Source organism: Medicago truncatula, chromosome 3, assembly GCF_003473485.1.
Source record: "Medicago truncatula cultivar Jemalong A17 chromosome 3, MtrunA17r5.0-ANR, whole genome shotgun sequence".
Classification (NCBI taxonomy): domain Eukaryota; kingdom Viridiplantae; phylum Streptophyta; class Magnoliopsida; order Fabales; family Fabaceae; genus Medicago; species Medicago truncatula.
In genome coordinates this window covers 32,631,740-32,773,948 of record NC_053044.1, presented here as the reverse complement: position 1 = coordinate 32,773,948, position 142,209 = coordinate 32,631,740, and the positions used below count along the sequence as shown (strand labels likewise).

The following is a 142,209-nucleotide window of genomic DNA, read 5'->3' as shown; positions in this document are numbered from 1 at the left end:
TGTGCATCAAGAGGCAGAGCAAGACTATGAGTCTCAAGATGAACATCACTTTGATTAATAGGATGACCATGATCGTTGGCAACATGAGGATGATGCGTAGAAGGAGCATCTTGTCTTTATTAGAGGCGATCATATGATCTTTTCGTCCTTAAAGACTAAATGTAGGGATGACAAAATGGGCTAGCCTTCACGTACTACCCTCATCATCATTAAACCGTTGAAAAAGGGACAATTGGACCAACTAAGGGTGTAGGGTCAAAAAATTCACCCCCATCTTGTTTTATGCTCAGTCGGGGGGTTGACATGTCAATGCTTTTTTCTCATTCAAAACATCTATTCAAAATGAAATATAACTACAATCACCTACTTTTTTGAAAACCCACATAGAAACTAATATATGCCAACTCCGTAAATAATCCCCAAAGAGTGTATGACCTTCCACCCCGTAGATGAGTCTACAATTTGACACAAACTTATCAAGTTGACAACATTTTAGACCCCACCTCCATATTTAATTTCAAGAACCTTATTTCAAAATTGTTGTTTATCACCTAAGAGTCGCCACCACCACTTATCATCAAAAACTCTCAACTCTCAAATTCATAAACCACTCACCTTATAAGGCCTACAAACGTCTTCCCACCTGACTCTTTGATCCACCCCTAATTTTGAAATCTCCCTAAAGAAAAAGTATTTGAATTTGATCTTCGGATTTCCAAACTTTGACTTCATAAAAATATAAAGTTAGAAGATAAGTGTGATAAAAAAAAACAGAATTAATAAACATTATTCCGACTCAATCTTTTTTTGGAGAACCACTAACATTGGTGAGATTATGGAACTCTCTTTGGTTCTGCAGCAATTGGCAATCTAAGGAATAAGAATGACAATGAACCCACCTTATAATTCTCAAACCGTGCAAGCATATTTTAGGAAGGAAGTTTCATCATTTACCCATGAATGTTGACTCTTTGAGAAGTTCACCTTTAACTCCAAGGCAATGTCAAACCATTAAAGAGCCGCTTTTATATAGACCACACTCTTTACATACATGGATTCCCAATTGGAAGAGTATCATATGCGAATTGCAAATGCAACACAACTATATATAATCAACTTCGGATCCCAATCCATATAGGCACCATTTAAGACATGAGATTAATATTCATCCCCTCTACCACTAGAAGAAACCAAAAATATGTCAATGGGTCTTATTGTTTTAAAACACACACACATTCCTTTACAAATATTGAAAGATGACTAGAAAACACACAAATCCGATCCAAGCTCACCACACAGCACTAAATCAGAACCTCCCATCATAAAGTCAAGAATACCCTAATTAACCGGCTCACATGCCTTTTCAAAATTCACCTTAACCATAAGACATTTTTGACATGTTCAATAGTTGTCTACCCTTGATTGTTTTTTTAAGAAACCAAACTCCACCCTTGATCAATGACTATAATGAGGTCACATCATTACATGAATATCCAATAGTAAATAATGAACTTTCTTTTGATTGATCTTTCGTGCCGCATTAATCTTTAAAGTTGTATCTTTTGTAATTGGAAATTTCTTGTAGTTTTATCTTTCGTTGGTGTGTTGAGTGTCCCTTGTACTCATCCCTTAAGTCGGGTTAAGTACTATTTGTACTTATTCCATTATTTATATGAATATACATGTTTTTAGCTGTTCAAATAAAAAAAAATCTTATAACGAATTTCATGCGGTATTTTTAAATTATTTTTATCACAAACAAGAACCAATTTCATATGTCGCATCCATGTTGCGAGTATCTCATTTTAAGAGCAACATTAGCGCTGGTTGGTAACACTTAAATTGCTTATAGATAACGACAACGATAAAGAACTAGCATTGCAGTACTTATGACATGGCAAGTGGGTGAAGTAAAACTTAGCTCACGGCAACTATGGAAGATACGACAACTAATTCTACTTTGTACCAACTATTGTCCTTTTTATTATTTAAATATTGAAGCTAAAAGAGTGCAACGGTAATAAATTGGCACTGCCTATTTTTTTATTTAAAAAACAACGATAATAATTTCCATGATATCTATCTTCCTATAAATTAGTATAGTTACTGCCTCATAATTTTATACATATGTTCTTCCATCCTCCTAAAACTCACAACTTCTCCCATTTTATTCTCCTATCTTCGATGGATCCAAACATTGAATGGGATAATATTTGGAATGAAGTCATAGACGATTGCCTCAACGACAACAATGAGGAGGAGGTGATAATGTTAGTACATGAAGCACAACAACAAGCCAACAATACAAGTAAGCAAAGAAAAAGAAGAACACTCATAGATCGAAGTCGTGAAGAAGGGCATAACCAATTGTTTAATGACTACTTCTCTGAAAATCCTGTATACACAGAGGCTCAATTTCGACGAAGGTTCCGTATGCGAAGACATGTGTTCCTTCGCATCGATGAAGCCCTTGGTAATCATGATGAGTACTTTCAAAGAAGGATTGGTGCAGTGGGTAGAAAGGGACTTTCACCATTGCAGAAGTGCACTGCTGCTCTTCGTATACTAGCATATGGATCACCAGCTGACAGTGTCGATGACTATGTACGTATCGGTGAAAAAGCACTACATTGGAATGCTTAGACAGGTTTGTAATGGGCGAGTGCACGATTGTTGGTGATCAGTACATGAGAAGGCCAAACAATGAAGACATTGCACGTCTATTGCAAATTGGTGAGGTACGCGACTTTCCAGGTATGTTGGGTTCAATAGATTGTATGCATTGGGAATGGAAAAAAAATGTCTTGTCGCATGGAAAGGTCAATTTTCCAGAGGTGATCATGGTAAACCGACAATCATGATTGAAGTTGTGGCATCTCAAGACTTGTGGATTTGGCATGTATTTTTTGGCACAACGGGTTCTAACAACGCCATTAATGTGCTAAACACGTCTGATGTGTTTTATGATGTTTTGAATGGTCAAGCTCCCAGAGTGCAATGCATAGTGAATTGAACTACTTATCATATGGGGTACTACCTGACAGATGGCATTTATCTGGAGTGGGCAACATTTGTTAAGACTATTCCTATGCCGCAAGGAGAAAAGAGAAAGTTATTTGCCCAACGACAAGAATCAGCACGAAAAGATGTTGAGCGGGCATTCGGGGTGCTCCAAGCTTGATTCACAATTGTACGTGATCCAACACACGCTTGGCATGTGAATACAATGAAAAACATAATGTTAGCATCCATCATATTGCATAACATGATTGTTGAAGATGAGAGAGACATATATGCTGGTAATTTTGACTACGACCACGTTGATAATGATTTGACAACTAAAATATCTTCTGGTCCTGATCCCAATTTGACAACATTGTTTGAAAGGATAACACATGTTCATGAATGGCAAAACCACCGTCAACTTCAAGCAGATTTGGTGGAGCATATTTGGGAGCGATTTGGTCATGAGAATAATGAAAATTAATTTGTCTTATTTTATATTTCGGTTAAAATGAAATTTTTTGCTTTTTGTTATGTATTATTTTGAATTTCAATAAAAACGTAGTTTTTATGTATTATTGTTGTATACTTCGTATCATTTTTAATTTTAATATTATATATTTATCATTATTTACAACTTGTTTTGGTAAAAATGATTGAAATAATTTTTCTACAACTTCAATAATTAATATTTTTTAAATTTTAATTAAAATATTTATATTAATATTAATTCGGAATCAAAACTAATTACAAATAAAAAAAATATAAACATGTGGGGTCAAGTTTGAGTTCTTTATAAGCAATCACCATTAAAGTAAAAACTACTTAAATCAACTATAATTTCCTTAAGTCCTACTTGACAACTTGACCCCACAAAAAGTAACTTAGTTCACCCCAATAAAGATGCTCTAATGTGATACTCATGAATAACAAGTTCTTAACTATAAGAACTAGTAAGAATATGGTGCTGCAAAATGCTTTTAATTAAGAGTTACATTGAAATTGATAGAGCAAGAGGAAAATGAGAACTAGTTAAACTAAAATAAAAGTTTACTAGTAATTTCTTCTTCCTTGTTCCTCTACATATGCAGCAACATCAGCTTCTCCTTGTAAATAAATACCTCTTCCTCACCAATAAATAAAAAATAAATACAAGAAAAAAGCTAAACAAAATTGTTCATGAACTCAGAAAATTACTTCTGAAATTATGGAACTTAGTAGAACTATGTAGGGCTTTTATCTTCTCCTTCACACCAATTTATATATTATATATCTAATACACCTCTGCATGACGATGTTATGTCATATTGTGGATTATAATTAAATGAATGCAAAAGTAATAGAGACAACTAATATGGGAACCAAAGGAAATTAATTAAGCTTGTCCTTTGCCATTCCAATCTGGTATGCCTAATGTGAACTCCAAGCTTGGGTTCTTACACTCTAAATTAGATCCTGACAAATTGTTCTTGAGCTGATTTGAATCACACTCCTGTAATGGAAACAATCATTAGTAAATGAGATAATATGAAAAAAAAAAAATATAGTTAATTTGTATGCAACATCATGGTAAAACAGTTTATAGGTTTTACTGTTGTCACAGCATTCAATAAATTTAAAAATACATAACTTGATATATTTGTTAAATGATGTAGCAATATGTATACATAATTGAAAGCATATTTTTTTGTACTTAACCTTTACGATTTTTAGGAAAATGGTCATAATAATATGGAATTCAACTAGAATAATTTGTTTACGAATAGTCACAACCAAAGATCGAGCTCGAGTACTCTCAATCGATTCGACCTGAATTGAAATTCATTAATTGATAGTATGTGTAAAAAAACTTAATTGAAAATGTACATTATTAAAGGCTAAATTATATTTTTAGTCCCTTAATATTAATTTTAGATTTCATTTTGGTCCCTTAAATTTGTTTTGTTTCATTTTTTCCCCTAAAGCTAGTTTCTTAGTTTTTTGGTTTTAGTCCTTAAGATATTTTGATCCCCGAAATGATAAACTAAAATGTCTAATTTTTTTAACCTAAAGATAAAATTATCTAATATTTGTAACTTAAGTGACTAAAATAAAACGAAAAAAACTTAAGCGACAAAATCGTCAACGTTTGTACTTTAAAGGATCAAAATAAAACGAAAAGAAATTAAGAGACCAAAGTGAAACCTAAAATTAATTTAGGGACTAAAAATATAATTTATGCCTAAATTAAATCCAGATATAAACAAATTAATGATAACAAATATATTAAACTCATTAGTTATACCTGAATTTGATGTCCTCCTGATATTGGTTGTGATTGGAAGATAGTTGGTCTGAAACCATCTATGTCGTTTGGACTTGTTTGTGGCCATGGTTCTCTACTACTGATCATAATTTAATTAAGATGAAAACACACAACCAAGAGAAAAAAAATTGCATCAGTTCAATGGACTCTTTATGTATACCAAACATGCATGAACTGTTTTGTTGATGGCAGTGTGTAAAACTTCACTAGACATATATGTCTTGTAACAAATTAGACTACAAATTGTTTATCACAAGTTCACAAAGTTGTTAGATCCAATTCAAGTATGATCACACTCAAAAATTTATAAACTTTTTTCATTCTTTATCACTTTTCCAATGTAGAATATTATTTTCCCAATAATTGGAGATGCTCTTAATGGATTAAAATGTACCACTTAAACCAATCCTAAGGCTATGTATTACAACTATACATGTAAGCACTGATTCAAGTATATGATATATTGATAGGCAAGTCACATGCCAAAATGCCAATTACACTCGAATATAATTCCAAACTTACTATTATGAGCCTTGCATGGTAAGCCTCCACCACCACTAATGTTTACTTAATGAGAATTGTAGTGATAATTTGTTTGTGTCACAAGGAGATATTTCATGTTTACTTAAGGTAATGTTTTTTTTAATCATGACACACAGTAGAATATTTTTTTAGGCTAAAAATGACAGACAGTTGTTATTAGGTGTTACTCTATAAGTTTTAATATATATATATTTATATCAAGAAATTACCTAATAAGAGAAAGACATGCCTCTCAATTTTTAAAATATATTGATTACTATAAAGGTAGAACTAGACATATGAATTTAGATCATTGCAGAGAATGTCGAGTGTCAACATCAAAATAGTTAACTGTAAGTAAGATTTTTACATAAAGTAGCTCAAAGACAGAAAATTAAATCAAGATTAGTTTATCATGGGTGCACATTTACCTCTAGACTATTTTTTAGAGCTCCATATTAGAATGTGTTAGGCTTTATAATGAAAAATATATTTTTGTTTATGTACCATTTCTAAATTTATATGTTAAATTAACTATATTTTTTTTCTCCAGATTATCAACTATTTTGGACTTACTAGAGTGAACCAATATGAAGTGTAACATTATAATTGAAATCTGTTTATAGTATTTAGTGACCACTATTTCTTGATTTGTGCACCCAAAAAAACATATTATAAAAACAAATTGGGTGGTATATATTTCAAAATATGAAGGACTTAAGTAGTCATTTGGGTTTTATGTAATCTAAAGGTGCAGAAATCAAGAACCATATCAATATTCGGGTTATGATCAAATAATTAGCCTTGAAATTTGTAATATTAGGAGACAAACATACACACAAGTCAAAGGGAGAAGAGAAAAAAAAGCAAATTATGAAGCTTTGTGTTGCTTTCCTTTTATCTTAACTAATTAACGTTCGATTATGTCTTGTAGCATTCTTTTGTTATATGAATTCAACAATCCACCAAATCACTAAGGTACAAAAGATATACAAAGGAAAGAAAAGAAAGAAGAAAATGAAACACACAAGTTTAAAGCAAAAGCTGCCACAAGAACCCTTTTTATTCTTCATAAAAAAGAGTGTTGTGGACGTGGGTTTGCATTGATTTTTATAAGAGATACTCCATGCAAAAGCAAAAGTAAATCAACAAAGTCGGTGACAAAAAATTAATTAAATATGTACATCTATATAAGCACATAAAACATATGTACTTCAAAATTTAGAAAAATAGTAAACATTGAAAAATAATGTTACCTTGAAGAATTACTCCATAGAGTGTTGGTGGATGAGTAATCCATATCTTGCTGTATTGGTCTATCTGTTAGCCCTCTTTGATCTGAAAATTGACGAATTCCACCATTGCTTCCAATTTGTGGCACATCATCTTCTCCAGATCCATCTGAAAGGCCTAATCCAACAGTTAATTTATTATAATCACTCCAAAAATAATTTAATTCATGTAAAGTACATGCATGCACACATCTAGCTTCATAATTTTATATATAAAAAATTAAAGCAAGGTAATTAAGGTGGAATTTTTGTTATATATGCAAAAGCCTTAAAAGTGTTCACATATATATACAATTTAAAGTTACTTACGGTAAAAAAAATTATATAAAAAAAAGTCTGAAAAGAATAAGGTAGTAAGTCACAAGTCACAAGTGATGACATTCTCTATAAAAACAAAAGAAATTAATAGATCCGTAATTATTAGACTAATTAAGGGAAAAAAAATGGTTGAAGATTGAGCAATACGAATTACCTGAAGAAGCTGCAGGTTTGTCAGTTGTCTTAACAGTTCGATACATCTGTGAAGAACAAATCACAAAACAAAACAAACATTTTATACTAATTACAAAGATACTTCCGCAATTTCAACAAAAAAGAAATTAGTATGAAAATATATATATATATATATAAAAAAAAAACCTATTTGTATTGTATAAGATAAGATATATAAAATTTGCATTAATCACGAGGTTGATGTTTGATAATAAGGTTGTAATTGGAGATTGTTGCATTATTGGAAAATGATGACTTTTTTTTGTTGTTGTCAGTTTTCTCTCTCTTTCTATGACTATAATCAGAGACTGTGTCATGTCTGGTCGTCTCAGATGATAAAGTCTCCTTCTTAGCTTACTACTTAATTACTACTACTATCCACTCCCACACATTCATATTCATTCATTCACTGCACCACTTTCTTCTGAATTCTTCATTGGCTATTGTGCCCAATTTCATATACAATACAATACAATACATACCTGCAAATGGCTTTTTACATGAGCTAATGTGAGATCCTTCACATCCATCAGTTCCAAAACTGACTTTGGTGTTGCTCCTAAAATTCACCATCTAAATTACATTAGCCAAATACCTATAACACCAAACATATATGATAACAACAGCAATAAAACAAAATACTAAATGTTTAGTCTCACTCTCACAAGTAACAAGTACTAAACAACACTCTTTTTTTTTTTTTTTTTTCATTAAAAGAAAGACCATATCAATTTAAGAAATTTTTTAATTACTTTTATAAAAAATTTGATAAATATTTTGTAATCTCAAAAAACGAAGATCAAATCTGATACAGGTGTAAAATGGTCATTAGTATCACTGTCTCTCAGAAAATTTAAAAGAAGAAAATTAAAGTGGAAGAGAAAAATGTTTACTTTCATGGCCACCAAGAAGCTCAACAGCATGAACAAATCTAGCATGAAGAGTACTTGTCCATCGCATTCTTGGTGCTCTCATGCTTCTTTTTGTCGGTAATTTAGGCAAAAACCTTGATCTCATCATGGATGCTTCTGAGCTTCCAAGTCCAACACTACCATAGTGTGAGTGATGATGATGATGGTGGTGCAATGGATATTGATGAGATTTGAAAGGTTCGTTATTAAACCTTGTGGCTACGGCGGCTCGATAAGCCGCCGCAGAGCCACTGGAGTTTAAAAACGACATGGGATCTAAACCTCCTGCAGCTATGTAGGGGGAAAGAGGAGATGAAGACGAAGAAGGAGACGGAGTTGAATTAGGCATGTGGTGATATAAACACATCTTGGGATCTTTTTCTCTTGAATGTTCCATGGCTGGTAGAAAAGGGAATGAACGGTTGTGATAAACTGGAATTCCTTTGATTGGTCTTAACCCTTCTGATGATGTTGATGACACATCAAGCAATGAAACACCATAATTTATGTGATTCATGTGACTTGAAGAATTTGTTGTAGTACTTGTTGTAGTTGTTGTAGAGTTGTGATGTTGAAAGTGAGGAAAATGAGCTTGTTGGTTTTGATAATAAGGGTTATGTGGTTGTTGATGTTGTTGTGGTTGTTCTTGAGCACCACCACTAACACTAAAATTTCTTCCTAGAGAGAGTTCAGTGTGAGCTTGAGCTTGAGCCAAAGTTGTTCTTGAAGAATTATGAGGTTCATAATTTGATGTTTGAGTTGTGTTATTGCAAATCAAAGAAGAATTAGAAGTACTTGGAGGACTTATTTGAAGAGAAAGATCAGGTGGTGTTGTTGATGTTGAAATTGGTTCAATGAAAATCCCTTCCAAGGGCATCTTCTTTAGAAAAAGGTGAACTAACCTTGATAATATATATATGGTTATAACAAAATATATATGAAAGACAAGATGAGCTTCTTTTTTATTTTCCTTTATTAAAATCAGATTAAAAAAAGGAATTAAAGTGCAATATTCACAAGCAAGGAACTGTTCAATCCTTTTGTTTTTGTTCAAAGTCCTCAAACACAATATTGTGTTCTCTTTGTTTTCTTTTTTAGGCTTTCCCTTGGAAAGAATCTGGAAAGCTAGTTAACTCTCTAGCTCTATAATATCTTCTATCTGAGAAGAAAACCTTGTGCTATAGCTTTTGAACAAAATAAGATAAAAAATTAGGAAAAAAAAAAAAGATTGGAGAGAGAGAGAAAGCTAAGAAGAAAAAGAAGAGGACATGGAAGTGTAATTAGCAAACAAAAAAACAAAGTCAAGAGAAAGAAGAAGGGACCATGAAAGAAAAGTGTGATGAGAGAGAGAGAGAGAGAGGTAGAAGAAGATAGGGGAAGACTAGTGTTTTGAAGTGGAGAGAAGAATGATGGAATGGAAGGGAAGGAAAATAATTGTTTTAAGAGGAAAGGAAAAGAAATATTCCAGAAAGGCATAGAAAAGAAAACAGGTGGATTTGCGTTTTGTTTTCCTCGAGAGTATATCTTGGAAAATGACACTAGTGAGACGTATGATAAACAAACATTTTTTTTTTTTTAAATGTTTCAGGAATATAAATTAATTTAATATTTACAAATCAGACCATTAGAGGATAAGAAGAAGACTTTATAATATACTAATATACTATTCTTAAAAAAGTACATGTATGATAGGATCTAAATTTTAAAAAATAAATTGAGAGAGACGGTGTTTTAATTTTATAACCTAGCGATCTTCAATTTTATATTTAAAAGGAAATTCAATAGTACCAAAAAATAGTCCCTAAAAAAAGTACCAAAAAATAGAATATATTCCTTTAAAAAATAATATATTGCTAATATCCTTAGTGGATAGGAAAATGTAAATTCATTTGTAAAATATACTTTGATATCTTAGATGCTCTCTAAATATGAATTGAGGCAACATCTCCTCACCATCATCATATATTAACTATGATAATTTGTATATATCGACGGTATATAACTTTTTACCAATGTTTTCAATTAAATCACAATATATAGATATTTTATAAATTAATACAAGAAAATGATATCATGTTGTGATTTGACTAAATGCATGTGTAAAACAATGTTGTTGTCAACAATATAAAAGTTTTTTCAAACTCACACTTAAAAAAATTGATTTTACACATACAACCAATTATATCTCTTCACTATGTCACTGTTATATTAACTCCTTAAAAGAATTATATAAATGAACCTTTTATTAGATGATAAATGAACTTAAAAAGTGACATTGATGTTATATATATTTTTTGTATTAAGCCTTTTTTTTTATAGCAAATTAAGCCTCTTTTTTTTAGCGAATTAAGACTCTTTTATTAAGGAAGGCCTACGTCTTCATCTCTTGTTTCCAAGTGAGAGTCCGGAGGAAGAAAAAGACCAAGCAAGGGTTAAGATTCGTTCTCACGGAGAATTAGGGAGAAGAAAGAAGAATGTAGGACTACAGAGATCTAGCAAACCATTCTACGCACAAATCATTGGTATTTGATGCATCGTTAGGTTATGCCGAGTCAAATTTGCTCCATTTTTTTCCCGTTGCATGCCAAAATAGAATATGTACATTACTGAAAGCACATTCTCTCTAGCACAAAGCATACCATGACAAAATGCAATGAGAGTTCACAGTTAATTACAATGGCAACAATGCCAATAAAACAAAATAGGTATAAGTCAATGCCCAAACAAACTAATGGGTTAAGCCATCAGTTATGATAACAAACACAAAATTAACATGTTTTGCTTTCAGCCACCAAAAAAAGAGAAGATAAATAAAATATAGATAAAGATCGTTGCACATATGATTTAAACTCGAGTGCTCTTGATCAGTTCATCCTTTAAACTGAAACTCATTAACAATGTGAGCTCAACACAATGGTTAACGACACACACACATGACATATCTTATGGACTATTAGATTAAAAATAGACGGTTGAGATAAAAAAAAGTCACATATATACCTCTCCTTATTATATAAATTCACATAAACTCATTTACTTTTTCATGTTCTTCTTCCCACAATCAAAATTTCTGCTACCATCTTCTTCTCCGCCCTAAAACAAATCAAATTATGCTTACTCTATTCTTTCATTCGATTCATTTATTCGATTAAAATGAAAAAGAAAAAGAAAAACATGAATAACTCTAAATGCTTTATACACCTGCTTATTTCTCTACAAGTTGTGGACATGGCAATTAGTCCAACACAAACAGAGGTGTCTAAGAATTTTTTTGAAATCTATAATAATATTTTAGTAGTCGACTTCTTTAGTACAATTACTTTTTTAGCTAATAATAAAGTTGACTGATTTAATCTTTATTGAGACAATATATTAATATCAAATATGATTTTAGTAATTTTAATTTCGAAAAATAGTATAGATTATGATACCGTTTTATCAAGTAAAAGCTTCATACTTTTGAAGGCTTAGGGTGATCAATGGTTGTACCCTTAGATCGGTATTAGTTGTGGGGTAAAACGCACATACAAAAAATGTGAGTGTCTATAAGCTTCTTATGGAAGTTCTATTCATATCTAATCATCAGTCTTTATATCACAATCATCTTTGTATCCAGGGTTGTACATGGGTCGAGTTAGACTAAGTTTGGCCAAAACTAGGACCAGAACCATGTAGAAAACTTTGATTTGCGTCTAGGGGAAGAATCACCAGTTATAACATTGAATTGGGTTACCTACATTATTTCTTATTTTTAATCAAATTATAAATGATGGATCCTCATATAATTTCCAAAAAAATAAAATAATTACCCAACCTTTTTTTTTTCTTGCTAAAACAAGGAGTAACCTATTTTCACTATTATTTTAGCATTAAATACATGAAACATACAAAAAAAAAAATACAAGACTAAGATAGTAGTAAAGTTATGAATATGCGTCTACATATAATTCAGTCAATACATTAATATATTATATTTAAAAAAAATGATATAATAGTTCATTTATAAATATGGAGTTGTAACATGTGAAATGATGATGGAATAAGAATTTAAAAAATAAGAAGAGACAATAAAATCAGGGTATGTCTATTTTTTTTAATGAAAAGTTAGGGTATGTCTATTGCATTGTAAAAAAAATTACCATCAAATCTCTATTATTTGAGCCAGGTTGGATTGAGTAAGTAATTTCCTTTTTTTTTTTAGGGGAGTAAGTTTCAAGATATTGAAACCAAGTATATATATATACTTGAGGAGCTTCTTGCAAAACCAACAAATTTACATTATACAAAAAATTATGGTGACGACTTTGGATAAAACGTAATAGTATAGGAAACACAAAGAAATGCATCGTCATGTGCGACATATACTCCCTTGCTTAAGTGGGAAAGTTCGGTTACTGGACAATGCTCTATGTTACAATTTTTATATTCTCAGGTCGGACTGGGATTTTTATAATAATGTTCTGTATGTACTGGACTACTGGCTACTATATACTCAATTGAATAATTAAATTAAATGAAAAAACACCCATTGACTAAAGTGAGAGTGGGAAAGACCACCACAAAGGGTTTTTTGTCTGCTTCTTGAAAACTAATGCACCTTAATTAATGACCCCACATGGTGAGTTATACAATTCTCATATGTCTATGAGTATAATTCTGTTTACACCCTCTAAAAAATTCATTTTTTTTTTTATAAAAGAATTCACAATGTTATTTTTTTTCTAGTAGCCTAATGACTAGAGCTCACATGTTTAAATGTGAGAAGTGGGCTGTCTCGAGTTTGAAGCCCAACCCCTACATAATAAATTGTTGTTTTGGTCGCTTTATTATTTTTGAGATTTTACTTTGATCTCCTAACCAGTTTTCTTTCGTTTGAGTGACTGAATCCCTTAATTATATTTTTCTGTTACTCAAGTAGGTTTTTTTATCAAGATTTTAACTCTAAATGTCTTAAGATGGACCAATTTTATAGGTGGTCCACCAACGACCTCATTAATTTTTTAATCATATCTGTTTGATCTATTTCTCAGAAAAAGAATCCATTAGATCTTGGATGTTCATTTTATGTAAATAGTATACTATCGCCATCTAATTTCTCCCCTTTTCTTCATCTTCTTCATTTCTCTTCTTCTTCTTCTTCATGTTCATCATACACCTTCATGAATCTTCAATACAAAAACCCACTAAGAAAAAAAAATGGCATAACTCAACCAATAATCAATTTTTCCATTCAAAAAATACCACCTTCATCTCAAACAACACAAATTGTCAAACCCCATAACAAAATCAACTAAAATCTCCACACCCATTTTCCAATAGAGTTGTTAGTTTCATCTATTAAACTTTTTGAGGTGTACGATTCGAGAAATTTGGTGTTTCTTAAGTATTCACATTAAAAAAAAGTGGTAGATGTGTGTATATGTTGAACTCACTTACGCACTCATATGGAGAGAAGGTGTTTGGCTATTTTCCATTTAACCTTCCTCCATTTACACATGTTCAATGCATAGATATTCTATGTTACAACAATATCCAGGTTCCATCTTCTCTCTCGCCACCTTTGTCGCTATCTTCCCTCTTGCCGCTTTTGCCGTCAGTTGTTCAAGCAGTGGCGCGCTCTTCCCTCCTTCCAAAGTAAATATGCGTAAATCATTCAACTCAAAATAGGAAGAAAAAATTATCCAAACAAAACTGACGAAGAAACTTTCGATTGGAAAAAACTTAAACACATACCAATGATATTAAGCAGTTTCTAATTTCCAATTGAACAACCGATCTGAAATTAAGTATAATCTTATCTGTCAACTTGTTATTTCCACTTAATCCACCTCCGACGGTGAAAGTAGCAGAGCCGCATGGAACCTCTCTTAATAAAAAAAAGGTTGTGCTATATTTGGTTTTTGGCTTAAATGCAGTATTACCCCCTATATTGATTGAATTTGGATTTTCCCCCTATTTTAAAACTCGGAATTTTACCCCGTCAATTTTGATTGAATCTGAATTTTGCCCCCTTTATTTTAAAACTCGGAATTTTACCCCATATGTTTTATATTTTTCAGGATTTTGCCCCCCTATATTAAAATAAAGAACAAAAAAAAACGATTAGAAAATATTAATTCGGTAAAAAAAAAAAAAAAACGCAAAAAAAAATAAAATTAAAATACAAGAAAAAATTCAATTAAAAATACATGAAAAAACTAGTTTGCACCTCTAAATATTTGCAATTTTCATAAAACAGGGGGTAAATTTCTGAGTTTTAAGACAGGCAAAATCCAAAATCAATCAAAATTGAGGGGGTCAAATTCCGAGTTTTAAAATAGGAGGCAAAATCCAAATTCAATCAAAATAGGAGGTAAAACTGCACTTAAGCCTTTGTTTTTTAAATCGACGCTAAGTTATTACCTTTTAATATTTATGTTTATCATCAATTTAATATTAATTTGTCTGTGCTAGTTTGCTAATTTAATAAAAAATAAATAAATGATAAAATAAACAAAAAAAAAAAAGGAGAAAATGAAATTTAATATCTATATAAAACATGTTAAAACCCATTTTGGTAATTTACATATCCAAAAGCAATTTTGACGCAAAATTTTCAAACAACATCTTTCATATAAATCACTTTTTTGAAGCAGGCAAACATAAATCAATTTACAATTAACTCACTTTTGATCAAAATCAATTCAATCAAAATCAATTTTTACCGCTGCAGAACCAAACACACGCGAAGTCTCCAATGAAGGAAGTAGCAACTTCTCTCAAATCTTCCAAAAAATAACATCATTTACAACAACGAATTTCTAGTTATTAGATGAGTATTGTGAATGTATCTTCAAATTTCTCAAACACTTCTTCTTCATCAAAAAGCATATCCAATTCTCCCTCTCATTGTTTATATTCCAATGTGTCCTTTTCTTCATCACCTCTCACAAAGGTTCACCAACTTCACATTCTTCAACCTCACTTGCTTCTGCGGTGACCTAAATACGTCTCTCTCCCTCAAAAATTTCTTGATTTCTGTTGAACCTCACATTGCTCTATCTCTCCTACCAACCCACCATTTCTGCAAATGTGTTTCGAGCTTTCTTCTTGAATATTAAACCTTTGATCTCTCTTGAAATTATGTCATCAACATCTAAGAAACAAGATCAGAGTTACTAACGACACTTCAATCTTGAGGGGACGTGTTAGACTAGCTAGTGTGGTACACATATCTCCCACTCATTATCTCATTCTGGTTTTATTTTGTTGACGGATCACATTCTTATTTTTTATTATCATAATTAATAAGAGCTATTATGGCCCGTTTGTTTTAGTTTTTTTTTTTAAAATAGATTTTTATAATGTAATATCTTTTAGTTATAATTTTTTTAGCAAAGAAAATTTTAAAGAAAGTTTCGAATGAAAAATCCGTTTGATGATTTTATCTTAAAATATAATTATAAGTATTTCATCATTGTGTTATAATTTTTTTGGATACTAAAATTTTGAAAAAATCTCTAAAAAAAGAAAAGCTATCATAAAAATCAATTTTGAAAGATGTCACTTTGAAAAAATATGTGATCTTTACTATGTAAAATCTCTAACAATGAATATTTAAGTTAATGAATGCCAAACGGGCCCTATATTTCTACCATTTTTGAGTAAATTTCTAAAAAAAATCCATTTTAAAAAATACAAAGAAAAATCTATATATTTTTTTTAATTTAAAACAAACGGGCCCTATATTTCAATCGCTAGAAACATTTTATTTTATTTTTGGTCAGGATCATTTTATTATAGCCGTAATTGTTTAGTGGTTACTATTAATATTTATTTATGAGCATGATTTTTTGACAAAATGATTTATGAGCATGATTAGTTACATGTAAAATGGATCATTGCATTGTAGATGTGTAAATAAACGATCAAAATGATAAACAAGTAATTACAATGTAGTTCAATTCTTTTTTTATTTTTTATTTGAGAGAAATGTAGTTCAATTATTTATAAGAACTAAATTCATCAAATGCTGTTGGTCCTAGTTTGTTCTCTCTAAGCTCTTCAATCAATTACATATCCAATCAAATATTGACTTGATTTTTTCTATTGTAGATTCGAATGCGTAAGTATTTCGATCACTTTGATTTTGTCACATTATTTATGGGCATTGTTTTCGTTTTATTTTGTTATCTTGGATGATGAGAGTTTGTTCGTAGATTCATCATTTTCCTTTTTAGCGATGTTGAATTTGTGTTTGTTAATTTCTAATACTCTAGAAATTTGAATGAATGAGTATAGTTTCTTAAATAAACAAAGAATTATTGAACAATCGAAATGAAATTTAAGTTATAAAAAGATTATTTACGTAGGTTGTTTAATATGTTGATAAGATACATCAAAATTAAACTTTTTTTATAATAGTTCAGAAGATGTTAATTTTGATATATCTGATTGACATATCAAATAATTTCCAAGTAATGTAAAAAAAATTATTTACATAATCTATATTATAATATCTTTCAATCTAACGCTCCATTTTATAATATACGGTAAATAAAATTATCGAATGTGTAGTATATTAAGTTTGATCGTCGTCGTGTCAATTGATCCTGCCATATAGGTGTGTCCTTTCGCATCCACACTTTCTTGTGGGATTTGACAACTTCAAAGAATTGAAATGAAGAAAAAATGTACGATTTCCAAGTAACATATGCCACATAAAATCAAGACTATAAAAATGGAAAATATTGAATTATAGTATGGTCATCCGACCCCTATGCTCTCCCAAATACGTGATTTGAACAAAATTCAAATCAAACCCTAACTCCAAAAGGATTAAAAATGAGTGAAATATATCATTATGCCTTTTTGAAGCTGAATATGACCAACCAAACCACATGACAAAAACAACCATCTTTCTCTCTTTAATTGGCAAAAATTCATTCTGAAACGTCTTCTCTCAAGAAGTTAATGCTCTTTTCATACTTTGATATAGTTTTTGGTGATCCCCCATCTACCTTTTCCTACATCCTTAGAATGGTATTACCTTTTACAAGTGATGGTCATTGCATTCTTGAAAGCTGATCATAGCAAGTACTTCAAATTAAAAGGGTCCTTAGATTGTTCAATTTATTCATTCTTGAGAGTTTTTTTTTTCCCTTTTCCTTTTCCATGTAAATACGTCACTGGTTTCGTACATCCTTCATTTTCAAATATGCTCCCAACCACCATCACTATGTTATGTTGAATGAGTAATTTTTTATGACATCCTAACGATAGCTATAAATATTGCTAATATATAAATTTTTTTGGAATTTCAGACATTCAAAATATATAGCTTTCTATAAAAATGCGTTGAGTGATATTTTCAAGCCATAAACAATTCGCATGTTGCTTTAAATATGAAATTTTATATGAATCAAACATCAACCAAAGTGATTTACTTTTTTCATATTGTATTGATTTTTTTTAAAGGACCTCTCTTAAGTGGAAACATTATGTCTTCTCTTTCATTTTATTTATATGAATATGCGATTGACTGAAGCTGATCTTTCAAGATGAATCAAATGAACACCACAATAAGATTCGAAATCAAAGAACGCTGCACAAAACGATGAACAACACAATGTCACATTCAAAGGACGAAATCACGGAAAAACTTGATATATGTGAAAAACACTTATTTAGATCGAACGAAAGAGGAAAAAGATGAAGAGAAGTGATTCTAGGTCAAAAAGTGACCTTCAAATCATCACTTCTCGATGAGTGAAGGAGAAAGAAAAATTAAAGAGAAGTTAGAGTTTCTCTCACTAAAAAAACTAGGGTCAAGATTTGAATAAGTTAACAAATTTCTTTAGTTACAATCTTTTAAAACATAATTGTGTATAAATTTGGTCAATGTTTGACTGTTAGTTATTTAACTTATTAAATATTGAATCAGACTAACAGATCATTTGTGGAATTATAAAAATGGGAAGCAAATTTCAGTTAAAATGTGGAATTATAAAAATGGGAAGCAAATTTCAGTTAAAAAAAGAAAAAAGGGAAGCAAAATAATAGTGGTGGAATAACAATGCCAAACGTGGAATTATATTAGACTTCATGCTCGTGTCATACCGTACAACATGTGATTTTTTTTTTTTTTTTATTAAATTGTATTTATGCTCCCTTAACTATTTAGATAGTATTACTTTAGTCCTTTAATTAAAATTTGATCTATTTTGGTCCCTTAACTTCTCTCCGTTACACAATTTGGTCAATTTCGTTAGTTTTAATTCAAAAACGTTAGGTTTTCTTCAGGAATTTTTCTGGAATTCTTGTTGTTGAAGGTTGGTGGAGATGATACGAAGATGAAAAAGAGGAGAAGAAGATGAAGAAAATAACGTTTTTGAATTAAAACTAATGAAAAGGACCAAAATGTGTAACAGAGAGAAGTTAAGGAACCAAAATAAATTAAATTTTAATTAAGGGACTAAAACGATACCACCTAAATAGTTAAATAACTAAAAATGCACTTTAGCAATTCTTTTTTTGTTACACACATTCAACATATGTGATACATTCTCCCGTCGCATTTAAAAACTAAAAAGTACTTTTTAAGTTTTTTCAATATATTTCCTCTATATATAAACCAAATACACTAATAATTATTTAACTAACATAAAAAACATATTTTCGTTTATAAACGTGATTGAAGAGAGTATTTTTTTTTCTTGAGTTAACCCCAGTTCCTATGATAAAAGGGCCATAATAAATTTAATAATCTGGATTTCCGTCGAGATATAATTAAAATCTGATTAAGAATTGTTTTCACCAAAAATTAAGTTCAGATTCTCCCGAACAACTAATTCGTCTTAGGGAAAGCTCATTAACTGCTTGAACTCAATAATTTGATTATAGCATATGTGATTTATTCCTTTAAAAAAACATGTCATTTATTTTATCCGGATAAAATAAATTTAAGTACTCGTCCAAAAATCATAGTTTAACTGTAAAAATACCAAAATTGCAAGGTCGAGCACTGTGATTGGAGTTCAAACCTCGACCCCTTTACATTTGTGTGTGAGATTCAATGGTTATTTGTCATTTCTTCTATCTATCAATGAAGGAACGAGTGTTTATTTAAAATTAGGAAATCAAATTATTACTCTCTCCGTCCTTAATTTTTTTTTTTTGGACAAAACTCTCTCCGTCCTAAATTGCAATACCTTTTATTACAAGAAAACAAATTGTTCATAAATATAAGATCCTCTACAAATTTTAATATGTATTTTTTAAATATATATCTTATTAATACTATCAATATTATGTTTTTTTTTAAGAAGTCAAATTAACCCACTGAAATTGGTATTGGGGTACTACCAATATATGTATCTACTAACAAAGGGTACATAAATAATATGGGTCATGTTAACCAGTGCCCCGGAGCACTAGTTGAGGAAACTAAAAAAGTAAATTTTAAAGTTAAAATAACACTTTTTATACTTTTGAGGAGTTGATAACACAAGTTCCAATGTAATATTTTCTACATTTAATTCCTTAACCATTGCCCCGGGGGCATCGGTTAACATTTCCCTAATAATATTTACATATTTAACAAATTTATTACTCCAACAATTTTTTTTAATACATTTGATTTTTATTACAATGGGAGTATTATTTACAAGAGTAACTCTAATGATAATTTATTATCGTCGTTTTCTAACCGTCTCAAATGAAATTTGAACATGTCTCTTCAAATTAGGGATGATAATTAGGCGCAAGTGCATTGAACACCCGCAAAAATACACACAGTGGACATGGTAAATACCCGTTTATGGGTCCAAACTTGAGTTCGAGTAATTACCCTCATATTTTAATGGGTATGGACACTTTAATGACCAACCCATATAATACTATATAATTTAAATGTATATATCATTAAAGTTAATTAATCGTAAACTTTTTTACAATTATTTAAACCTAAATACTCATAAGCTACTGATCGATATAAACATAAACATAAACAATTGTAGTTGTTGCATCTTTCTCATAAGCTACTGATCGACATCTCTTGTTCTTTTGTGCATCCATTTTCTGTTGTTGTCTTGTTTTTATCGTTAGTCAACTATGGATACATCATACATATGGTTCCAAAATACGAATTGTTGAATCATCTCTAAATTATTTGTTATATGTTACATTTTTTTTTAATATTTTTTATTATCTTTTCGATATTAAAGTGTAGCACAAAACACTTAAATGCCTATAAAGTATGGGGATGGACAATAAAGTTGTTACTTAAGGAGACATGGACAAAAATCTATTGTCATACATAGTTTAAGTTACAAAGTCTAACTTTTACTGTTAAATATTTTCAGACAAATTTAAGAGATCAATGTAAAGGTCAATAAGAGTATGGATGTGTGTTTGTTATAAAGTCAAATTTGAGCCCACATCATATAATTGGGGAACCACAGAATTTTCAAATTGAGTTGATCAAGTGTGAATAATCAACATTTAAGCAAAGGCTGACTGGTTAAATATTGTACTCGATAAGACAATGACTCTACGTAATATCAAAATGTGCCGACACAGTATGAACTATGAAGAGTCAAACCAGGAGTCATATTATGGTGTGTAACAAGCTTTGCTAGACACAGTATGGGCTAAAATAAAAATAAACATTAAATTCTGTACGGAAATTAAAAATATTTTAAACTTTGATATAATTAAGCATATATGTCTGAACATATGACTAATTGAACCTTAAGAATTAAGACACATGTTATTTAGTAAAAGAAGACATTAGACATGTGATTTAGTAAAATTGAGATTTAAAAACAATATACCCCACATCCAACCACCAACTATATGCCATTTTCAACTTAGTTTAGAGCTTTCGCTTTCTATATTCATGCAAGCATTGACTTTTGCAAGAAGTCCATACACATATACATGTAAGTAAGTAAAAATTTGATGGAAAAAAAACAAAGAAGATGAACGGAATCGTCCTAATATTTGTCCTTTTTCAAAATAAATTGATAGTTGAATAATTTCATAGTCACGACATTCACTATATAATAGTACTGTTGATGATAATGTCATCAGGAGTTGTCCAATTCTAAGTTTTGGACGTTAGGGCAAAGATATTTGCTCTCCTAAGGGGAAAATTATACCACAAAGGTCCAAATACCCGATGGCATATGTTAACCAAATTAATGATACGTCACTACTAACATATATGTGTGTGTATATTCATGGCTGAAAAGAAATCTACCCCTATTATGATAGTGAACCATCGTGCAATTCAACAACAGATATATGTTGCCCTATTAATATCATCGATTTGTTGTAAAAATAAATACTATTATTCATTGAATGTATATTTTTTGTTTATAGATAAAGTGGTAAGTATCATATAAACTCAACACAAGATTTTATATTTGAATTTAGATGTTGTTGGTTGAGATAAGTCTTATAGATTTTCAATGAATATGTATAGTTTTTGGACCATATGATTTTTCTAACAAAGTTTATATTTACTAGAGTACGTTGTTTATATATGGAGTTTTCCACAACTGTTTCTTTTTAACAAACACAACTACTTTAGAAAAATATTACAATGTGACATCATTATATGATTATCATTAATTAGAGTTTGTGGAAAACATTTTAGTGATTGAGAAAAAATTGGGACCAAGTTTAACCTTGAGATAAAATAACTTTTGGTAATTGAGAAACATAAATTTATGATATTTTGGTCCCTAACTCAACACCCATATAAAAATTAGGTTTTATCATGTAAGTACAATTCAAATGGTAAAAATTAAACGAATATTTGATATGTCAGGACACAAGTTTCAACCCATAATTTTTCATTTCTCAACACTTGTTGTGGATGAATTTTGTCGCTAAAGCTCTACAGAAGAAGAAAAAAAGATTTTTATACTAATTTGTTACATTATAGTCCAATGTATCATTCTATTTGTTTGTATAACAAATGTGAGTTAGAAATATCATTATAGATAAAAAAATGCATATTGAACAACGTATAAATAAGAAAACTCATATAGCTTGTGTCTTAAGATTTTGTGTAAAAATTTGATGTCAAATTTTGTTTTAACAGAAATAAAGATAATGTGTCATGCCAAGTGTCAACTAATTAATTTGGAACAATATGCATGGTCTAAATTCTCTATGTTTGTTCTTAACCCACAATATAATGATCCCTTAGTTCTCCTCATGACCCAACACTATCTCATTAAGTATTTGAATATGTGATATGTCACCTAACTAGTTTTGAACAATATGGTCCTCACAAAACTTAAAAAATAGGTATTTTAGTCATGTAACTGATTTAAATCCTTACATAGTCTCTTATTCCACTGAATGTAGACTTCATCATTAATTAATACTAGACCCCTCCTATTAGACCTCTCTGCAGCTATCTTTTTTGCTTTGTAAATCCACAAACCTCTTTTTATCGAAATTGTTACTTGAGTGTTTATTTTTGCCGGAGAATCTTGAGGTGGAAGATCATTTATTTTGTTGATGTAGCTTTATCGTAGAGGTGTGATATTTGATTTATAAGTGGATTGAAACGGGAGTGATTTTATCTTAAAAATGTTGTCACACTTCTTGATTATTTCTCTTCATTTTGTTGGGAAAAATATCAGAAAGGTATAATGCTTATTTGACACGCTACAATTTAGAAGATATGGTAGGTTCTTGACATGGTATTTTCGCTTCAAAGACTCCGGTCGGTGAAGAGATTTTAGATGCAATCAAAGCAACCTCTTAGAGATGGTTTCTCACTAAGAAAAAGGGGGTATTGTATGTTCTTTGAAAGGTTTTCAAACCCTCTCTTGTGTCTCAATTCTTGATACAAGGTGTTTGTTTTTGCGGGTCAAGTAATCCTTGTACTTTTCTCAGATTGTGGGATTAATACTCTTTGTACTTCTCTCCTTTATATAATAAAATTTGTTGTTAAAGAAAAAAACTACTATGAGTTGTCAAACACAAAATATAAACATCTCTTACCGTAAAGATTCAAATTGTGGTTTGTCACGTTGTGAGTGACCTAGTTGCTAAGCATAACTACATTTAACAAAATTTAGTTAAGATGGTTTGAGATGGTTTAAAAACCCTATACCTTAAACGCAAAATCTCGTTAATAAACCCCTAAACTCTAAACCCAGTTTTCAATAATATCAAATCTACGATTTGAGAGAGAGAGAGAGAGAGAGAGAATTTGGTATTATTGAGATGGTTTGAGAGCAACAACAACCTTAATTATAAAAGCCAAAATAAATGTGATTTTACAGAATTGAGACACCCAGAAAGCATAATTCATTGAAATGACAATAATGGACCCCACGTAAGACCAAACATAGACATGAATGGTCAGGATAAATAGCATAAGCCACCATTGACAAGTTTGGAATCTACATTTTTTTTCTTAAGTACTAAAATGGGGTCTCCTTGAGCTGTATTTTCCCTCTCTAAAATTAATTAATATTTGTAGAGTGTACTTTTTTGAATTTTTTGTCCCTCAAAGTTTATGCTGTTGGTACAACTTTGATGCTAAAATGTAAATTTGAAACATATACTTAATTCTTTTTTTTTTGTACAACTGTATCATCATTAAATACAAGCAATTGCTTGCATTTCACCAATCCAACGACCTATTTTCATTCCATCTTTTTACTTACAATTATAAAACTGTTGTGTGTCACTATCTTGTTTTCAGTTTATTAAGTGCTTTTAGTACTTTTTACTGAAGAAAAAAAAAGTTATTTTAACTACTTCTTGTACAAAAGTTTGAGGACAGTAAATTGATTGAAAACAATGTGATAGTTTTATTTTATTTTTTTTCTTTAAAAAATGAAACTTTAATATACAGCACATTAAAAGTGTCAACTTGTAAGAAAATTATATTGATTCGACTTGAAACCGAACTCTGATCCTTTAAGCAAGTTTAGGGTTTGAACCTTCTGGATGATAAAAAAACGCGGTTTGCAGAGAGACTCTACTAAAGATGGTCAATTAAGTTTGCCAACAAAATATAATCAATAAATCCGGTAAATACACTGAACTAATAAATTGGTTGCCCGAAAAAAATTGTCAACTTTAATATATGCATGTTTGTACAAGATAGAAAAACCCTATATATATTTCTCATTTATAAATGTGAAGGTACGAATGGAAAGCAACTGTTGAGTTAATGAAAGCATACATATATAGAGAGAATTGACTTTCCCTATCAAAGACATAATATAAACAGAGTCACAGAGACACACATTCTGAATCTAATGTATAGCATAGGGGAAAGAAATGAAAAAAATGTAACCTAATTTTAACATTGGTCCCCTCATGTGAGGCACTAATGAGATGAAAGAAAGTGTGTGACAAACACAATAGTCCAAATTGAAAAAAAAGGAGAAGTTCTTTTACCATGAATTATATGAAGCCACAAATGAAAAATAACTGCTCGAAGAAAGTGCCTATGGAAACATTATGTAAAAGGAAATAAAGGGTACAAAAACAGGAACAAAAGCAAAGCAGAACACGAATGATATTGCTGGCTGACTGTGTTAAATTTGTGTAAGAGAGAGAAAAAAGGATAAATAAAGAACATGCACCTGCCACGTTGTCCTAGTGAAGGGTATTTAGAACTTTGAAGCAATAATTGAGTGATGATGGCAATAAGAGTCAAAAGAAAGAAGGGAAAGTAGAATTGTTGGGATATGATTTAGTTAGAGAGAGAATGTAACGAATTTTGTAAGAATAAAAGAAAGATGGTTTTGGTTTTCAGTGTTGTTTGGAAGGACAAGATTTCACATTGTTTTAATAGAATTAATTAATTAAAGACATAAGGAATCATATTCATAGAGAGGGTTGGAATTAATAGATTTTAAGATTGATGAGAAGCTAGATTCCCGGGAGTCATGTGTGAAAGAGAAAGAGAAAGTGAGAAAATCTATATGTCCTTGGATTAACAATCATTAACATAATGCTCGGTGTATAAAATAAATAAGGGTCGTGCTAACCGGTGTTCTGGTGTACGAATTAAGCATACTATAAAACGGAATTATTATCATAAAAAGAATCTGTTTTTGACTTTATTATAAATTAATTACATAATTTCAATGCATTAACTACTATATAATTTCCATTTTCATATCCTTAACTGGTGCCCCCGTTAGCATTTCCCAATAAATAAACTACTAGTAACATAATGTTCGGTCATTATTATAAGCCAAAATCAACTTTTTAGATTCATTCAATAAATGATGTATTTGGTCTATATTACTGATCAAATGCATCATTTATTAAATGAACCTAAAAAATTGATTTTTGCTTATAATAATAAACAGCGGGAGTATGATTTGATATTAAATAAATGTGCAAACTGAATATCCTCTGCATATACTTTTTAATAGGGGATCCTTTACATATACTTGTAGAGACTAATTTATAGAACCAAATAAAGTTAGAATCAGTGAAAAAATTCTTTCTCAAATGTTTTAAAGTTGTAGCCATCTTAGAGATTGCATTTGATTTGAAAATATCATATATTTTTTTTTATTCTGCTAACAAATGTTCTAAGAACACTTTTTAAAGATTCTCAATTAAAAAATTAATTTTTTACGGTTTGAATTCACAAGTTTCCAGCAAAACTTATTATCTAAAGTCCTTAAAAAGTGCATTTAGAGCATTCATTAGTATTTCCCTATATTTTTCTACATATATATCATTATATATACATTAGATTAATAATTATGTTGTTTTGTCCTAAATATAAGTAAGAAAATGAAGTAGGTAGTCAATTTAATCTTTAAATATAATTTTTGTTGTTCCATTTTAGTTCATAAAATTACTAACAAAAGAGATGTGTTTGCAATCTTAATTATTTTTATTTTTTTTATGTTTACCCTCTTATTTTAGGGAATAGGGTTTTGACAATTCATAGTTCGGTATTGAAGTGAATATAATTTAACTACAAACTGTTTCATTTAGAAATCACACTCGAATTGGAGCTTACTAAAATATTTAAACCCTATTGCTTCGTTTAGAAACCCACAATTGATGTTTTGACATTCAATGTGTCTTAGAAACACAAGTAAATGATCAAAAAACTCAGCGGTAATTAACTGATGTCGGTTCTTTAGTTATAAGTCAGTTGTAGTTAACTACCACCATAGATATTTTAGTATTTTACTTATATTTCTAGGAAGTATTGAAAGTCAGAAAAGCAATTGTCTTATAAACCACACCTGCATGTATATATATTAATTAAAATGACAGTTTGTTGAAGAGAAAATCATTATGATAGATAGGACGATTGCCTTAATGTTAGGTTTTAAATTATTAGTATTATTATACCTCAAATCTAGAGGTAGTTATATACAATAAAAAGGGAAAGAGTGGAAAAGAATATATTGGGGAATGAAAGTCTCCGATGATTCTGCCGGACCCCTACCTTTACCTTCTGACTCTACCAAGTTTGAAATATTTAATAGATGCATAGCATAGTTAGAGAAATATATTCAATACTCCATTCCAATCCACTTGTTTTGTGTTTCTCTATGCACTGCAAAATATACTAAAATAAAAGAATTTCAATTCAACATTCTTGTTCTTATGAACTCACACACATGTTATACGGTCTCCAACAGCTGTCTCAATTCTAATCTCTACGTGATATTTACTCACTTTTCATTTTGGTCCCACCTCTGTCATGTTTCTTAATATCACTTTGGAAATAAGTTTGCTTCTTGTGCTCTTCCCCATTATTTCAAAGTTAAAGAAATAAAAAGAGAGTGAGAGCTAAAGAGCTTTCGTAATTCCCAAAACCAAAGTAAGCATTATAGGAAGGTCCTTATTCTTTTTCTGCCTCCTCTTTTAACAATGAAAAAAAAGCCATCTATAGCTCTTTTTTTAGTTATGTTATTTAAACATTAAAATTCATATATAACACTATGTGACATATATATATATATATATATATATATATATATATATATGGATTTGCTAGAACACATTCACTAGTTTTTACGAGATTGTTTTAGCAAGCTACACCTTAGAGTATATCTAACTACTTTTTAGTTATAACTTGGTAAAACACACATTCTAAAAAAATATGTGGGTGTATTTTAACAAATGCCTATACGAGTTGCTAACATACACCTACATTTTTTAGAATGAGTGTTTTAGCAACATTCACCTTAAGGTGTATTTAACAGCTTTTTAGTTATATCTTTGCTAAAACACACCTTAATAAAAACTAGTGGGTATATTCTAGCAAACTCCATATATATATATATATATATATATATATATATATATATATATATATATATATATATATATAAACCACCAAAATAACCATGTTTTCGGATCTACAACGTCGACGTCCAAATCATTGATTAAATCTGTGATTGACTGAAGCTGATCTTCCAATACGAACCAAACGAACACCACAACAAGACGTGAAATCAAACAGCGCCGCACAAGACGACGAACAACACAACGCCGCACTCAGACGATGAAATCACGAAAAAAACACAAAAGAAAACACCGAATATATGTGAAAATCATTTATTTAGATCTAAAGAAAGGAAAAAAAAAGATGTAGGGGGTGATTCTAGATCAAAAAATGACCTAAAACCACCTTTCTCGACAAATGAAAGAGAAAGAAAACTTAAAGAGAAGAGGGTCAACAATCAAGCAATATATATTACTTTTTATATTCTAAATAAATATTACTCATGTTTTAAAAAATACACATAAAAATTAAAAGACATTAAAATGCATCGTGTTTGACATAAGCTAATTACTACCACCACCAAGGCCAAGGCTACCTAATTCCCGTCCCTTTCTTATCCCTAAAGGCTAAAGTTATATACCTATTTATTTCAAGTTTATGTATCTAACTTTTAATCTTTTGCATGGAGGAATATTTTCAATCTGTCTTTTGTTCTGCATGTGTGATAAAGTTAATAATACTACGCATAAAATACCTAAGTAACAAGTCAAGTAATAATTTATAAAAAGGTCCAACTTTACTTTTATTTTTGGGTAAACTAGGACTCCCCACCTTCTTTTAAAAGATATTCCACTATAACATCCAATGGGTACCCTTTTTAGGAAACATTACCAGCATTAATAGCTTGATGTTCAGAAATTTGAAATTGTATGTTTGGGCAAATCTTAATCAGACATGTTTGGAATGAATTTAATTGGTTTGTTAAATTGATTTGGTTAAAGCTCAATTTCAAGTGAAATGTTATAAACCTTGTACTCGCTTTTGTTTTGTATTAACTTTTGATTCAGCGGGGAGATGTTATAAACTTATACGCAAAGTTCAGCTGAAAGATAGGTAATGTTTAACATAACAATTATCACGATGAAGTATCAAACTAAGATACTTTATGAACCACCTGATGTAAGTTACAGCTCATTAACCACTTCACTAGTAGACAAAAATTGAAATAACAACGAAAAGTAGAGACAATGAATTATAAAATTGGTCAACAATTTTTGTGTATATATGTAGTAATTTTTTTGTGTGAAGTAACCTATTTGCTAGAAATTCACCTTTAAGGTGAATAAATGAGATATATGAAATTCGAACATCGACCATGCATATATTATACAATATCCTTAACAATTAAATTAGGCTCATGAAGATTGTGTACTCTCTTCTAGTTCAATATATTTCTTATATGGTTCATTTTTATCTTTTTAAAAAAATTATACAACTTTTTTTTTGACAAACATAATCTATTATTATATTTTTTTTTTAAATAACAAACATAATTTATTTAGCTAGGGTGTAGTTGAAAATAAGATTTTAAAAAATAATCGACTTGGTCACGTGACAGATTTAAGATCTGTGAAGTAAGTCATAGCTATGTTTTTTTTTCTTCTGTGCAATAATATGTAATATTCTTTTTTTTTTTTTTTTTGGAATGGCAAAGAAAAACTAGCCACAACCACTAGGCTACTGAGAATTATTTATATATTTTATTTAGATTGAGCTTTGTTTATGATTTCAAAACCGAATATTATGCTTCCTGATCTTAAGGAGAGCATCTCGCTAATTTTATACCATTAAGAATTGAAGTTTTGGCATTCCAAAAGTTTAAAGAATTCATTAATAAAGTGGAGAAGCTAAGTATGAAACATAAATTTTACCACTGATCCTGTAAATATGCGCCCATGCTTGACAAATATAAAATAAACACCTCATGTGTGAATTTGGTCACTTACAGAGTATGTAGCCCTTGTTATCTGGGACAATATACTCGCAGAGTGGCATGCATTAAAACTGCAAGGACAAAAATGATGTGGACTTGAACTTATCCTGCGTACTATTATAAAAACATGTCCAACATAAAATTTACACGACTAGATAGTGATACACGGTTAATGTAAAAAGTTTTGCATGTTAATACATCAAAATCGTCTCGGAGCTTAGATCAGTTACTATGGACATTCCCCATTATATGTAGGGATCAAAGTTTAAACCAAATGTAGGAGCTAGCATGACATGGGGCTACCTGAGCTAACTCGCAAGTGACCTCATTAGCTTGCCTTCTATTGCACTCGACATGTGAGTTTTGAAATCTATTGGGAAACAAGCGTTACAGACAGATAAATACAACCAAATTCACTATTATCTTCTATATCTAACCTAAATTGATCAACGACCTTAGAATTTAAAGCAAATTAACATTATCTAACTAAAGGTCTGCTATCCAATTTAACGCCATATATAACCCAACAACCTCTCCTATATCAACATCACAAAGGGAGAGAAGCAATCGGTTTTGGCAATAACGAACTCACCAGCAGAATTTTTAATAATATGAAATTATTCACTCAAAAATAATGAAATTATGATTTATTAACAGTATAAAAATTATTTACACTGAAAATGATCGAGGCAGTTGAGCCACTCAAAACTTTGCTAAGATAATACCTTACAACCGTTAATTCACTACAATTCTTACCCATTATGTTGTGCTGCTAAGTGCTAACCAGCAACTTCATTGGAATTGAGCTCACATTTTATAGAAGAAAATCAAAATAAAGAAGTGGGCAGGGATGTCTGTTATACCTGTGACATTTTTATTGATATCACGTGGCAATATATAAAATACATTATTTTATGGATTTGCCTATTTCCAATATTCTCTAGGTTTTACTCACTTGCATCCTTTTTATATTTTGTGAAAATAACACAAATGTCAATGCCCAATTATTAAAGCTTTGAAATTAAAATCAAGACAGAATATAATATGGTTTGTTAATACTCCAAGAAAGACAATTAACAGGGACCATAATTATCATTGTCGTCCAAAATGTGATTACAAAGTCAAACACCTGGATACTATAGTTATAAAATGTAACCCTCGTGACTTTGGAGAATGAAGCCTCTAATTTCAGGCCCACTATTTGTTTTAGCTAAGGGAGTTTCATATACGCTAGCTAGTTCCTTCAAAAAAAAAAAAAAATACGCTAGCTAGCATTAAAAAAGTGTACACACACATTATATTATCCCTTAATATCGAAGCACATTGGTTAAGTTATGAACAGTATATGTATATAATATTATATTTGTTGATAATTTCTTTTATTTTTAATATATAAAAAAAAAATGTGCAATAATTCACTATTAGAAAAAGCAAAATTAGCGAGGGAAATTAGTGACGGAAAAAATGAAATTTCTCACAAAATTCTTGGTCGCAAAATTTAGTGACGGAATTAGAGAGGGATTTTACGTTTTCCCTCACTAAATTTAGTTTTTTTAGTAGTGATTATAGGTATTTTGATAAAGAAATACTACATTTATATCTTGCTATAAGCAGGGACAAATTTTAAAAAATAAAAATTTAAGATCCACTCTATTTCTCAAAAGAAATGGTGACCTCAATTTATGAGAGGTACAGGTGAGACCTACTTTTTTAAATATTTTAAAGGATTCCATAAATATCTTACACAAAAAATTTATCCTAAAAAATGTTAGGAACACTCTCTTTCTAGCACCCTCTCTAACACATTCACTTTCCTATTGGGTGAAACTCATATGAGTCTCACCACTTTATGTTGGATCCATTTCTAATGTGTGGTATCCTCATGAATTTCACCCAATAAGAGAGTGAGTGTTAGAGAGAGTGTTAGAAAGAGAGTGTCCATAACACTCCTCTTCATGCCCTAAACCTTGTACTACGCCAAGTCTTCATGCTGTGTGAGATTTTCCACTATTATATTGAGAAGAGAATGTTCATAGGTTTTACACTTTTATTTGATCACAACATGATCTATACACCTTGTATATATTGTACTAGACTTGGTATGTTTACAAAAGAGATCGAACAAGCGTACCAAATAGCCTTACAAGATTTCTACAAAACACTCTTACTCATGAATGAAAGAGTTGAAGTTAGGTTACAATATACTCCCTCCGTTTCAAATTATAAGAAAAAAAAATCACACTTATTAAGAAAACTAAAACATAAGAATTTAGAGTATAGTTTTTTGTATTTTCTTTAGAAAACGTTTAATAGGAAGATGTAAAAATAATTTTCATTGGCTATTGGTTATGGAAAAAATGAAAGAGAATTGAATGTAATTTACATTTAATTTAATGATAATAAACAAAAAAATTTCTTGGAAAAGAGATTTTTTAAAAAAATAAGATTAAATAGGATAAAAGTTTGCCTTTTTTGCTTATATTATGGAACGGAGGGAATACATTATTTGATGTTTGAAGTTAAAGTTTCACTCTTTAAAAAAGTTTTTGCTTTAGGACATGCAACATGTTAAGTTTGAGATTGTGACACTTCTTCATGGTGTTTAGAGTCTTTTTGAGTCATTATTTAGTTTGGTTGTTTCAATTTAATGTTGCTGTATGAGTTATTTTGAATAAATTGTTGTTTTTGGAATTCTTGTGTCAATTAAGTGTGTTAGCGTTCAATTTCTTACAAAGCAGAAAATTCTTGCAGTGTTCTTTTATTCCTTGATTTTAGCTAAAGAGGTTGATCATAAGGAGCACATTTACACTATGGAAGTTATGGTTTCATTAATTCAGTACCCGATGATGAAGGAATGCTAAATATATCAAGTTTTGTTGTTTGAACTATGATTCGCTGTGATCATAATGGAAGAGAATGTATCATTTTCAATCAAGGTGGAGGTTGTTGGTATTGGTTAAAAATATACATATATTGAAGAAGTCTCACATTGCTTAGAATGATAGAGAAAAAGGTAGTGCAAGATGATGATGTTGCATCAACACTAGTTTTTAGTTATGTTTATGTCGTTTTAGGACATTAAGAGAGTCAACTATTTGTAAATCATGGTGAAATCAGACCAAAACAGGAACAAGAGCTCAAAAGACGAAACTGAGAAAAAGATGAAAAATTCCTAAGAGTTAAGAATCGTGGCACGATGAAGCTGGTTCGTGGCACGATAAGTGAACGTGGGACAAAGGTTCAGCACTGGAAATTTCGTGGCACAAAGCAAAACGCAACGTGCCACGATGCTAGGTTTTGTCTGCTGCCACGTAGGATTAATGATGCTATCGTGCCACGATTGGATCGTATCGTGTGGCACGATGATGAGCTTTCTGGAACTCTAAAAATCTTTCTATATAGGGCGAGATGCAGCCAAGGATTAGGGTTCGATTGGGAAGTACGATTTTGAGCATAGAAGACATCAGAAGACCGAAGAACAAGCCCTGAATCTCATACCAACTCATAGTTGGTCCTGATTATGTATGTTCACTGTTATTTATGTTTATAATCGTAAAACCATGAGTAGTTAAACTCTCGGTATGATTGAGCCATGATGAACCTTTGTAATATATGAATTAGTAGTTGATACTCTCGTATTTAATAATATTATTCAGTCTTTATTCAGAATTATTTGTGTTCATTGTTTTTCATATAATTGCTTGTATGACTATTAACCCTAGCTTCTTGAATTATATGAATTGATATTAGGAATTGAATGACTATTAACCCTAGCTTTTAATCCTGAATTAGTAATTCTGTTTGATTCAACATAGGAACCTAGAGATAGGAAATTGAGAATCATGACATATGAATTAACGTTCTTTTATCGCTTCTGCAGTTATTCAATCAGTTTAAGAGATTAAAAGGTTATAACTTAGAAAGGGTTTTGACTCAAGAGATTGATCAAAACCAATTTGTTAATTCGTCGTAAAGAATGAATAGTAATTAGTAAATAAGGGAGGTAATTACTCATATAGAACAATAGGGGATTCATCGGCTTAATCATTATTCTTTAATCATCTTTTCAAACAACCTTTATTTACTTTTGTTATACAAAAATCATCTGCCTAGGGCAATCATATAACTTTTACATATCCTAAAATAATAACGTACTTGCTATAATTGGAATTAATACAGTCCTTGTGGAACGATATTTTTTACTACTTCGATAGTTATTGGTACACTTGCCAATTATCTATCACAAGACATGCAAATGTTGATTCTTGAAGGAAAGGGCAAGCAAAGTGGATCCTTCACTTACTCTCTTGCTTGACATGTCTTATAGGCCATGAGGTTGTTTCTTGAAGTGCAAGACAACCAAGGTGGTTCCATCACTTATTTACTTTTCTGTCTGGCAAGTCTTGTAGACCGCAATGTTGTTTCTTAACGTGCAAGACAAGCAAAGCAATATGTATATATAAATTTTATTTCTTCGTTACAAAATGCACCTGTCAGAAACACTTGTTTATATTGACTCTTTTCTTTCACTTTTACTCTTATGTATCGAGAGTGTGGGTGTATTGAAGTTGTTGGGTGATCGAGGGTAGTCTATGTGTTGCAACAATTTTTACAGTGTTATTTTATGTCATTAGACATCGTTCATGGTTTTTTCTTCTCCGCTTTGGAGTTTCCACATTATATTATGTTTTTATCATTTTTATTTTTTATTTTCTCTATTTATGTTTCTCCAAGACCAACCATTCATAAAGGTGAAGCACATGGTCTCCTTACAATTATTCAGTGGATGAGTAAATTGGATCTTGATAATGTTATGTTTGAACTAGTCTATCAATTAGTATAGTAAACAGCTTTTCTAAGCACACTAGAGATATCATTAGAATTTGATTTTATTATTCAGGATTGTATTCATCTATTTCTTATAAGGATACGATATAAATTTGCTTGCCTAAAAGAATTAGAAGAGTGTTAACTATGTATTAGAATTATAATTATTTTTTGTTTGAAAAAATAAATAGATAGAAAGTCTGAGAAAGACATGTCAAAGTCCACTTTTGTTTTCTGATGTGAGGAATTGAAAGAGAAAAAAAAAAGGAATTGGCTAGGGTCCAAATTTTAATCCCGTTTGACAAGCGAATATATTGAAGGTGAAAGACCACCACCCAAAGAATGTATTACTGTGCAGTGTCCACCACCTACATATATACAACCCAACCTACTTTCCCATCAATCATAGAATTTCATTTCATCTACCTCTCTGCACTATCACACTGTACCTATCTGTGCCTCCTTTTTGTGTGGTATTACATGAATCAATTATTTATATTTATGCAACCAAACTATGGTTGATCTTTTAAAAAAATCAGAATGTTCATTGCTCAGATGAAATGTTTGTTACCGGTTAATCAAATTCTTTTTATTTGTTGTAGATGTAGACAGAGTAACAAATACCATTTGAGAACACACTCATACGAAAAATATTCAGCTTAACAATTTTGATATTACTATTTGATCTAGGTCTTAGGGAAATGCGACATCAATTTATTCCTAGCTATATTATATATAGTCGGTGATTGAGTTGGCATAAATTTTATGCAGGGCCAAATATAGAGATAAAAATATTTTCAAAACTAAAATATAATTTTGATCAATAAACAAAAAAAAAAATACAATAGTAATTTTTAGATAAACGGTAAAATGTAAATTAAAGAAGCCACTGCCAGAAAAATGTAATTTTCAGACTGATTTCAAATAGATTTTAGACAATAATCATCCATAACATGTACCTCCAATATATTGCCTGTAATTGATTACTGTTTGTTAAATAAATGTTCATTTCACAGTTTAATCAACTATTTTAGTCCTGCCACTTCTTTGTCCTATGAATTCGAGTTATACTAATTTCCAGCTTTGACTCACTCAGTACTAGCTATTAGGTACCTACTTCAATGGTTTTCCCTCACCTATAAACTCTCGAGCTATTTGGAAATTCCCATGCATAGTGATGAGTGAATCACCCATAAACCCTTAATTTTCCCTTCATATATAGTGACATGATGGAGAATCTGTCTCATTGCTCAAAATCATCACTTGCATGGGAAAATCCCAATTGATGTTGCGTACTCCCACTGTCGTCAAACATGTAGCTAAGTTGGTCAACATTAATTTGCTAGGGCTTTTTCCCAAGAAAGAAGGGAAAATGGTCAAACTTTGAAGGCATGGTAATTATTTGCCCTAGATAACTTTATCACTGCTCACTAGTACGTTTCTTATGTAAAAATTAGTGACTTAATTTTTCAAAAATAAATTTAGATCATAAAAAATTAATGCACATAGAAATTATTTTTCTTAGATTAAATTGATGGCAGTAATTATTTTTAGGCCAAATAACTCCCCGGATCTTTTAAGTTTCATGTTTGTTCAGATAGATTTTTAAGTTTCTAATGTTTCAGATAGGTTCTAAGTTTGAAGTTTGTTTCAGATAGGTTCTTTAAGTTTCTAAAGTTTCAGATAGGTCATTTATGTTTCGAGTTTATTTCAGATAGGTTCTTTCTATCAACCTCCGTTAAACCAAAGTTGATTTGATAGAAATGACATATCTGAAACAAACTCGAAATTTAAAAGACATATCTGAAACAAATTCGAAACTTAAGGACCTATCTGAAACATACGTGAAACTTAAAAACTTATTTTTATAAATTTGGAGCATAAAAAATTGAATTTATAGTAGTAGTACAATTTGATTTTGTTCAAGTGGGGTGGTTGATTGCATAATAATGGCCCATTCCTCGAAAGAAGAATAATAAATGTATAGGGCCAGAAGGATACAGTACTTCTTTGGCAGAACTGAAATGTAAGTCCTTGATGTGAGAGGTGAGGAAATGATTTTGTAATCGATTGCTTTATGATTGATGAACATTGAAAAAGCGTGCAATTGACAGTGAGATAAAGAGAGAGAATTGAAAGTGGAGGAGGAAAAATAAAGTTCCTTTTTTTAAGCTCTTTAAATTTTACTTTTACTTTTTTCAACTCTGACATATCAAGAAAAGTGATCAGAAGAAGGGAGCAATTAATTATGAGGTTATGATGACCATATGATCAACAATGCAGGCCATGCATGGAGGTTTAGTTGGCTTGTTTTAATGCTGTACAATTTTGTACTCTGCCGCTAAAGGACACATTCCTATACTTTTCATTTCCAATTACTCTTATTTCTTTCTTATAAAATTCCAATTATGTTAATGGTTATACTAACAAGCATTCTATATGCACTAACTTAAGGATATTTGTTAGATACTTGTTTGATACTCTTGTTAAGAAGACAAAAATTGAAATAATTGACAGATTTAATGTAACAAAAGTCAATTTTAGAGTTTCAACATAATAACATTATAATTTCTAAAATAATTTTTTTTATTAGACTTTTTATGGATATGTTATCATTAAAAGTTTATAAAATTACACTTGTTAAAATATAAATTTTTGTAACAAGTGTCCACGGATATTCTTTAAACATTTTCAATTAAGTTACCACAAATTCAAATGGTTCAATTTTTAATGTATTGAATATACAAATTTTAATAAAAATACCTATCATTTAAGACTCTTAAAGAGTGTCTTTTTTTTTGTTACTCTTAAAGAGTGTCTTAGAGACACTAAAATATTAATTTACTAAAAATAATTTTTATCCAAAAAAAAAAAATTAAGTTTATTATTGAGATTTCTTCGTGAAAATTTGTGCTATATATGAGAATAAAAGAATCATTAATTAGAAAATAACTTATATTCCATTATTTGATTATTTTTTGAATCTTTTTTTTCCTACTACTATTATATGAGTTGCACTTACGATACGGGTGTTTTTATAAAAATAAGGATAAAATATTAAATAGAGTAAAAGTAGTTAATTTGATTATGTTTAAGGCTGTCAAACATATGTACATTTTACATATCTTGAAAACTATAGAGTATATTGATATAGCTAGACAGTGAAAACTATTGTACCATGTTTAATAAGCAATTGAAGCAGTAAAAGTATCTTCTTTCTGTGGGGATCTTGATAAATATATCGAAGAGTCAAAATTCTTTAGTGTGTGTGTGTGTGTGTATTGTGAGCGTGTGTGATGATGTGCATGTGTGTGAGGGGGGGGAGAAAGAGAGATGAATATAATATAAGTGACTGAGCTTTCACATCATGGCTTTGTTAAGGGCCCTAAGAAGGGAGGGGTGACAATGTCCTTGACGAAAGTGGCTGACTCTATTGTCTGCCCCGTATTTAAAGCGCGCTCTGTTTCTGTAATGTCCAACTCTTTGTAACTTTGTGCCTTATATATATGAGCACATACATTGCTATCTGCTCCTACATACCATTCTATCAATATTTCATCTTTTATGCTCTCTTGATAATGACTCTTCTCTACCCACCCTTTTTCTAAACCAAACTTATTCAATTAATGGAACAATTTCTATGTTATATAAGTATATTTTTACAAGAAATATTACCTTTTTTAAATTATATTTGAATTAAATTATTTATTTATTAATCATAGTTAAGACGAGTTGGACCTTGGAGACTCACCAGGTCAAGAAAAGAAGGAAAAAAAAATGTTAAGAATTTATTGTTAAAACTTAAAACTAGCCTTTTTTTTCTCATGTTTATTTTTTTTTTTTAGAAGCTAAATTAGCCCACTAAAATTGGCACTGGAGAGTATCGAACTTGAGAAGGTGAGGAGGAGCACACTCTCACATCTCAAACCAATATCATCAGAACAACCAAGTGGGTTTATTTTGAACAATAGTACATATTGTATTAGACTTGGCTATCTTGTTTTGTTTCTCACGACACACATAGGCCAAGGTATTGAGAGAGTAGCATTTCCTACATGATAATGTGTGTTATGTCCTCCTATATGTAGTTTTTCATTCGAGTTTGCACATTATAAACGCTATTGAAGTAAAATGCTATATCTTTCCTAGTGTTGCAGCTAGCCAGCAAATGATTTATAAATTAAGAGATCAAAATTGAAAAAAAAAATAGTAATTAAAGAGACAAAAAATATAGTGTAGTAAAAATTTGAATAAATAGATGAATCAATAAAAATAGATATGTTTTTTTATTCACAACTTTTTTTTAAACCAAACTACTATAAAGATAATATTGGGGACCAAAGAAGGGAGTAAACAGATAGGGGTGGTCCAATTCAGCGTTGGACTCAGACCCAACAATAATAACGGGCTTAGATTCTACAGTACTAGCCATCAAGATTAATATTCATCAGTCCCTATTACTTTGAATCTTGCAGGGTTCATCTTAAATAGAGTGAGATTTGTCCTTCGTAATAGTATATACCAATTAGGGGTATATCTCTAAATTATACTCTATGTCGACTTATAGTGCCTTACCCTCAAGTTGTTGGAAAATTTAATATCAACAATGCACCATGTATCAAACAGATAAGAGAATGGAATAAGGCATGAACCAATTGACTCATTTTTCATACAATAAATATATTCATTATGGTCTCTAAAATATACCAGAGAAATTTACTGTTACTATAGTTTTAACGTATTGAAATTCTAAAACATTGTTTTTTTTTTCTTCTTCTTTTAGTGTTCTTTCATGAAGTAATTTTATTCGAGACATTGTCGAGAATTAAATAAAAATATCTCTCTTAATTGAAATTTGAACATTTATTCTCCACGTTGCAAGAGGTTAACTCTTTTCTTTAAACCTAAACTTGTGGATAAAAGATGTGGTCTTCCTTAAGTAATTTTACTTAACAAAGTATTGGCAAAGAATGACATATACGAGAAACAGACTAATCATGAAAAACACGTTAGAAAAATACTAACAAATGGCTTAAGAACATTGTTTTAAGTAATCAAGAGGTAATTTTTGCTTAGAAATTTGTATATTTATTATTTTGACAAATTTTTGACTTGTATTTCTAAAATAAAATATCATTTCTCAGATTCTTTAAATAATGCCATTAAAACATTTGTTAGTGTGATAGATATTTTTATAATTTTTATACACTTCATAACTAGAGTGACAGTATCCGACATTTTCAATGACCGAAATAATTGTTTGCTTTATCACAATCAATCAATATTACAAAATTTATTGTTGGATTGAAAACAATTACTCCCTCCGTCCCAAATTGTATGTCATTTTAAAAAAAATATTTGTCCCAAATTGTATGTCACTTTACAATATCAATGAAACATAAATGTTACTTTTTCTATTATATCCTTAATTATTTATTACTCTTTCTTATTTCAATTCTTTCATTTATCTTTCCCATATCATTTATTAAGGATAATTTTGTAAAACAACTCATAATATCTCTTTCCCATACAATATTAATTACATTTCTTAATATATGTGAAATGCCCAAAACGTCATACAATTTAGGATAGAGGAAGTATCACAAAAATCATACCTATAAATTTGACATTAATTTGAAATCGTATCACAAATATAACTTTTGTCACTCTATTTTCAGGCTATGTGCTATAGGTCTGATTGCACAATCTTATGGTCAACCTTGATAGTATATGTTATAATAAATTTTTATCAAACGATAGGTTTTGTAACACGCATATGCGTAAAAATTTATCAGAGATATCAAATATTAAGTTTAAAACCTTGTTGTCAATTAATCATGTCCACCTCATATATGTTATATATACTTGGTTTATAGTAACTTTTGGTTTATAGTATATAAGGTTCGTGGGACTAGGGTGTGCAGGAAGTAATGGCCCTTGAGAGAAACCTATAACTAGAAAGGGTTTTGGCATATAAGGAATCGTCTTGATCGGTCCTTCTCAGGTTCTTAATTTAATTTTCTTCTTTAGTTTGTGAATTGTAATTTTGTATTTATTTCCATGTGACACAGTTATGAATGTTTTCCTTTTTGAAGGAATATATTAACATATAACTTATAAGAGTTAATTCCTTCAAAAAAAAAAAAAACTTATAAGAGTTAATCAATCTAGCATTGCTAAGGGAATATATTTTAACTAGATATAACACGGATCAACAAATTAAGTACAATAATTAGGACCTGATACTTAAAATATGTATTTTTTTTAATAGCAAAGGTTAGTAGGTTAATTGTTTTTAGGTTTTTTTTTTTTTTTGTCAAGCAGCCTAGTGGCTAGAGATAGAGAAATTCACCTTAAAGATGAATAAGTGGGGTGTACGGGGTTCGAACCCCGGCCCCTGCACATATTGTGTGTTATCCCTTACCAAATGAGCTAAGCTCATGGGGATAATTGTTTTTAGGTTTTATTATGGTGTCTTTAGATTTTTTTTCTGTTTCATCGTCCTCTTTAGGTTACAAACAATAGATATTTTTGTCTTTTCTGCTAGATTTTCGTTGGAATCCATCAAATATTTCTTATGCTTCATTCTACCTCTTCTTGTTGAGTCATGCATTTCATTACCAAAACATAACGCCATGTAATAAACATTTGACCCATGATAAGCTCATGTTCCACCATCGGTTGGTGTCGAGCAGCAATAGCCGCCCTGCGTGCATATGTAGTATGTTGATTCTATCGAAGGGGAGAGGAAGCTCAACATTTTTGCCTCTGCTTGTAACCACTACGATTTAAAAATATTTAAGAAGCAAAATATCCAGAACAATTTTCGTATTCCGGACATTATGATTGCAGATGCAGCATCGGACATTTGATCTTAGAAATGTTGGGAATTTAAAAAGGAGACAAAACTCATAATTTTATCGACTTTTGGTGAAATACTGAAAATGAAATTGGAACTTTGATATAATAGTGAAGCGACTATTTGCCTATTGAGTAAAATCACTAAGTTTGAGGTATAGGTCAAGGTGGAGTACCAAGTAGAAAATTCAAAAACCTTGTGCATTCACTTGCTATCAGTCAAAATGGCCCAAAAGAAAGACGGAAAAAGAAAGAATCTAATATGGTCTATAGATATATACTTCATGGAGATTGTTGTTTACACACATAGCAATTGCTAACCTCTAACTACCGTTAGTTGTTGAACGAGGGTTAACTATCGTCTATTTATAAAACTCACATAATAATAACAAGAATAGAGGGAAGGAGAAGAAGCGAGAAGGAGAGGAAGAGAGAATGTGACATTCTATTATTCTCATGTATGCATAAGTATGTTACATTTTTTTTAAGGGAACATAAGAATGTTACATGTAAGCTCTATTTATAGAGAAATACGATAACTTAAGGAACATACATAATATTCTAGTAGTATTGCCCATTAACCCATTTGTTATATGGACATTCACTCATAATATTCATAATACTCTCTCTTGGATGTCCATCGAAGATATGCCTCATTAAAACCTTATTAGAGAAAAACTCAATGAAAAAATATTCTAGTGAAAGAAAGAGTACAATATCCCTTTGTATGATAAATATGTCTCGTTAAAAACCTTACCAGAAAACTCAATGGAATAAAATCATGGTATGTGTAAAGACAATCATATATAAGATGAAGAAACTTGATTAATATTTATTCTAGCTACTCAAAAGCTTTACTTAACGGCGACTTTGTAGAAAGATCAGGTTTATCTTCATACTCTTCTCTAATTTAGAAGTCCTTGAGATATTATCTTCATATTGAGTTATTGAAATAGCCTCTTTATAAAATTAGAAAAGGGTTAATAATGTTTTTCACCCTTGTAATATAGGTCATTTTCGGTTTTCGCCCCTATAAAATTTTCGGTTTGGTTTCCGCCCTCGTAATTTTTTTTTCCCAGAAAACCCCCCTCCCCCATCCAACTCAGCAGATTCGCTTATGTGGCGTTGAGTTGGCCAATAAAAAAATTAAAAATGAAAAAAAAGTCAAGTCAGCGCCACATAAGCGAATCTGCTGAGTTGGATGGGGGAATGGGGGTTTTCCGGAATATATATTTTTTTACGAGGACGGAAACCAAACCGAAAATTTTATAGGGGCGAAAACCGGAAATGACCTATATTACAGGGGTTAAAAGCAATATTAACCCATTAGAAAATTGCAAGTTTCTTATATGGGTAAAATCATAATCCTTAATAAAGAGCATTCTCCACTTCTCAGAAGGTCACCCATCCCAAAATTGCTCCAAGTCAAGCACGCTTAATTGTGAAGTTCTTATGGTTTGGGCTACCGAAAAGAAGATGCATCTTGTTAGTATAGGTAGTACCAAACAATTCTTATAAGTCTTCCTTCAACCATGCAGTCTCATATCTACATGGCCTCATGAACCCTTTCATTCTGATGTGAATTCGGTTGCTGAAAAGCTGCCAGGAGCCGCTCATTGTCATGCCTTCTGAACTGGCAACCACTCCCCGTCCTCATCAGCCTCGAGCGTTACATGTGCAGAGGAAATTCTGAATACGATGAATGTCACTATATTCTTGAATTAGGTATTTGTAGTGTTTATTTAACCAAAATTGAGTATTGTAATGATGAAATTAGGATCCTACTAAATTGGGTGATTAAACAATGTTTGATATCATCATTCACTCTCTTTAAATATTGTTTGATGATGACGATATGATGAAAATACGTTTATGTTGTTGTTGATTGATTTTTGGGTTTCATTGGACATGTTTTACTTCAATTGCTATAGAGAAATTTGTATAAGTGCTATTACTTTGAACTTCTAAAAGTGTACTAGTCTTTTATTGATCATATTCCCATGGCCTTAAAAGTACCTCTAATTTTTATTACTATTATTTTTTTGGCTCGTCTAATTTATAGAAGTATTGGACAATACTTACGTTAACCTTGAGATTATTAGCCATTTGGATATTCTTATGATATTTATGCCACCACTGCTGAGTTAAAATAAGGAACTTATATTGCTAAGGTAAAGATGATTAATAGATGTATAATTACGCATCTACGAAGTATAATAATAATAACAACTACAATAATAATCGAATAAATATTTGGCATGAGAATTGGGGAAGTTACAAACAACTTTTTTGCTTCAACTCTAACCCAAGTCAACAACTTATTTCGTAAAGTAATTTTTATTTCAGTCGTGAAATATATTCAGCAATAAATACAAAACATGACTAGAGATGCAACATCAACTTTGATATTACCAAAAGGATTCTCAATTATAGGTGGAACCTTAACTTTGGCATATTGCTGAGATTTTCCGCAACTACAGGTGCAACGGTGACATTTAGGGTGTATAAGGGGAAGATTTATGCATCATGCATAAGGGAAATTTTTTTTGACAGTTGGTGGTAAAAACACACATTTTTTATCTGCAGGAATATTTTAATGAAACATATTATATTGTAAAATATTCCAATTTATTATTTCTGCTGCTCACATCCTCTAAAAAATCATCATTTATCAGCAACATGAGGATCCACAACAAGAGATGTAAAATCAAATGTCAAATCTCTGAAGGAATTAAGATGAGCATCCATATCTAAAATTGTGCAAACAGTTTTAGAAAAAAAATATAATACGAACTAAGTCTTTCAAATTTTGGATTATGTAATTCGAATGACACAAGTATACAGTTGTTAAATTGATGGGATTGAAAAGTCATATATATTAAAGAGGAAGGTTTTAGAGTCACATTATCTTTGCATTCAGACAAAAATAATGTCCATGGAGTACGTTGATGATTGGATTGTACACCATATGGTCACTGTTATAAGCAAACTTTGTATTTTAAATTTATTCAATTAATAATGTATATGATCTTTATTATAGACAACATACATCATTTAATAAATGAATCTAAAATGTTGATGAAATGGACTACTTAGCAACAAAGATTTGAAGGGGAAGAGAAAGTTGGTAAGGGGACTGTCTGTTTATGGGAAACAGGCCCATGCATATATATCAAAAATATTTTGGATTATATAAAAAACATGCTCCAAAGTATATAATCATATCTTCTTAAATGTGAATAAAAATAAAATAGGAAATTTGGAGGGTGCGCAAGAAGCATTGCTGGTGGAAAAATAATTTTTTAAGACATTAAATTTGTTAGTCTTTTCACATGTATGTTTCTTAACCTCAACTCCTTTATCCAAGACGAGGCTTTATCAAATCCGAAAACTCTTTTGATTATATAATCTGAAAATTCCAATGACATTTTTGGAAGAAAAATGATATTTATACAATCATTTTATGATAATTTTTGAACAATTTTTCTCTCACACTCACTTTATGTTACTCTCTCGCTTTCTTTTTCTCCTCAATTATTTTTGATCAGTTAGAAGAGAGAAAAAAATGTTGTCACAAAATTTGTCAACAAATGATTGTACATAAACCGTTACTCTTAAAAATTTGTTAGGACACACGAGAAGAACACGTGGTGGAAAAAGTAATTATCTTTTTCAAATATATTTCGTTTTTCTAATACCAAGCCCAATTCATTTCCTTTTGAAGAAGCTCATCATTTATTAATGAAAAAAAGGCTTAATTACACCTTTTGTATCCTAAGTTTTCAAAAGTTGTGATTTTGACCTCCTAAAAAAACAACTCTTTTCAGGTCTCATATGTTTACTTTCTGTTGCAGTTTTGGCCCCCCACATCAATTTTGATCCCGTCAACGGACACGTGGGCGCCACATGTGTAATTAAAAATTATTTTTTTAATTAAAAATATTGTTTTTTTAATTAAAAAAGAAAAAAGTTTTTTTAATTAAAAAAATAAAAATAATTTTTTTTAATTACAATTTTTTTCTTATTACAAATAAAAAAATTAATTACAATTTTTTTATTACAAAAATTAAAAATGAAAAAATTTATTTTTCAAAAAAAAATCACTAAATTTTTTTTATTTATTATTTATTTTTTTTAATTACAAAATACAAAAATAATTAAAATATTACACACGTGGCGTCCACGTCAGGATTGACAGGGTCAAATTAGGCAAGGGGACCAAAGTTGCAACATAAAGTAAACTTAGGGGGCCTGAAAAAAATTGTTTTTTTAAGGGACCAAAATCACTACTTTAGAAAACTTAGGGGGCTAAAAGTGTAATTAAGCTAAAAAAAACAATTAATAAAACTTCTGTAAACGACAAATTTGCCGGAAAACAAAAAGATTGCCGGAAAGTTCACGTGGCTGCCGGAAACTGTGAGGAAATCGATCAGGTTTTCCTCTTTTCCTTTGTTTTTTTTTTTTTGATATTTCAATTCTTCCACACCGTGATTCCGCGCTAATGCTGCACGATTGATAAAATAGAAAATTTAGAACAATTTTGTGTGCTTTGTTTTGAATTTTGTGCTTAAGTTTCTGTTGTTTCATCTTTGCACAAAAGGTGTTTGTTAAAATGCCTCAATGGTGCTGGACATTTTTGGTTAGAATAGTGTTATGTCATATGTGGATGAATCTATTTGCTTCAACACATTGTGACAAATCTATTTGTAATGAATGTTCTATGTTCTCTGGTTTGGTTAATGAAATTGTGATTTTACCATAAACAAATTAGTGTAGGAGAAATCAGTGATACTGCATGGAAATTATGACTCAACACACTTATTTCTTTTGGTGCAGATAGTAATGAATGTCCTGTTATTGTAGGGAAATCATTGTTGCTAATCATGGTATGGTCTAGTATAAGTAGGAGAACACATCTCTCGCCATACCTTAGGGCTTTGCGAAATTCCCCAGAAATCAGGTAATTTGATGCTTACGTTCTTTCTTAAGTTTTTGTTACTCTTTTTCTTTAGTAGGTTATAGTCAATGTTGCTCTACGGAATGCTCCAAAGTATATTTGTAATTTGTATTGAGGAAATAAGAACTTTTACTTTACTAGCTGAGGAGGCCTCTATGACAAATTTTCTCACAAATTTAATGCGTTTTTATTTGAATATAATTTTGTTGTTGATTCAGGGGCTAATCTATTATTCCTGAAGGACTAGGTTATAACATAATTAATCCTAGTAAAGGATTACAGCATAACTTCTCTTGTAAAACACGGTTGTCAAGGTTTAAGCAGGAATCGAGTACAGCGTCATTCCATCAGTGTTACCGCTCTTCGGCTTTTGCTTCACACAATGTTCGAAGTTTACAACACTTCCCATATCATGCATCCACGGAGAAAAAATCAAAAATGATGCGTATGTGCTTGACAGGCTTGGCCTTTGGAATGGGTGTATTGACAATTTTTGCTTCACCTCCCCTTTACCGGACATTTTGCCAAGCAACTAGCTATGATGGAACTGTTACCAGGCGTGAGGTATGTGTGACTTTGTTTTCAGTGGTTGTTTATTTTCTTGTTAAATTCATTGGCAATTTATTTTTCATTTGTTAATTGCTATTTGAAAATTTCACATTTTTACAGCGTGTTGAAGAAAAGATTGCAAGGCATGATAGCAATCAAACAGTCACTTCAAGGTGTTATATTTACCCCTTAGATGTCAGCTTTATACCAGTGGTTTGTGATTGGATTTATTTTGATTTTTTCAGCTTGATGAATGTGTGGTTATTAGAAATTGGTCAATTTCCAATCATATACGATAGTAGTCTTCGAATAAAAAACTATAAAATGGAAGATTAACCTACAAAATTATGTTTTTAACTGCACTTAGAAAATTTTGCTGCATAAAACTGGCCTTCACTGAACCGTTTTTCATATTCCTATTATCAATAATTTATCATCCATTGGACTTTACTTTTGGCATGTCAGGAGACAATTCAGCAATGATTCAGTAAGATATATGCGGACAAAGAATTATTCGATAAACCTAAATTAGGGTGCGGTGTTTTAGAAGCTAGTTTTTTTTTCCTTGTTGTGATGGGTTGATGCTTAATGAGCTACCTTTTTTTTTCAGGGAAATCGTGGTACAGTTCAATGCTGATATATCGGATGGGATGCCATGGAAGTTTCTTCCAACGCAGAGAGAGGTTTGTCTTTATGCAACGTATCCTCAACCTTACTGCAAATATGTTGCGTTTCCATCATATAATTTAATTTTATATCTTGGAACTATTAAATTAGTTCACAACAGTCCATGATAACTTATTGCTCGCAACTCAAAGAGGGCTACTGAAGGTCAAGTTAAAGTTCTTAGCTTTGCTCTAAAAGCTTGGTTGTCATAATTTAATCTAATTGTTTGGGGGAGGATGGTATTTTTTAAATCTAATTATAGATGAAATTTTTTCATGTTATTACTTAGAAAGTTGGATGTTGCACACACCTCCTGATACCAAGAGGGAAAAGTGAGAATTGTAATGTAACATTATTCATTTGCTCTACCAGGTTAGGGTGAAGCCCGGAGAAAGTGCCCTTGCATTTTATACCGTAGAAAACCAAAGTTCTACTCCAATAACCGGTGTTTCTACATATAATGTCACTCCTATGAAGGTACTGACTACTGAAGAATACTCTATATTGTATAATAGAAGTTGCCATTGAACTCTTCGCTTCACAGGTCTATCTGCCATGACAATCTGAGATTTTTGCAAGTATATATATTACAAAGTCCCACTTTATTAAAATCATGTCTTTCAGCTAAGAACATATTATCAAGTTTATAAGTCTTCCTGTTGGAATGGAAGTCCTTTGAGATCTCTTATATATGCAATAATAGAGGAGCTTGACTTTGAAGAATTATTTTAATTTTGTTTTCCCCGGATTCTTCACTTCTAAAACTCTCCTAAAGCAGCCATTTTATGAAATGGCCAAATCATAAATTTTCTTGGAGTTTACTTCAATAAAATACAATGCTTCTGTTTTGAGGAGCAGCGACTGCTTCCCGGAGAGAAGATTGACATGCCTGTAATAAGTGTTTTTTCAAACTGAATTCTGGTGAGTATGTAACAATATACATGCATCTTGATTATTTGTTTCTTGTATGTAGGTATTCTTTTATATTGATCCGGAAATCGAGGATGATCCTAAAATGAATGGTATAAATAACATAATATTATCATATACTTTCTTCAAGGACAAAGTTTCTGAAGAATAAGACCAACTTGAACATATGTTATGAGACTTAAATAAAGGTGTTGCTTCCTTTCGAAGGATAAAATAGAACTCCTGAAGCTCATCCACGAAGCTCAAGTTGCATTGCCGGTTTTTGGTGACTGATGAAGTATTAAACTTCATATTGTAATTTGTTTTATGAACAAGCCCTCAATGAAATCTCTAAAGTATTACTCTTTCTCCAACTTAGTCCCTATAATATATAAAAATAATACGTAGCCTCTAATGCTTATGAAACTTTTCACTCCAGTCTTGGCTGTAGGGATGTTAGAGGCTAAATTTAAGAGAGTGATGCTTTCAAGACTAAATTGACGGTTTATTCTTTGTCGTACATTATTTGTCTTGCACTTTGTTTCTAAAGTATGAAGTTATCTCTTTCGGTTGAAGTGTTGGAAAACAACCCCCATGCCCGGGTTTTGAAGGTTTTGGAGAATCATTATTTACCTTGCTAAATCAGTGTTGTTTAGTTTTAGTTTAATGTGTCATGTGGAATGCAAGAGAGACATGGTGAGGGTGAAGAACCTCGAGGTATTAGCCATTTAGATGCATTATTTTGCTTTTGATTATCTAGCAGTCCAGGATTGTTGAGAGGATTACAAACATTACTAACATTTGCCTATCAATGATTGGTATTATATGTACATGCATAATAAATTATGGGTAGTTTTAATTAACTTTTGATTTTGCACTTCAGAATGACCAAGTTTCAATGGAAAATATCAGTTCTTTTCGACAAATATTTATTATGTGACACTAATGAAACTCAATTTCTATTAGTTTTGGTTCTTAATAGCTAACTAAACAGTTGTTTTTTCATATAATATGAAAGTTCTAATTATGCTCACTTGAAATTATTGTCCTCTTCACTTACCATCTTAGTTACTCCCTCCGTCACTTTTTTTTTTTTTTTTATAAGACTACTTTAAAAAAAAAAAATTGTCTCTAAATATAAATATAAGACTATCTACAAATTTCTAGATGTATTTATTACTCTTTTCAAATACACCTCTTAGTAATATTATTAAGGGTTAAATATGTTTTTGGTCCCTATAAATATACAAACTTTTCGTTTTAGTTCATCTAAAATGTTTCTTCAACTTTTAGTCCCTCAAAAATTTCCCATCTTCACTTTTGGTCCCTATTTTAAAGTAAACTCATATGTAGAATACATATTTTTTAATAAAATTTTGCAGAAAAATTCATAATATTATAATAATCTCTCCAAAATAAATAAGAATTTTTTAACAAAACATGAATTTAATATGAATTTTTATATGTTTGACGGTTAAAAATTCATGATTAATTTATGTTTTGTTAAAAAAAATCTAATTATTTGGTGGAATATTTTTTACAATCTTCTACACATTTCTGCACAATTTCATTAAAAAAATACAAAAATTAACTTAAAAATAGGGACCAAAAGTAGTGATTGAAAATTTTAAAAGTTGAAGGAAAAGTTAACATTAAATATCTCTATAGACAAAGGATAATTTAGTAATAATAACATATGTTTTTGACAAATTTATTACTTCAAACACTTTTCTTAATAATACCCATAGTTTTTTTAAACTATTACCGTAAAAAGGACCAAGGAACTCTACTTTATTTATTCCACAATAAGAGTTACATTTGTAAAATTTAGTTTGAAATTTAGTGTTGATTTCAATTTTTAATGCAATATTAATTTCTTTATTTTTTTTTGGTAGATTGACGAAATGACAAAGTTATTATAAACTCACACACATAAGTGGCGGTACCGGGGTTTGAACTCCGGTCATAGTATCCGGCCTAACAATTTCGACATTTTTCCAATTGAGTTAAGACTTGGATAATTTCTTTTTCTTCTAATTGTACTTTCTAATTTCTTTTTGAGGGTGTTAATTGTACTTTCTAGTTAATATTACAATTTACAAGTATTAATCTCAATCCAATATCATTCGCTTTTGAGTTTTTATTTTTTTTATTTTTATAATAGATTATTTTAATCTTTAAACGAAACGATAAATTCTATTTTAATTTTACACCCTCAAAAGCATTTGGAACTTATGAATTTTAATTTAAGTATATTATTTTTGTGAATTTTGTTTTGTGCACTTTTTATTACACGTTTGGTTGGTTTGAAAAAAGTAACATGTGTAGGGACTTGGGACCAAATTAGTGAAAAAATGAAACAAATGGACCAAAATGAGGAATTTGATAATAAAAATGAGTTCACAATTGAATATAAGCCAAATACAAGATGAAGTTTGAGAATAATGTAGGAAGAAAAATAATAATATTGATATTCAAACATATATTTTATATTATAAAAAATTAATTTTCACTTTCTTTATAAACAAACATATTGTTAAGAGTCTCACGTTGAATATTAACAAATTAGTTTTTGCAATTTGTGAGGGTCGTTCTAGCTATATACGAAATTTTTGATTAATAATAAGATAAAGAAATTTTTAGATTTGGTTGGGCGGTCATAGATTTATGGAATTAGTTATTATAGTATTACAAAATTCACTACTAGGAAAAGCAAAATTATGGAGGAAAATTTGTGACGGAAAACATAAAATTCCTCACAAATTCCTTGGTCGCAAAATTTAGTGATGGAATTAGAGAGGGATTTCATGTTTTCCCTCACTAAATTTCCCTCACTAATTTTTGTTTTTTTAGTAGTGATATTGTGCAAAAATAAATATTTTGTGATTAGTAGGTATTCAAAATAGAAAAGGAAATGAAAGATGGTCCGACAATGTGTTTATAAGTGGTGATAATCCTCACCTCACATGCCAGTTTTGTGGGGCGTGTTAGGTCTAACCATGATTTCTAAGATGATATTAGAGCTTCTTCAAAATTCATTAGGCCACCTCTTATCAGATTTCTGCTATACATCATTTATGTCCACGAACCAAACCCAATAGTGTTGGTCGTGAGGGGTGTGTTAAGAGTCCAACATTAGATAGAAGATGGTACGACAATATGTTTATAAGTGGGGGCAATCCTCATATCATAAGCCAGTTTTATAGAGCTGTGTTAGGTCCAACCACGATTTCTAAAAGATTTCTCATCAACATATCGAGACTAATTTTCATTTTTTTTAATACAACAAGAAAGAGTGAGACCACTAATTAATGAGAGGATGAGCTAGAATTGTTTACTACCAAGTGTTTGTGTTATAGTTGAGACTTCGTAATCATGTTCAGTTAAATGTTGTGTTTTCCATTGTCAAATTGAAATGAGAGAAGTTTACTAATTTTGTTAAAGTCTTGTTGAAGGTTTTATCATGGTCATGGATACCCCACAACTTCAACTACAAGCATTATGTGCCTTGTAGTAGGTTTGATTTTGGATTCATAACCAAACAAATTGGATGACATTCTGCTTACCCTTAAAACAAGACCAAATCAAATTCAGCCACAGTCTCTTTTCCTTGTTGACGGCTTCAAGAAGAAACATTTGAAAGCTTGTTGTTAACAACCTTATGGCCATTTATTTTAGTCTTCATGAGTGCATGTCTCTCTCTTGCTGTGGAAATGAAAATGACTCTCTCCAACTGTTCCACGTTCAATAAGATGAACCTTCAATTTCATATTCAAGGAAGGAAAATATGTATAAGTATTCTATAGTAGAAATTGAAATACAATACCAACATGGGTTGACACATATGGTCAAAGATTGAGAGTTAAACTCAAATTTAGTATGTTCGACCGGGTAAATTTGTTTAAGGTTTAGATCGTATAGTAGTTTTTTGGAAATGTTAACAAGTGCCTTTGAGACATAGTTTAAGCAATTAATGGTAGTAACTTTTGCATGTATGATCATTACTTTTTCATATATTTGACTTATGTTTTCAAGAGAATATTTCTATCTATGATTTTCTTAAACAATGTTTTAAGACACTTTTTAGCAAAACCCTAATTTTTTTAGATAAGTCTATGCTTGCATCCTCAACATGTCATGAAGTCCCGTCTTATAGTAATGACTAATGAGGTGCTCGATTTTGGAGGAGATGAGAGAAAATAACCTATTTTTCCTTTTTAAATTAAGGAAGCTAAAAAAATTTTAAAAAAAATTAAGTGCGATTGAAATGTTATATACGATCATTTATGATGTTATTATTTCAATTCTTCAAAATATCAAATATATAATAAAATGCTAAGTAACCTACAAAATTATCTCCTTCAAAAAAACCTCAAATAAATAGTGTAGAAATGGAAATACAAAACTTAGATTCAAGACAAAGCATTAGAAAGTGTGATTGGAATTGAAAAGACTGCCAATGCAATTTCAGTTACACAGTATTGATACATGATGGTATTGCTGAAAGAATGTTTGGGAATTGGATATTATAATAACTAATTTCTTAAAGACAAAATATAAATACCCTTGAATTGACATATTGGCAATTGGATCTCAGTGACATAATAAGATTAACAAACTGATTAGGAAATATAATGTGTAACACAAGTTACAGGGACATTACCCAGCTACTACAGTAATTTGATTTAACATTTATTTTGATCAAAAATAAATTGATATTGTCTATAATTTTAAATATAAATTACCATATAGATTATAGCATATGGTATCAATGATTTACACTATAAAATGACCACAAAAATAATAAGAGATAAAACATCAATGAATTTTTCTTTAGACAATCACATTGTCAGTTTCTCTACGAATTTTTTTTTTACAATTTTAGTTTTGAATTTTAAAAAGCACATCATATTTAGATATAGTAGTACATAATACAAGTTTCATAATTTATGAACTAACTTGTATAGATGATGATTAAGCAACAAATGTATTTTTTGTTACCATATTAAAGAAACAAATAGTACAATACAATGGAATAATGTAAAATTAATGAGATGATTTTTTTTTGTTGAAAGAATGAGATGATAAAACCATTGACTTGGTGTGAGCATTTTACAAGCAATATATAATTTATGACAGTGTAAAAGGCAGTGATGTGAAGCTGAGGCAGTCCATGGATTACTACAGATTGAATTTAAGGATGGAATTTGGAAGTGATAATGTTTGGTTGGTTTGACGGCTTCAACAAGAAACCTTTGACAGCGTGCTATTAACAACCATTTAGTCATATCCTTTTTTTCTATTAAAATTAGGGTTATGCTAACTAGTGCCCTAAAGTTAAGAAAATTAAAAATGGTAAGTTTGCATTGAATTCAGCAATTTTTTAACTTTTAAAAAGTCAAATCTATCATTTTTCACCATTTTTCAATATAACGTTTCTAAATTTGTCCTATTAACCAATGCCCTAAGGACACTCTTTAACATTTTTCTTAAAAATATAAAACAATAAAATGAAAATTTTAATTTAAAAAAGACACTTTATTGACTTTTAAGTGATTGACAACACAATTTCCAATGCAATACATACTATATTTACTTCTCCAATGCAATACATGCTTCGGAGGCATTGGTTAACATTACCCAAAAATATATTCTACTATTGTACTCATGCAGCAATGAAAATATTTCACCGTTGAATCAATAAATTTTATTAAATAAAATAATATATTATGGAACATATTGATCAAATGGCAAAAACACATGTGTGCATGGTGCAAGATCATTTTAGTTGTGCACATTAGACAAAACCTTAATTAATTATCATTTTGACTATGAAATACTCATTTCGGTCACATTTATAAGCAAAAAACTGTTTTTTAGGTACATTGAATAATTAATGTATCTGACCTATAAATGTGACTGGATACATTGATTATTCAATATATCTAAAAAAATGTTTTTTACTTATAAATGTGACCAGAGGAAAATGCTAACGACGAGAGTTTTTAGGGCACTCTTTAAAGACTTTAGATATTAAATTTTTATAGAAACTTGTGCATTCAATACATCATAAATTGAAGCATTAGACTTTTTCAATGAATAGTTTCTTAATTTAAAATCCTTAATATGTCATCATGGCACTCGTTAGCAAAACTCTTCATTCTTAAATGCATCTTCTCTTGGTCACTTTGGTCTAAGAAACTCCTAATACAAACTACACTAGAGGCACCCTTCTCATTTTTTATACCATTGGACTATAGTGACACTCAGCCTCACATTTTGATACCAAAATTACTCCTATTAACACACTAGTGTTTATAGAGAAGTGATATTTGTACGATTATGTTGGACAATTATCTCTCATATTCTTGTTGTGTTTTTACTTTCTATTATTTTGGTTTCTGGCTCAATAGCTATATTTTCTTATATATCTTTGGGATGTTCCATAAGTTATCTTAAAATGGTTGTTCAAATAACATACCTCTTATGTTGAATGCTAGCAACACACATTTTAACACGCATGTGAATTTTAAGCAATCAAAGAGAATGTTTTTAAAAAGTACTTGTTAAAATGTGTGTTGGTAGCATTTCTTTACCTCTTATTTATATGGAGTAGAAAAGATTGTCTGATATCCATAAGTCCTAGCTCAACTGGCAAAATGCCGAAATTGTTAGGCCGGATGCCATGACCGGGGTTCGAACCCCGGTACCTCCACTTGTGTGTGTGTGAGTTTATAATGGCTTTGCCATTTCGTCTATCTACCAAAAAAAAAAAAAAAGATTGTCTGATATTTGAGGGACACTTGTGTTGTCTCAACCCTAAATATGAATTATTTGGACACACTCACACAAATTGAAAAAGGTAAAATAGAAAAGAATCTAAAAATATGTATTTTTGAAATAAATAATTAAATAATATGTATTGTTATGTGTGTGCCTAAATAATTTTTTTTAGGCTTGTGACTATACAAGTATTTCTTTTGATATGTAGTGAATTTTTTTTTTGTTAGGTAGCCCAATGGTTAGATTTACTTACATTATGTGTGGAGAAGTGAGAAATTTAGAATTCGAACCTCGGCCCCTACACATAATGTCAACCACCAACTGATGTGAAGTTAATTCCAGTAACTGAAAAATTGAACACATTGTAATTATGGATCGGTCTATGTTCAGTAAGCCATACAGAATTACAAACAGAATTGAATGACATTATGCTTACCCTTGAAACAGAATTACAAACAGAATTACAACCTATCTTATAGTAATGACTAATGAGGTGATCGATTTTGGAGGAGAGGAGAGGAGACGAAATAACTTATTTTTCTATATAAAATTATGTGCAATCTAAATATTATATGATCTTCTATCATATTAAAAGGCCGAGTTACCTTCAAAATTATCTCTAAAAAAAAACCTCAAACTAAATATAGTGTAGAAATGGAAATACAAAACTTAGATTCAAGACAAAGCATTAGAAAGTGTGACTGGAATTGAAAAGACTGCCAATGAAATTTTAGTTGCTCAATATTGATACATGATGATATGGTTGAAAGAATATTTGGTAATTGGATATTATAATATAACTAATTTCTTGAAGACAAAAAATAAATGCCCTTGAATTGACATATTGGCAAAATTGGATCTGACAGACATGAGGATTAACTAACTGATTAGAAAATATAATGTGTAACACAAGTAACCAGGGCAATAGCCAGCTACCACATACAATTGATTTAGCATTTATTTTTAACAAATTAAACAGATTGATATTGTCATTTTGACATTTTAAAGCATATGCTTAATTTTATCTTTATAAGTTACTACCATAGTGAATTAGGAGACATTATTTCCCAATGTAAAAGCCTTATAGCTAACAATAGCGATTATGTGGTGTCGTTTGTTCGGAGGCAAGCAAATAAAGTAACTCATAGCATTGCTAGAGCCTCTTTATCTAATCCTAACCCCCATATTTTTTATGATGTACCTTTTAATTTGTACTCTTTATGAATGAAATGAATTAGTTTTACCTTTGCTAAAAGAAAAAAGTTACTACTTTTTGCTACACTGCATTCAATGAGGTTGTCTATAATTATAAATATAATTTACCATATAGCACATGGTTATGGTATCATTGATTTGCACTATATAGAATGACTTATAGTAAGTCAATGATAAGAGATTATTTTATAAATGACCACTAAAATAATAAGAGAGGAAACATCAAGAAAAAAATTGAGTTAGGTTTCTCTCCGAAAAAAAAATGTACAAAATTAGTTTTGAAATTTAGAAAGCGCATTGTATTTAGCTCTAGAAAGACTACATGCTATATGATAGAAGTTTCATAATTTATGAGCTAACTTGTATAGATGATTAAGCAACAAATGCATTGTTTTTTCCATCTTAAAGAAACAAATAGTACAATGCAATGGAATAATGTAAAATTAATGAGATGATAAAACCATTGACTTGGTGTGAGCATTTTACAAGCAATATATAATTTATGACAGTGTAAAAGGCAGTGATGTGAAGCTGAGGCAGTCCATGGATTACTACAGATTGAATTTAAGGATGGAATTTGGAAGTGATAATGTTTGGTTGGTTTGACGGCTTCAACAAGAAACCTTTGATAGCATGCTATTAACAACCTTTTGGTCATTCTTGTTTTCAATTAAAAAAATATTCTGCTACTGTACAAATTCTGTGGTAATGAAAGTGCATCTTCAAATGTGTTATATATAAATGTAAATTAAATAATAGATAAACATTTGCATAAGTTTTAACCGTATTGAGATTAAAATGTAAGAAAAGTTGAATGAAATTAAAAGAGAACATAAAAAATGCACTTTTAATGAAGACATTGTTCTTTTTATGAGATGAATTAAGAGCAAGAGTTATTGTTTGACTAAACAGTTCATTTGGCACTTGAATGTGTCAAGAGTAGTTGCTATAGAATTTAAATTTTAAAAAAAATATCCTTAAATGTATCTTTTATTAATGATCAATTCTATGGTGCACAAGTTAGATGACTCGTGCATCATGCACACATTGGTTTTCACCGTTAGATCAATAAACTTTATCATTAAATAAAATAAAATATGATGTAGAAAATGGTTAAAAGTACATGTGTCCATGATGCAAGACTATTTTACTTGTGCACATTAGACAAAACTTTCATCGATGGCTCTCAAATATGTATTTCGTTTTTAAGTGTATCTTATCTTAGTCACTTTGGTCCAAGAAACTACTAGTAGAAAATACACTCCGGGATGCTTCTCATTTTTGATACCGTGGGACTATAGTGACACCCCGCCTCACGCATTTTGATACCAAAATTACTATTAACTCACTATTGTTTATACTTTATATGGAGGCAAATGAGGAACATTTTTGTTGTCACAACCCTAAATATAAATTATTTGGACACATTCACACAAAATTGAAAAATATAAAATAGAAAAGAATTTAAAAATGTTTATTTTTGAAATAATTAAATAATGTGTATTGTTATGTGTGTGAGTAAATGATTTTCATCTTGTATAGGCTTATGACTATACAAGTAGTTAATTTTAGTAACTAAAAAATAGAACACATTGCAATTAGAGACCACTCTATGTTCAGTAATCTATACTCAATTACAAACAGATTCTGCATGAAATTGTGCTCTTTGTTATGTGTATATGTCAAGCAAACTATAATGCTTGTATTAGGGGTCAAAAGATTTAAAGAAGCCTCAACATCTCAAAGGATAGGAAAACCAGAGACAACAAACATTAATTCTAAAACAAAACTTAATAGAGCATAGAAAATTATTGAATTCCAATCAACTATAACATACACGGATACACCTCAGTGTTCTCCAAAGAATCAAATACAACATGCAAATAAACATTGGATTAATTAATGTGAACCATGGATTATCCCTCACTTAAGCTAAGTGGAAATTTGAAGGAACATAATAAGGATTGACAAATATATGATTGAGAAGGAAATTTAATCAGAAAGTTTGGTGCAAGAGAGCATGCAAATCCTAGAGCATGTTTGTGATGTAGCAACAGAAATTAAATTAAATTTTTCAGACAGTTACCAACCTCCAAACTTCATCTTTTCTCACTCTTTATATAGCCCCCTCAATTCAACAACGGTTACATAGTTACACATTTATTCCACTTAAACATGGAGAGAGCAAACACTAAATCTACTTTGAAGGTTGGACTAGTGATTAATTTTTTATAATGTAGTTTTGTTCTACTTCCTCTTAGTTAATTAATACTATGTCCTAATTGTTTCACTTTCTTTTGCATTTTCCTTAATTTTCCATGGCCAAAAGTTTGTCAAGAACGGTTCACAATCTTCATCTCAATGGAGTAGTACTGATTCTAAAGGAATGGTGAGATACCTAGATTTTTTTCAGTACCCTCTAACATAATTGCTAATTGCAAAAAATAGTTTTTGTTCAAACTCAGCTACGCAACAGTGCTATATATAGCGTCATTGTATCCACTATTTCAAAACATTTTGTACTAAACAGCGTATCGTGGAACAATAACGATTTGTTCAAATTCTATTACACTATAGCGTTATAGCACCACTATTTAACAACGCTATTTTACAATGTTGTTGGACAAAGAGAAGTCAATAAAGATGATTCTCATGCACTTGTTTTGTTCTATTTCATGGTTCATCTTAAGATTGAAGTTATGGAATTGTCAAAAGTAGCATCCTTAATGATAGTAAATGAAATGAGATGAATGGGAGGTGTTTCTTAAGCAACAAAACATCTTGCATACTTCACTAGCTAGATAGTGATACAACCTTTGTTTTGAAATAAGCACAATTATATATGTATGAAACAAGTTGCATTGTCACCTTGTGCTTTTAATAACACATATATGTGAAATGATAATTTACATATATAAAAATAATAAATCAGCACAAGCACACAAATGTGTGACGAATCATAATTGACATAATATAAAGTATATTTTAGAAAAGCATGCATACGACATATATATGTGATATATTGAAAGTACAACTAACCTAACAAAGTTTATCCATGCAACTTTCTACTTGTCATCATTTCTTTAAATCACAATTGCCTAAACTACACATATCTCTTTAAACTTTGTTAAAAGTATTATGCTACAAATGATAGATATATTGAACCACTATTTGGTAAGTGTTGATTTGCTTCTATATATAGAAAGACAAATTCCTATTTATAAATAATTTTGAAAAAGGTGGTCTTGATATGTCATACTTTAGATAGTTGTTATAGGCATCCACGCTTAATTTTGCACTCAAATATATATTTCTTTTAAGTTGGTTAGACCTGATATATATTATTGGACCACAATTATTTAGATCAAGTGCATTACCAACAACACTATATCACATAATTAGCACTTTTTGCCTCTTTTACTATTATTACTATTATAATATAATAATGCTTTAATAATCCTTTCTCTGTTTCTAGACCTTTTATTCTATCCATAATGATTGGTTTATTAAAAAAATCGTCCACCTTATTATACATGAATCATGATTTTCAACTAATTAAATGTTCTTCACAGACAAAAGATGTACTCAAAGAAAGGTTTTATGACAAGAATAAGGTAAGGAATTACATGGTACACTAACATGTATTACTACTTAGTATGTCCATTTCATTTTTCACATTTCGGTGAATCATTTTTGTGTTTGTTTAGGGTTCAAGAAAATCTCCTACAAAAGAAAATACAAAACCACAAGAATTCAAACTCCACACACAAGAAAGAGCTGTCAAACGTGCAATGTTCAACTATGAAGTAAGATATATAGTGAATTATCAATGTCCAACATAGTATTATAATTTTCATTTATTGATGAATGTGGTTTTTCTTAGGTGACAACAAAATTATATCTCATGGAGTTGCGAAAGAGACAAGAGGAGAAGTTGATGAAGGTATTAGGAACATAATAATTAATCAAGATATATGATACTAATAGTGAGAGTGAGAGCAATATTTTACTAATTAATTCAATATGGAACAGATGATTGAAGAGGAAGAGATACGTTTGCTTAGGAAAGAAATGGTTCCACGAGCTCAATTGATGCCTTACTTTGATAAGCCATTCTTCCCACAAAGGTAAATAACAAAGGATGGTGTATATATATGTGTGCGCGCGTGTATGTGTGCAAGCACATTGGAAATCTTTTATGCAGGGAGTATAGTCGCTAAACTCTTTGAAACAAAATTTCATATCTGTAGAATTGCACTACATTTGGCAAAGCCGGTCTAATGATAATCAATGTCTAATTTTTTTTTTTCCGGTTTACTAACTAATTGAGTAAAAAAATGCATTTACTAACATAATAATTTTCATATAATATTTTCATTAACTATAAAAAGATCTTAATAGAGAAAAAATTTGAGTTGCAGATCAAACAGAACAGTTCCAAGAGAATCATGCATTCACATGATGAGTAGCAAGTGCTGGAGCTGCACCTCTGGCAATGGATTTTACAACATGCACCAATGTGGTCATCAAGCTCTTAACAACCCCATTAAATAGAAGCTTTATACAGTTGCGAAGAGAAGCATCTATAATGTCACATTAATTTCATGCATGTTGTACACTATCCATGCCATGCCATAGAGAGAAAACTTAAGAGCTTTTGTACCATATAGCCTAGCTCCACTTAATTAGACGGCGAGATTTTTTTATTTTTTTTATGTATTCTTTGTCACAAATAATAAAGATGAATCGTGTTTTTTGTGTCCTTTGATTAAGGATCTTTACATACCATGCCTTGTTTGGAAATGAACTGAATAGAATTATCACAGATCATCATTAATTTTCTACAGTATTTTCTCATCTCAGGTGATTAACTTGATCATATGAGAGCATTCAAAAAAAACTTGATCATGTGTATATAGACCCAAGTACGGCTATTACAAATTTGTAGAAATTGTATAATTCTTAAAACATGTTGGAAGTCAATTTTTTTATATATGAAAAGATATCAAGAAACTAAACAAAGGAAAAGCACAATCAACTAAAATTCAATCAAATGAAGGGGACACATATTGACCTTTGATTAGGTAACAAGTCCATGGAACAGTTATCTTCTCTAAAGTTGTGGCATATCTCATGGGTCAAATTGTTGGTACTCTTCTAAATCCCACCTTAATAGACGAAATGAAAAAGAGATAAAAAATTATTATAAATATAAATAGTTATATTGAGTTTTCTTCACCATAACAATAGTCTTTTGACTCTATTAGCTAGAGTTAGAGTAGTTGTGTATTTTGAGAGACTTTGCTATTTTTTCGTAAAAAATTGTAATAGAAAAAAGGACGATGCTATTTATCGCGAGGAATAAAATCACGAAGCTATCACGAAAGATTTGCAACCATTAAATCTGTTTTTAGATTGAAAACACGAGTGGATGAATGTAAAAGTGGTCTCACTATGGATTCATGTTTGGCATGTCTTGATGTTGTCGTGAGCTTTTGTTTCGCGATATGCAACATTATCCTTGAGAATATTTGCAATTTTGTTATTGTAAAATTGTCAATAGTACTTGGAAGATTCCTTTCTTGAAACATGTTTACCACGTGGATGTAGCTTAAAAAGAAGTACTTGGAAGATTTGGGTTTGATAAAAAAAATAAAATTATGAAGGCTTAATTAAAGTCAAAACAAAATTTTGTATGAGCTAATCCAACACATGAATTGTTGGCACCCAAAAATTTCAAACCTTAGACCTACGAGGAGCACATTCCTAAGTTTCAAATCTTCACTACCAAATCAACCCCCAGATTTTTGACTCACACACACCTAAGTGTGAAAACATGAGAAATTTATGGTTCAAATTCAGATCCCTAAATATAAACGCCCATGCAACTACCAATGAGTTATACTTGCGAGATGGTTTTGATAAAATGTTCACTGTTTCAACTTTTAACAATTAAAATTCATTTTATTTGAAATGACAAAAATACAAATAAAAAATCATTTATCCTAAATAAATTAAATAAATGGATTTTTATAATTAAAAATATTTTTTCAAGTTAAACATACCACTATAAAATTATTTAGAGTAAATTACACTTCTCTCCAAAGAGAAGCTTGAATTTAAAATATACAACCCCCCCCCCCCCCCCCCCCCCCTCTAAAAAGTAAAATTTATACTCCCCTCCCTATAAGATTATTTAGAGTAAAACAAAATTACTAAACTTTACATCGAAGTTACTTTTTTTTTTTAGAAGTAGTAATTGGCCGCTCACCAGCTAGTCAGGCCGGCAATTAGTAAGCCCAACAATGTGTAAATCTAATGATATCCATCTCTCTATTTGCACCCCCTCTAATTTGGCGGTGGGATCTGCTCATCAATGGTATTTTTTATCTTTACTTTAAGATTAATCTTCGTTGGAATCCTATCATAAAGAAGCTTCCAAAATAAAGCCATCACTTTAGACAAAGTCGGACTCTTTCAAATTTGAGTAAACACCCTTGTCTTATCTTCCGTTACAAAATCTTCCAACTTCTTATACATTGATTTAACCGACAACTTGTCATCCCCATTCAAACTTTGCCTCCATTGATCTTCAACTTGTGACCACTAATATCCACCCAAATCATCCAACAAATCAACTAGAATAATAGACTCCCAAACAAAAATAAGGCCTCCTCCAAGAAAAGACCCAATTACCCTTCATTGTGTTATTTACCCACATTTACCTTTTTTTGTTAGACAAAGAAAAGAATCTTGGATATTTACACTTAAAGGAAATCTCCCCCCTCCATGCCACATTCAAAAACTAGTATTCGCCATGTTCCCCACTCTTGTACCAAACTTCGTATTGAATCAAATTAAAGTGGCTCCATCATCTATCTTGTTATATCCTTCCACCATCGAGATGCATAAGTTGGCGAAGGATTACCCCCCCTCCAACTTACTGCCAATTGACCTACCATATTTCTCCACCAAAACTTCCTTCTATAGAGCATTACCATCTTGAATCATCCGCAGTTTCCACTTCACCAACAAGCTGAAATTGACCACTCTCACACCCCTCACCGCTAGGCCGCCATTACTTTATTGGCTGACAAACGTTTTCCACTTTACCCAATTAATCCTCCCTTCCATGTATTTAAATGGAAGACTTCATTCACTACAATTCAAAAAATGCTATCATATTCATAAATTTCATCGCAACGTTGACCTCAGTCAAACAACTTTTAAAAAAATTCACCTTCAAACCCAACATCATCTTCTTTTACTACAATTAAAAAAATGGCATGCCGTATCCAACTATCCATCAACTCCATTGCAACGTATACGACATATGAATGAAATCAATGTTGTTCTTATCTACTATTGTTCTCTGCATACGCCAAGGAATGAACCATTCCCAAGAATGGCACCCACCCACCACTTCTCCACTATACCTCTTCAACAGCTTTAAAGAGAGCCTTCACCTCACCTCTGCTTTGACTCCATCACGTCAACTATTATAACAAAGGAACTCTCATCACATTATCCTAAAAACATTTCTAAATAATTATTTAAGTTACATTCATGTTGAGTGTTAAGCTTATTGTCTTTTATTATTAGTCTGCTATATGGCTATGTTTGGTAAGGTCAATAAGCTAGCTTATGACTTATAGCGGATAGCTTATAAGTTCGTCTGACAAAAAAAACTCTGTTTGGTAACGGTTTTTTACAACGAGCTTATAGTTTATTTCACGAGCTTATAAGCTATTTTTCAGACGCTATTTCAAGTAGCATTTGAGCTTATAGCTTATAGCTTATAGCTTATTAATATTTCTTCCACTTCTACCCTTATTATTTTTATCAATACCCACTTTTACCCTTCTGTTGTTTATTCCACTGCCTTTGTGTAATAGTCCAGCTGCACATTTCAGCACGTCAACTTTTAATAAAATTTTTCATTCAGATATACCTTCTGTTGTTAATAATATAGTACATGTAACATTAAAAAAAAAAAAAAAATCAAAAGATAATATTCATTATAAGCATCTATTATTTTTTTGACAAGAGCTGTAAGTATCTATTATTGTAAATAAAACATTTAATAATAATTCTTCTAAACAAATGCATATAATAATAATGATCTTTTTTTTTTTTTTACAAAATAATAATGGTCTATTGTTACATATAATTGTTTTATAAAGTACAAACATTTAATTAAAACAAAATTTTAGCCAATAAAAAATAATTTAATAAATTCAAATTACTTTTAAAAATAATATATTATTAAATACTTAAATATTAATAGATATATATTTTATTATGAATTAAAGATGACTTTTATGTCATTTTACATTTATCAGTTAGTTGAATCGCTAGTTTTACCAAACAATTAAATTAGTTTATCAGTCATCAACTATAAACTATCAATCATCAGCCATCAGCTATAAACTATCAGTCATCAGTCATTAGCTATAAGCTATTTTTACCGAACAGAGCCTCGCGATACAAATCAATTAATTTTCTTTTTTCTTTTCAACTTTTCGTAAAGTCTTTGCCCTAAGGTAATATTATTCGTGATAGCAATAGACATTATACATGGACGCCTCTTCAAACCGAGTTTTGAATTTGATTCACCATACCATGGAAGAATAGCCATTTCCACTGGATCAAAACTCCATTGGTCAAAATCAATTAAGATTTATTCAATCAAACATAGTCGGGAGAGTTTCATGAAAGTGACCGGTGCCCTACAATTGTGGTATACCTTTGGATCTCAATCAATAATAGATAAGCAATTTTTTTGATCATGTTTGGTTGGTGCTACATGATGCATCAACTTTGACTACTAATATGATATGATATAACCACATATCACCCCTTGAATGATTCTCCAACATATTTTTTGTGATTCAGCGTTGGTAAAGACAAAATGCATGAAAAATGCATATTGAATACTTTGTTAATTTATATAAGCAAGTTTTTTTCTTCTTTATAAGAGCTATTATTATATAGGCATGTTCTTTTTTTACGTTTATACTGGTTATAAACCCGTGCTTCACACGGGTTGAATAACATATTTTTTTTAAAAATTGTTTAAAAGAAAAAATGAGCAAATCAAGAGTGATAGTTGCATTTTTCTAAGAGATTGTTGTTGATTATAAATGTGAGAATTAATATGCATATTGCACAAACATTAGAAATGTGCATTTTTTAAAAATATTTATCAAAGCATCGAAAGAGCATATTAAGATGAAACAAATTGGAATCAATGAAGGAACTAATAATGTGCAAATTACAATTACATGTTAGCCAAAATTATAAAAGTGAGGGTTACCGTCATAGAGTTACAAAAAAGGGATTAACACCATTATTCACATCACACAAAATGAACCAAAGAAACAGCATCCTCAAGTCAAGATAGTTTAGAATTAGAGTTAAGGCGGTTCGTCGAAGTCTCGGATGTTAAAAATTATACTTTATGTAAAATTTGTGTCCCTTCCTTTTGAGCAACTCTTGGAGCAGATATTGTCAATTTTACACGATATGAAGCCTGCAAATAATAGAAGACAGTTGGGTGCTCAAATTCACAGAAGCAAGAGAGTAACATCAGAAGCCAATGTTTTTTGGCCCCCATTCGCCAGGACAACAGCACAATTATTTTTGGCTCCAGGCATTATACTATTACGCCCATCACTTGATAAAGGCCTCTTTATTGTATCACTATGCAATAAAACTTGAACTGTGCCTGCAACAGTCGAGGAGAAGGGTAGAGTGCTGCTGATTGAATCAAGCTTGGGCTTGGACAGTCCGGTAGGACCGCCAGCAGCTGGCTGGCAATTTGTAGCCCGCAAGCCCCCCTAATAACACAGATTCAAATGTTAATTAACTTCAAATAATCTCAAGTTTCAACATTCCAATCTAAATCCAACACTATATTACCATGCAGCATGGGGAGCCATAGGCTTTGCAGGAATTCCATTAGGAGGCAAACCTCTTGCAGTGCTAACAGTGTTCTGCTCCATAATCAAAATAAAAAGTTAGTAATTCACATGTTCAGCTTCCATGTTTAGATGCCGTATAAAACACACCATTGTCAATATGCATAAATTTGACGGAATTATCTGTCACCTGATTAGAACCAAACTCAATCACATGAGAAGGAAGGATGCAGCTAGGATGATTTGGAGGTACGATATATCGCCTCCCTTCATTGTTGAAAATAAGATGAGAGACAATTAGATAAGAAAGGAGAAACTTTGTTGCATGATCTTCAAGACCACATGAGTTGGAACCATGTCTAATTCAGCTCAAGACAAATTTTCTTACCTGAGGTAAAGGTATTGTGATTAAACTTCCCGGATAATCTTCTTGTTCAATACTCCTGTAATTGCAGAAACATATCAGAAAATTTGTTGAAAATGAAAAATTGAGAACGAACTTTTACCCTAGATAATAGTTGATAAAAAATGAAGACTTCGCTTGTGTTTCAAAGAAGCACCAAAAGTCTGATAGGCACATTAAGGTTTTCAACTAATCGAATATAAAAATTGCGAATAAATTTCATAGCCGTGGTGTACCCGATTATATAGGGTTTTGTCTCATCTTGGCTCAAAGATATAGGGTTCTGTATGAGTTAATTGATATAACTTATTTTTAACATGTTAGAAACTGAAATCTGCATAATATAATTGAACATACCAATAGATAACATCATGTCCTTAAGATCGACAGAAGCATTGAAGAAAATCAATGTATCAGGACCTTGTCATTCTCATTTCAGGTTTAACCTTTCATAATCACACAATCTAGGGAAATTAGTATGCAAAAAAACCCAAATGAGGGGTTTAAATTCTTGCAAATGCAAATCCATAAAAATGTCAAACAAAGAAGTGTTAGAGAATAATAAAAAGGAAAGATATAAACAATTTTAAGACAGTGTGAATCAAAATAAAGTAAATGGTCCTATTTATACATGAGAAGTCCTAAAGAAGAGAGTCATGGATTCAAGCATGCAACAACGATTACGCAAAGAGTAAAATTAAATGAACAAAGCATATCCTACAAAATGGCTAAACAGAAACATCGAAAGCAGGCCTGAATTTGAAGTAGCAGAGGAAAAAAACTTACATAAACAAAACACATAATGCAGCATAACACACACCGACAGCCACGAAGAAAAAGCTCCCTCACAAACGATTAAAGATCTAACAAAGCACATCCAAATTTGAATGCTTTGTAAACTTCCAATACACTGAAATGATTTAAGAAAGAGGACATAAAAGTGATATCAATAACTCATAGTTGGTGTGATCAAGAATTTTTCACAGTAGCAATAAAATGCTTAAAAAGAAAAACCAAGAGATGGTTTTACAACTATAGTTGGTCACACACACAGAAACAAATAAAATGCTTAAAAATTAAAATTGACTTATTTTCACATAGCAATTCAAGAATATGTTGCTACAGTCGCTGTGAACAATTTCAATATAGATAAATCTAAAGAGAAAAAATATGAATAAGAGAACATGACGATCCAACTGTTCTAGTTTCTTCTATAGCAAAATAGATGAGAAAGAAACAAATAAAAGTGGAAGAAGAAACTTTATCCATAAGAACCTTTCTCCGTCAGATTCAAATTCAAACAAAATCAGCTTCTCAAATTTCTCCTTCTCATTTTGCACATGATTTAAGAGCTTTGAGTGGCATTTTCACTTCCAAATTATCAAACATTGAATCCAACCAAACACATAGAAATTACTCTATAACTATAACTTTTTGAAGCAATAACATCCAAAAATAACCAAGATTTCTCAAGGATAAATTGTGTTTTCGAGTTAAATTTAAAATCAAGCCACCACATTAACTTATCCCAAATGTTCCTAGTAAGGTCACAATGAAGAAAAAGATTAGATGATGGTTCAATCGTCGTAGCACACATGCACAATTGGGGGAGTTTCTGGTCGTAGAACATTCCTTCTAGCAAGATTAGTCCTCCCTATCGTGAAAAAGCTTTGAAGAGAAAGTCACTGCTTTGGACAGAGCCAGACTCTTTCAAATTTGAGTAAACAACACCCTCGATTTATCCTTCATTAGATTCCCCTTCCATACCATCAAACCTTCCAACTTCTTATACATTGATTTAACCGAAAGCCTATCATCATCTTCCAAACTCCACCTCCACTCCTCTTCAACTTCTGACCACGGATATCCCGTCAAATCATCCAACAAATCAACTAGAATAATAGACTCCCAAACAAAAACTTAAGTCTCCTCCAAGAAAAGACCCAATTACTCTCCGTTGTATTATTTACCCACAAATCACCCACATTTACCTCTTTTTTGTTATACAAAGGAAAGAGTCTTTGACATTTACACTTATAGGAAATCTCCCCCCTCCATGCCACATTCAAAAACTAGTATTCGCCATGTTCCCCAAATTAGAAAATAAACAATAACTTCCAAAGAAAAGGAAAACTAATTAAGTCTATGTTACCAATGTTGGTATTTACAATAAATTAAAACGTGAGAAATGAAATAGTACCACAGTATTGGTATGACTCCAAAAAAGGAGGTTAAGAGATTTATGACTTTAGGTATACATCACAATAGTATATATGTGCATTAAAGTTTGCTTCATCAATCTTTGACAAGCATACAGAAAAATTAAATAATGTAAAAAAATACAAATCCTTAAATAACGCTAGGGTAATTCCACCAAACAGGAATACCAATAACAACACTATTAGAGTTCTTGGTACCAACATCAATTCCAGTTAACCGATCACCATAACTCTTTTTATCTGCCGTTGTTTTATTTTTCACCACGGTAACCGATCTTTTCTCCGGCATAACCACCCTCACACCAAAATGAATAACTCCATTTTGCCTCCCTTCCCAGTTCCTCAATTTATAACTCAAAATCCGGGAACAATTTTCCAATTCAGCCCCGTTTAGAATATCCAAAACGGCGATTCGTGTCACCCCAATAGGGCGAACACTTTTGAACTTCTTGCATTGCACCTCAAATGTGATTGACCTTGCATGCAATGGCATGTTCAACAAAAACTTTTCATTCCATGAAAGAAAACTCGAGTTTTTTCCACAATCGTCTTTATTTTTCACTGTTTTCGTTGTGTAACAATTAAGAGACTCACCTCGAACGACAACGTATGCATCCTCAGTTATATGAATATTTTCACCGGTTATAACTGTTATTTCTAATGTGCGTGAAGCTATACCCATAGTAGAAAATTTGATGTTGTTGTGCACAAGAATGTGTGTGTACTTTAAAGAATGAATATATATTAAGCTTAAGTTTTGGGTTTTGATATGGAAAGTGGTGAGAAAGAGGGAAAGAAAGAAAGAGTGTAATTGGTTTGTTGTTTCGGTGTATTTTTTGTTGGATTTTGACTTTGACTTTGTATAAGTGTATTACTTGCAGCACAAGACAATTCCGTGGATATATCCGCTAATACGCTGTTTGGTTGATAGTTTTGAGATGAAATTAAATTATATTGAAAGACCGACCATTTATGTTGTTTTTTTCGTGAGAAATTGCTTGTGGCATGAGGGGAAATATTTATCTGACACTAAATTTGTAAACCAAATGTTAATAAAAAACAAATAGTATGAAATTTTCCACACCTTCTCTCAAAAAAAAAAAATGAATTTTTCCACACCTAATATATTTAAAATAAAAAGCACGTAAACTACTACTCTTCTAGTCTCCTGGATTTAGAATTTTTTTGTTTCTAACAAAATGATTTGGATTATCTAGTCTCTTATATTAATTATATAGGTAAAAAGAGTAGACTTTGTAATCAAAAGATTAGATAATATTGTTGAAATGTGTCTCAAAATTGATGTTGAAGTTTGGGAAAATCGTGGCACGTTTGCAGGGCAACGTGGCACGATTGAATGGTTCAATTTTTGGGTTGCCACTGGAAAAATCGTGGCACGATCCAGGAGGAACGTGGCACGATGGAAGATGAATGTGGCACGATCTAGGAGGAACGTGGCACAATGTGGACGGATAAGGTATAGTATTGTACTATACCTGCGCTCCATCGTGGCACGATCGGCACGATGCTACGTATTTCTGAACACTATTTAAGGCTTCATTCTTCATTTTTTGAGAGAGCTACAAGAGAGAAAAACTTGGGAAATCAAAGGAGGTAACTTTAGGGTTGAGGGTCTTTGATTAGGGTTTTCTTGAGAGGTTCTCTTGGGTTGGGAAACATTTGTAAACACCTTGGGTGAGTGAAAATCATTGAGTGTCTTGTTCATTGGTGAGATTGGGAAAATGGGTAGAAATTAGGGTTTGTTCTTTGTGAGCTTGTCAAAGCTAATTTCTTGGAACCCATTTGTATCTCTTTGTAAGAACTCATTGATAGTGGATTGGAGAGATCAATCTCTCCCCCAAATTAGGTCAAGTTGGACCGAACTGGGTCAACAATCTTTGGTGTGTTTGTTTCTCTTCTCTCTTTATCTTTTGCTTGTGGTTTTGAGCTTTTCACTTTGATTACCAGATTAGATCTAGGTGTTGTTATTATTGTTGTTGCTTGTTGTTTGCTTTGATATTGGTTACTACTTTCCTTTGCTCCACACATCATAGTTTGTATTGGTGTGAGATTTGAGTCCGAATTCACAACAAATATTATCTCATCTTTGTAATTAAAACATTAACCATAATTTTCAAATTATCTATTACAGAAACTTATTTCATGAGAATAAAATGATTCTTAGGAAAATAATTTTAAAATTATCTGTTACAGAAACTTATTACATTAACTATAATTTTAAAATGTTCCTTTGTCAACTCATTAAAACACATGCATTTTTTCATTGTTAGATCCCACCAAAAATCGAATGACATCCAAAAACGTATATTTAATATAAAAAATTATGCAAATGAAATTCAAAAACTAGCAAAACAATTAATCATGATGCTCAAAGTTCTAAGAGTTGCTATAATAGGTTTGATCATCACATTTGACAAAGAGAAACCCCACATGTGAAGTTCACGCCACATCTAAATTCAAAACCATAAAACATTTGGTATATTAGTCATTTCAGTTATATACTGCTCAATATCTACTCTTACATACAATTTAGAAGTATAAAAGACACATGACACGTTATCATCTTTCTCTCAAGTGTGAGACTATTTGTATTTGTGATATGATGAGATAATCAAATAAGCCGAAAGACACAATAAGGTAAAAAATGTGGTGGTGACGGTTTCATAGAGGGATGTCTTTGTTCCTTTGTTTCAAAAGAACAGAGAAAGTAAATTAGAAAAAGAAAAAAGGTGAAAAAGGAATTTGTACACGAGACAAATGATAAGGGAAAGACTAAGGAGTGTGTGCTTTATCTGTGAGAGTATATGGAACAGAATGAGTTGCTGGTAATTTTTATGAATTTGTTGAAGGAGTTGGAAATTACTGGGTAATTATGCACATGCCTCTACACATGAACCAGATTAGTCGTCCACCTTTAGTGGGTTGGAAACCGGTACGAAAGCCAAAAAGAAAATCAATTAAGATTTATTCAATCAAACATGGTCGGGAGGGAGTGTTTCATGAAAGTGACTGGTGCCCTACAATTGTGGTATACCTTTGGATCTCAATCAATATATAAGCAATTTTTTTGAACATGTTTGGTTGGTGCTATATGATGCATCAACTTTGACTATTAGTATGATATACCACATATCGCCCGTTGAATGATTCTCCAACATATTTTCTGTGATTCAGCGTTGGACAAGACAAAATGCATGAAAAATGCATATTCAATACTCTGTTAATTTATATAACAAGTTTTTTTTTTTTTTTTTTTTTTTTTTTGGTAGATTTTTTTTTTTTTTTTTTTATATATATATAAAAGCTATTATTATATAGGCATGTTCTTTTTTTACGTTTATATAGGCAAGTTGAACATCAATTGAAAACTAATATTATATGAATTCTCTTTAAAAACAATTATATGAATTTGTTATAATTTATTTATGCACTTTGAATGTTGGAATGTGGAAGTGTGGAATAAGAAGTTCTGAAAGGGATTTTGTTTAGTTTGACATGGGTTTATTTGGGTGATTTGGAATTCTACAAATGACATTATTTTTAATAACGATTCCAAGGTGATTGAAGATATGGTGGAAGAGATTAAAATGTTGTCTTGACAATGAAGCTTGAGTAGATTAAAGATTCCAACTTGTCTATCTATGAAAGGTGTTGGAATTTAAGAGATTCTTTATTGAGATAGTCTTTTCTCTTTGTAAGAGGGGGGTCTTTTGGTTTTGGTTTCCTCTGGGGTTTATCGTTTGAAAAATAATATTTGTATAATTATTTTATACAATTTTTAAACAACTTTCTATTTTATACTCTTATTGTGTGCTTACTCTCTTTTTCTCATTATTATTTTTTACCAATAAGAAGAGTGAATAAGAATGTTGTCCCAAATTTAATTGAAACATGTTATAGTTGAAAAGTTAGAGAGTTCTCCTTCCAAATAATCCACATCGTGGCTAACCATATTAGATTCAAAGAAGACATAATTATCTTTGGAAACCTTCCTAAATTAAGGAATTGAATAACATGCTCAGAAATAATGTATGGACAAACGTAATGCATGACAAATCATTGTAGAACCAAATGCCAAAGATCGTCGAAGAACGAACAACTAAGAAAAAGATGATTAAAAATCTCCTACATGTCACACCCATCCGAACAAAGAATATTATTTTGCGTTAATATCAGTCGCCGCCGCAAGTTATCTTTAGTAGGAATCCATTTTTGTAACATCTGTCAACCAAACAACGTCACCATTAAAGGAGTTGCCTTTTGCCATGATATGTTTGTGAATTTAGACTGAGACAGCTCATCAACATTTGTCAAGATATTGTATACCCCATGAACTGCATATCCTTTACCAGGTCTAGCTACCAATCCCACGTGTTATCCAACCACTCTTACAAAATAATTACACAACAATCAACAACACTAACCCACCTCAACACCCCCACCCCATGGTAGTAACCAATGACGCCAATACCAAGCATCTCTTCCTACTCCTCAACCTAAACTACTTATTAACATCTAACCCTAACTGGTTCTCCACCAAATCAAAAAGGCGACAGAACCTATGATATATTGCCCCTGGTTCCAACCACATATTTGACTAGCAAAACGTTTTAGTCCCTCCAACCACTCTCACCAAATTGTCATTCAAACCAACTTCCCATTTCAAACATATTCTCTCGTCTAATTCCGCCAACCTCCATCCACCATGATGAATCCACGTGCCCTCTTTCCCTCCCCCCCCCCCCCCCCCCCCCCCCCCCCCCCACACACACACACACACACACCCAACCAATACCATATTTAACCCCTAACGTTTTAAACTATTCGGCTCCGTCTGCATCCTCCAGCACTACTTGCTGAACAAAAAGTTATATTAGACTCTCACATCCTCCTCATACCCAACCCATCTGCCTCCTTATCCAAACAAAAATTGTCTCATTTAATCCAATTTATTTTCCTAATTTTCTCACCACCTCCTAAAAGGCATGCATAAAAGCAAGACACTTATGATAAAAGTTTTGATATTTTAAAATTATCAACTATATTGGTCCATCTTGAGTATCGCCAAAATGGATATTTTAAAATTGAAATATGTTAATGAGTGTCTTTAGGCTTAAGACATTGGCTGAGGAAAAAAATATAAAAATATTATGTTAGAAAATTTACAATCAACCTTTTAAAAAAGGCTTAAATATGCATTTCATCCCTGTAATTATAGGCCATTTGATTTTTCATCCCTGAGCTTACTAATCCTCCCATTTCGCCCCTGTAAAAATTAATTATTTAAAATTTTGTCCCTCTTCCCGATTAATCACTGTCACGTCATCAAATTAGCAAAATGACATGGGAATTGACAAAAATACCCTCATCATCTTCTTCATCCTTCTTCTCTTCCACCACCGTAACTGTTTTCTTCTCTCCTTCATACTCTTCTTCTACCACCCCTCAATCAAAGAAACAAAGAAACAACATCCAAAGAACTTGTATGTTTTCAATTTCCAATTCTGATTCCAATCCGATTCTTCTTCGTGGTGTGTTTTCAATTTCCAATTCTAATTCTAAGTTTTCCTAATTCCCAATTCCCATTACCTTAATTCACCATTTCCAATCTGTAGTGTTTACAATCCCAGAACCTTAATTCACCATTTCCAATCCATATTCTTCAACTTCTATGTTGTTGCTTTTGTCTCTAACTTGCCCTTGTTACGTCGTTTCATTGTTGGTTTCTTTGGGGTGGCACTTGCACAGGGATGTTCAAAGATGAAGGCGATAACGAGGTTACGCAATTGCAAGCACCGCGGCGATTCCGGTGAAGGCGAGCGCGAAGGGGGATCTTGTTATTGTTGGGAGGATGAATCGGAGGAGTTTTGAGGAGACAGAGGGCGGATCGGGATTTTTCCTTTGAGGTGAGAGGAGTGGTGGAGTTTGGGGAGAGGATCGTGACGCCATTGATGAAGTTGAAGGTGAAAAGAAGGGCTAGGGTTTTGCAGAAGAAAAATGATGAAGATGAAGGTTTAGTGAGAAATGAAAATAAGGTTAAGAGCCTGAAAAATTGAAGATGAGGGTATTTTTGTCAATTCTCATGTCATTTTGCTAATTTAATGACGTGGCAGTGATTAATCGGGAAGAGGGACGAAATTTTAAATGATTAATTTTTACAGGGGCAAAACGGAAGGATTAGTAAGCTCAGGAATGAAAAATCAAATGGCCTATAATTACAGGGATGAAATGCATATTTCAGCCTTCAACAAAAATTATGTTTTCCAATTTTAAACTTTTTTTCTTCTTTAATAAGTGTCCTAAGTGGCCTTTTAAATTTATCCAATTACACTATATAATAGCAAATTTATTGAATCCATATAAATTTGGTTGTCAATTATTTTATGATTTTTTTTAACAATTTGCTTAATATTTTTAGGCTTAAATGCTCTTTTGGTCCCTTAACTATTTAATTGGTATTGCTTTGGTCCCTTAACTAAAAAAAAAGATTCTTTGAGGATTTTAAGTTTTTTTTTAGTCTCGTTTTGGTCCCTTCGGTTAGGTTTCCGTTAGTTTTAAAAAAAAAAACGTTAAGTGTGGACATGTGTCACCTTGTCATTGGCTCTAAGTTTTTTTTTTTTTACAAAAAAAAATTATAATTTTTTTTATAAAAAAAAATAATTTTTTTTAATATATATATTTTATTTTTTTGTAAAAAATTCCCAGAACCAATGACAAGGTGACACGTGTCACTTTGTCATTGGCTTTGGGATTTTTTTTAAAAAAATAGTAGTTTTTTTTTGTAAAAAAAAAAAAAAAAAAAAAAAAAACTCAGAGCCAATGACAAGGTGACACGTGTCCAGGAGTTAATTTTTTTTAAAACCCTAACGGAAACCTAACAGGAGGGACCAAAACGAGACTAAGAAAAAACTTAAAATCCTAAAACAATCTTTTTTTTAGTTAAGGGACAAAAAGAGCATTTAAATTATATTTTTATCGTAAAAGTTATAAGTGATTGGACTACTGACCAACTCTTTGAATTTGCATCTTTGACCTGATCTATTGTGGCTGGTTAGTTGAAATGAAATATGCTAGCTCTCTATCTTGACAAAATTCCAAAGACAAATATTTTAAATTCAATCACTGGCTGGGGGAAATTTCAAACTAACTTTTATACTACAACAAACATTTTTGACTATTTTCATCTCATTACATTTATGCATATTTGGTATAAACTATGAAGGCTTACTATGATACAAAAATTAAGAACATACTAACAAAAGTATGTTTAGATCATCCACGAGTTCGGCACAATCATGGTGTGCCACCGTAATTTTAGTAAAAGCTACACCGTAAAATTTCATTAAAATTATGTTGTTACCGTAATTTCATGAAACTAACTCTAACCCTAAACATGCACTAGTGAAATAGCCTTCACTTTAATTCAACCTTTGGTCCTAATAATGGTAATGGAGCCTCTACCCCTAGTTTGAATTCTAGTAAGTGCTGCCACTTCTTTTCCTGAAATACCATAACCACGGTTTGAAATACATGAATGAGTCCCATAATCTTCTACAGCCACAGGATGTGGAATTGGCTTTGAAGGACTCATCATCATTTGGTGGTTTATATCTTTAATTGTTGTTTCCCCTTCAACTCCTCCAGGTTTCACCAACTCAAATGGATAAGCTATTTTCTTCCACTGTCCCCCTAGTTACATCAAAACATAATGGTACAAAAGGACACATTTTAGTCATAAAAAATTACTTTAGAAAAGAGACATGAAATGATGGTTCAAGAAAATGTTCTTGTGTTAAAACAGTAAAAGAATTTTGTACTTGAAATAGAAGCACCGTTTTCTTTTAATTCTCTTGATGCACAACTTCTGTGAGGTGAATCATGTTTTTCTGCAGCTGAATGTGTATGATTTTGTGATGATGATAGGTTCATAGTGCTGAATTTTTTATGGTCTGTAAAGATATAATTTACAGTGTCAGTGGTGGATATAGTTCAATTACTTTCAATACTACCAAAATTAGAAATAATAGCCTAAAGTTAAAATGTTAGGTTGGTCATTTATTGCAAATTCTTGACTCCTTAGAAATGTTAGCTGCTGAATCAGTAAACAAGAAACAGAGATGATAAATTGGACTAGATAAATAACCAAAATTATTTTCAAATGATTGATTTTCCAAATCTAGTAATACATGATTGAAAGTGATGCAACCACATTCCACAAGGGTATATATACATACCTTGAAGTAATTGGGCTGCTTTGGAAGAAAATGTTGGAAATAGAGGTTCCTGATCAACCAAACATTGGCTTTTTGTTAATAATTAATATATCTTATAAAGTTTCAACATAATTGACAAATAAAACTATGAAATAACAATTAAGCAAATGTATAGAACATGAAACCAAGCATAGTTGTTAGTTTAACCTTTTGATCTTGAGAGTAGGTTGGTAAGTTATGTTGCTTGCACCAAATATCCCAGCCATTGATTGCATCTTCAAGATATCCACTAGATGTATCAGCTGCAAACCAAGACTCAGCTGTAGAAACACCATAGAGACAAAATAAGCAAACATATACTGAGTTTCTATGAAGGACGGACGCAGACACGGCACCGGATATAGATAATTTTTCAAAAAATTGACATAATTCACTGTAATCACAAATATGGGTGTCATGTCGGTATAGGAAACAAAATATGTGTCGTACACCGAGACACACCTTCAATCAGAATTGTGTCTATGCAACAGAGATGAGTTTGGCAAAATAACGACATTGTAATTCTATTGAAGTTTCAAAGTGTGACTTTTCTCAAAATCATGATGGCAAAGTGTGATTCTACAAGATTCACTATCAATCTAAATATAGACCAAGATCACAAACAAGTAGAATTAGATCATAGTGGTGCCAAGTGTCATCTAGTAGAATATTCTTGGTCAAAGAAAAAGCAGAATGAAAAAATAAAAAGAAATAAATCAGCAAGTGAAAAGGATATCAAAAATACCAAGAGTTAAATCTGAATGAGTGATTCCAATGTCCAATTCCATGGAGGAAAGGAAGTGAAAACACAAGCAAGCAATTGTGTGATGAATCTTTCTAGTACACAGAAGTTAATGGAACTTTCATATATGTGAACAAAAAGACCACTGTATTTCACTAAATTATTGTCATGGGCCCCTTCTAAGCTCTGAAAATACCCACCTACCTAACCTTACATTAATTAGTCAATGTAATAAAATGAAAATAATAAATGGGCCACATGAATTAGAGTGTTGATTATGCAATGTGATTAGCATTTAATAAAAAATTTGGTCTGATTATAGTATTGAGGAAGGTCTTTAATGAATTACTCATAAAAATTAAATAAAAGGTTTAATTTACGGCCACCTTATTATGCGGATTATGTTGCTTTTTCTATGATAGATGCTAGAACAAGATCAATAATGTGACATCATATAAGATTTATAGGTGAGGTACGTACCTATTATTTTTTCCTTTTTTTTTTTTTTGAAAATATTTTTTGACAATAATTAAGAATTAGAGATATTTTAATTTTTAGCAATTGTAAACGAGTTAGGCCAAAAAAACTTGATTATAATTATATCAAATGGTGGTACAATAAACCATATTATCAAAGCTGGACAATAGACAATAGAAGGGTAGTTTCCCAAAAGAGATTCGAAATATCACTTTCTGTTTTTTCCTAATCCACTGCATATCCTTTTCTATGTAGATTTTTTCAAAGCATGAGTGAGTACTATTTTCTTTTGAGTAAATGATCACTTTGATCCTTCATTTTGCACCTCGGTCACAAAAGTCTCTATCTTAGGATTAATTACAAAGTAGTCATTGAATATGCACTTTCATTATCACTTTAGTTCATGACATTAAATAATTTTGTTAACTGTTGATGTGGCAAATATTTTATGATGACATGAAGTATAGATGTTGGAGGGACTGAATTGAAAGTAGAAAATTGTCACTTTGATCCCTGAACCGAAAATCAATATTCTTAAACTCGTCCCAATGAAATGTTGTTCTTCGTCAAGAACTGGGTCATCTTCCTCCATGAAGCTGTTTTGTGGTTGCGGAAGACTTTCAATTAGATCCCTGACAGTAAACACTTATTGTCACTAAGGTCCCTGACAATAAATACTTACATGCACAAAGTGGCAGCATCATTTGCACATATAAATCACAACATGGTTTCCCTTTACAAATACTGATTGTTCTAAAATAAAAAGGAAAGAGGCGTTGCGGCATTTGATTGTTTGTGTATCCCTGTTAAAAGTTTGTAAACTAGTATAAGAGGGATAGTAAACTAGTATAAAAGCTTGTAAACTTGCAAGTATTATAATAGTTTACAAGCTTTTAAAAGGGATAACAAAAAATCAAGTGTTGCAACGCCTCTTTTCTGTTTATTTTAGATACAATTAGTATTTGTAAAGGGCGATGTTTCTCATATCAAATCAAAATATATATAAGGCCTAATGGCTGGAAAAAGTTTTGGATTTTTACAATTTAGCCTCAATTGTTCGTAGCTTATGATGTACTTTTCTATATAAATGAAATTCTCTGAATCTTGTTGAGGAAAGATATTGATATTGAGCGCTACATATGATCTTAAGAAAGTCATGGAACTAAGAATGTACCCTTGAGAGCATAATTTGAACAAAACCACAAAAGGATAAATGATTCACTCTTCATAAATAAATTAAACCATGCTTATAAAGTATAAACATGATTTTGTTTTTCTTGTAACCACTCATCATGAGAATCATAGAAATGACTTGACTCAATAAAAATGTATTTAATTACTTTCTTAACAAGAAAAGAAATTATAAAAGCATAAATAGAGAGACACGGCACACCCTTGTTCCATTCCAAGCTAATTCTAGCAAACACCATTCATCTTATCATTCAATTTCTTCCTCTCCAACACAAACTTCTTCCAAATCGCAATGATTTCTCTCTGAGTCTCCAAAAGACTCTTTTTACCAAACACTACTTGACCATTGTATTTCTCAAATTCTTCATGAACTTATTTCATTATTAATCTTCGCTAAATATTAGTTTTTTTATAAATCTAATGTTGAATATTTTGAATTTACTTTAATTAATTATTAAAATATAAATGTATTATATATTATTAAATATTTAATGTTATTGTACTTGGTATTTATATTGGGCTTATTGTGAACGGACCGTGATGGGTTGGACCATTCTTGTTAGTCAGCCCATTTGAGAGGTCCCTGTCTCCACTGATGAGTATATAAGCTAACTATCCCATTATGTTAGCCACACTGTAAACTGAAAGAATGCTCGATAAGTAAGGCGGCAGAAGAGCTCTCAAAACCATTCTCAAAAGTCACTTCCAATTCTTCATGATCTCCTTCAACCATACAAGGTACACGGTTATATGTCAATATACTAATTAATAACATGCTATATTTCATATCTATAAATTTGATTATTTGTTTAAAATTCTTCATCTAACTCATCTTTACAAAGTTGATTTGTGTAAGATGATGGATGTCCCTGTTTATAAACTCTAATGAAGTGTTTTCCTTACTAAATGTTGGATTTTAGTTTTTTTTTCAATACTTAATATTTTTTGTCATTTTTATCGATCAAATAATTTTATTTTACACTTTTTTTATTATTTTTATCGATGCAAACAGAAATATGGACGATATATACTTATTTTGACATTTGTTTTAAGAAGTTAAATTAGTCCATCCAAATTGACACTAAAGAGAATCGAACATGTGACCTTGAGGAGGAGTACTCACTAAGGTCCCAAGTTAATACCACTAGGCTAATTCAAGTGGATTCATTTTATTATTTTTTATTTTGGCATTAGTTATTGATCAAATAACTTATTATTTTATGATTTCCCTTTACGTGTCATGATAGGCTATAAAATAATAATGAAAAATTAGTTTAAAAAAGAATGAGAGTTTATGACGGGTAAATTTTTTATGTGACTGCTCTATTAAATATGCAAAAGAAGAAGAAAAAAACTTATCACATTGATGTATTTAACAGACATTTATTGATGATTTTAATATTATGATATATTTCTTTGCAACTCCAAAAGCGCTAAAAACTATTTGTTTGATGTAAGAAGATGATTAACTTTATAAATTATATAAAGTAATAAAGCAATTTGTTAAATGAATAAGGAGGGTGGATGAATATGGGTGAAATTGCCAAGTTTGTAGTATATGTTATTATCTTTATTGTTTACCTGTTTTTTGTTTCAACAAACATTGTAGGTAATTTATTTTTTATCCTTTTCAAATTTCCCTAATTACTTTGTAAAGAACACTTCATCTCAATTTAGTTACATTCTTTTGGTCTCTTATTTCATCACAGCACGACGTCTTGCTGTACCAAAGTTACTTTGTAGAATAGATTATGATTGCATAGCAGTGAAGTGTCCAACTATTCTTCTTGTACCGAAGTGTATAAATAATCGATGTACGTGTATTGAAATATAGGCTCCAATAGATTATATTCTCTCATGAGTATTGTTTTAGTATTAGACGAAAGAGAATGCACAAACATCTTGTATGAGTGTTTCATAAGTTGTCATTTAATTATTGAATTGACACCTAATAATTTGAATTTTCTCTTTTTAACATTGTAGTTATGTCTTTGTGCTCTAATATGATGGTAATACAATCAAATAAGTAAACAAAAATATTATTTAGATTCTTTCAAAAAAAAAAATTAGACCGTCTAATTTGGTCGTAATTTTAAAGATATTGTATATCAGGCATATCATGTTTTCTTTCTAACTCTATTGTCTATCTGAATAGCTTTAATTGTTAAGGTATAAAATAGTTTTTGTTTTACTTCTAAGACTATAATTTTTTATTTATATAATAATATTGTTACTCTTTTGATTTTTTTCACGCTTATAATTTTTATTTTGCTTACATTTTAATTTTTTAAAGAGCCTCGAATGCTTTGTTAGCCTTTAAAAATTATGAAATAACGAGCACGTCACTACAAAATTATAAAAATCTATTGTAGTAATTATGAAGGTCTTAAATTAATTGTTTATTTTGATGTGTTGTCTTAAATTTAGTAGATTTTTCCATGATTATATAAACCAACCAATCACAATTTTTCTTATGATATACACTAAAGTGTGATTTATCTATTTTTCCACTTTAAAATAAAACTTGTATACTGTAATAGATCAGAGAACTAAGCAACACAAGAGAAATAATCCTGGGTTAATAGGCCTTTACTCCCTGTAATATAGGTCACTTTTGGTTTTGCCTCCTGTAAAAAAAAAAATTTGGATTCGATCCTTGTAAAATTTTTTTGTTTTGGAAAACCCCCCTAGACCAGCTGACTGTGCATTTTTGCTGATGTGGCATGTTGCGTCACCTTTTTCGGATGAAGTGGCGCGCTGACTGTATAATTATTTTTATTTTTTTATGGGGTACAAGTGGCATTTATGATTTTTTTTAAAAATAAAATAAATTCTGGAAAAATAAAAATATTAATAAAAATGATTAAAAAACGAAAATAATTATGAAAAAATAAAAAAAACTGGAAAAATTTAAAAATTCTAGTAAAATCTAGAAAATTTAATAAAAAAAATCTGGAAAAATAAAAAAAATTAATATATATTAAAATTTTCAAAAAAATTATTAAAAAAATCTGAATTAAATTAAAATTATATAAAAAAATTAATATATATCGAAATTCTATTCTTCATGATCTAATGTTATGTTTTTTTAATTATGAATATACTCTCCAATATTTTGATTTTCTGTATAAAAAATAAAAAATAAACTTTTTAATTTCGAAAGAAAAATTTGAACTTTCATTTTTAATTCTATTCTTATTAGATTAAATTTTGAAATATTTTAAGTTGCTGAATTTTTTAGTTTTTTTATAAAATAAAACTTCTTAATTTCGGAAAAAAAAATATGAATTTTTTTTATTTTTCCATAATTTTTAAATTTTTCCTCTATTGAAAATAATATGAAAATATGAATTTTTTGAAATATATTAATTTTTCCAGATTTTATTTTATTAAATTTTCTATATTTTTTTCATTTTACCAGATTTTTTAAATTATTCCAGAATTTTTTTATGAAATTTTCTAGATTTTTCATTATTTTTCATTTAGCAGATTTTTATTAATTTTTCCATAATTATTTTCGTTTTTTTTCATTTTTATTAATATTTTTATTTTTCTAGAATTTATTTCATTTTTTTATAATATTTTTTCGTTTTTTTTAATTTTTTAAGAATTTTTTTTATTCTTTTTTAAAAATAATCATTAATGCCATGTGTATCTCATAAAAAAATTAAAAAATAATAATAATTATACAGTCAGCGCGCCACGTCATCCAAAAAGGCTGACACAACATGTCATATCAGCAAAAATGCACAGTCAGCTGGTCTAGGGGGGTTTTCCAAAAAAAAATAAAATTGCAAGGACCGAATCGAATTTTTTTTTTTTACAAAGGCAAAATCAAAAGTGACCTATATTATAGGGGATAAAGACCTATTAACCCAATAATCTTTTAAGTACATAATAGAAGTGAAATTGAAAGATAAAGAAGGATAAAGGGGAAAAGAGAATAAGAGAAGGATTTCATTAACATATTCAATGCCTTATTTCCCTTATATAAGCCTTGTTCACTCCTTGTTGATGTACATCTATCATCCAATACTTGCCCACGTGTCCTTACAGCTATGCCAATTTGCTAGCTTCATTTGATGACATGGCTTTCTCTATTTAGGATCATTACATATACCTAAAGTCAATATGATTACGTAAAGTAATAGTTTATCATGTGAATGATGGTGTGATTTAAAATGAACACATATTAATAGTTTTTAAAGAACAATAGTATAGACTAAAGAACTAAATCTCCATGGTCGGATGCAAATTTTAAGTGATGTTGTTATCATATATAGTTAAAAGTTTCAAATGAAAATAGTGTTGTTTTTATGCATATTTATATTTATATTTTGATATTGATATTGATCATTTTAATAAAATGCTATAAGCAACTTTTCCTAAAAAAAGAAAAATAATCCATTTGAATTATAAGATCATACACCAAATAAATGTGTAAGAATAATTTTTTCCGTTTAATTCTCTATACTTTCATTCGTATTCTTTGAGAGAGATCTTGAGCTTTGATTTGTAAATTAACCGCATGTGATAGTTTGTATCTACTATTTTGATATTTGTATAGTTGTGATTGTGATCTATCTTGTAAGTGATGATAATACGGAGTAGGAAATATCTCGAGACATATTGCTTTGATTGAATAAGGTGGATTTTTCTAATGGCACTTCTACGATGCAGTCACGAAATTAACTTTTTGAAAAAAGTTATTTTATTTAGTTATTTTATTTAGTCAATAATATAACAGTTTGATGTCATTTCAGTTAGTGTTCTGCTGAAGGATCAATCTAAGACTAAACTTTATCATAAAATCTCAATTAAATTCAATTAATCTAAGATTAAGAAAATAATTTAGAGTTTAGAGTATATTACTGGCATAGTAGGAGAAGCAGTGGCAGAATAGCCAAAATCATCCCTCTAACTCGTTTTTCTCTTTCCCTTTTATTGAAATAAGTGATTTTCATATCTATTTTGTTTTTTATTTTGTGATTTCGTCGTCTTCGTGTGACGTTGGTTTGTTCGTCGTCTTTGTGCGACGTTGTTTGTTTTTCTTGTTTCTCTCAAGTATTTGATCGGTTCAGATTGTCATCAGCTTTGATCCAGTGCAGATCCAATCAATGGCTTTAGCGTCATCCACGCTGTAGATCTGGAGACATGATTATTTTGGAGATTTAAATATAGTCATATGTGTAGGCATTTGTATTTTGTCATTTTATGCTATTAACATGGATGTTGTGAGCCTGTTCATAGATTCATCATTTTTATTTTTAGCAAATTTGCATTATATCGATGTACTCTATCAATTTGAATGAATTTGTCAAAAAAAATATGCATATAATAATTTTTCATGTAATAATATGATTAGTAAATAGTTCACAAATAATAATTGCCAATCAACATGAAAGTGATTCAGGAATAATAAAAGTTGAACATACAATCTTTATCTTGTCAATTTTATGGACAAGATTGAACGTGAGTATCCAATATTGCCTCCTCCTATATCAACAACGCGTTAGATATATAATAAATCAATATCCACTAACACTAATCTCACATTTAATTAAGCAACCTTTAGATGTTAATAACGATCACGATGCCCTTAATTAACTTGTCACAAAAACCATTGATCAACATATTTATCCACTTAGATTATTTGAAGGTCATGATGTCCTTAATTAAATTTTCATCATGCCCTTCAAATAAACGTTTATATTCATCCCTATATGGACATCATTTCGGTTTAAAGTGTTTATATTCAACAACATTGCCAAACAGTCCACACAACAGACAATATAACATACAAGGTTCAAATAAATAGTTTATCTATTTTTCGTATTTTATCATATCATGTCTTCATATCCTGACTATTAAACAGACCATTAAGACTTAATGGCCGGAAAAAGTTTTGGGTTTTTACACTTTAGCCTGAAGTGTTCGCAGCTTATGATGCACATTTCTATATAAATAATTTAAGGCCCAATGGATGGAAAAAGTTTTGGGTTTTTACAATCTATACCTCAAGTGTTCATAGCTTATGAAGTACATTTAACATTTCTATGTAAATGAAATTGCCTAGATCATGTTGAGGAAAGATGCCGGTATTGAGTGCTACAGATAATCTTGGGAAAGTCATGGAACTAAGCATATATCATTGTTCCAAATCTAATTTATGTGTAGTGACAGTGGTATATGTTGGTTTTGCAAACAAAGAAGATATGAGCATAATTTGAACAAAATGCACAAAAGGATAAATGATTCATTCTTCATAAATAAATTAAGCCATGCTTATAAAGTATAAACATGATTTTGTTTTTCTTGTAACCACTCATCATGAAAATCATAGAAATGACTTGACTCAATAAAAATGTACTTAATTACTTCCTTAACAAGAAAAGAAGCTATAAAAGCATAAATAGAGAGACACGACACACCCTTGTTCCATTCCAAGCTGATTCTAGCAAACACCATTCATCTTATCATTCAGCTTCTTCCTATCCAACACAAACTTCTTCCAAATCGCAGTAATTTCTCTCTGAGTCTCCAAAGCACTCTTTTTAGCAACCACTACTTGACCATTGTCTTTCACAACTTCATGAACTGTAACACTACTAGTGCCACTTAACATCTTTATCTTCGCAGTAAGTGAATCAAGCTCGTGCAACACTTTCTCTATATCAGCTACAAGGCGCTCTGCTAAAGTCCTTGAGAAATCCTCCCTAATGACAACGCGTAAAACGGTTATGTGTTGCGCATCCGGGGGCATGCTGTATGCTGGAACAATCCATCCGAAGCGCCTCAACAAATCGGAGATTTGAAATTCATCAAAGTTTGTGTGGTCCTTCAATGTGAAGGCCACCAAAGGTACACCGTCGTCTTTCGACACTATGTTGAAGCGCCCCATTTTTTCAAGTCCCTCTTTTAGTACTATCATGTTGTCTCTACAATTCTCCATCACATTTTTATACCCCTGCAACAAGTTAATGCAAAGAATTAGTATATTATATAGTTTTGAAGTGTTTTACAAGAAAAATATGAATCTTCAAAAAAGTTATGTTAAGTATGTAAAAGGGGTATGTTTGGTTTGTATTAATACCTCATAACCAAGACGTATTAGTTGGTAGTATTGAGCAATGACTTGGCTAGAACCTGCATTGCATAATTTTGTAAAAGAAATTAGTACATATACAGATATACTCAAGTTATACATGACTCATCTCTAAACTTTTTGTTTAGCTATTGAAACTTAGATATGGATTTGCCACAATCAAGAAATCTAGATCGTATGATCAAAAGATCAAACGGTTCACATTTCAACTTTATATTTTGAATTCAATATAGAAAATCAAATATGAATCGTCTGATCCTGATCTAATAGTTCGGATCACACGGCTATGGCAAATGCTAGATCCTCTTATTATAGGGGATCCAAATCCACAAAAAGTGCAAGTTGTTTGTTGTCAAATTAATTATTAAAAGTATTCCAATTAATTCTAAAACCAAGTGTTCCAATTATGTGTTACCTTTGGAGAAGTTGAGAGTAAAGGTAGGTTGATCAGCTCCTAGATAGTTGATGTGAAAGATGAGTTCTTCAGGCAAATCTTCCTTGCTTCTCCAAATAGCCCAACCAATTCCAGCATAGACAAGACCATATTTGTGACCACTAACATTGATGCTCTTCACCAATGGTAAGCGGAAATCCCACTCAAGTTCTGGATAAATAAATGGAGCAATGAAGCCACCACTAGCTGCATCCACATGAATAGGAGTGTCCCATCTACAAAAAGAATTTTATATATTAGTTCCTCAACTCTAAAATGTAACTTGCTCTAGTGTTTTCTGTTTTCATTTTGATTGATAAAATAACGATAAGACGTTATGAAACATACCCAGTTTCCTTATTCTTTTCAACAAGGAGATCGTTTAAGCGTTTAACATCTTCGAACTCTCCATTTAGTGTGGAACCAAGGATAGCAGCAACACAAATGGTGTTCTCATCTACCAATTCCACAGCTTTTGCAGGGTCCATTACATAGTATCCTTCACTTAGCTTCACCTCTTTCAATTCCACTTCAAAGTACCTTGCAAATTTCTCCCAACAAACCTTCACAAGATGAACTTCTCATAAGGCTTTTCATCTTTCAATTAGTTCGAAAACACAATCATTATACGCATTTTATATATATGTACCTGGACATTGGCTCCAGTGACAATGTTAGGTTTGTCATAAGGCTTTCCCTCTTGTTTTCTTTTGTTCTGCCACTTCCTTTTGAATGCCAATCCAGCTAACATTATAGCCTCTGATGAGCCAACAGTGCCAACACCAACTGCAGCCTCATTCTCTTCAAGTGGTGCATTGAAAAGATGAGCTATCATGTTAACACACCGATTCTGCATATACAAGTCATGTTAAGTGTTAACACACCTAGCATGTCCTCATCCAATCCAATCCAATATAAAGAAAATATAATGAGTCTCGATAGAAATTGGATAAGTAAATAGAAATTTACTTATTTTAAATTTTCGTTTATTTGTTTGATGTAGCTTAATATTCTTTAAAAAAAATTAAACCTTAATATTTTGCGTTACTTTCAAGTCGGTAATAAATACATCAATACTTGATAAAGTTTTTTGTTTATGAAAACTATGACAATCAAGTCCATAGGACGGGTGAAATAGCAAAAAAAAAATGAAAAATCTCTCTAAAATACAATTGTTAGTTTTCCTTAGAGCATCTACAATGGGAGAGTCTTAAATATTTAAGACCTAATTACCTCAAAAAAAAATTAAGACCTGATACCTAATAGGTACCTCCATTGTGGAAAAAATAATTGAGGATTTTAAAAGATACAAGGTCTAAATTAAGATATCATTCTTAAATGGATCCACATCACCTTTTTATTAAAATAATAATTAAAAAGTGTATTAAAATAGATAGTGTGTTAAATAAATAATATTGGTGGAATCCAATTAAACTTTTTGCTAGAGGGTCTCCATTGGAGTGTTTGAATACCTATTAAGTATTATTATTAAAAAAATTATTAAAAAATGATGTGTCGATGTGGGACCTATTTAAAACCTCAAAGATAAGAGTCTCCATTGCAGATGCTCTTGGATCATTTGGTTCCATGATGCTCTCCTCAACTATGTAGTTTTTGGTTTGAGACATAACGTCTTAAAAAACCAAATATAGTAAAGCGGAAAATAAATACGAAGATTAATTAGTATAAGCAATAAATGCAAAAGCAAACTATTTTTGACCGGACTAAATGGGACAATAACTTATTGGTTGGCTGTCAACATTTGTGTTGAATCGAAAATTTGAAAAGAAGACAGTGTAAACAATAATGTAGGATGGAGCAGGAGGATATATTGGTGTTTATTGTATTTTCATTTTGTTCTTGATTTTTCTTTTTGAAAAATAAATTCATAAAAAAATCAAGATAAAAAAATAAGAATAATACTAATACTTTTGAAATTATTCATCGTAGTAATATAATAAGATGACATACGTGAGGAATATTCGAAATGAAAAGAAGAAGAAATTAGTCAACTACACTAAACCAATGATACCTCTGAAAATGTATTTTTAATTAAATTATACACTAAAATAAAAAATAGATTATATATGACACTTATAAATAAAAATAGATTATATATGACACTTTTTTTCATTCTTATAATGGGATAGAGAGAAAATATCTCCACTTATAAAACAAAGTAAATGAACTTTCAAAACATCCTAGTTTTTTATCTTTGTTTGCCAAATTTTATTTAATAAGTAATTAGAAAATGAAATAATGGGTAAAATATAGTAATAATTTATAATCTTTTTTTGAAGGAAGTAATAATTTATAATCTATAATACTACCATTCTTAAAGTGATTCATTAAATACGCATATCTACTACTCCATCCATTCATTTTGGTTGTCATTTAAGGTATTTTTCACATATCAAATCAAACAATTAATTTTGGTAAAGCTATTTATCTTTTTTCCTTCTATAATATTCTTAATTTTTTCCTCGCTTCGTCAAAAATTATAAACCGTGTTGTCAATTCACACACACTAAACTCAAATTATAAGTTGCTTGGATCATTTTACACATGTTAAAAAATGTACTTAATTTTATTTTAAAAATGATATTATGGGTTGTTTCATTGATGTTGTAACACGGTTTATAATTTAGGATAAAAAAAAATTCTAGCTTGCGATAAATATGGACAATATTGAAACACACTAACTAATTTTTTATTTTTTTTGAAGGATAACACACTAACTAATTTTTGTATTGAACTTTAAAGACAATAAGTATATATAAAATAAAGACAGGTATATATAGAAACAATGTTTTAAAAAAGGAATGGAGCAATAATGCATTTAATATAGGTTCAATTAAGGGAATGTCAAAAAAGGCAATTAGATTCACACCATAACGACAAAGAATTAATTAATTAATCAACCACTTTCAAACGTAACCACTCAACTTGTGAATATTTTTTTAAAAATATAATGATATTTTATATGCCATGATCTGTTTCTGAATATTTTATCATAACAAATCAAATAAGGATCAAAAGCAAAAAGTAAGGAGGGTATACCTGTAGCTCAGTGGTGACTGGGTATTCATCCATGTCAACGTAGTTCTTGTTAATGGAAGCCATGATGAGTTTATCACACTCAGGCTCCATCCATGTTGTCACAAAGGATGCCAAATTCAATCTAGGGTTTCCATCAAGCATCAATTCATCGTTTATTATTTGGTATGCTGCATCCTTTGGTATAGACTCCTCTGGCATCTTGAATCTATAAATTAGATGTATACGTAAAAGAATTATAGAAATAATACATGATGAATGAGTTAACGATCGCATGAAGTGAGATCAATAGTTTGATCTCACTCACTTCATAATACAAACAAATTAACGATTAACGATAATAACATTGACCGTGTTAAAAATAAAATGATCAACAAAAGGTTGTTACCTAGGAAGTGAAGTTCTGACATAGCGAGAAGCAAAGGTTGAGTGGACAGAGACATCAGACTCGGAGGCTGTCTTTGAGAGAACCATGGTGGTGAGAATAAAAGAAAGTATATTTGTGTTTGGGTGTGGAATAATAATGTAAATGGAACAGATGAGCTATGCAATTATAAATACTGAGATCAGTGCACTACAGGTTTAATTTAATTAATTTTATTAATTAATTATATGATGTTAAAGGACCAATCAAAACATTTTTCAAAAAAATAATGTAAAGTCAAAGACTCGTTCTACCACTACAAAAAAAAAAAAAAAAAAAAGACTCATTCTACCGCGTGTTGCTTTATTAAAATGGTTACACTGATCTTTCACAATCACATGTGAACGTGATGTGATTATAATAGAAAAAAAATAGGTTTTTTTTTTTAATTAATTGGGGTCTTATTTTAAAGGTAATTATGGATCTTTGTTTTTTACTAAGGCAATTATGGATCTATTTCTAACTAAAGAAATTATGGGGTCTTATATAAATAACTTCTCGTGGAAGAGTAGTGATTTTTTTAACAAATATAAAACCATTTACACGCTGTTTTGACGAAGAAGTTTCGTTGCAAACGAAAAGTTCCACATATGGGAGCCAACAGAAATTGTGTACCAAACATTGGCAAAAACCACAAGAGAAATATATTTCTAGAACCATTTTTAACAATTTTTAACATACCTTTCTCACATGTTCACGTTACATCTTTTCTTTTTTGCTCTAGCATTTTAGTTTTCGTGTTAATATGATTTTTTTTTCTTTATAAATATATTATCATACCATAAATAAATTATCATAGGAACGAATGTTCAAATAACATAATCACACCACAACACAATCAATGATGACTAGTAAAAAATCACACCATATTAAAACTTGAAAAAATCTCAAAGCCGAAAATTTCGGGCATCAATCAATCAACATGATTCACATTGGGGACTCAGCTGCCAGACAGAAACTAGTAAAAAAATGGTCAAAGCAAAATGTTTCAGGCATCCATTGCAATAATCGTGGCAAGTGTGAATAGAGAAAAAAATCGTCCAAATATCTTACCTTCTATTTTTTTACATTACACACCTCTAACTACCCTCTTCCTACCACAAAAAAAAAAAAAAAAAAAAAATAGAATAGCCAGGAAACAAAAACAAAAAACTACTCCCTTCCTCTCTTTTTTCCCTTACCACTTCTCCCCTCAATTTCAGCGACCCACCCCTCTTTTCTTTTCTTCTTTGTTTAAATTTTCATTTGAAAAATTAATAATAATTTTAAGTTTTTGATTATTAATTTTTCAAATGAAAATTTAAACAAAGAGAGGAAGGGAAATATATCTATTTTATTAATTTATAAAATAGATTAATAAATTTGTCTATTTTATAACTTGAAAAGAAATATATATTATTTTATTCATCAATATTACTATTTTGCACATTTTTATTATTTAATTAACATTTTTTTGACAAAAATTATTTAATTAACATTATAACCAGCTTAATTGATAATCAAATTAAATTAAATAAAAAAGAGAAACGAAATGGGGTGGGGTGCTAAAATTAGGCGGAAAGGTGGTAAGAAAAACAATAAAATATAGTGAAGGGGCAGTTGTGTATATAATTGGAGATGGGTAAAGTTGAATACAATCAAAAGAAAAAGTGAAGATCTTTTCCAAAAACTTCCTAAAATGGCATCTGTAAAGAAAAATAAAATAAAAACCAAAGGTACTAGTAATGACGAACAGGAAATGCGCCACTCACAAGGTCACTTAGAATCTCAATCATCATTCGTTATGTTACTAACTTATTAACTTCTTTAATTTTTAACTTCAATATCCAAATAGAAACACAGAATCCATATCCAAATGATATAATTGATAAATTGTACCTTTAAACTGTCACTTGGAGTATTATACATTTGGAAAATTTAAGTTTTTTTTTAAAACAAAGTTTGTTTTTTGATTTTCATGGAACAAATTTTTGTTACATATAATAATGGTTTCATGAAGAGTTGAAATATTATAAATAAAATCATGAACATTGTTAAAAAATTCAAGTGCAAAATAGAAGAAAAACTCTTATGGACAAAAAAAAAAAAGATTTCATGAATATTCAAAACGAAAAAAAGAGTAGAGAACACATTGAAACAAAACAAAGGATAAGATTGAATAAATTTTATTTTTCTTTACAATTTAGACTATTGACAATTGTTTCTTATGACTTATGAGAGAGATAAGGTGTGTGAAAAAAAAAAAAAATTGGAGAAATAAAGAGTAACTAACAATTGTTTGTTATTCCTTACAAAAAAACAATTGTTTGTTATGAAAAAAAAATAATACATTAAATTTATTGGAAAGAGAAATTGTATAAAAAAAATAGGAATTCATTGGTAGATTAAAACAAAGATATAATAGAATAAACTCCAAAAATCCATTTATGTCAAAAAAAAAAAATTGTTGATAAATTTATGTAATGTAACTTGATGTTACTTTTTTTTTGGGGTGGAAAAAGAGAGCTATAAGCTCCAAGCGGGAAAAAACTACATAGTTATATGAATATTTCTAGGCATACAAGCCCCATAATTATCATAAAAAATGAGACTTGAAACCTCAATAAGAGGAGTCTCCATGACATTAATGTCAAAAGAATAAAAGAATTTAAAGAGAAATTAAAATTAGCAAGCTAATCAATACTTCTATTTCTCTCCGGGCAAATATGGTTGAACTGCACCTTCAAATCAAATCACTAATTTTTTTCTTTTAATTGCAGGCACTGAATCTTCAAGAATATTAATCATAAATTGTTTGGCTATCAAAGTAAGGAGTGAACATCAATTTATATGGCCGTCTGCTTGTACATGTGGATGTGGAGGAACAAAACTATTTTTGAAGATGATTTTCAGCGTCCGATAAATCCTACCTTCAATATTCTCAAGATGGTAGAAGATATAAACTGTAACACCCCGTTTTCCCAACATAAAAATTTCATTTAATTAATCAGAGTATTCACATAAACGGAATGTCACATTCTTTTCTTAAAATCATAAACTGAATAAATAATTATTTATCCTTTAAAATTCAATAACAAAATCTTTAATACTTCGCAGCGGAATTTATTCAATAACTAAAACAGTCTTTGACACGAAGGTCTCTTCATAAATGTCTCATAAAAATCCAATCTAAAAACATAGTCATAAATCTTCAAAAACAATACGTAAGGAATAGCAAAGCAATAACAAAGTTCTCATCCCGTTACGTATCAGAGCACCTAAGACACACGAGAGAGAAAGCGCACACGACATCAACTATTCTTGGTTACCTGCAAGTTAATCATACGAAGAGCAACATTTTCAAGCAGAAGGGGTGAGATTTCACAAAACAATAATATTAAGCATATAATCAACAATTATATTTAACAACCTAAAATCATCATAATATTCATCATAGATAATAATATATCATATATCACATCTTTAATAGTTCATATAAGGAATCACAGCTTTAAACAATTTCATAATTTAACAACATTAACAACTCGACAACTTGACAACTTGATAACTTGACAACTCGACAACTTAACCTCTTGACTATGCAACTTAATCTTCTAATCATGCATGTGGTACCAATCTAGGGCATCAAGCCCCCAACGTGTTTGAACGTAAATAGGCTCCCAGGGCATCAAGCCCTCAACTTATTTGAGTGTAAATAGGCTCCCAGGGCATCAAGCCCTCAACTTAATTGAGCAAAGGCTCCAGGGCATCAAGCCCCCAACAATGAAATGCTAATGCATGGACTCGACCTCTTAAACATCTTAAATCGACAACCTCTTATATAATCCAATAATTTGAAACTTCATCATCTTAATCAACTTAGACCGACTCATGCAGCTTAGTTAAATAACAACAGCAACACAGCAGTATACAAAAACAGCATGACATAATAATATCAAATGCAAGTCAACAACGTCTCAATTATTCACATATAATTCAAGTAATGCATATACAATTATATCACAATACTATCAACATCAAATTATATTATATCAGACTCACTGAACATCAACAATACTATAACCGACCTCCATTCCTACCCCAAGGATCAACTCATGAACTCATTAGACCCTTTAAACAAAGTTATTTCTTTCATAAAAACATCTCTAGATGGTTAGGATAAAGTCCCTACACTTAGGAAGAAGTTTGGAAGCAATTGGAGTGAATAAAATTGCATTTTTAAGGTTTTTTGGATGACAGAATCGTGGCACGTTGGTCTCCCATCGTGGCACGATTTTTCCAGATTCGACAGACGACTTCAGATTTTCAACCTTCACGTTTTCGCACATAAAAATCAAACCGTTAACCCGTTTTCGATGCCGTTTTCGCCTAAACGCTCCTGACACTTAGCTCTATCATAATCTACAGAAAAATTCAAGTTTCAACCACCCAAAAATCGATTTCCAAAACCTCACATAATCGCTTATTTGCAAAACGTTTAGACACCGACTTTCAAGGGAAAATCCCAATTTTCATTAACCCAACCCCAAAATTGATTGGAACATGAGACTATGAATAATCTATAATCGAAACACCATCCGTACACAAATTCGATGGATTTTCTATTCAGTTAACAACTAATTGCAATTCTCAAAACCTAATCCCAATTATCCAACCTAGAAACAACAACATGTTAAATCACAAATTCAGAATTATACACTATGATTACTGAGTGTTAGTCTCACCCTTACCTTAACAATGAAAATCGCAGCTTTCTAGGTTGTTCTCCCTTCTCTTGGCGTTTTCTCTCTTTTCTCCAAAATTGATCGTACGTTCTCTTTTTCTAAACTAGGTCTCTCCTGTTTATAATCTTTTTTCTATTTTATCTTATTTCTCTTTCTCCCCCAAAACTCTCTAAAATCTCATAACAACCCCTAAACTCAATATTATTTTATTTTCAAATCTATTCTATTAAATAATATAATAAGCCACTTAATGAATCACATAATCATATAAATATATTCTAAACTTATTAAAACAATCAAATAAATCAAATAATTCAAAGAGGGCGTTACATAAACAACTACACCAGCCATCCTTTGAACCTTTGCAAATGTGACGGATCCTACAAAGATACTTTGGGTCTAGCCAATTGTGGTGGTCTCTTAAAAAATTCAGATGGTAGATGGCTTAAAAGGTACTGTCGCAAAATAGGCATTTGTGATGCTCTCACCACTGAAATATGGGGAATGTTCTTGGGAATGTAGTTTGCTTGGAGATAATGATTTCATCACCTTCAAATGAAAAGTGACTCAAAAACTTTGGTTGAAATGATCAAAGAGAACGTCAAAACTAATGATGTTATTATTATAAAACAACATTTAAAAATAAACTGATGAAGTATTTGTACTGAAATTATTCATCACAAGTGGTAATAATCTTCATTAAAATAAGGTTTAATAGTACTTTTCACCCATGTAATATAGATCATTTTCGGTTTTCGCCCCTGTAAAATTTTCGGTTTGATTTGCATCTTTGTCAAACTTTTTTTTCCAGAAAACACCCCTCCCCCATCCAACTCAGCAAATCTGAATTTTTTCTATATTTGTATACAGATTTTTAAAAAAATTTCAGGTTTTTTTTAAAAAAAAATCTGACCTCTTTTGTAATTTTGAAAATTAAATTCCAGAATTTTTTAAAATATTTTTAATTATAAAAAATATCTGATTATATTTTCTGATTTTTTCTAGTTTTTAAAATTTTTGAAAAAGAAATCTATTTTTTTTTTTCGATTTTTAAATTTTTTGGAAACAAATATGACTATTTTTTTGTTTTTTTATATTTCGGAAAAAAATCTTAATATTTTGTATTTTCTAAATTTTTGGGAAAAAAAAAACTGAATATTTTTTTGATTTTATGTTTTTTTTTATTTTTTAAAAATTTATTTCAAATATTTTAAAAATAAAATCTGATGTGGATAGAGCTGTTAAAAATGGGCCGGCCCATTGGCCCATATTTTTGGGCCGGGCCGGGCCTAAAAAACTAACCAAAAAATGCACTCGGGCTTTTTTGGCACAAGCCCATTTGGGCCATACAAAAGTTGGGCCGGGCTGCCCCACCGGGCTTTGGGCCGGCCTATTAGCCCATATTTCATTTTATTTTTGTTAAAAAATTATCAACTAATTTAAAATTTATTAACAAAAAATATTTAAATAAATAAACTTAATAAATATGAATGAATTTAGCTTACAGTTTTAAATTTTTTTTTGAACAGGTACAGTTTTAAAATTTTAAAGTTTATAAATTATTAATTTGATTTAATTGAAAGAATAATCTAGAGTTTAATTATTATTCAATGTTAATGTAAAAATTATTTATATTTTTATGTCCATCCATTCATATTTTAGCAAAAAATTAATGGTGAGTAACTAATACATAAAAAAAGTGAATAAATTTTAAAAATAAAACATAAACGGGCCAGGTCGGGCTGGCCCATGACCCACCCGGGCCGGGCCCTAGAATTCACGGCCCAATCATAAACGGGCTGGGCGGGCCCATTTCTATAGTCGGGCCTCTCGGGCTCGAGCCGGGCCGGCTCATTTAACACCTCTAGATGTGGATATATTTTTTACACGTGGCCAATTAAAAAAAAATGTCAAATCAGCGCCACGTAAGCGAATTTGCTGAGTTGGATGGGGGAGGGGTGTTTTCTGGAGAAAAAAAAAGTTTTACAATGATGCAATTCAAACCGAAAATTTTATAGGGACGAAAATAAAAAATGACTTATATTACAGAGGTGAAAAGCATTATTAATCCTTAAAATAATTACTCAGCTGTTTTGATTCCCAAAAAAATTTAGAAAAGAAAATAGACATTTGTGGGGACATCTTTTTGACCATCTTCAGATAGAGATACATCAAACTTTTCTGCTTGCAATACCAGACGGAAAAACTTCGATATCAAACGAGAAACCTAAGAAATACTGAAATAAAATGAGGAAAAAATTGCTTGCAAAAAGTCTAATAATGGATGTCACACTCACATCTGTTAATTAATTGTTATCTTTTGACTCTGTCCTCAAATGTTAGTTTCAACTTCAAAAGGTAGAATTTTGTTGGTCATTGATTGGGGACTTTTCAATTTTGAATTCTTAGGAGTTAGAAGGATACATTTTATACCTTTTGAAGCAATATAATTTCCTATGATTTATGAGCAAAGAATCTTCAATTCACGTACTCGAAATCAAGTTCGTTGCGGTTAGCTAGATGATTTTGGATTGAGTATTTTTTCTTTAAAAAAAAAGTTGATTTGTCTTGGGTCTCCAGATTCCAGAATCTATTATATTTTTCATAAACAATTATGTTGTTTTAAATGAAAGAGGGAAAAAAAACGCATTAGATTTCGTTTAAGTTTTCAAAATTCTCCATTGAATTGAATGTTAAACTATTTAAACAATTGGTATACTCAAATTGTTAACGAGTTTCGGTTCAAGTCGATTTGGTGGAGAGTACTAAAGGTCAAATTCTTACAAAAATAATATTTAGTTAAACTTCACTTTTATTTTAGGCTTAATTGCACTTTTAGACATCTATCTTTTCAAAAGTTGCGGTTATGGACCCCTAACTAATTTAAATACAAAACAGCCCCCTGTGTTTTGATTCTTTGGCAGTTTTGAACCCTCAAGGCAAAAAAAAAATAAAAAATTGACATGTGGCACCTCACTTAGAGTGCCACGTCAGCGTTGACCGAGTCAACAATGGATTGGGGGTCCAAAACTGCCAAAGAATCAAAACATAGGGGCTGTTTTGTATTTAAATTAGTTAGGGGTCCATAACCGCAACTTTTGAAAAGATAGGGGTCCAAAAGTGCAATTAAATCTTTATTTTAATGAAGTTTTATTTTCTTTTCGATCAAACTCCGCATTACTGTGATAATCTTTTTCTAAGAACTAAAGAGTTAAAAAAAAACTTTAAAATTATAATTTAGAGTTTTTATCACTACAATTGATTTTTATCACAAATTTATTATTTACCAACTCTCACATGAATTCATTCAAAAAAACAAAACAAAAAAATCTCATGAATGCTCACTCGTTTTAGATTCAACTTAAATTTTTCAATTCTGCAAAGTACATACACTATTTTCATTAAAATCAATCGGCAAAACCGCAATAAAATTAAATAAAAATAAAATACTAATATGTAAGGTAAAGTTGTGAGACCTACTTTAACTTCTTTTAGAATTGCACCAATTGAAGCAAGTCCGAAACCCCTGACCTCTCAATGGTGGCAAGCCCCTCCTGGTTTTCTTTCACCTCTTTTGTATAGGGATGGTTAGGGGCTCCCATTTTGTAGAGACATTTCGATGTAATCTGGTTCAGGCTTCTCCTGCTTTAGTTTTTTCTTGTCTTGGTAAAAAAAAAAAAAAAAATTTAATGAGTTACTTTAAAATAGGGATGGTAAAATGGGTTGGATCATTTAACCCGTTTTTTTAATAGGGTGGGTTAAGATTTTAAACCTACCACTAGTAGAGTTCCTTCTCCGCCTAGCCCGCTAAAAACCAGGGCGCTGGTGGGGTGGGCTGGTATGTGGGGTTGATATTTTAAAAACAAACTCTTTTTCACTTCTTTTTTTTTATAAGTCACAATCATTTTTCAATTTTTCTCCACCTATAATGGGGAAAAAGTCAATTAATTTTATTACTTTTGCTTCATGATTTTAGCCTCATATTTCTAACAGTTGATCAATTCATAACTCATGAAGTTTTATCTTGATTGTCCTATTGATTTATTATAGATTTTTAGATGATGTAATTTATATGTTTGAATAATTATTTTCATATTTTTAGTGGAGTCATTAATTATATATTTAGATTTTCTTAAATTAGCTTTAAATTTATTATTTTTACATTGGTTATGTGAAGTTTTTAATTGAGAATTTCTTTAAAAAATATTGACAGGTCAACCCATCGGTCCACCATAAAATAAGGATTGTGAAATTTTCAGCCATACATCTTTAGTTGGACCATCCCTTTTTATACAGATTATTGACGGAACATAGCGGGTTGACACTTTTTGCCATCTTACTTCAAGATAATGTGGTTCAATTGCAACCATAAAATATATTTTGATAGAGTTGCCATTGAAGTTGCTCTTGCATAGTTAGATTGTTTGATCCAGTTTGCACGAGGGTCTCAGTGTTGGAGGTTACAACCACCGCAACATTTTGTATTGTACAGCATTGCTGCATTGGCTTTGCTTCGCTATTTTCAATCTTTTACAACGATGGAAATATTTCCAACCACCAGATATTCTTTTGAAATTTTGCGGTGTACTATTTTATTTAGTTGTGCCAATGTGCTGCACTTATACTAATATCCTTTGCAAATAAATATTATACACCATTTTCTTTTGGGTTAATTAAGTTTTTGGTCCCTATAATTATCTGCAGTTTTGTTTTTAGTCCCTATAAAAATAAATCATACTTTTTAGTCCCTACAAAATTTTCCGTTAGTGTTTTTAGTCCCTATTAAATTAAAATTTGTTTAATTATGCTTAAAATTTTAAATTTTTTAATGATTTTTTACATACTTGTTTAAAACATTATAAAAGGTTCCGCCACAATAAATTAGCTCAAAATTTTATTTTTAAGTCCAAATTTTCTTTAGTTTTATCTTGAATTTCTTTTAGTCCTTGTAAAATTAAAATTTGCTTAATTGTGCTTAAACTTTTAAATTTGTAACATATTTTTCACATACTTACTTAGAATATTATACAAAGTTCCTCCGCAAAAAAGTAACTTAAAATTTTATCATTAGGTCCAAATTTTCATTAATATAATCTTAAAAATTTGGCTTTTAGAAAAATTTATATTTAATTCATTACATGTTAAAAAACTAAATTTTTTTTATAAAAGAGTGTCTTACGATGTTATGAACATGTATGTAAAAAATCTTTCAAAAATTTAGAAGTTTAAGCATAATTAAACAAATTTTAATTTAACAGGGACTAAAAACACTAACAGAAAATTTTGTAGGGACTAAAAAGTGTGATTTATTTTTAAAGGGACTAAAAACAAAACTACAATATTTATAGGGACCAAAAACTTAATTAACCCTTTTCTTTTTAACCATCGTTGAAAATTTGTTTTACACACGGAACAAAAAAAATTAATATTAATTTACTTTTTACAAATAATTACATTTTTCAAGACACTATTAGATATTACCCATAGGCACCTCTTCAAGTTTGATTTCGAGTTTCAGTTCGTCACGATGTAGAAATTTCGTCTCTTCTACTAAAACCATGCTCTGTTGATAGTTGGTACTATTTTGAGTTTCTTTGAATATGCAAATGTTTGCTTACATTCTCAAACAATAAAAAAAGTTTACCCCGTAATTGGTAAAAACTAAAGCCTAGGCATAGGATGGTACCCAATTTGAAGGGTCCATTGGTGGTCCTTTGTATTTAACTTCCAATATCCGGTTACCCATTTTATAGGCGAAGGCTAGGATGGATAAGTGCCCTATACCGTGTGGTCGAAGTAGTCCTATCAAATTTTATGATGCACTTCTTACATTCAATTTTATTTTAGAATTAATAGTGTTTTTCCTTTATGTAATATATGTCATTTCTGAGTTTGTCACAAGTAAAAAAATAATTGGATTTTACCCTTATAAAATTCTTTTTTTCCAAAATGTCCCCTAATAGGTCGGAGTGCATTGCTCTAGAACAAATATCCATGACCAACAACTTTGCAAATGTTGTTCATTTTGATGCCTCTACAGAACTTAACCAAAATCCACTCTAATTTGTCATCAACATAACCAATTTACACTTCCGCACTCATCTCATCGCCATTAATTAATAAAACCAAAAAAATTAAATAATAAAACAACTGAATTCACAAATCCCCCACTATAAAAAAATCACCAATAAACACAACCCTCAAATTTCTTCCACAAACACCCTTCAATTTTCACAAAATTCTTCAAAATTTTGGTAACATAAAAGAGTTAAAGAAAATTAGTAGCATCCCACATACATGGATGCTTTTATCAGCTCGACCAGTTCTAACAACCTAACCTCTGAAGCTAAGTTAGACCCCCTTATTCAAATGCATGTTGAAAGGTAAAATCACAAAAGGCCGTTTTCATCAAAGATCGTGTCTTTTTTAGCAAAAATCCCAAATTGTTAGTGCACACAAAAGGGTACTCATCTCAATTTCCATAACCAATACCTATGGCAAAATTAGTAGAAAAAATTCTTGTAAGTTTGGTTTAGACAGTGGAAGATGTGTTGATAGAGGAGAGGAGGGAAGAGGTTGAAGAAGAAAAAACAATGGGACGCAAACAAACTAGTATAATTTAATGGTGGAAGAAGTTGATCGATGTTGATCCACCGTAAACCTCTTGTTAAATTAGTCTATATTAGTACTTACCTTTTCCATAATTAAAAGCTAAAATTAAAACCCAAATCAAGGGTAATATGTTATATAGGCAGTCACATAAAGAGGACCATGACTAGACCCTTAAAAATGAGGACCATATTAGGCGCTCCCGGCTTGGGATAATAAAGTGGAAAAAATCACAAATTCACGCATCAACCCCAAACTGCTCGCTGCACATTGTGTAATTTGTGTTATAGATAGATGAATGTTATTGTATACCAATTTTTTTGGTATCACTTTGATCAAGAGGAAGATGCTATAAACCACGCTCAAACAATATAAATTTTTAGTTATGGTATAAAAACACAACTTTTCACATCAGAATACGACAATTGTTTGTTCTCGTAAGTTTAATTCAATTGGTTGGAATAATGTATAATATATGCAAAGTCTGGGGTTCAAACCCCGACCACCACAACAACAAAAAAAATACGACACTTGTGTTTGGGTAATTTGTTTCCTCAATTTTTCGAAGTGTTTATTTTATAAAAAAAAAAAATATAGTGGGGTATTTCTTAACACAAATACAAGATTGTGCCATTAATTAATTTGACTACTTTGTTTACCAAATTATGCATGTTATTAACCACTTATGTCGTAACCAAAAAAAAAAAAAACCACTTATGTCACGTATATCTCATTAACCACGAAAATACAAGATATTAACAATTTATTTTACATGGTTACAAAATGACAGAAATACCTAAAAATATGTCAAATAAGCAGTTAACGTCTTGCATTTTTGTGGCTAATGACGTATATTTTATGGTTAACAAATTGCTCAAAATGATCAATGACACAATTACCTATTTAATTGTGTTAAAAAAAAAATACTGTTCTATATTTATAAAAAAAAATATTACAAAGAAATGTATCATTCAACCGTATAAATAGCCGCAAACAAAAATATTTCTCATAAGTGGATTCTGATGTTTGAATAAAATTTCTCATAAATTTGTGGTAAACTGACTTTTCTAAAAAAGTTAATTTTAATCTTAATGTTTGATTTATTTTTAAATTGTTGATTAATGATCAATAGTAATTCATCTAGTAATGCTTGTAACATCTTAGACTTACAAGTACTATTTTATCGTTAGCATCTTTAACATGCAAACAGAGTTGCTGATATCATGTGAGTGTTACACTTTGTGGGGTGTTACACTTAAAACAAGGTAGGATAAAATTAGATTAAGTGTATTCTTATTAATCTGATGAATTGATGATACTAAGAGGACTGAACTTTTGTACAGTGACATCAAAAGTTATAGTGTTAACTTCACCAGAAAAATCATTTTAATGACTTCACCATAAAATTTTCTTTGGTTAAAAACTAAGGCACAAACAAAATTATTTCTGCAACTTTCCACAAGGCATGGCATAAGAAACCAAAAGAAGTCAATAATAATTCACGTGTCAACCCCCGAGCTGTTAGTTCCACACTATGTTTTGGTGGACAGTTAAGTGCCCAAAAAAATTAAATGAGAAAACATGCACTTGTTGTTGATGCTATATATATATTCGACACCCAAATCAAGATATCATATGCATATCAACATTATAATTATCATCACTGAGATTTTAGGGTATTTTCAAGTAATTAAAGAGCAGGGGAAATATGGTGGTGAAAGTTTATGGTTCAATTAATGCAGCATGTCCTCAGAGGGTGATGGCTTGCCTCTTAGAAAAAGAGGTAGAATTTGAAATTGTGCATATTGATCTTGATAAAGGAGAGCAAAAGAAACCTGAATTCCTTCTCCTCCAGGTAGTGTACAGTTTATAAATGCACCTCCCCTTATGTTGACTCAAATGTTTCTTGTAAATAAAATCGGAGAAAGTAATATTCTTAAAGTATCGTAAATGATATAGGAAACGTTGAGATATTTTGATTTGTCAGATGATGTTGTTTTTACACTTTTTTTCTTTCTTTCTTGAAAAAAATATTTCTTCTTTATTTATAAATGTGTGTGGTGTACTGTATATACAAATTTAAGAATCTCAAATGAGAGTGTCAATTAAAAGTGGGAAAAGTTAATTTTATTAGATAGATTTATGATATTGATTGATGGTTTATTTTGGCATGATTGTTTTTTTTAAAGAGTCTAGTGATAAAACTCACACCTACACTAAGGGAAGAGATATAAGTAATTGTGGTTCGAAAATGTGCACCCAACAGTAAATATTTGTGCAATCTTTGTATGAGACATTTTGCATGAGTATTTACAAACATACACAATTATATATATGATCAAATATTCTTTAAAAGAAATATATGATCAAATATTGACATGTTGAATTTTGTCTGATTAACATAGTTTTGACTATATCTTTGATTCTACTCGTATTTCATGAGAATGTATTATTGTACAAGAAACCATCATGTAATCAATTTTTCTTTTTGCAGCCCTTTGGTCAAGTTCCAGTTGTAGAGGATGGTGATTTCAGACTCTTTGGTGAGAATTTGTTGGCTTTCGTGTTACTGTCATTTTATTTTATTTTCTATCAATTAAATTTGTGCTCACTCAAAAGTTATACAACATATTTAACCCTAAAAAATAATAAATTTTGCTTTAACATTTTTTTTTCCAACTTTATCCTTAATTATTTTTTACTTTCAATTATATTCCACCAATAAATAAATCAACACCACATATTTAAACAAAAGAGAGAGCACCAATGGGGACGACATGGCCACATGGGATACCAAACCCGTACCTAATCTAATCGATAAGTATTTATTATTCTTGTCCAAAAAAATTTTAAAGTCTTTATAATATTAATATTTTGTCATGTGCAAAGGAATATATATTTTTTAATAGACATTACGTCATGTTAGGCTTTTAAAATGGTCATAGTAAACCAAACAATTATCTTAATGAAAATTTAGCCTTAGTTAGAAAGCTCACGCAAATATAGTTACGATCAAATATCATATCATATTTGTTAGTAGTTAAATTTTCATGGTTTCTTTGGTTTGTATTTAATAATCCATGATATGTCCTTCAAAAGAAAAATCCATGATATGTATCCTTTTTGGCTAGTTAATCTGTTAGGTTATTTAAAGAGAGGCCAAATAATATATTTAAAAGCTTTAATAGAGATATAAATATTTAAACAAGGTAACATAAGCTGTAATATGAGATACGTCTCTAAATAAAGTAATATGTTGTTTTTTTTTCTAGGGCAAAATAAAGTAACATGTTATGTTAGGCTTATCTTCTGTGATATGTGTAGAATCAAGGGCAATTGTAAGGTACTACGCAGCAAAGTATGCAGACCGTGGTCCTGACCTACTTGGCACAACTTTAGAAGAGAAAGCTGTGGTGGATCAATGGCTTGAAGTAGAAGCACACAATTTTGATGATTTATGCTTCAATATCATGTTTAATCTTGTAATTCTACCAAAAATGGGTAAGCCTGGGGACATAACTATAGCTCATAGTTCTGAACAGAAGCTAGAGGAAGTGCTTGATGTGTATGAACGTAGGCTTTCTAAAAGCACTTATCTTGCTGGTGATAAGTTCACTTTGGCTGATCTTAGCCATCTTCCTGGAATTGGACATCTTATTGAGGCAGCAAAATTGGGACATTTGATTAGTGAGAGGAAGAATGTGAATGCTTGGTGGGAGAAAATTTCTAGTAGGCCAGCTTGGAAGAAGTTGAAGGAATTGGCTAAGTAAGAAGGAGATCTTGTCCTATCCTATTCATATATAACTTATGTATTTGAATTGTTTATGAATATGTATGTTTATCAAATAATGATTATTAAACAATAAAGTTTTTCAACTACTATACACCGATAGACCATATTTTGTTTTGTATGATACCATATCAGATATCTACTGCTATTTTATTAATCAAACGACGGTAACTTCCTCAATCCAAACAAAACCAGTTAGAGAAGAAATGACAAACTTTACTAAATAATATGCCGCTTGATTAGTCTCACGACGAGTGTACTAACTCTAAATAATGAGAAAAAAACTTCATCGGCAATAGAAACATAGTAGGATCTCTGATTTTTTTTTTTCTTTTGACAGAAGTAGGTAGGATCTCTGATGTTGAGGCTTTTTTAGAGCATCTATGACAATAGAAGAGTCAGATTCAGATGTGAGATTTAGGAATAACATATCTTTCGCAAATTCTAGCCTTTCAACATCGTCATACACTATGCTATGTCAGAATCTGGGAGTACTGGTCGACACCAACAAGCTGCACCGACAACATATCTCGTCTGAGTCTCTCACTACTGCTGCCATTCCCCATCTTCCTTCATTATCCGGTCCTGCATCATCCACATTAAGCTTGTAGCCACCAATCCTCGTTCGAGATTGGACCGGCATAGGAGTAAAAAATGTCTGGTCTAACAAAAATGAAAAGTTCAAAATCGAGTTCAATGCAGGGGTACAACATGTGATGGATGTTAGCAAAGTGTTGGCCTTCAAAGCATCTTTTGTTTCTTACTTTCCACACTTCATAACAAACAGACAGAATGAGTCGGAGCACTTCTATCCCCCTTTTGCATAAACATTTGTTCCAACCAGTCCTGAAACAAAAGTGGACAGCTTCTATTGCAAGAACTAATTAGAGGGAAATTCAGAACTGATTCTATCTTATTTTTGAATAAGAGCTGTTCTTGATAGTAAATATTACAAGTGCATTTTGTTCAAAGTTTGTAACAAGAGCTCATTCCCTTTATTTTTAGCTGTTTTCTCTTACCATTATTTCATGGAAACACCAGCATCAAACTAGGAAAATGCTAAGAAGTATCCTTGGTGCACTTGTTAAGAAGATTAAAATGGAAACTGTATATTGGATATCGTATAATCAACACATTGAAACATTAATACAAAAGAGCTAACAATTGTATAATCAACACATTAGGAAAATGCTAAGTGTCCTTGGTGCACTAGTTAAGAAGATTTAACAATTATTTCTATTCTTGAATAAGTGTCCTTGAGCACCTCAAAATCAATACAAAAGAGTTACGATTCTGCCTGCAATTGTCACAACACAAAATCAGAAGAGGGAGCTTTGTATCCTCATGGTCATCCCTAAAAATTGAAACAAAAAATAAAAATTAAAAATTAAAATAAAAGAGATCACTCAGTGTGGAATTCTCTCAGACAAATGCCTCGTTTTGTCCTCACAATTGTTTTGAATGGAAATTTCATCAGACTCGTCATCGTTTTAATCATCACTGAGAATACCACATCTGAGTTCCTATTACTTTCGGAAGTTTCACATATTCATTACTATCAGGTGAACTACATTGTAATACATCTTTCATTTAAATTGTGTCTTTCATGAACTACTTACCTTAATCAGACAGGAAAAAGTCCTTGAAAAAGTCATTTAAAAATCAATGTCATACTTCAGTCCTTTTAAACATAAGTATTTCCTCAGTTTCTTAACGCTTATCTCATTATCTTCAGGTTTACGGACAACATATACGAAAAGCATTTTGCTTTGCTCATACAGTTTAGTTTCAAAACGCTCATTCAAATTAAGACATGGATTCAAATCTATTGCATAATTATATTATCTTCATGTTGTATTTTTCAATTTTCAGAGCCCGTCCACAGTATTTCGCCAATGGAAAAAAGGATTGTGCTTAAACATAGTTAAAGTTTTGGAGTGATTAAATCATGTATTTATAAATCCAATTCGTGGTAATAAATGTAAAAGACAAGCCAAACTTGCTATCCACACAAAAAGTAGTGCAAGCATTAAACATCTGTTATTTGATATATGGAGAACACATTCATATAACAATTGAGTATAGTCATTGATAAAATAAAAACTATACCCTTTGCTTAATCCTCCAAAATTAAAAAGTAATTAAGTGTGATCAAGCGACATGATTCAAAATTACAAATCAATGCATAACAGACATATTGATATACAAAACATCATTCATGTTGAATACTATTGAGATTGCATAGAAGGATCAGATTATTAGGCTTGATTTCTCTAAAGAGAAAAAAGTTCGCACAGTATGTTCAGATTCGATCATCTGGGGAAATAATCATCACACCCATATCAAATTAAAACCTAATAAAGAGACAAAAACAACAATACATACACAGATGAATATTCCCAAAAAAACACAGAATAATCAGCATCTCAGGATTACATACAAAGAATTATTAACTATACAAGTTGAGAATGCAATTATGGATCAGATTATTTGGCTTGATTTCTCCAAAGAGAAACAAAATCGCACAGTATGTTCAGTTTCGATCATCTGGGGAAATAATCATCACACCCATCTTATAATTATAAACTAATTGTAAAATTGTAAGCTTCCAAGTCTCTAACATCAACAATAAACACAAATTTCAATACACATGCAAGTATATATTACAAATCAATAAATCAATAATTTTGAGTAACAAATTTCATAGTGCAAAAATGGATCAGATTATTTGGCTTGATTTCTCCGAAGAGAAACAAAATTCGCACAGTATGTTCAGTTTCGATCATCTGGGGAAATAATCATCACATCCACCTTACAATGCAACTTTTCAATTGAAACGCAATTCAACAAAATAAATTACAGAATCATGCGATAAAAAAACAAATCAGTGAAGCTAAATACTAAAATTACAGCGCAGAATTCAATAATACAGTAAAATTGAGAGTATGATTTGTTTATTCCTACTCTGCAAAAGGAACTGAATTGAAAACAAAACAGTTCACAAAAGATTGCAGAATAGGGGTTGCTATGGCGTCAGCTCATACTCAAAGCTCACAAGATTTAGAGCACTGGTAATCAGTATTTTGACGCATGATAAGACAATCCAAAGAGAAAAATACAACACCCTAAATCGAAAACAGAATGAAAAAACTAAACTTTGAGAGAGATGAGTGGGGAATGAGAATGAGAGAGGAGTGAGAGGCGAAGGTGTTCTTATAAAGGGGAGACAGAAATAAAGAGTGCTGCTGCGGCTACGAAACCCTAATTTGTTGGGCTTTGTTGTAGATTGGATTGTCCCGTTTATCTAAATGGACCAACAAAGAAGCTGATAGAATTTCTTTCTCACCCTCTATCCTTCTCACACACCCTCTGTTTTGCCAGTTTTACATCATTTGGATTTTATTATCCGGAACGTATGTGACATTTTTCGGATGATAAAAATCCAAAAATGACTCCCTTTAGATCCCGCTACTGGAATTCATGTATGTTTTTATATAAAAATCATTTCGGATTATATAATCTGGAGCATGTTTTTCCACCTTTAGATTATGGAATTTGAAATACTCATGTATATATACGTTCCTCCTATGAATCAAACATCACTTCACCACCTTGCTCACCTTTCACTCCAAAAGCCTAAAAAAAAAAAACACCATCATTTGATAAGAAATTGATTTCTTAGCACATTCCAAGCATCAATGGACTCCGTAAACATTATTATTGTTTGAATGAAAATGTATAGTGACTCTAAAACCTTCCTAATTTGATTCCTATGTGTTTTCCTTCTAATCACATCACCCAGTTTGTATTGGCAACGATTCGAATTATATAATTTGAAAATTTGAAGAAACTCAGTTTTGAATTGTATAATATGGACCTTCTATTTACAAAAATATACCATACTAGAACGCCGACCCGTGCGGCGCACGGGTCTTTTAGAATTAAAAATTGTAGTATATTTTGAACAATTGATATTTAGTTTTTTTTTTTTCAGAATGGATTTTTTTTAATGATGAAGGAATATAGTTTGTTATTAACATACGAAACTATATTATTTTTTTTATCAACCCTCTCATTCAGAGAGAAAAGAGGATCCAGTAATCTAGAATTCAGTCAGAAAGGAAATAAAGTTTGACCAAGAATTGTCCTCCTAGAATCAAACTAAAGTTCTCTTAAACAACTCATTATTTATGGAACTTATTAACCATTTGAACTCAATTGTTTGATTTATGAAATACTATCACATAGAGGTGGAAGACAATACATTAGAACAATCATCTTTAAAAAAAAATTGATGGAAAATATCAAGACTCATTCACTATGCTGATTTACAACACAATCTTAGACATCTTTGTGTTCCACCATCATCAATTGGTGTGACTTATATTCCCTTTTCTCTTATCTTTCCACTTGACTTGGTTGATGGAGTATTCACATCTCTCAAACAATTCTATACAAAACGATAAAATTAAAATTAAAACAAACTTTGAATTTCCTTTGTGTGTGATGGACACAAACTTGCATCATAGCATAAACACAAAGTAGGTTTATTGTAGAACAATTAAATATTCGGTAAAGCACCCAATATAACATTGATTTCAAATAAGAAAATAATGACAACAATTAATACAACTCAATTGACCACATGGTTCTTATAGAAAAAGAATGTCCACATAGCACAACCAAGATTCAGAAAGCACAACTTACACCAGGCATTGAGGAGAGGATCAGGATATAAGATGCTGAAGTTTGGCTCGCAAAAGACTCATGTCCACATATTGTACACACCAGACAAAAAGACTAAAATTATTTCTATAATAATCGGGGGAAAAAATACTAAATAAATTCAAAAGCAGCGCAATTGTTTCTTAATTAAGCTAGAAGAGGGAAAAGGGTAAGAAAGGCATATCATTAAACTTTTGATCAGAGGACCTAATTAAAATGATAGGCTGTACATAACTATTCCAAAGGAGCTAACTTATACTCAAGTAGAGGAAAGCAATATAGCCTTGGTTCCAAATCAAAACATTCAGATATGCATTTGAAATTTCTAATATAGGCCTCCAAGTCTTCAAAACAGCAACATGGCATTTCACACAACATTAAAATTCAAACTATATCACACATAAGTAATCCTTACAACAACTAATTGTTTTTTCAGCCCCTTTACTTTACAAACTGGTACATACCAAAACCATGGTAGACCTTTGTTTCTTTATTCCTTAATATCTTGAACTCATATTATTCACATCATTATCATCATGTATCACGAGACTACTCATAAATTGATGAGGAAGTTATGCAAATAAATGTAAAAAATGATTCATATTAGTTTAGTGGTGAATTGAATCATATTCTTGAACCAGAAAAATGTAAAACAAATAACAAAACATACCATATTTAGTGAACCTAATACTACATAAACATTCAGGTTTGTGCCAGTGATACTAATAATAAGTGATTCCATATGTTTAGTTCTAAGGCTTTCTATATTAATTGAACGATGAAAAGTGTCATCTGTTGAATACAAATGTCATGCGCCATTGATTTCATCTTAAAACATTGAATGAATGTATTCAGCAATCAAAAGAGCAATGTGCACCCAAGAAAAATTGCAAGGATGTCCTTACATGGTAGCGGGTGGGGTGCAAATTAGTAAGTTATTGCTATGTGTTATACCCTGTTTTTGGACCTAAAAATACTGGGTCCAATTTCATTTCAAACTTTGTCAATTATCAAATTTCAACTGCACAGTTCAAATTGTCTCTGCCTCGCAGTATTTTCAATCACAATTTTACCTATGTTTTTCTTGCATAAAACCTTTCGAAATGTCTTTACTTGTCTTGTAAGTCATTCAAAAGTGTCTCTGAATCATTACATTGCTTTTTCTACAGTTTATTTCAAAATTTGCAAAAAGTCGTACAGAAGGGTATTTTGGTCATTTCCTGCAGTGGGACCCATTTTCATCCTTGTGACGGTCTCTGAATCTTTTCAGATTGATTTTTAACATTTCATCAGTAAACCTTGTTAAATTCATTTCAAACTTGCATCTGAGTCAGTGTCAAGTCAATTTGAATCTGTTTAGGTCATTTTTAGCCCTAGGGGCATTTTGGTCATTTCACACAAAATTTCGGCATAGAGAGGTTACTTTGAAGTACCTCATTTAAGCCATTGGTTCGTTTTAGTCCGTTTTGCCAATTTTATTTTTTTGTTTTGCTTTACGTTTGGTCAAATTACGTTTTTTATTCAATTTTATTTTTAATTGCATTTTGGTCCCTCAATTGAGGTCCTAAAATTGCATTTTTTGTCCAAACAGTTTTTAATTTCATTTCAGTCCTTACTTTCATTTTTCAGTCCGGTCCATATATTTTTCAAATTTGCAAACAGGTCCTTCAAGTCAAATTACAGGGCAGCGCCCCTTTTTCAGTCCAATGCCACATGTCAGCTTTCTAATGGTCCAAGATCACACATGTCAGCTATAAAAGGTGTACAGTGCCACAAAGATCCATTAACTACACGCCAACTCATAAACACAAATCCAATTTTCTCTCTCTCAGCAATTGAATCAAAACAGAAAATTTCTCAGAATTTCTCAAGAACACCAAGAACACAAAACCCTAACCGTTTCCAGAAACCCTAAAATTCATCAGAATCAACAATTTTTGGATCAATTCTCAGAGATTCTGTAGAATCTTCATCACTGAATTGATCGTTTCTCTGCAATTCCGAACGCGAGCTCGCATTGAAGCAAGCTCAAGCGTTGATCACAGAGAGGAGATCAGAAGAGGGAAAGCAAGTTCAAGCGTATAATCACAGAGAAAGAATCGGAGAAGATGAAGGGATTAAGCCGGTGAATCACCGATTTATTTTCGGTCCAAAGAACAAGCAGAAGAATCAAAAATCATCAAGAACAGAATCAAGATTTCCGAAGAATCTCATAAAACCTCCAATCAAAAACTTCAGGTAAAACTCAAAACTCCTTTTCAAAAGTGATATCATAGTTTAACCTGTAAAATCACGTGAACAAACAGAATCCAAAAGTTTCCAGAATCAAAAAACTAAAACCAAACCGTAAACACCAAAACCTAGATCCATAAGGATCCAAGTTTTGAAAGCAAGAACAAGCACCAGAGAAGTGATAAACGACGAAACGATGTAGATCCTTAAAGATATAAACATTTTCTTAAAAAAAAAAAGATCAAAAAATTAGTTTCAAACCGTGACACAAAATTTCAGATCTACAACGATTCAGACCTTGCATGTAAAATCTAATGCCATATTCTTGTTTAGAACGAAAAAGGATGTCTTAATCTGCAAAAATTTTTGAAAACGGAGGAGTTTCTCATCTCCGGTGCGGCGGCGCCGCCCTGTTGGGCCGGCAAACCACCACACCGGAGCGGTGAAGCTCACCGGAGAAGACAACCGGAAGAGAGGAGAGAGGTGAGAGTTTCTCTCACTAGGTTTAGGGTAGAGAGAGAGAGGAGAAGGAAGAATGGACTGGACCGGTCCTATAACCCTTTTATAACCAGCTGAACCGGACCGGTCCAGCTCTGGTTCGTTTTCCCTCAATCTAGACCGTTGGATCTAGGGTTCCATCTCCTGGATCAATCCAACGGTCCCTGTACTTTCCTGTGTTTTGGTGTTGGGCTTTGGGTTGGGCTTAGGCTTCTTGTGCGTTTCTGCTCCTTTTCTTGCTATCTGCACCGTTCTTTTTGCTATCTGAACCTGTTTCTTGCTCACTTTTTTTTACAAAAAATTCCAAAAATTACTACATGTTTTTACCACTTTCTTGATGATTTTTAATGATATGTTGCCTGCAAATAACTGGTAAAAATATGTGCATAGGCCCCTTGTTCAATTTACTTCTCTAGTTAGCTTTTTCATGATTTTTAGGTTGATTCTTGTCCTAAGAATTTTAGTGCATAGCATGGCTAATTAGAGTGCATTTTCATGATAGATGTGATGATAATCCAATGATTGTGCCACTGTTTTCATTTGGTTTATACTTGTTCTTGCATTATAGGCCATTTGTTACACATTGTGCTTGATAAATTCTCATGTTTTTACCCCTTTTTATTGCATATTCATTTGGTGCATTTTTCATCATTCCCATTATATTTTTCCTTGTTTCACTAACATTTTGTTCCTTATGTGACTTCACTCATAGCATTTCACTATCTCCTCCACTTTCTTTAGCTTTAGCATTTATTTTTGCAAATTTTAATTCATTCGGTGATGTAATTTGTTATCATTGGTTTGTAGCTTGGCAAAGAGGCCATAGAATGTATTTAGGCAATTTTTGTAATATGGACTGTGGACACTATGGCGCACCGGCACGCACACACTCACCCTAGATGTATGCCTAGGATTGCATGTGTAGATGTATGGCTAGGATTGCATGGTTAGATGAATGCTTAGGTTTAAACACCTAGAGAAAATCCAATTTTTTCCAAAAAAATATGCAAACAAATTCGCTTCAAATATTTTTCATTAAAATGGAGTCAAAACTCCAACAATTTTTCACCTTTTATTTTCTTAATAAAATTCTCAAATAAATCTAATCATTTAGACTTTTCGCAAAATCACTAGACAAACCCCCACTTTTTTTTTCATACTCTAATGCTCATGAAGCCTCTCAATCCCCTTCTTCAAAATCATTTTTAAAATTTAAAATCAAACAATCAAAAAAAAACAACAAGTCTTTTTAGCAAGAACTACGCCGGTTTTGATCCCGTAAAACGGTACGTAGGCAAGGGACTTTAACCCCTCCAAGCCGAAATAAAATCAAATTCTACTTCTTCTCACCCCCATTCTTCACTAATCACACCTTCATTTTTTTACAAGTAGGCAATAAAAATAAAGCGTAGAAATAAACTTAGGAGAACGGTTCTTATGGAGTACCATAATCGCTCCGGGTGCCTAACACCTTCCCGTAGCGAAAACGACCCCCGAATCTAGAACTTTTTAAAAGGTTTTTCTCCTTTTACCCTTCCCAAGAAAAAAGAGAGATATCAACGGTCAAAAGGTTCAAGTCCAATTAATGGCTTGACACCCAAAAACCATGATAACAGAAATGGCGACTTCACTGGGGACCTTCTTTTTAGCGGGTCGCGCCTAGTTTTCCTTAGTTTATATTTACGCTTTGTTTTATTGCTTACATATGTGAATACTTGTTTATTTTCGTTTGACGTGTGGGGTAAGAATATCAAAAGTCCTACACCCGGGCTGAGTGAACTTATGTTTAGGTAGAGATATAATCGACAATTCGATCCGGGGGTTGCCTCGTGTATTGGATTATGCGATCAATCTCACATAGCTGAGGCATTTTGAAGGTGATATTGTCGGCGTGTGTTGTCATGCTTAGGCACTCCACTTTCAATTGTTCGACGAAGCTATGAACCGTAGTTACCAAACCCATCCTAGCCTTTTTAGGACGTAGTGTGGTGGCTAAATTGAGTGTTGTCTCAAACTTTAGTCGTCACGCGATACTACACTCAAACTAGACCTTCTCACAAATAATCATGGAACGGGTGTCGTCCTGTACTACCATGATATATGTGAGAGAGGTTGCAGTTTGGGAACTGTGTTAGAACCTTGGTTACTACTATCCAAAGCCTTAGTTCACCGGACGCCGTGTCTATCCGTGGCCCTGTTACTTTGAATCTCAACCCACCTTGTTCTTTGTAACTAAACAACACAATCATGCATACATGCATTCATGCATAAACATTTTTCATGCATTCATCGAAGGGCTTAAACAAATGGAAATTTTTGTAAATAATCACAGGTATGAAGAAGACTAAGTGCTACAAGTTCAAGGAAGTGGATTTGGTCAGTTTAAGAGAGTTGGCACTCAAGGTCAAGAGTCAAACAGGGTTCCGACTCCGGTATGGGGGATTGCTTACTTTGCTCCGAACCGATGTGGAAGAGAAGCTAGTGCACACTCTAGAGCAATTTTATGATCCGAGCTTCCGTTGCTTCACTTTCCCGGACTTCCAGTTGGTTCCTACTCTCGAGGCTTACTCCAATCTAGTGGGTTTACCTATAGCCGAGAAGACGCCTTTCACCGGTCCCGGGACTTCTCTTACTCCTCTGGTTATTGCTAAGGATCTCTACCTCAAGACTTCCGACGTCTCCAACCATCTTATTACCAAGTCTCACATCCGGGGGTTCACTTCGAAGTATCTTCTTGAGCAGGCTAATCTCAGTACTACTTGTCAGGATACACTCGAGGCTATTCTTGCTTTGCTTATCTACGGGCTCATTCTCTTTCCGAACCTCGACAACTTCGTGGACATGAATGCTATTGAGATCTTCCATTCCAAGAACCCGGTTCCTACTTTGCTAGCGGATACCTACCACGCCATTCATGACAGGACTCTCAAGGGCCGTGGGTATATTCTTTGCTGCATATCTCTTTTGTATAGGTGGTTTATTTCGCACCTTCCGAGTTCCTTCCATGACAACTCGGAGAACTGGTCCTACTCGCAGCGAATTATGGCCCTCACTCCTAATGAGGTCGTCTGGCTCACTCCTGCCGCTCAGATGAAGGAAATCATTATGGGTTGTGGAGACTTTCTCAATGTACCTCTTCTTGGTACTCGTGGAGGGATTAACTACAACCCCGAGCTTGCTATGAGACAGTTTGGTTGTGGAGACTTTCTCAATGTACCTCTTCTTGGCACTCCTAATGAGGTCGTCTCGCAACTTCTTTGCCAGATACTGTGATTCAGATTCCGAGTCCGATGATTCTCCGACTACTTCCTATGCTTGAGGGCTTCATTTGTTTATCTTGTTGAAATTTCAAAGTCTTCCTGTTGAAAATACTATGTAGTTTTGATTATTTGCAAGATTTCTAATTTGTTTAAAAATCCTTCGATGAAAAAAGAAGTCTTTTGCATTTGCATTTGCATATCATGCATCATACGCTTCATGCATTGGTCACAAAGACTTCCAAGTGCTCACTACCTCCTGTTTCCTCTGCCGCAGTTTGAAAAGTGGCTCGTGCTCAGAAGGTCTACGAACCTGATAGAATCGATCGAACCAGAGAATACAGAAGAAAAAAAAGGCTATGGAAGAAGAGAACGCTCAGCTCCGTACCGAGTTAGCCACTCTAAGGGAGGAATTGGCTAAAGCTAATGATGTCATGACTGCTCTACTAGCCGCTCAAGAACAATCAGCTACGGCTATCCCTATAGCCACGGCTGTACCGGTGACTACAAGCGTGCTCCCAACCACATCTGCAGACGCTCGCTTTGCTATGCCAGCTGGGTTTCCGTATGGGCTTCCACCGTTCTTCACTCCCAGTACTGCAGCGGGCACTTCGGGCACTGCTAACAATGTTCTGATCCCTGCAACAAATGCTGCCTCCATCAATGCTACTTTGCCACAAACAACGGCAGCTGTCACCGAGCCTCTTGTGCATACCCTGCCTCAAGGTGTTAACATCAACACACAGCACAGAAGTATCCCCGTAACCAAAACCATGGAAGAGATGATGGAGGAACTTGCTAAAGAACTCCGTCATGAGATCAGAGCCAATCGAGGAAATGCGGACTCTTTCAAAACTCAAGATCTCTGCTTGGTGTCAAAAGTGGATGTCCCTAAGAAGTTCAAAATCCCAGATTTCGACCGGTACAACGGGCTAACTTGTCCCCAAAACCACATCATTAAATACGTCCGAAAGATGGGCAATTACAAAGACAATGATTCCCTTATGATCCACTGCTTTCAGGATAGTTTGATGGAAGATGCCGCAGAGTGGTATACTAGTTTGAGCAAAAATGACATCCATACCTTTGATGAATTAGCCGCTGCTTTCAAGAGCCACTATGGGTTTAACACCCGATTGAAGCCGAACAGGGAATTCCTCAGATCTCTCTCCCAGAAGAAGGAGGAAAGCTTCCGTGAATACGCACAGAGATGGAGGGGGGCAGCTGCCCGCATTACTCCCGCTCTTGATGAAGAAGAAATGACCCAGACATTCTTAAAGACCTTGAAGAAGGATTATGTTGAGAGAATGATCATAGCTGCCCCGAATAACTTTTCGGAGATGGTCACCATGGGAACCCGTCTGGAGGAAGCCGTCAGGGATGGAATCATTGTGTTCGAGAAAGCTGAATCCTCTGTGAATGCATCGAAGAGGTATGGTAATGGACACCACAAGAAGAAAGAAACGGAAGTAGGGATGGTGTCAGCTGGAGCCGGTCAATCCATGGCTACTATTGCTCCTATCAATGCAGCCCAAATGCCTCCGTCATACCCATATGTGCCGTATTCTCAGCATCCTTTCTTCCCACCGTTTTATCATCAGTACCCTTTGCCACCGGGTCAACCTCAAGTGCCCGTTAATGCAATCGCTCAACAGATGAAACAACAGTTGCCGGTTCAACAACAACAACAAAATCAGCAAGCTAGACCTACTTTCCCTCCGATACCGATGTTGTATGCTGAGTTGCTTCCAACTTTACTCCATAGAGGGCATTGTACAACTAGACAGGGCAAGCCCCCACCTGATCCGTTGCCTCCAAGGTTCAGGTCTGATCTCAAATGTGATTTTCATCAAGGTGCCCTAGGTCATGATGTCGAGGGGTGCTATGCTTTGAAGTATATCGTGAAGAAGCTCATTGATCAAGGAAAGCTGACTTTTGAGAATAATGTCCCACATGTCCTCGACAATCCTCTTCCAAATCATGCCGCTGTAAATATGATCGAAGTATGTGAGGAAGCTCCTAGACTTGATGTCCGTAACGTCACAACTCCTCTGGTGCCTCTACACATCAAGCTGTGCAAAGCTTCTCTGTTCAGCCATGATCATGCCAAGTGTCTAGGATGCCTTCGTAATCCTTTGGGTTGCTACACTGTTCAAGATGACATCCAAAGCTTGATGAATGACAATTCTTTGACTGTCAGTGATGTCTGCGTGATTGTGCCAGTTTTTCACGATCCGCCTGTCAAGAGTATACCTTTGAAGAAGAATGCTGAGCCTTTGGTGATAAGGTTGCCCGGACCGGTACCGTATACTTCGGATAGGGCTATCCCGTACAAGTATAATGCTACCATAATTGAAAACGGAGTAGAAGTGCCCCTGGTGTCCTTGGCTGTGGTGAACAATACTGCCGAAGGAACTTCAGCAGCCCTAAGAAGTGGAAGAGTCCGTCCACCATTGTTCCAGAAGAAGGCAACTACGCCTACCGTGTCACCCATTGACAAGCCAACCCCGACTGATGTTTCTCCCGTTAACAGAGACGCGAGCCAACCAGGCCGGTCTATAGAGGATTCTAATCTAGACGAGATTTTGAGGTTGATCAAAAGAAGTGATTACAAGATTGTGGATCAGCTGTTGCAAACTCCGTCGAAGATATCCATTTTGTCTCTACTCCTGAGTTCCGCTGCCCACAGAGATACCCTTTTGAAAGTATTGGAGCAGGCTTATGTGGATCATGAGGTAACTGTGGATCACTTTGGTAGCATAGTGGGAAACATTACCGCCTGCAGCAATCTGTGGTTCAGTGAAGATGAATTGCCCGAAGCAGGAAAGCATCATAACCTGGCCTTGCATATCTCCGTAAATTGCAAGTCTGACATGATCTCAAATGTGTTAGTAGACACTGGCTCATCTTTGAACGTGATGCCCAAGTCACCGCTGGATCAGCTGAGTTACCGGGGAACTCCTTTGAGGAGAAGCACTTTTCTAGTCAAAGCCTTTGATGGAACCCGCAAGAGCGTTCTCGGGGAGATAGACTTGCCCATAACTATCGGCCCCGAAACCTTTCTAATCACCTTTCAGGTCATGGACATTAATGCCTCTTACAGCTGTCTCTTGGGGAGACCATGGATACACGACGCGGGAGCAGTGACCTCTACTTTGCACCAAAAGTTGAAATTTGCAAAAAGTGGAAAGCTTGTTACCATTCATGGAGAGGAGGCATACCTGGTTAGCCAACTATCATCTTTCTCTTGCATAGAGGCGGGGTCTGCAGAGGGGACCGCTTTTCAAGGATTAACTGTCGAAGGTACGGAGTCCAAGAGGGATGGAACTGCAATGGCTTCTTTGAAGGATGCACAGAGAGCCGTCCAAGAGGGTCAAGTTGCCGGCTGGGGCAAGTTAATACAGCTTCGTGAGAACAAGCATAAGGAAGGTCTTGGCTTCTCCCCAACTTCAGGAGTTTCCACCGGGGCATTCTGTAGTGCTGGGTTTGTCAACGCAATCACAGAAGAAGCAACTGGATTTGGCCCGAGGCCTGTATTTGTTACACCAGGAGGCTTTGCAAGAGATTGGGATGCCATTGACATTCCCTCAATCATGCATGTTTCTGAGTAATATACCTTGTTGCTTAAGTATCTTGTTTTTTCAAAATAACAATCCTCTTGCTCTGCCCAAAGCGAGAGTGATATTTTCTGTAAGGGCATGTTTGTTTCGGCATTGCCATTGATTAATAAAAATTTTGTCGTTTCTTCCACGACTGCTTTTTTAGTGCTTTTTCCCTTGGAAATGATGGTAATGCCAGAAAAAACCAAAACATCTGTATTTTCTTATTAATTTCAAAAATCTGCATAAAAACCCTCTTTCTAAAATCATCCAACCGTTTTACGCAGATTGAACTATAATAAACCCGTTGGGCACAGTAACCCTGCATTCCCTCCGAATTTTGAGTTCCCAGTGTATGAGGCCGAAGATGAGGAAGGTGATGACATACCATATGAGATCACTCGGTTACTTGAGCAAGAAAAGAAAGCCATTCAGCCTCACCAGGAAGAGATTGAGCTTATCAACATAAGTACCGAGGAGAACAAGCGAGAAATCAAGATCGGTGCTGCTCTAGAGGAAGGGGTTAAAAAGAAGATCATCCAACTCCTCCGGGAATATCCGGATATTTTTGCATGGTCGTATGAAGATATGCCAGGTCTAGATCCTATGATTGTGGAGCATCGGATCCCCACCAAGCCTGAATGTCCTCCCGTCAGGCAGAAATTGAGAAGGACTCATCCAGATATGGCTCTCAAGATTAAGAGCGAGGTTCAAAAACAGATTGATGCGGGTTTCCTCATGACAGTTGAGTACCCTGAATGGGTTGCCAATATTGTACCTGTGCCAAAGAAGGATGGTAAAGTCCGGATGTGTGTTGACTTCAGAGACCTGAACAAAGCCAGTCCAAAAGACAACTTTCCATTACCTCATATTGATGTGCTTGTTGATAATACTGCTCAGTCTAAGGTGTTCTCCTTCATGGATGGTTTCTCCGGTTACAATCAGATCAAAATGTCTCCTGAAGATAGAGAAAAGACGTCTTTTATCACTCCATGGGGTACTTTCTGCTACAAAGTGATGCCGTTCGGCCTAATAAATGCTGGTGCTACCTACCAAAGGGGAATGACTACTCTGTTTCATGACATGATTCACAAAGAAGTCGAAGTATATGTGGATGATATGATTGTGAAGTCAACAAATGAGGAGCAACATGTTGAATATTTGACAAAGATGTTTGAAAGGTTAAGGAAATACAAGCTTCGATTGAATCCCAACAAATGTACATTCGGCGTCAGATCCGGGAAGTTATTAGGCTTCATTGTCAGCCAAAAGGGTATTGAAGTCGATCCTGATAAAGTCCGGGCCATCCGAGAAATGCCAGCTCCACAGACCGAGAAGCAAGTTAGAGGTTTCCTCGGGCGTTTGAATTACATCTCCCGATTCATATCTCACATGACCGCAACCTGCGGGCCGATCTTCAAGCTACTCAGAAAGAATCAGCCTATTGTATGGAATGATGAATGCCAAGAAGCTTTTGATAGCATCAAGAATTACCTGCTGGAACCACCTATCCTTGTCCCACCCGTGGAGGGAAGGCCTTTGATTATGTATTTGGCAGTATTTGATGAATCCATGGGATGCGTACTTGGTCAACAAGATGAGACTGGAAAGAAAGAACATGCTATCTACTATCTAAGCAAGAAGTTCACCGATTGTGAAACTCGGTATACAATGCTTGAGAAGACTTGTTGTGCTTTGGCCTGGGCCGCTAAACGCCTGCGTCATTATTTGGTGAATCATACAACTTGGTTGATATCCAGAATGGATCCGATAAAGTATATCTTTGAGAAAGCGGCTGTTACCGGGAAGATTGCACGCTGGCAGATGCTTTTATCTGAATATGATATTGTGTTCAAAACTCAAAAGGCAATCAAAGGTAGCATTCTTGCCGATCATCTTGCTTACCAACCTCTTGATGATTACCAACCAATTGAGTTCGATTTCCCCGATGAAGAGATCATGTATTTGAAATCCAAAGACTGCGAAGAACCGTTGATTGATGAAGGTCCAGATCCCAATAGCAAGTGGGGTTTAGTCTTTGATGGTGCCGTCAATGCTTATGGTAAAGGAATTGGGGCAGTCATTGTATCTCCGCAGGGGCATCACATCCCTTTTACCGCCAGAATTCTGTTCGAATGTACAAACAATATGGCTGAGTATGAAGCATGTATCTTTGGGATCGAGGAAGCAATTGACATGAGAATCAAACACCTCGACATCTATGGAGATTCCGCGCTCGTCATCAATCAGATAAAGGGTGAATGGGAGACCCACCATGCCAAGTTGATTCCTTATCGTGATTATGCGAGACGTTTGCTGACATATTTTACAAAGGTTGAGTTGCACTATATTCCTCGTGACGAGAACCAAATGGCTGATGCTCTTGCTACTCTATCCTCCATGTTTCGGGTAAACCATTGGAATGATGTGCCAATAATCAAAGTGCAACGCCTTGAAAGACCTTCACATGTGTTTGCTATTGGGGATGTGATCGATCAGGCTGGCGAAAATGTGGTTGACTATAAACCCTGGTACTACGACATCAAACAGTTCTTGCTGAGCCGTGAGTATCCGCCAGGTGCTTCCAAACAAGATAAGAAGACCCTGAGGAGATTGGCCAGTAGATTCCTGTTAGATGGAGATATTCTGTACAAGAGAAACTATGACATGGTATTGTTAAGATGTGTTGATGAACATGAAGCAGAGCAATTAATGCATGATGTACATGACGGTACCTTCGGGACCCATGCTACAGGGCATACTATGTCAAGGAAGTTGTTGCGAGCAGGTTACTACTGGATGGCCATGGAGCATGATTGCTACCAGCACGCCAGAAAGTGCCACAAATGTCAAATCTATGCTGATAAGATTCATGTGCCTCCGCACGCTCTCAATGTTATTGCATCCCCATGGCCGTTCTCAATGTGGGGCATCGACATGATTGGAAGAATTGAACCGAAGGCTTCAAATGGTCATCGTTTCATCTTAGTGGCAATTGACTACTTCACTAAGTGGGTTGAAGCAGCATCTTATACCAATGTGACCAAGCAAGTGGTAGCTAAGTTCATCAAGAACAACATCATCTGTCGATATGGTGTTCCCAGCAAGATTATTACCGACAATGGTACCAACCTGAACAACAATGTGGTGCAAGCTCTTTGTGAAGAATTCAAAATTGAGCATCATAACTCTTCTCCCTATAGACCTCAGATGAATGGTGCAGTTGAGGCCGCCAACAAGAATATCAAGAGAATTGTCCAGAAGATGGTAACCACTTACAAGGACTGACATGAGATGTTACCCTATGCTCTGCATGGCTACCGTACTACCGTGCGCAGTTCAACCGGGGCAACCCCTTTCTCTCTTGTATATGGTATGGAAGCAGTTCTTCCTTTGGAAGTGGAGATCCCATCTCTCCGTGTGATTATGGAAGCAAAGTTATCCGAGGCTGAATGGTGCCAAAGCCGGTATGATCAGTTGAATTTGATTGAGGAAAAACGTATGGATGCCATGGCTCGTGGACAGTCATATCAAGCAAGAATGAAGACTGCCTTTGACAAGAAAGTCCATCCTCGAGAATTCAAGGTAGGGGAACTTGTATTGAAAAGGAGGATAAGCCAGCAACCCGACCCAAGGGGCAAGTGGACGCCTAACTATGAAGGTTCTTATGTTGTCAAGAAGGCCTTCTCCGGTGGTGCTTTAATCCTTACACACATGGACGGTGTAGAGCTTCCAAATCCAGTGAATGCCGATATAGTCAAGAAATACTTTGCCTAGAAATATGAAAAGAACAGCGTGGTAGGTCGAAAACCCGAAAGGGCGGCCTAGGCAAAAATGCGCTTCCCGGTGGATCGAAAACCCGAAAGGGCGGTCCAGGCAAAAATAAGGGACAAAAAAAAACAAATATGAAAAGCTCGCTGAGATTGTACACAACTCAGGCAAGAATGAGCGTCTCGATGAATCGAAAACCCGAAAGGGCGGTTCATGCAAAAATGAGATTGAAACAAAAGGCAAGTAACTATATCTGGCTAACCACCGTCCCCCTTGGGGCATCTGCAGCTGTTAATGACCATCTTCATCTGAAGCTTCTGTACTTGTGAATTCAAAGTTTCTAAGAACTGTAGTGGTTACTGTGTTCAATGTACCACCAACCAATAAAATTACCATTTTCCAAGCTTTGTGAATCCGTGGAGTCATGCCTTTGGCTGACCACCACTCTTATACATCAATTTGAGCCTTTGCTTTTGTTTGAAAACTCCATTTTTTTTCTACTTTCAAAGCTATATACAAAAACATTTTCTTTCTATTTTGATAATGACAATGCTTGAAACAAACATTTTGAAAATTGAAAACTTTTTGTCTATTTTTGAAAAAACAAACCTGAGCAACATGGTACATTCAAATGAAACATGCATGAGCGAGTGTGTGTTGGTGTCTATTTCAATATATGTTACAAGCAGGTTCTCCTCCAGGATAGTCTGTGGTCAATGGCAAGAATGAAAAAACAGAATGAAAATGCATGAGAATGAATAGGCTCGCTAAGTTGAAAACCCGGAAGGGCGGCTTAGGCAAAAATGAGCATCCCGCTGGATTGACAACCCGAAAGGGCAGTTCAGGCAAAAATGGGGCATTGAAAAGAATTTATTTCCCCGGTGGATCGAAAACCCGAAAGGGCGATCCAGGCAAAAATGGGGTGCAAAAAATGATGAATGAAAATTGAGAAAATAACATGCAAAAAGCATTGACCACAGATGCGACGTCCACGATACATCCGGCATTATTCCCAGTAGAGTCTCCCGAGATTCTATCCCCAGCAAGTTGCATAGCTACCTGCCCTCAGCCATGGTTCCGATACGTCTCCCAACGACGTCATCTCCGAAGAGGATTTCCAGGAATGTGTAATATAGCACGAGCCACTACGTGCCCAATACTCCAATGTCTTGTCTGTCTCTGCGAAACTGTGTCTACAAACTGCCAACAGTCATGCATTACAAGCATTCATACATGCATAATCATGCATATTACGTGCCCATACATTTAATGAAACTGTTATATCATTCATGCATGTTGCGTTTCCAATGTCAACATCAGTCTCAACTCAATACTCATGTCGGGTTCTCTGTCAAAACCTTGTGAGCCAATAATATTGGTCAATTTCTACCTTTCAAATCAAATCGACGTCAAGTCAATCTCAATCTATATTTTGTCAAAAAAAAACTAATCCCCTGTGAATTTGTTTCTGTTCGGTCAAGTGGCTAGTTCAAGTCCAAGAACAGCTTGTACCTACCTATTTGCTTATGTTATCGGTCGAGTGCCCAGCTCAATCCAAGAGCAGCTTGTACCTGTCAATATGTTTCTGTTTGGTCAAGTTACCAGTTCGCATCCAAGAACGACTTGTACCCGTTTACTTTTCAATGTTATCGGTTGAGTAACCAGTTCGAATCCAAGAACAGCTCGTACCTGTCTATGTGTCTATGATTTTGGTCAAGTGGCTAGTTCAAGTCCAAGAACAACTTGTACCCATCTATCTGTTTCTGTTCGCTCAAGTGGCTAGCTCGATCCAAGAGCAGCTTGCGCCTGTCTATTTTGTCTTTGTCTCCGGTGGAGTAACCAGTTCGCATCGAAGAACAAGCTCGCACCTGTCTATTTGCCTTTGCTTTCAGTCGAGTGACCAGTTCGAATCAAGAACAACTCGTACCTGTCTGCCTTTTCTATGTCCCCAAGTGAGTTACCAGTTCGAATCCATAAGAACAACTCATGTTTGTCCAGTAACCTCTATCCCCTGTGAAGTGACCAGTTCGAATCCATAAGAACAACTCGCAGTTGTCTGTTTGTTTCATTCCCGGTCAAGTGGCTAGTTTGAATCCAAGAACAGCTTGTACCTGTCCAACTTGTTTCTAGTTTCCCGTTACTCTGCTATTCACTATCTTTGTCAATGTCTACCAATCCCGCAATGGATACGACATATTTTGTTAATTCCAATCCCCATGAGGTCTTGCATTCATAATCCAAATGATGCATGGCATGCATATTATTTGAAAATGGGTAGGCGTATTTTTACGTCCAAACACAGTGCAAATGCTAATATTTAAGTATCTTCGTCCTGTCAAGCCAAAGACTCCGTCTCTTGACTCTCCAGACAAAGAAACTTAAATAGGGGCAGCTGTTATACCCTGTTTTTGCACCTAAAAATACTGGGTCCAATTTCATTTCAAACTTTGTCAATTATCAAATTTCAACTGCACAGTTCAAATTGTCTCTGCCTCGCAGTATTTTCAATCACAATTTTACCTATGTTTTTCTTGCATAAAACCTTTCGAAATGTCTTTACTTGTCTTGTAAGTCATTCAAAAGTGTCTCTGAATCATTACATTGCTTTTTCTACAGTTTATTTCAAAATTTGCAAAAAGTCGTACAGAATGGTATTTTGGTCATTTCCTGCAGTGGGACCCATTTTCATCCTTGTGACGGTCTCTGAATCTTTTCAGATTGATTTTTAACATTTCATCAGTAAACCTTGTTAAATTCATTTCAAACTTGCATCTGAGTCAGTGTCAAGTCAATTTGAATCTGTTTAGGTCATTTTTAGCCCTAGGGGCATTTTGGTCATTTCACACAAAATTTCGGCATAGAGAGGTTACTTTGAAGTACCTCATTTAAGCCATTGGTTCGTTTTAGTCCGTTTTGCCAATTTTATTTTTTTGTTTTGCTTTACGTTTGGTCAAATTACGTTTTTTATTCAATTTTATTTTTAATTGCATTTTGGTCCCTCAATTGAGGTCCTAAAATTGCATTTTTTGTCCAAACAGTTTTTAATTTCATTTCAGTCCTTACTTTCATTTTTCAGTCCGGTCCATATATTTTTCAAATTTGCAAACAGGTCCTTCAAGTCAAATTACAGGGCAGCGCCCCTTTTTCAGTCCAATGCCACATGTCAGCTTTCTAATGGTCCAAGATCACACATGTCAGCTATAAAAGGTGTACAGTGCCACAAAGATCCATTAACTACACGCCAACTCATAAACACAAATCCAATTTTCTCTCTCTCAGCAATTGAATCAAAACAGAAAATTTCTCAGAATTTCTCAAGAACACCAAGAACACAAAACCCTAACCGTTTCCAGAAACCCTAAAATTCATCAGAATCAACAATTTTTGGATCAATTCTCAGAGATTCTGTAGAATCTTCATCACTGAATTGATCGTTTCTCTGCAATTCCGAACGCGAGCTCGCATTGAAGCAAGCTCAAGCGTTGATCACAGAGAGGAGATCAGAAGAGGGAAAGCAAGTTCAAGCGTATAATCACAGAGAAAGAATCGGAGAAGATGAAGGGATTAAGCCGGTGAATCACCGATTTATTTTCGGTCCAAAGAACAAGCAGAAGAATCAAAAATCATCAAGAACAGAATCAAGATTTCCGAAGAATCTCATAAAACCTCCAATCAAAAACTTCAGGTAAAACTCAAAACTCCTTTTCAAAAGTGATATCATAGTTTAACCTGTAAAATCACGTGAACAAACAGAATCCAAAAGTTTCCAGAATCAAAAAACTAAAACCAAACCGTAAACACCAAAACCTAGATCCATAAGGATCCAAGTTTTGAAAGCAAGAACAAGCACCAGAGAAGTGATAAACGACGAAACGATGTAGATCCTTAAAGATATAAACATTTTCTTAAAAAAAAAAAGATCAAAAAATTAGTTTCAAACCGTGACACAAAATTTCAGATCTACAACGATTCAGACCTTGCATGTAAAATCTAATGCCATATTCTTGTTTAGAACGAAAAAGGATGTCTTAATCTGCAAAAATTTTTGAAAACGGAGGAGTTTCTCATCTCCGGTGCGGCGGCGCCGCCCTGTTGGGCCGGCAAACCACCACACCGGAGCGGTGAAGCTCACCGGAGAAGACAACCGGAAGAGAGGAGAGAGGTGAGAGTTTCTCTCACTAGGTTTAGGGTAGAGAGAGAGAGGAGAAGGAAGAATGGACTGGACCGGTCCTATAACCCTTTTCTAACCAGCTGAACCGGACCGGTCCAGCTCTGGTTCGTTTTCCCTCAATCTAGACCGTTGGATCTAGGGTTCCATCTCCTGGATCAATCCAACGGTCCCTGTACTTTCCTGTGTTTTGGTGTTGGGCTTTGGGTTGGGCTTAGGCTTCTTGTGCGTTTCTGCTCCTTTTCTTGCTATCTGCACCGTTCTTTTTGCTATCTGAACCTGTTTCTTGCTCACTTTTTTTTACAAAAAATTCCAAAAATTACTACATGTTTTTACCACTTTCTTGATGATTTTTAATGATATGTTGCCTGCAAATAACTGGTAAAAATATGTGCATAGGCCCCTTGTTCAATTTACTTCTCTAGTTAGCTTTTTCATGATTTTTAGGTTGATTCTTGTCCTAAGAATTTTAGTGCATAGCATGGCTAATTAGAGTGCATTTTCATGATAGATGTGATGATAATCCAATGATTGTGCCACTGTTTTCATTTGGTTTATACTTGTTCTTGCATTATAGGCCATTTGTTACACATTGTGCTTGATAAATTCTCATGTTTTTACCCCTTTTTATTGCATATTCATTTGGTGCATTTTTCATCATTCCCATTATATTTTTCCTTGTTTCACTAACATTTTGTTCCTTATGTGACTTCACTCATAGCATTTCACTATCTCCTCCACTTTCTTTAGCTTTAGCATTTATTTTTGCAAATTTTAATTCATTCGGTGATGTAATTTGTTATCATTGGTTTGTAGCTTGGCAAAGAGGCCATAGAATGTATTTAGGCAATTTTTGTAATATGGACTGTGGACACTATGGCGCACCGGCACGCACACACTCACCCTAGATGTATGCCTAGGATTGCATGTGTAGATGTATGGCTAGGATTGCATGGTTAGATGAATGCTTAGGTTTAAACACCTAGAGAAAATCCAATTTTTTCCAAAAAAATATGCAAACAAATTCGCTTCAAATATTTTTCATTAAAATGGAGTCAAAACTCCAACAATTTTTCACCTTTTATTTTCTTAATAAAATTCTCAAATAAATCTAATCATTTAGACTTTTCGCAAAATCACTAGACAAACCCCCACTTTTTTTTTCATACTCTAATGCTCATGAAGCCTCTCAATCCCCTTCTTCAAAATCATTTTTAAAATTTAAAATCAAACAATAAAAAAAAAACAACAAGTCTTTTTAGCAAGAACTACGCCGGTTTTGATCCCGTAAAACGGTACGTAGGCAAGGGACTTTAACCCCTCCAAGCCGAAATAAAATCAAATTCTACTTCTTCTCACCCCCATTCTTCACTAATCACACCTTCATTTTTTTACAAGTAGGCAATAAAAATAAAGCGTAGAAATAAACTTAGGAGAACGGTTCTTATGGAGTACCATAATCGCTCCGGGTGCCTAACACCTTCCCGTAGCGAAAACGACCCCCGAATCTAGAACTTTTTAAAGGGTTTTTCTCCTTTTACCCTTCCCAAGAAAAAAGAGAGATATCAACGGTCAAAAGGTTCAAGTCCAATTAATGGCTTGACACCCAAAAACCATGATAACACTATGTCAGTTCAAATGCATTTTAGTCGACCAAATCATAACCTATACAAAAAGCCAAAGGAAATATAGTAAATTAAAGAGCAAATAAATGTGAGATATATTTATAATTTGGAAGAATTTTTAGCAGATTAATGTGTCATTGAAGCCGCAAAAATGCATGCAAGGGTAGTGGCACACCTAAAAATATCATCTCTCACCATCATCCTATTAGTTCTGATGTTTCCTGAGCTCCCTCAATTGCACTGTTCAGAGATTCAAACCCTGTGATGGCAAAAGCAAAGTCAACCCCAATTGTGTTAGATTGCTAAGCTTATCTAGTTGCTCATATGGCCTATGGAAAAAACAAACTATACTGTTTTGAACCAATACGCATGCTAATTAAATAAACAATATATTCAACTTGAAAGATATTTTTGACTGCAAATAAAATATTTTTTTATAAACAAACCTATTTGCAAGCAGAAGAACTCAATGATCTGTGGGAAATATGTTTTAACTTCTACAAATGACGGCGTTGTTTATTACTTACTTAAACCTAAGACAATGCTAATTAGCTTATAGTTTTCAATGCAAAGCACCATGTCCAAATTAGACACGATGAGATGAACACTTCAAAGAACAAAATAGAAATATAGAACTGAATGTTAGTCAAAATGGTTTTTATTGTTTGGTGGTCGACTTCATCAATGGTTTTTTTAGCGCAACATCTTTGTTTGTAGCTGCAAAACTGTCTCGGATGCTGTTTTTTTCCACCTCTGCAGAAGCTGGTTCTGTTTCTGGTTTGTGCGCTTTCTGCTACTGTTTTTGCTAAGGTTTTTCTTGGCTGCGCCGGGGTTTCGGCATGTTTCCAGCAAGGCTTCTGATTCAGCTTCGCTTCTGCTATATCTGCTTCTGTTTCAGCTGTTCCAGCATTAATTTGTTCTATTAAGGTCTCATTTGCAATTGAAGAAAATGGGACAGAATTAAGTCAAATTTTCTGATATGTAGTGAATGCAAAAAATAAAGAATATTTGAGCTACTCTAATACAATGGAACCTGTCAAAATCACACTCAATGAAGCTCATATGTTATGATTTACCCTCGTTTCAACCAATATAAACTTTGAAGTTAAAAAAAAAAAATCATTTTTATTTATTACTAATGCTAATATGGACAAAAGGACCAAATATTCTCGTTGTCGCTTGCAGACAACTTACAAATTATTAAACCAACATAAACCTTGCAATTGAAGCATGCATCACTTAAAACAATCACATTCTAACTTTTTGATAACACACCAATATATTATCTCTTTTACAGGATACGTCATACATGACACTACAAACCTGATATAATCATTAACATTTAAAAGCATAAGCAAAATCAAAACATGAAATGAAAACTGCAATGGTTTAACCAATAAGAATCATGAAAGCAAACTCGTTAGCAGAAAATGTGAGTGACAATTTTCACTTCTCTGTCACTATCTAATTTATTTTGAAATCAATGGTCTAGCAAAAGTTTAGACCTTAAATTTAAATGAAACCATCAAATATGAAAGCAACAGTTTTTGTTTTTTTTTTTGGCTTTCGTACCGGTTTCCAACCCACCAATGGTGGAAGACTAATCCGGCTCATGCGTAGAGGCATGCGCACTGGCCAAGTGTTGTTCCCCCTGGGAATCGAATCCGGTATTCCCCGGATACGTCCTTGGAAGAAGCTCCTTGCCACTGGAGCCCAAGCAATTTGGTTTGAAAGCAATAGTTTAGATCTTAAGTATTAGAAGGAAAAAAAAAAAGGAAGATAATACTATCTCTGTGTAAAACTGTTTTGTTATTCCACAAATAAGACCTTTATAAAAAAATAAAAATAAAAAAAGGTTCTAGTTCATATAATGGTTAATAAATAATTGGTTAAGCTTTCAATACTACAAAAACTGAATTAAAATGCATTTGCTTACTCATATGAAAGGTACTAATAATTCTGATATCATCTCTAATACATTGATACCAACTGATAAACTGTCAATCAACTGTAGGATAACGACGAATTTCTATTGCAATTGCAAACCTTAATAGCTTTTGAATAGAATAATGAAATCAAAAACTTATCAAATAAAAAATAACCAAATGGTGTCTTCTGTTACATGGTAAACTTACAATGATAGGAACAAAAAAGTAGATGATAGATACTTGGTGCCAAACCTCAATCTGGAGCGACAGAAAAATATTAATAGTTTTAGATGAACCAACTGATTTTGCAGAATTACAATTTGTGATTTTATGGCATGATATCATGAAACTAAGTGTATTTGATATGATACAATTGTTTTCTTCTTTTCACTTAGATAATTTGTGAAATTGGTTTTGACTTTTGTAATAAAGCTGAATCGGTCCTTCAATAAGTTTTGCAAAACTTTCATATGCTGACATGCATTCAATCACAACCATAAGAGAACCTTGTAAAAAAAAAATTTAACCAAATCTTACTAAAAACCCAAAAAATAAAAAATGAGAAGCCTCTGAAATCTTATTGTAAACAACACATACCGTGATGGGTTAAAGGGTTCCTTGTGTAAACAGCAGAACGCCAGTAACCGTAAAAAGTCTCCGACGCTCCATCGAAACAAAACAGAGGCGGCGGAACATGGATTCAGAATGATCCAAACAGAAGAAAGCTACGTATATAAACCCAACCAAGATAGTGATAGTAGGGTTTGGCTCCATTCACAAAATTGAAATCAGAATCGGAAGGTTGAATGGATTTAGTGAGGGATTGTGATGATAATACCCATGAAATCAGTTCTAAATATTGTTATAATGAGAATCGAAAAATTGAAATGGATGAGTTTTAGCATCTACATGTCTTTGATTTAGTAAGAAAAGGGTATGGAAGTGGAAATTTATGACTTACTGTGAGAATAACGATGAACTTTAGCGATGGATTTTGGAGGAGGCGATGGATTTTTTGTTGCAGTGTAACACGTTAATATTGCCTTGGTAAACCGCATAAATCAGAGTAGGAGATTATTTGGGCTTGCATAGGATACACCAAAGGTCAGTTTGAAATTTGAAATTCAAATTGTACGTTCATACGAGGGAAATATTTTAGGATTGTATGCTTAGCATTTAATGATAGATAATTAGAGGGAAAAATTAGGGTTAATGGTTGCATGATCTAATAAGCACTAGATTTTCCACCCGTGCTACCGCCCGGGTCATATAATATTCAAAAATAACTTATTGATCTAAATGTTGTACATAATTTTTTTCATAGGGTAGTTTGATCGAGTTAAATATAATCACGTAATCATGTATCACGTTTTATCGGTTTAAGGTAATATAATAGCAAGGTCGAATTATGATATTGTTATTGCTCAAAAGCAACTTTCAACCAACCACAAATGGATAATATGAAAAATGCATCAACAATCTATGTTGCAAAACTTAACAGCAGATAGGAGTCTCAGTTTTTCCACAAATATCCATTAGTAGGCATACACAGCATTCATGAGAGGATACAATAATCAAGCAACAATTGAAATGTAATATCACAATTTATGAAATCAGCAAATGACGGTGTATGCAGCAGCGCATGGTCATCAAACAACAAATAGATCTCTGCTCACAAACAACCTGTATACAAAATAGAAAGCATGATTTTTTAAATTTTCTGAGTGATGATTTTAACTGACAAAAACTTGGTTAAACATGGTAAGCTCGGCAGCAAGGATAATAAAATGAACCTTCAAATTGGGAAAAGTTAATATGGATCATTGGCAATATAATTGAGTAGAAAAAATAAGTGATAGGAGGCCCCTGAATTGTTGTCAGTATCGCTAACAACAACACATACAAATCTGAAACAATGTAAAAAAAATCATAAGTATGAGAATAACTTAAGTACTCAACAATATTTAAAAACTATAATATGAAAGCAATGGGCTATATCAGATAAGAACTAACCTGCATGATTTTTGGATAGATATGCAAGCAAAGCAGCAACATGTTATGTGCTTCAGAATTCATTGGTCACAAATTGCGGAACACTTCATGATATACGACATTTGATGTAGTGTTGATACAGTTGTTGTCTTCATCTATCAATAAAAGTTTCAATCCGTTTCTGGAAGTTACTCTTGAAACCGCAACATATAGTTGATCGTGTGAGAAGATCGGTTGAGGAAGGTATATCCCAACCTTTTGCAGCGACTGTCCCTGGCTTTTATTTATTGTCATTGCAAACGATACGGAAATTGGGAACTGCTGACGTTGAAACTTGAATGGAATTCTTGTATCGGAAGGAGTCAACGACAATCTAGGTATGTAGACTGTATCCCCAATATTGGTGTCGGTTATGACTTTGCCCTCAAGCACGTATCTGCCCATCTTCGTTATTATCAGGCGTGTTCCATCGCAAAGACCTGCTGTTGGGTCTAAATTTCTCAACAACATGACAGGTACTCTGACTTTCAACTTGATTTTGTGGTTTGGAATGCCGGAAGCATTGATTGTGTTCAAAAACTCAGGTGTGTGTATATCATCCGGCCTACTTGCCGCTGAGTTGGTTGAAAGGGTGGAATCACAGCTCAAATAAGTTTTCTCTTCTCCAGGGATCAAAGACATGACATAATCGTTAATTTCTTCCACTGTGGCATTCTTTGGAGTTAGTATAGCCCTATCTTGGAAATACGATGGATCATGCATTTCATCTAGTAGTGATGGATAGATGGTATCAACAATAGAAGCGATGTGATCACTTGAGCTTTGAATGAGAAGATCATCTGGAATTTCTATATCAATAGCTTCATCATTGGCATCACCAATGCTACCATCACCGATACCTAGCACCCACTCGCTGAATTGTTTTCTTTCTTCAATATCAGAGCTCGAAGAACCATGTAGAAGACGCATGTTTGTCGACAATGTTAGTATCCTGGAAATTTGGAAATAACCAACCATTAACATCCTGATTTAAATTTTCATATTAAATGAATTGGAAACAACCCAATATATTATACTGTTAAAATCTGAATTACATATATTGGACCTAAAGTTTTAAAGGTTACCCAAAATCAAGTGTCAATTGAATCACATTTGAAACATATTAAGCATATATTGATCAACTTATACTATCCAAAGAACAACATGCTTGCCACCATTATTATAAGCTCTTTGAAGCAGAAGTGAACATGAAGATTCCAAGGTAAAGAGTGACACTTACTCACTATCTTCCAAGGTAAGGTCGATGAGCTTGCTCTTCTTACCATTCACAACCTTCTCTCTAAGGACATCTCTTTCAACCACATGTCCTATGACATCTGCATTCATAAAATAGTGGTTAGATGTTATCCTATATTAAAAAAAAAAAAAATAAGTTTGATGTAGCAGAAACTATAGCAACAACCCACCAGTATATCTGTCCTCTTTTGTCGATTCAAGCACCTCTTTGAAAGGGATGAAATCATAATAATACTTTGCTATATCACTGCAGTCAATCTTTGTAAATCTGGTTATGTCAATTAAATTAAGTCTGAACCAATGTCCAGTGCAGCGAAACTTAGTCTCATTACGGGTCACCAGTACATTTTCGATCTCATAACAACTCCCTTCCTCTACTAATGATTTAATCTTAGGCACCAAAATCTTCTTCCCAGAGGCCTGTATCTTTCCCATCTGCAAATTATTATACATCAAAAAATAGATATATATTAAGATTAATATCAAGCCTTATACATAGAAGGAAGTGACAACAAAAAAACTAAACCTTGTCGTCAAGAAGCAACATATGGATGCCAGTGATTTCGTTAGGGTTGTTAAATTCAGAAACAGTCCAAAGGTTGATGACACGCACACAAATTTTGAGCTTAATTTTCCCAGCAACGATTGCAGAACAGGGGTTAGGATGGAAGTCATTCTGATAATTTTAACTCTGTGTAAAACTGATTTGAGCTAGTGCAAAAAGGCAACGTAATGAATACAAAGAAGCTGCTATTTATAAATAGTTCTAAGCATCAGTTACACTGTGACCTTTGCAATACTCCAAAAGCAATCACAATGAAATTAAGGCGCACAACAAACCAAAGCTTAGGAAAACACAATTGTCAACCTGTGAAATAAAGTTCAGTTGTGACCTTTCAAAATACAAAATATATATATATATCATTGTGAAGTGGTCTGCATTAAATCAGTGAGATATCCAATTAAACCTTTGAACTATGCATTGGAAACCAACACGTGAATTATACATGAAAATGTTAATTAACTGTATTGAAATAATGAATTTTATGGTTGTGACTATTGCAGTGCCAAATATTACAAATGTGATTGTTATTTTAAAAATTATAGTAAATGGTCCTATTTTTCTGCAAGATTATAATAAACATTAATTATAATTAATTTTTTCACATGTGCAGACATTGGTTCAAAACATATACTCCTTAGAAAAGTTAGTTCGTTCCAAAATTGCATCAATTTACAAAAGCTTCATTTAATTACATTCAGATTCTTTAACAATATAAAATTTAGATCAAAATATAACATATATATATATATATCTTTTCTCAATGACACTCTCTGTTATTTTAAACCTTTTTGTATAAGCTTAGGTATTACATTATATATAATAAGCCATAAGACCTTAACTTATATGATTGAGTTATTTAAAAATACAGGTAAGATTTATCTTGTAGGAGTTTTTTATAAGCACATTTTGTAACAATTATTGGAATGCAAGCATAATGAAAATCGTTTCCCAATTACTTCCGTAAAGATGGTATTCATACAATTCATTCTTTTAAAAACAATTAAAAATGCTTCTCATTGAGAATATTTCAAATTGATACGACTATTTGGTTTTGAATTGAACCACCGGCAATAAACAAAGTTTTCATTACGCAGAGAAAGGTTCCATTGATAATAACTGTTACAAAACTTGCCAATCTTTGAACCAAAATGAACCAATGTTTCTACCTGATACCATTTAAAATAAACTAAACATCAAAAAGCATTATCAGGCATTACATGTGCATAGAAAAAAACTAATGTATCATTCCCTAATTAGCAAATAAGACTAAAATAAACGGCATCGTTGATCTCAAATTTCGGTGCACCAAGAATGAGATGAGAACCCCTCCGAAGTCCTCGTGCTTTAACCATTAGCAAATAAGACTAAAATAAACGGTATCGTTGCTTCCAAGTTTCGGTGCACCAAGAATGAGATGAGAACCCCTCTGAAGTCCTCGCGCTTTAACCATTCGTCTCCATGAACCACTGATTTTGAAGTGTGCGTACTTACGCCTGCCATACACCAGCTTGCAAAACCAAGCATTTCCAAAATCATCCACCAACTTAACTGAAGTTGATCTCTTGTTCAAAGTTAAACGACAAAACCCTCCAGCAGCAAGAATCTGAATCAACACAAAAGTATAACTATCAGAGTAATACTACATAGAAAACAAATACAATTAAATTGTGTATTATATACTCACCAACCAACCAGAATCAATCTCATCACCACTCAATTTCTTCTCATAAGAGAATTGAAAATTCATTGGGTCGTGAACATAGGGCCTTGGCACAGCATCAATCATGAGAAAAGGAAGCATATCCTTGTCGATTTCAAACTTCATGGATGGAGTAAACCTGGGATTGGCCATCCTCCTCCGAAACCTATCCTCAAGGGTTATCTCAAACTTGCTTTCACCAACAAAGAACATGGACACCCAACACCCAAGGCTTATCTTGTAGAAATCACGCAAAGCGAGCCACCCCCTTGTTAGATAAATCCCAGTGTTGTTTCTCTCTACCAGCACCTCGAACTTGTTATTGTTACCATCAATTAAAGTTGCATAACGCCCAATCTGGTCTCCAAAGTCGTGACCAAACATAGGTGGGAGAACATCAACACCTTATAATTCGATTAAACAGTCAGTCTTCTTCCTCAAATACATATGAACAAAATAAATTAGTTAATAACCATACATGTTCTCCAGAATATGGAACAACATATGTTCAATATTTCTTGCGAAGATCATTGACAATACGGTCCAGTTCAGAAACGGGGTTCGGATCCAAAGGTCCTGCAACATAAATTGGCAAATAAGCTAAGTTGATAAAGGAAAGTGCATGGAACATCATAATGTTGAGCGTTCCAGAATTACCAGTCATTGCATGATAAGAAAGCAAGGCATGGACGTCATTATTGGACATGTTGGATTTGATATGTTTTGCAAAGTTTTTCTTAGGTAGAGATAGATGGTTACCAACGTGAAGATATATGTAAAAATAACCTAGATAACATACCACTGTTTTATTTTCCCATATAGTTGTGTTTCAATTTTCAAGGAGTGTAATTTGATCATGTGCTAATCTTCCTAATTAGATTGATCTAACGGTCAGGATAGATTGGAGCCAAAAAAGTAGGTTTAGGGTTTGGCAATTAGGGTAAACATGTTTGCTAGGATTAGATATAAAGGATTTAGAATAAGGGATTTTCTGAGAATTGTTTGCACTATTTCAGACACTGATGCTCCAAATGATCCCCTTAGATTTGACACCTCACATCGCACTTCCTATTGATGTGAAACTGAATGTTGCACCTCAAGTTATGGATGATCTCGTTAAAGCCAATGTTGAGGTTCCACTTGTAGTTGATAATCCTTCTAGAAATGCCAAAGATTAGGCTCCACATTGATATTCCTTATGGCAATGGCAAAGTCGAGGTTCCACCTCCAATTGTGCCTTCTATTGATTATCGCACACAATTCTCGACTAATAGAAAGTTTACTTCACGATACGAGTTATTAACATGGATTCGAGATGAAGAAAGGAAATAAATATTTATGTTGTTGTTGACTATGTAGACCTCATGTCTTGGAGTGACATGTCATATATGAATATAATTTTCTTAATGGCAAATGTTAGTATATTAGTTTTTTTTTTCCCTTACTAGGACTCATACTGAATGTAATTGTTACTAATGATAATTTAAACACACACACACACTCACACACACCCTATTTGTATGTTTCATCAAATGTTTTATGTAGAATAAATTTCAAATGTTAAACTATGATTTACGGTCTTAAAAAATACATGCTTGTAAAAAACGTCAGGCTATATTTTATTTTATTTTAATAAACATCAGGCTTATATTTAAATACAATCTTTTTTTAATACAATGATAAAATAATAATTAATAAAAATCTATATACTTTTTCTTAAATAAAAAAAATATATATTTGTATTAATTATTTTTTTATCAATTTATATGTGTACAAATATATATACTTGAATACAATTTACTTAATATGAAGAAGTAACAAATTTAAGAACGTAAATGTTGAGTAAACCATAATAGATAAATTTTCTGGAGTTAATCATGGTTTAACATTTGTAATTTATTTAAAAAAAAAAATACATATTTTTTTACAAGCATTGATTTATTTTAAGAACTTACAATATATTTTTTGTTACAAGGAACGTACAATCATAGTTTACAATTTGAAATTTGATCTAAATAAAAAAATTTGAAATTTGATCTAAATAAACATTATATATATGGAAACTTTTTTTTTTTGGCTTTCGCATCGGTTTCCGACCCACCAAAGGTGGGCGACTAATCCGGCTCATGCGTAGAGGCATGCGCACTGACCAAGTGTTGTTCTCCCTGGAAATCGAACCCGATATTCCCCAGATACGTCCTTGGAAGGATCTCCTTGCCACTGGAGCCCAAACAACTTGGTTATGAAAATGGAAACTTAAATATTGTTAGAACGATCAAGTATGGAGATGTGGAGTAACTCTTTAAAGTTACTCTTGAAGTCAATATATACGGCAAGTGAAGATCCATTCACTAAGGTGATCTTTAAGACATAATTTTATTTTTGGATATGTAAACTTAGTTATATAATACCTTCTCAAGTGATAGAAACCTACTTAATTTTAGAAGACTTTTATTTCATTTTATTTTATTTTATTTTCCCTTTTTCTTGGTTTAAGTCCTTTTCAATAAGATGTTTTTCGCATCTTGAAGATAGGCCACTCAACATGTTATACAAGTGCTGATCATAAATTTGAACTTTGGAAATAAAGAATTTTCTCACATCAATTTGTATTTTATTTATGAAATTATATTTTAGTTAAATATATGAAATCATCTTAAGCAACAATTATTTGTCGTACTTGTGCAAATATATCATTTAGACTGTATAGCATGTCATATTAGTTTACAATTATAACTAATTGCTATCATAGTCTCATAGTTTGGGCCTAATTGAAGAGGAGCAATGCACAACACAAATGGATGTAAATATAAACCAATATAACGAAACAGGTATCCCATAGAATATATGTACCATTAAACAAACAATTTAAGAGATGTCATAGCTGATATGAGATCAATTTTGAGGTGACCTTGAAAACTAATTAAAAAAGTAAAATTTTCATTGGCTGAGCATTGTTATGCTCAGGTGAGCATTGTTATGCTCAGGTGGATCAGATGGACCATACTACAGTGGTAAGTAAGTGACACAAACTTTTGGCCGATGACTGAATAGAGCAACATGAGTACCATTGCTAGATATAGGACGAAAAAAGTCATGTCATCAACATAATTTCTTAACGATAAGACTCAAATTTCTATCCTCCACCGACTGATATCTAACCTTTTAAAACTAACATGTTTTGTGAAATTTTTAAGATAATAATTATATATATCATTGTGATTGAAAATCTATTGCTGCATCATTATGTTCTAACCAGATCCATTAAAAGTAAATTTAAAAAAAAAAAAGGCAAAACTAATTATAAATAATTTTTTAGATAAAAATTGAAATAGTATAACTTTAAATTAAACATATTGTGTTATCTATAAAATTATGTTGATCGATGGCAGTTCAATTTCGTTTATATAATAAATATGAACATTTTTTGTGTTTAAAAGTGAATAAAAGTTTTACATACTAAAAGTTAATTTTAACCAATTTATTGAATAAAATAACTCCATAATTTACCCATAAAACGAAAAGATTTTAGACTTAAATATCAAGATCAATGGTAGGCCTGAGGACGATCGGGGTAGACGACTGTCCAAAGAATAAAGAAAGGGAAAAAAATACAAAAGAATAAATGAAATGAAAACAAACGAGAGATGGAAAAAATAATAAATGTTGATGAAATTTTATGTCTAAGTTCAAAGTAGTAACTGGTGTAATTTATAATTTTCCCAAAAAGTAATATATAATATAAATGTAGTAAAAGTTAAAATATTCGACCACTTTGTTAAAATATATAATATGTATTTCTAACATATATAATATTCATTTCCAAATAACATGCATGACTCTAAGATTCATATTTAATACATGAGGAATGTGAGAGATGTGTATTCTTTGCAATATAGACAGTGGCGGAGCCCTTCATGGGCTGGGGTGGGCCACGGCCCACCCGGAAAAATTAAAAAATCAACGATTATAGGTCTATTTTGCGAGATTTTATGCAATTTTGTGTCGGTTTTATGTTTTGGTTGATCTAAATTCCTGCAAAGTGGTGTAGTGGCCCATCCGAAAATTTAAATAATTCAATTATAGGTCTATTTTGCGAGATTTTATACGATTTTATGTCGGTTTTAGGTTTCGGTTGATCCAAATTCCCGCAAATTGGTGTAGTGGCCCATCCGAAAAATTTAAATAATTCAATTATAGGTCTAATTTGCGAGACTTTAAACAATTTTTCAATAGTTAATTTTAGTGGCCCACCCTGACATTTTTTTCTGGCTCCGCCACTGAATATAGATTGGTAGTTTTTGCATGTAGTTGGTGATATTCTTTTTAATTGAAATGTATGACTCCAAGAGTCTTATTTAATTCATGAGAATAAGAAAAATCAATTTTGTGTGATTTATCTAATATTTAAAATTAATATTTTAATTTAAGATTAATGATATATTAATTGTGTTTTTTCATCTTTTATTCAATTAATATTTGTAACACTGAAATTTCTAAATTAAAAGTAAGAATCTCAACTTTAAATTCAAAACTAAATTATCGATTATAAGTAACTATGTTTGATTTCTAATTCAAACTATATTCAATATGTTTTTCTTACATCTTGATTGAATTTCAGATTATCAAAATATCTTTCCCATGAGAATTGGAGAAATGAGCTTTTTATTTCAAACGATTGACAATCCTCATGGCTTGCATTGTGGTTGCTAGTTTCAAGTTTGTTATTGATTTTCTGGTCCAGGGACGAAGCTTATGTTGCAGAAGTGGGAAACTACGCCGTGTTTTTTTGGTGAACTTACATAAAGTAGTTTTTTTGTCAAGTAGCCTAATGTCTAGAAATCACACAATTTAATTGTTGAGAAGTGGGGTGTTCAGGGTTCGAATCCCAATATGCAATATCCTATTAACCGAGTTAAACTTACGGGGGTTTAAATACAAACACAAGAGAGAGTGAAATAAGAATTCAATTAT

General features: G+C 32.3%; 7 protein-coding genes, 4 non-coding genes and 1 pseudogene across 16 annotated transcripts; 4 read left to right on the top strand and 8 right to left on the bottom strand.

Annotated features, from left to right (window-relative positions):
* Positions 1-2,169: 2,169 nt before the first annotated feature.
* LOC112420202 (uncharacterized) lies at positions 2,170-2,861 on the top strand (annotated as a pseudogene).
* Positions 2,862-3,920: 1,059 nt separating this feature from the next.
* LOC11406110 (transcription repressor KAN1) lies at positions 3,921-10,025 on the bottom strand. Of its 3 annotated transcripts, none has more exons than XM_024778216.2 (6): positions 8,508-10,025; positions 8,097-8,173; positions 7,595-7,640; positions 7,087-7,240; positions 5,288-5,384; positions 3,921-4,495 (listed from the first exon to the last, which is right to left on the bottom strand). In XM_024778216.2, the coding sequence occupies exons 1-6, from the start codon at positions 9,400-9,402 to the stop codon at positions 4,379-4,381; spliced, it is 1,386 nt and encodes a 461-aa protein (XP_024633984.1). In that variant the 5' UTR covers positions 9,403-10,025; the 3' UTR covers positions 3,921-4,378. The 3 variants fall into 3 exon arrangements, with proteins under 3 accessions (XP_024633984.1, XP_024633985.1, XP_003600664.2); XM_024778217.2 differs by having other exon boundaries at positions 5,288-5,387; positions 7,087-7,231; XM_003600616.4 differs by having other exon boundaries at positions 5,288-5,387; positions 8,508-10,023.
* A 35,695-nt stretch (positions 10,026-45,720) lies between these two features.
* Positions 45,721-49,090, top strand: LOC11409713 (cytochrome c oxidase assembly protein COX11, mitochondrial). 2 transcript variants are annotated; one of them, XM_024779216.2, is made up of 8 exons: positions 45,721-45,867; positions 46,271-46,394; positions 46,610-46,955; positions 47,061-47,113; positions 47,551-47,623; positions 47,979-48,084; positions 48,418-48,497; positions 48,580-49,090. In XM_024779216.2, exons 3-8 carry the CDS (start codon positions 46,830-46,832, stop codon positions 48,685-48,687), a joined length of 546 nt encoding a protein of 181 aa, XP_024634984.1. In that variant the 5' UTR covers positions 45,721-45,867; positions 46,271-46,394; positions 46,610-46,829; the 3' UTR covers positions 48,688-49,090. The 2 variants fall into 2 exon arrangements, with proteins under 2 accessions (XP_024634984.1, XP_024634986.1); XM_024779218.2 differs by lacking the exon at positions 48,418-48,497 and having other exon boundaries at positions 47,979-48,083.
* Positions 49,091-58,639: 9,549 nt separating this feature from the next.
* On the top strand, positions 58,640-61,273 carry LOC11408280 (uncharacterized). The gene is made up of 7 exons (XM_003600612.4): positions 58,640-58,721; positions 58,843-58,902; positions 60,086-60,127; positions 60,221-60,319; positions 60,397-60,456; positions 60,546-60,640; positions 60,935-61,273. The coding sequence occupies exons 1-7, from the start codon at positions 58,689-58,691 to the stop codon at positions 61,065-61,067; spliced, it is 522 nt and encodes a 173-aa protein (XP_003600660.1). The 5' UTR covers positions 58,640-58,688; the 3' UTR covers positions 61,068-61,273.
* Positions 61,274-65,776: 4,503 nt separating this feature from the next.
* Positions 65,777-69,872, bottom strand: LOC25489218 (uncharacterized). 3 transcript variants are annotated; one of them, XM_039831372.1, is made up of 7 exons: positions 68,112-69,872; positions 67,623-67,746; positions 67,194-67,282; positions 66,822-66,876; positions 66,624-66,700; positions 66,435-66,508; positions 65,777-66,352 (listed from the first exon to the last, which is right to left on the bottom strand). In XM_039831372.1, exon 1 carries the CDS (start codon positions 69,735-69,737, stop codon positions 69,186-69,188), a length of 552 nt encoding a protein of 183 aa, XP_039687306.1. In that variant the 5' UTR covers positions 69,738-69,872; the 3' UTR covers positions 65,777-66,352; positions 66,435-66,508; positions 66,624-66,700; positions 66,822-66,876; positions 67,194-67,282; positions 67,623-67,746; positions 68,112-69,185. The 3 variants fall into 3 exon arrangements, with proteins under 3 accessions (XP_039687306.1, XP_039687305.1, XP_039687307.1); XM_039831371.1 differs by having other exon boundaries at positions 67,623-69,872; XM_039831373.1 differs by lacking the exon at positions 67,194-67,282 and having other exon boundaries at positions 67,623-69,872.
* Positions 69,873-76,187: 6,315 nt separating this feature from the next.
* Positions 76,188-78,232, bottom strand: LOC11408279 (uncharacterized). The gene is made up of 5 exons (XM_024777843.2): positions 78,074-78,232; positions 77,497-77,609; positions 77,311-77,359; positions 76,894-77,025; positions 76,188-76,765 (listed from the first exon to the last, which is right to left on the bottom strand). Exons 1-5 carry the CDS (start codon positions 78,114-78,116, stop codon positions 76,500-76,502), a joined length of 603 nt encoding a protein of 200 aa, XP_024633611.1. The 5' UTR covers positions 78,117-78,232; the 3' UTR covers positions 76,188-76,499.
* Positions 78,233-85,974: 7,742 nt separating this feature from the next.
* LOC11408278 (glutamate decarboxylase 1) lies at positions 85,975-90,883 on the bottom strand. Its single transcript, XM_003600605.4, has 7 exons — positions 90,722-90,883; positions 90,337-90,541; positions 87,926-88,126; positions 87,625-87,839; positions 87,259-87,512; positions 86,832-86,884; positions 85,975-86,705 (listed from the first exon to the last, which is right to left on the bottom strand). The coding sequence occupies exons 1-7, from the start codon at positions 90,805-90,807 to the stop codon at positions 86,193-86,195; spliced, it is 1,527 nt and encodes a 508-aa protein (XP_003600653.2). The 5' UTR covers positions 90,808-90,883; the 3' UTR covers positions 85,975-86,192.
* A 12,822-nt stretch (positions 90,884-103,705) lies between these two features.
* On the top strand, positions 103,706-105,976 carry LOC11411339 (glutathione S-transferase F11). The gene is made up of 3 exons (XM_003600602.3): positions 103,706-103,945; positions 104,585-104,633; positions 105,415-105,976. Exons 1-3 carry the CDS (start codon positions 103,799-103,801, stop codon positions 105,858-105,860), a joined length of 642 nt encoding a protein of 213 aa, XP_003600650.2. The 5' UTR covers positions 103,706-103,798; the 3' UTR covers positions 105,861-105,976.
* Positions 105,977-107,297: 1,321 nt separating this feature from the next.
* On the bottom strand, positions 107,298-107,386 carry LOC112420589 (small nucleolar RNA SNOR75). The gene has a single exon (XR_003010763.1). It is a non-coding gene; the product is annotated as a small nucleolar RNA SNOR75 (small nucleolar RNA).
* Positions 107,387-108,125: 739 nt separating this feature from the next.
* On the bottom strand, positions 108,126-108,221 carry LOC112420538 (small nucleolar RNA Z103). Its single transcript, XR_003010718.1, has one exon. It is a non-coding gene; the product is annotated as a small nucleolar RNA Z103 (small nucleolar RNA).
* A 135-nt stretch (positions 108,222-108,356) lies between these two features.
* LOC112420536 (small nucleolar RNA Z103) lies at positions 108,357-108,452 on the bottom strand. Its single transcript, XR_003010716.1, has one exon. It is a non-coding gene; the product is annotated as a small nucleolar RNA Z103 (small nucleolar RNA).
* Positions 108,453-108,594: 142 nt separating this feature from the next.
* LOC112420537 (small nucleolar RNA Z103) lies at positions 108,595-108,691 on the bottom strand. The gene has a single exon (XR_003010717.1). It is a non-coding gene; the product is annotated as a small nucleolar RNA Z103 (small nucleolar RNA).
* Positions 108,692-142,209: the final 33,518 nt, after the last annotated feature.

Bases quoted from the DNA above. Each gene is read 5' to 3' on its own strand.
- LOC25489218 (XM_039831371.1), bottom strand. From the start codon at position 69,737: ATGGGTATAGCTTCACGCACATTAGAAATAACAGTTATAACCGGTGAA.
- LOC11408280 (XM_003600612.4), top strand. From the start codon at position 58,689: ATGGAGAGAGCAAACACTAAATCTACTTTGAAG. The intron at 58,722-58,842 runs GTTGGACTAGTG...CATGGCCAAAAG, and splicing joins ACACTAAATCTACTTTGAAG to TTTGTCAAGAACGGTTCACA. The intron at 60,320-60,396 runs GTAAGATATATA...GGTTTTTCTTAG, and splicing joins GTGCAATGTTCAACTATGAA to GTGACAACAAAATTATATCT.
- LOC11406110 (XM_003600616.4), bottom strand. From the start codon at position 9,402: ATGCCCTTGGAAGGGATTTTCATTGAACCAATTTCAACATCAACAACA. The intron at 7,241-7,594 runs GTAATTCGTATT...CTGTTGGATTAG, and splicing joins CAAACCTGCAGCTTCTTCAG to GCCTTTCAGATGGATCTGGA. The intron at 5,388-7,086 runs GTAACATTATTT...AATTATGATCAG, and splicing joins CTATGGAGTAATTCTTCAAG to TAGTAGAGAACCATGGCCAC.
- LOC11409713 (XM_024779216.2), top strand. From the start codon at position 46,830: ATGATGCGTATGTGCTTGACAGGCTTGGCCTTTGGAATGGGTGTATTG. The intron at 47,114-47,550 runs GTGTTATATTTA...TTTTTTTTTCAG, and splicing joins AATCAAACAGTCACTTCAAG to GGAAATCGTGGTACAGTTCA. The intron at 48,498-48,579 runs GTAATAAGTGTT...TCTTGTATGTAG, and splicing joins GAGAGAAGATTGACATGCCT to GTATTCTTTTATATTGATCC.
- LOC11408279 (XM_024777843.2), bottom strand. From the start codon at position 78,116: ATGGAATTGGACATTGGAATCACTCATTCAGATTTAACTCTTG. The intron at 77,026-77,310 runs GTATGTATATAT...ATATCTTTACAG, and splicing joins AGCAGCCCAATTACTTCAAG to ACCATAAAAAATTCAGCACT. The intron at 76,766-76,893 runs GTACAAAATTCT...TGATGTAACTAG, and splicing joins AAACGGTGCTTCTATTTCAA to GGGGACAGTGGAAGAAAATA.
- LOC11408278 (XM_003600605.4), bottom strand. From the start codon at position 90,807: ATGGTTCTCTCAAAGACAGCCTCCGAGTCTGATGTCTCTGTCCACTCA. The intron at 87,840-87,925 runs GTACATATATAT...CATCTTGTGAAG, and splicing joins TCACTGGAGCCAATGTCCAG to GTTTGTTGGGAGAAATTTGC. The intron at 87,513-87,624 runs GTATGTTTCATA...TTCTTTTTGTAG, and splicing joins GAAAAGAATAAGGAAACTGG to ATGGGACACTCCTATTCATG.
- LOC11411339 (XM_003600602.3), top strand. From the start codon at position 103,799: ATGGTGGTGAAAGTTTATGGTTCAATTAATGCAGCATGTCCTCAGAGG. The intron at 103,946-104,584 runs GTAGTGTACAGT...TTCTTTTTGCAG, and splicing joins CTGAATTCCTTCTCCTCCAG to CCCTTTGGTCAAGTTCCAGT. The intron at 104,634-105,414 runs GTGAGAATTTGT...TGATATGTGTAG, and splicing joins TGGTGATTTCAGACTCTTTG to AATCAAGGGCAATTGTAAGG.